This window comes from Oncorhynchus mykiss, chromosome 7 (assembly GCF_057628025.1).
Source record: "Oncorhynchus mykiss isolate SJ-2025 chromosome 7, ASM5762802v1, whole genome shotgun sequence".
Classification (NCBI taxonomy): Eukaryota; Metazoa; Chordata; class Actinopteri; order Salmoniformes; family Salmonidae; genus Oncorhynchus; species Oncorhynchus mykiss.
In genome coordinates this window covers 54,409,558-54,551,787 of record NC_143028.1, presented here as the reverse complement: position 1 = coordinate 54,551,787, position 142,230 = coordinate 54,409,558, and the positions used below count along the sequence as shown (strand labels likewise).

Sequence of the window (142,230 nt, the reverse complement as noted above, 5' to 3'; positions counted from 1 at the left end):
AGAGAGTCAGGGGGAGAGGAGACTGTCCCAGGGAGAGGAGAGAGTCAGGTGGAAAGGAAAGAGTCAGGGGAGAGTCGAGAGGGAAAGAGAGGAGAGAGTCAGGGGAAATGAGAGAGTCAGGGGGAGAGGAGAGAGTCAGGGGGAGAGGAGACTGTCCCAGGGAGAGGAGAGAGTCAGGTGGAAAGGAAAGAGTCAGGGGGAGAGTCGAGAGGGAAAGAGAGGAGAGAGTCAGGGGAAATGAGAGAGTCAGGGGGAGAGGAGAGAGGCGAAAGAGAGGAGAGAGACAGAGGGAGATGAGAGAAAAAAAGAAAAAGAGAGTCAGGGGGAGAGGAGAGAGTCAGGGAGGAGAGGAGAGAGTCAGGGGAAAGAAGAGAGAGCTAGTGGGGAGAGGAGAGAGTCAGGGGGAGAGGAGAGAGTCAGGGGGAGAGGAGAGGGTCCAGGGAAAGAAGAGAGAGCCAGTTGGGAGAGGAGAGAGCCAGTGGGGAGAGGAGAGAGTCAGGGGGAGAGGAGAGAGTCAGGGGGAGAGGAGAGGGTCAGGGGGAGAGGAGAGAGTCAGGGGGAGAGGAGAGAGTCAGGGGAGAGGAGAAAGGGAATGAAAGGAGTGAGTCATGGGGAGAGGAGAGTGTCAGGGGAGAGGAGAGAGTCAGGGGGAGAGGAGAGAGGGAAAGAGAGGAGAGAGTCAGGGGAGAGGAGAGAATCAGGTGAGAGGAGAGAGTCAGGGGGAGAGGAGAGAGTCAGGGGGAGAGGAGAGAGTCAGGGGGAGAGGAGAGAGGGAAAGAGAGGAGAGAGTCAGGGGCAGAAGAGAGAGGGAAAGAGAGGAGAGTGTCAGGGGGAGAGGAAAGAGTCAGGGAGGAGAGGAGAGAGTCAGGTGAGAGGAGAGAGTCAGGTGGAAAGGAAATAGTCAGGGGGAGAGTAGAGAGGGAAAGAGAGGAGAGAGTCAGGGGAAATGAGAGAGTCAGGTGGAGAGGAGAGAGGGAAAGAGAGGAGAGAGTCAGGGGGAGAATAGAGAGGGAAGAGAGGAGAGAGACAGGGGGAGATGAGAGAAAAAAAGAAAAAGAGAGTCAGGGGGAGAGGAGAGAGTCAGGGGGAGAAGAGAGAGTCAGGGGGAGAGGAGAGAGTCAGGGAGGAGAGGAGAGAGTCAGGGGAAAGAAGAGAGAGCCAGTGGGGAGAGGAGAGAGTCAGGGGGAGAGGAGAGAGTCAGGGGGAGAGGAGAGGGTCAGGGGAAAGAAGAGAGAGCCAGTGGGGAGAGGAGAGAGTCAGGGGGAGAGGAGAGAGACAGGGGGAGAGGAGAGGGTCAGGGGGAGAGGAGAGAGTCAGGGGGAGAAGAGAGTGTCAGGGGGAGAGGAGAGAGTCAGGGGAAAGAGGAGAGAGCCAGTGGGGAGAGGAGAGAGTCAGGGGGAGAGGAGAGAGTCAGGGGAGAGGAGAAAGGGAATGAAAGGAGTGAGTCATGGGGAGAGGAGAGTGTCAGGGGAGAGGAGAGAGGGAAAGAGAGGAGAGAGTCAGGGGAGAGGAGAGAATAAGGGGAGAGGAGAAAGGGGAGGAGTGGAGAGAGTCAGGGGAAGAGGAGAGAGTCAGGGGGAAAGGAGAGAGTCAGGGGGAGAGGAGAGAGTCAGGGGAAGAGGAGAGAGTCAGGGAGAGAGGAGTGAGTCAGGGGAGAGGAGAGAGTCAGGGGGAGAGGAGAAGATCAGGGGGAGGAAGTCGGGGGCAGAAGAGAGAGGGAAAGAGAGGAGAGTGTCAGGGGGAGAGGAAAGAGTCAGGGAGGAGAGGAGAGAGTCAGGGGAGAGGAGAGAGTCAGGGGGAGAGGAGCGAGTCAGGGGGAGAGGAGAGAGTCAGGTGGAAAGTAAATAGTCAGGTGGAGAGTAGAGAGGGAAAGAGAGGAGAGAGTCAGTGGGAGAATAGAGAGGGAAGAGAGGAGAGAGACAGGGGGAGATGAGAGAAAAAAAGAAAAAGAGAGTCAGGGGAGAGGAGAGAGTCAGGGGGAGAAGAGAGAGTCAGGGGGAGAAGAGAGAGTCAGGGGGAGAGGAGAGAGTCAGGGAGGAGAGGAGAGAGTCAGGGAGGAGAGGAGAGAGTCAGGGGAGAGGAGAGAGTCAGGGAGGAGAGGAGAGAGTCAGGGGAAAGAAGAGAGAGCCAGTGGGGAGAGGAGAGAGTCAGGGGGAGAGGAGAGAGTCAGGGGGAGAGGAGAGGGTCAGGGGGAGAGGAGAGGGTCAGGGGAAAGAAGAGAGAGTCAGTGGGGAGAGGAGAGAGTCAGGGGGAGAGGAGAGAGTCAGGGGGAGAGGAGAGGGTCAGGGGGAGAGGAGAGAGTCAGGGGGAGAGGAGAGAGTCAGGGGGAGAGGAGAGAGTCAGGGGAAAGATGAGAGAGGCAGTGGGGAGAGGAGAGAGTCAGGGGGAGAGGAGAGAGTCAGGGGGAGAGGAGAGGGTCAGGGGGAGAGGAGAGAGTCAGGGGGAGAGGAGAGAGTCAGGGGAGAGGAGAAAGGGAATGAAAGGAGTGAGTCAGGGGGAGAGGAGAGTGTCAGGGGAGAGGAGAGAGGGAAAGAGAGGAGAGAGTCAGGGGAGAGGAGAGAATCAGGGGAGAGGAGAAAGGGAATGAAAGGAGTGAGTCAGGGGGAGAGGAGAGTGTCAGGGGAGAGGAGAGAGGGAAAGAGAGGAGAGAGTGAGGGGAGAGGAGAGAATCAGGGGAGAGGAGAAAGGGGAGGAGAGGAGAGAGTCAGGGGAAGAGGAGAGAGTCAGGGGGAAAGGAGAGAGTCAGTGGGAGAGGAGAGAGTCAGGGGAAGAGGAGAGAGTCAGGGGAGAGTAGAGAGTCAGGGGGAGAGGAGAGAGGGAAAGAGAGGAGAGAGTCGGGGGCAGAAGAGAGATGGAAAGAGAGGAGAGAGTCAGGGGGAGAGGAGACTGTCCCGGGGAGAGGAGAGAGTCAGGTGGAAAGGAAAGAGTCAGGGGGAGAGGAGAGAGGGAAAGAGAGGAGAGAGTCAGGGGAAATGAGAGAGTCAGGGGAAGAGGAGAGAGGGAAAGAGAGGAGAGAGTCAGGGGGAGAGGAGAGAGGGAAGAGAGGAGAGAGACAGGGGGAGATGAGAGAAAGAAAGAAAAAATAGAGTCAGGGGGAGAGGAGAGAGTCAGGAGGAGAAGAGAGAGTCAGGGAGAGGAGAGAGTCAGAGGGGAGAGGAGAGAGTCAGGTAGGAGAGGAGAGAGTCAGGGGGAGAGGATAGAGTCAGGGGGAGAGGAGTGAGTCAGGGGAGAGGAGAGAGTCAGGGGGAGAGGAGACTGTCCCGGGGAGAGGAGAGAGTCAGGTGGAAAGGAAAGAGTCAGTGGGAGAGGAGAGAGGGAAAGAGAGGAGAGAGTCAGGGGAAATGAGAGAGTCAGGGGAAGAGGAGAGAGTCAGGGGAAGAGGAGAGAGTCAGGGGGAGAGGAGACTGTCCCAGGGAGAGAAGACTTTCCCGGGGAGAGGAGAGAGTCAGGTGGAAAGGAAAGAGTCAGGGGGAGAGGAGAAAGGGAAAGAGAGGAGAGAGTCAGGGGGAGAGGAGGGAGTCAGGGGGAGAGGAGCCTATCCCGGGGAGAGGAGAGAGTCAGGTGGAAAGGAAAGAGTCAGGGGGAGAGGAGAGAGGGAAAGAGGGGAGAGAGTCAGGGGAAATGAGAGAGTCAGGGGAAGAGGAGAGAGGTAAAGAGAGGAGAGAGTCAGGGGGAGAGTAGAGAGGGAAGAGAGGAGAGAGACAGGGGGAGATGAGAGGGTCAGGGGGAGAGGAGAGAGTCAGGGACAGAAGAGAGAGGGAAAGAGGGGAGAGACAGGGGGAGATGAGAGAAAGAAAGAAAAAAGAGAGTCAGGGGGGGAGGAGAGAGTCAGAGGGGAGAGGAGAGAGTCAGGGAGGAAAGGAGAGAGTCAGGGGGAGAGGAGAGAGTCAGGGGGAGAGGAAAGAGTCAGGGAGGAGAGAGTCAGGGGAGAGGAGAAAGGGGAGGAGAGGAGAGAGTCAAGGGGAGAGGAGAGAGTCCGGGTGAAAGGAGAGAGTCAGGGGGAGAGGAGTGAGTCAGGGGAGAGGAGAGAGTCAGGGGGAGAGGAGACTGTCCCGGGGAGAGGAGAGAGTCAGGTGTAAAGGAAAGAGTCACTGGGAGAGGAGAGAGGGAAAGAGAGGAGAGGGTCAGGGGAAATGAGAGAGTCAGGGGGAGAGGAGAGGGTCAGGGGGAGAGGAGAGAGTCAGGGACAGAAGAGAGAGGGAAAGGGAGGAGAGAGTCAGGGGAAGAGGAGAGAGTCAGGGTAAGAGAGGAGAGGGTCAGGGGGAGAGGAGAGAGTCAGGGACAGAAGAGAGAGGGAAAGGGAGGAGAGAGTCAGGGGAAGAGGAGAGAGTCAGGGGAAGAGGAGAGAGTCAGGGGAAGAGGAGAGAGTCAGGGGGAGAGGAGAGAGGGAAAGAGAGGAGAGAGTCAGGGGGAGAGGAGAGGGTCAGGGACAGAAGAGAGAGGGAAAGGGAGGAGAGAGTCAGTGGAAGAAGAGAGAGTCAGGGGAAGAGGAAAGAGTCAGGGGGAGAGGAGAGAGTCAGGGGGAGAGGAGAGAGTCAGGGGAGAGGAGAAAGGGAATGAAAGGAGTGAGTCAGGGGGAGAGGAGAGTGTCAGGGGAGAGGAGAGAGGGAAAGAGAGGAGAGAGTCAGGGGAGAGGAGAGAATCAGGGGAGAGGAGAAAGGGGAGGAGAGGAGAGAGTCAGGGGAAGAGGAGAGAGTCAGGGGGAAAGGAGAGAGTCAGTGGGAGAGGAGAGAGTCAGGGGAAGAGGAGAGAGTCAGGGGAGAGTAGAGAGTCAGGGGGAGACGAGAGAGGGAAAGAGAGGAGAGAGTCGGGGGCAGAAGAGAGATGGAAAGAGAGGAGAGAGTCAGGGGGAGAGGAGACTGTCCCGGGGAGAGGAGAGAGTCAGGTGGAAAGGAAAGAGTCAGGGGGAGAGGAGAGAGGGAAAGAGAGGAGAGAGTCAGGGGAAATGAGAGAGTCAGGGGGAGAGGAGAGAGGGAAAGAGAGGAGAGAGTCAGGGGGAGAGGAGAGAGGGAAGAGAGGAGAGAGACAGGGGAGAAGAGAGAGTCAGGGAGAGGAGAGAGTCAGAGGGGAGAGGAGAGAGTCAGGTAGGAGAGGAGAGAGTCAGGGGGAGAGGATAGAGTCAGGGGGAGAGTAGAGAGTCAGGGGGAGAGGAGACTGTCCCGGGGAGAGGAGAGAGTCAGATGGAAAGGAAAGAGTCACTGGGAGAGGAGAGAGGGAAAGAGAGGAGAGGGTCAGGGGAAATGAGAGAGTCAGGGGGAGAGGAGAGGGTCAGGGGGAGAGGAGAGAGTCAGGGACAGACGAGAGAGGGAAAGGGAGGAGAGAGTCAGGGGAAGAGGAGAGAGTCAGGGTAAGAGAGGAGAGGGTCAGGGGGAGAGGAGAGAGTCAGGGACAGAAGAGAGAGGGAAAGGGAGGAGAGAGTCAGGGGAAGAGGAGAGAGTCAGGGGAAGAGGAGAGAGTCAGGGGAAGAGGAGAGAGTCAGGGGGAGAGGAGAGAGGGAAAGAGAGGAGAGAGTCAGGGGGAGAGGAGAGGGTCAGGGACAGAAGAGAGAGGGAAAGGGAGGAGAGAGTCAGTGGAAGAAGAGAGAGTCAGGGGAAGAGGAAAGAGTCAGGGGGAGAGGAGAGAGTCAGGGGGAGAGGAGAGAGTCAGGGGAGAGGAGAAAGGGAATGAAAGGAGTGAGTCAGGGGGAGAGGAGAGTGTCAGGGGAGAGGAGAGAGGGAAAGAGAGGAGAGAGTCAGGGGAGAGGAGAGAATCAGGGGAGAGGAGAAAGGGAATGAAAGGAGTGAGTCAGGGGGAGAGGAGAGTGTCAGGGGAGAGGAGAGAGGGAAAGAGAGGAGAGAGTCAGGGGAGAGGAGAGAATCAGGGGAGAGGAGAAAGGGGAGGAGAGGAGAGAGTCAGGGGAAGAGGAGAGAGTCAGGGGGAAAGGAGAGAGTCAGTGGGAGAGGAGAGAGTCAGGGGAAGAGGAGAGAGTCAGGGGAGAGTAGAGAGTCAGGGGGAGAGGAGAGAGGGAAAGAGAGGAGAGAGTCGGGGGCAGAAGAGAGATGGAAAGAGAGGAGAGAGTCAGGGGGAGAGGAGACTGTCCCGGGGAGAGGAGAGAGTCAGGTGGAAAGGAAAGAGTCAGGGGGAGAGGAGAGAGGGAAAGAGAGGAGAGAGTCAGGGGAAATGAGAGAGTCAGGGGGAGAGGAGAGAGGGAAAGAGAGGAGAGAGTCAGGGGGAGAGGAGAGAGGGAAGAGAGGAGAGAGACAGGGGGAGAAGAGAGAGTCAGGCAGAGGAGAGAGTCAGAGGGGAGAGGAGAGAGTCAGGTAGGAGAGGAGAGAGTTAGGGGGAGAGGATAGAGTCAGGGGGAGAGGAGTGAGTCAGGGGAGAGGAGAGAGTCAGGGGGAGAGGAGACTGTCCCGGGGAGAGGAGAGAGTCAGGTGGAAAGGAAAGAGTCAGTGGGAGAGGAGAGAGGGAAAGAGAGGAGAGAGTCAGGGGAAATGAGAGAGTCAGGGTGAGAGGAGAGGGTCAGGGGGAGAGGAGAGAGTCAGGGACAGAAGAGAGAGGGAAAGGGAGGAGAGCGTCAGGGGAAGAGGAGAGAGTCAGGGGAAGAGGAGAGAGTCAGGGGAAGAGGAGAGAGTCAGGGGGAGAGGAGACTGTCCCAGGGAGAGGAGACTTTCCCGGGGAGAGGAGAGAGTCAGGTGGAAAGGAAAGAGTCAGGGGGAGAGGAGAAACGGAAAGAGAGGAGAGAGTCAGGGGGAGAGGAGGGAGTCAGGGGGAGAGGAGCCTATCCCGGGGAGAGGAGAGAGTCAGGTGGAAAGGAAAGAGTCAGGGGGAGAGGAGAGAGGGAAAGAGGGGAGAGAGTCAGGGGAAATGAGAGAGTCAGGGGGAGAGGAGAGAGGTAAAGAGAGGAGAGAGTCAGGGGGAGAGTAGAGAGGGAAGAGAGGAGAGAGACAGGGGGAGATGAGAGGGTCAGGGGGAGAGGAGAGAGTCAGGGACAGAAGAGAGAGGGAAAGAGGGGAGAGAGTCAGGGGAAATGAGAGGGTCAGGGGGAGAGGAGAGAGGGAAGAGAGGAGAGAGACAGGGGGAGATGAGAGAAAGAAAGAAAAAAGAGAGTCAGGGGGGGAGGAGAGAGTCAGGGGGAGAGGAGAGAGTCAGGGGGGAAAGGAGAGAGTCAGGGGGAGAGGAGAGAATCAGGGGGAGAGGAAAGAGTCAGGGAGGAAAGGAGAGAGTCAGGGGGAGAGGAGAGAGTCAGGGGGAGAGGAAAGAGTCAGGGAGGAGAGAGTCAGGGGAGAGGAGAGAGTCAGGGGAGAGGAGAAAGGGGAGGAGAGGAGAGAGTCAAGGGGAGAGGAGAGAGTCCGGGTGAAAGGAGAGAGTCAGGGGGAGAGGAGTGAGTCAGGGGAGAGGAGAGAGTCAGGGGGAGAGGAGACTGTCCCGGGGAGAGGAGAGAGTCAGGTGGAAAGGAAAGAGTCACTGGGAGAGGAGAGAGGGAAAGAGAGGAGAGGGTCAGGGGAAATGAGAGAGTCAGGGGGAGAGGAGAGGGTCAGGGGGAGAGGAGAGAGTCAGGGACAGAAGAGAGAGGGAAAGGGAGGAGAGAGTCAGGGGAAGAGGAGAGAGTCAGGGGAAGAGGAGAGAGTCAGGGGAAGAGGAGAGAGTCAGGGGAAGAGGAGAGAGTCAGGGGGAGAGGAGAGAGGGAAAGAGAGGAGAGAGTCAGGGGGAGAGGAGAGGGTCAGGGACAGAAGAGAGAGGGAAAGGGAGGAGAGATTCAGGGGAAGAAGAGAGAGTCAGGGGAAGAGGAAAGAGTCAGGGGGAGAGAAGAGAGTCAGGGGGAGAGGAGAGAGTCAGGGGGAGAGGAGAGAGGGAAAGAGAGGAGAGAGTCAGGGGGAGAGGAGAAAGGGAAAGAGAGGAGAGAGTCAGGAGGAGAGGAAATAGGGAAAGAGATGAGAAACAGAGAGAAGCAAGGAGAAGAAGAGTTTACACTAAGTGAAAGACCAGTGCCAGCAGACCCTCATATTACAATGTGTGTGGGTGTGTCTGTAGGTGTGTGAGTGTGTACGTTCACCGGTGTGTGTGTGTGTGTGTGTGTGTGTGTGTGTGTGTGTGTGTGTGTGTGTGTGTGTACTCCCTGTGTGTCTATGGAGAGAACAGTCAGCGACCCCAACGTCAATCAAACAGCATTCTAATTAAAAGTTGTTGTGAGAGGTAGATGACTGTTGCTCGGGAGGAAAATCACTATCAGTCCCCCATTTTCATATGAATGAGCTTTTTAATTAAACTGAACAGCTAATGAGAGGCTGTATCAAAACGATGGAGTGTTTTACCAGACAAAGGGCTGTGTATAGGAAATAAAAAAACATGAGAGAAGATGATGACACATAGCGTGGACAGAGAGGAAGGGAGAGAGTTAACGGCAAAGAGTACAAAGTAAGAAGAGGTGTCGTCTTTCAACGTGTTAAATTGTTTCCGTTCTCACAGAAGTTCAAAAATCAGTGAAAGGACGAAACAAAGACTAGATAGAATTAGAGACTGCTGTACGTAAAGAGAGAGAAGGAGGGAGAGATAGAGGGAGAGAGAGATAGAGGGAGAGAGGGGGAGAGAGATGTTTGTACTAGAGTTTGCAGACAGAACATTTAAATAGCAGGCTGATCAAAATCAGAGAACTTTCATCAGTTCTGCATCTGTGTGTGTGTACTGGAAGGTGGGCTCGTAACAGTGTGCTGCTCTGCCTCTCTGCTAGTTTCTCCAATTGGAGCACTAAAAAGCCAAATGATTCCAAATCAAAGGAAGTAAACAGTGTTTCAGCCACAAAGCAGCTTCAGGGGATTCTGCATATTACAGACATAAATAAAAGCAACACAATACCATTAGAGACATTTGAAACACGCTGTTGAACTATGTATTTCAGTCATTTCACTTTTCCCTCACCTCTGTCCTGTTGTACCCTCTACTATAATGTCACATGACCAAAACAAAGCGGAGAAATAGTAGGGTGACCTCCGACCAAGATGTGATCCTACAGAGACAAACACACAGACATGACGCAGACACACAAAGACACAACGACACACAAAGGAAATATCATCAACACATGATGTGTCTGATGAACGCAGTACGTAACAACTAAACACAGAATCATGATTATATTATATATTACAACATTTAGGTCAATATACAATACAGCACATAGACAAAATGCTTTATGTAGTAAAGTATTTAGAAAGAATAAGCACATTCACACACGCCTGGACAATCTGCATTGACCCATCTTGCACTAACTTTTCTGACTCATCACATATGCTGCTGCTCCTGTTTATTCTCCATCTGTTACCTAGTCACTTTACCCCTTACCTATGTACAGTGCCTTGCGAAAGTATTCGGCCCCCTTGAACTTTGCGACCTTTTGCCACATTTCAGGCTTCAAACATAAAGATATACAACTGTATTTTTTTGTGAAGAATCAACAACAAGTGGGACACAATCATGAAGTGGAACGACATTTATTGGATATTTCAAACTTTTTTAACAAATCAAAAACTGAAAAATTGGGTGTGCAAAATTATTCAGCCCCTTTACTTTCAGTGCAGCAAACTCTCTCCAGAAGTTCAGTGAGGATCTCTGAATGATCCAATGTTGACCTAAATGACTAATGATGATAAATACAATCCACCTGTGTGTAATCAAGTCTCCGTATAAATGCACCTGCACTGTGATAGTCTCAGAGGTCCGTTAAAAGCGCAGGGAGCATCATGAAGAACAAGGAACACACCAGGCAGGTCCGAGATACTGTTGTGAAGAAGTTTAAAGCCGGATTTGGATACAAAAAGATTTCCCAAGCTTTAAACATCCCAAGGAGCACTGTGATAGCGATAATATTGAAATGGAAGGAGTATCAGACCACTGCAAATCTACCAAGACCTGGCCGTCCCTCTAAACTTTCAGCTCATACAAGGAGAAGACTGATCAGAGATGCAGCCAAGAGGCCCATGATCACTCTGGATGAACTGCAGAGATCTACAGCTGAGGTGGGAGACTCTGTCCATAGGACAACACTCAGTCGTATATTGCACAAATCTGGCCTTTATGGAAGAGTGGCAAGAAGAAAGTCATTTCTTAAAGATATCCATAAAAAGTGTTGTTTAAAGTTTGCCACAAGCCACCTGGGAGACACACCAAACATGTGGAAGAAGGTGCTCTGGTCAGATGAAACCAAAATTGAACTTTTTGGCAACAATGCAAAACGTTATGTTTGGCGTAAAAGCAACACAGCTGAACACACCATCCCCACTGTCAAACATGGTGGTGGCAGCATCATGGTTTGGGCCTGCTTTTCTTCAGCAGGGACAGGGAAGATGGTTAAAATTGATGGGAAGATGGATGGAGCCAAATACAGGACCATTTTGGAAGAAAACCTGATGGAGTCTGCAAAAGACCTGAGACTGGGACGGAGATTTGTCTTCCAACAAGACAATGATCCAAAACATAAAGCAAAATCTACAATGGAATGGTTCAAAAATAAACATATCCAGGTGTTAGAATGGCCAAGTCAAAGTCCAGACCTGAATCCAATCGAGAATCTGTGGAAAGAACTGAAAACTGCTGTTCACAAATGCTCTCCATCCAACCTCACTGAGCTCGAGCTGTTTTGCAAGGAGGAATGGGAAAAAATGTCAGTCTCTCGATGTGCAAAACTGATAGAGACATACCCCAAGCGAGCCCACAGCTGTAATACCCCACAGCTGTAATCGCAGCAAAAGGTGGCGCTACAAAGTATTAACTTAAGGGGGCTGAATAATTTTGCACGCCCAATTTTTCCGTTTTTGATTTGTTAAAAAAGTTTGAAATATCCAATAAATGTCGTTCCACTTCATGATTGTGTCCCACTTGTTGTTGATTCTTCACAAAAAAATACAGTTTTATATCTTTATGTTTGAAGCCTGAAATGTGGCAAAAGGTCGCAAAGTTCAAGGGGGCCGAATACTTTCGCAAGGCACTGTATGTACATATCTACCTCAATTACCTCATACCCCTGCACATTGACTCTGTACTGGTACCCCATGTATACAGCCAAGTTATTACCTCATACCCCTGCACATTGACTCTGTACTGGTACCCCATGTATACAGCCAAGTTATTACCTCATACCCCTGCACATTGACTCTGTACTGGTACCCCATGTATACAGCCAAGTTATTACCTCATACCCCTGCACATTGACTCTGTACTGGTACCCCATGTATATAGCCAAGTTATTGTTACTCATTGTGTATTTATTCCTTGTGTTATTATCTTTCTATAATGTTTCTCTCTGCATTGTTGGGAAGAGTCGTAAGTAACAATTCACTGTTATTTTACACCTGTTGTTTACCAAGCATGTGACAAATACAATTTGATTTTCATTTGACACCCACACACAAATAAACTTTCAGAAATAAACATCACATGCTCACAGGAACGGTCATGGGCTGTGAATACAACTCCTTTGACAGCGATCTGCAGACTGACTGTGCGGGCTATAGTAGCGGGCACAGTGCAGGGCATAACAGCCACAGAATCTCCATTCTGCATGTGCCACTTCAAAGGCAAGGGAACTCAGTCTACTGCAGCCAGTGGGCAAGCAATGTATGGGTTTGGGGGGGGGGGGGGGTTGGGGGGGACAACAACGCTATTTTGGCTTCCGGAGTGCCAGGGAAGCACGACAGAAGGGGAGGTAGAAAGAGGGGGGTGGAGAGGGATAAGTATTGGGAGGAGATTGATATAGTTGATTTGGGGCAGTGCCGTCTGCGAGTCAACTCTCCCAATCTATGAAACCAGAGGGAGACGAGAGGATCTAATTACAGGGAAAATACAACTGTCTGTCAGGGTGAAACAGCGAAGAGACAAATCAAATTAGAGAGGATTAGTAAGAGACAAACTTAAGTTACTTCTATGAGAGAGTTGAGCTTGGCTGACACAGGGAGGCAGAGGCAGAGGAGGAGGAGGAGGAGGAGGAGGAGGAAGAGAAGGAGGAGGAAGAGGAGGAGGAAGAGAAGGAGGAGGAAGAGGAGGAGGAAGAGAAGGAGGAGGAGGAGGAGGGGGGGGAGGAGGAGGAGGAGGAGGAGGAGGACTTAATTCAAATTTTCAAGGACCTCAATGTTTACAATTTAATCATTTATATAATTGTACATATAGAGCCCCCCCACACCTACAAAGCATGCAAAAAGTGTAAAAAGTAGGCCATTACCACTTAAATTATTATTACATTCTAAAATATGTGAGAACGACTAAATAGACTGGATGCATACATGGCAATTTTTCTGTAGCCTATGTGGCTGATGCAGGAACACAATAAATCCATGTGAATAGCCAACTCAATCTCATCATTTGAATCTCACCAATGCTGTTTTTTAAAATGAGCAAGTGAACAAAAACTGGGTTCCTTTTTTAATGGAAGGATTTGTATGGAAAGCCAAGTTGAAGCCAACATTAGATGTTTTCATCCTCTTAATAACCACACATGGTTTTACCACAACAGAGTGGTGCAACACCCTTCAGTTGAAGCAGTGGGAAACATACGAAAGTGGCCACATCTCTCAAAAAGTGGCCACATCTCTCAAAAAGACTGATCAAAAATAAAATCACATCATTTTAAGGGAGCAGAAGAACCTACAATAATTACAAGGACTTTTCAAGCACCAAATTGAGTTAACGTCTGATTTTCACGATAGGCCAGTAGCCTATTTCAATTTCTGCGCTCCAAATTCACGTTGGCTACTTCAAGCCACTTGTATTGTTTCGTCATGCTATTTCATTACCCGATCATATTGTGAATAAGCCCACTAGGCTGTCATTTGTTGTCATTATATAAATAAGAATTCATAGGAATACAGTTGTGTGTTGCGCAATAGTCTGTCCTACACAATTGTGCACAGTATACTTGGTGTCCAATCCCAGGTACAAAGACATGAAAACATGAACACATTACCTTGATGCTTTCTCTGTTAAATATAACGAGACCCTGCTGTAAATCAAGTAGACAACAACAGATGATCAACATCAATTCGCAGGTACAACTGTCTTCACCAGAACAACGAATGAGACACCAAGATATTCTGGACATTCCTCACAAACACCTTTTCTCCAGCACTTGGGCTGCTGTTGCGTCACATGTACATAGCTGTTCGTCACTTGACTGTAATGTCTAATATATGATATGACAACTTACACTGCCTTAAATGCAAGGATAGAAAAGTAATGCTTTACGTCACACGATTTTGAACAAATCCGTCAAGACACCAACCATGATAAAGGATGAAACATTTAATGTTACTGAATATAGCTACGCTCACCCCTTATATCTGAATGTAATGACAGATTATTATCTGTCATTATCTTCATGACTCATTCACGGCCATCATAAAGGTTAAATAAATAAACAAGTTGTCTCTCATTTCTATTATCCTTTGCTTTTACCATATTTTTTTTATTCTTTACCCCCCCCGCCCCCCCTCACCCCCCTCCCCTCTCTCTGTTTCTCTCAGTCCCCATCCCAGCACTAGTCAGAGCACTATCTGATTGGCAGCGAGCCGCTGTTTTCATAAACACAGGTTTGGAGGGCCAGCATACATAAACAGCTCTCCAGTCCGCCATGTCAAGTCCGCTCTAAACTTCCGTCACTCACTCTGCCTGCCGCTCTAAAAGCCTCATCAGGCCCCTTGCCCCCACCCCCCATTCCTTCCAAGCCCCCCTGAACCTCTGCCTCTGTATGGGCCTGCCTGACAGAACTAGACGGGTCGCAGATGGTCGGACCTGCCGAGACACCCCCCCCCCCCCAGGGCCACCAGAACCCTGGCTGGTCTAAGCCTGTCAGGCCAGGATTAACTCTGTATACAGTCTGCTGCTATTACAGTCCATACAACATAGCCTCTAGGCCACAATAAATATCCTCTACAGTCCTGATCTGATAACCTTACTGTATAGTATCAACAAAGACTCTTCCACTATGATACAGTACTGTATCTGGAACACTGTTTATACAACATGTACATACACATAACACGCTATCATAGAAATAGCATCTCAGTTGATGGTTTAGAGATGCATGCAACAAAATATAAAACACTGTTGACTGTTCAGATACTATATATGGTGCTACTCTTTTCAGTACAGCATTTTCACTGCTGGAAAATATCAACAATATCTCTCTTTCCACAGACAGACAGTTAGACAGGTCAACTTTGACATGTGACAAAGGAAAGATTAAAAAAAAAAAAAATGAAAGGACGAGGTAAACCTAAAACACCCTCCAGGGCGGCGGCAGGTCAAGAGTACAGATAAACAGGGACTCTCCACGGACCATCCATGATCTACGTCTTTAAATAACAACCACATCGAGTATAATAATAATAGCATGGAGCAGATATCTAAAAATACGCCCGTTCTTAGAAAAAGGTCAAATGAAAACAGAGCGCGGTTTGTGGAGTAGGGGAGAGTGACCCCTAGACGACACTGACAAGCTCTGTGACATCACGTGCGGGTCACGGTGTGCAGCCTACTCCTCTAGGTCATCCAGTGAGGAAGGGGAATTTTCACACAACCTTTCACATCCCATTCTAAGCAGAAGTCTTGCTCCAACTTCACAGCCTTTTGACTACCCCCACCCCCACCCCTCAACCCACCTCTCCCTCCCCATCACCCACCCAGCTGAACACAGAATACCTCAGGGGCATACATAACACAGCCAGCAAAAGCCCCTCTGTCCCACACCTAACCCCTGACCCCAACCCTGCAGTTTGAACATGGTCAAATAACCTCCACACAGAGTTAATGATGATGATGTTGGGTTAGACGTTCATTCACTGAGAGAGAGAGAGAGACACAGACAGACAGACAGACAGACAGACAGACACACACAAACAGAGAGAGAGAGACAGAGAGATAAAGAGAGAGAGAAAGAGAGACAGGGAGAGAGAGAGAGACAGAGAGAACACAAACTTCTGCCTAATGTTATATTCTGAACATTCAATCTGTGACAATGGCGGTCCAGAGCCATGATGTCACCGTGCTGTCACGATGTCCCACTGGCCCCCGATCAAAGGTGACATTGACTGAGCAGCATGGTGGGGTTGCCAAATTGGGCCACACAATGCCCCCTAACCCCTCCCTGTGGCCTGGTCACCACCCACACAGAGTATTCAGGGTTTAACTGTGACACAACACTGGTGTGCAGTCAATATGGCATGGGCATAATTAGGAACAGGAATGTGAAGAGTTAAATGGTTTTGTGCTTAAAGACATTGCAATATCAGCATGAGCTGCAGAGCGAAACAGGGCATTCAATTATTGTTGTCGCCCTGACAAACCGTGGTAGGGAGGGAAAGAAATACTTGAACCATAATGGTAAAACATCAAATGTTTATGGAATCTCCTTATGTTAGGACAATATTCACACGCTCTCCACTATTACACTTATTACACACTGTAGTCAAACACCAGGGGCGCAAATTTGGTTATAGATGTGGGGTGGACAAATGTATATACAGTGGGGAAAACAAGTATTTGATACACTGCCGATTTTGCAGGTTTTCCTACTTACAAAGCATGTAGAGGTCTGTAATTTGTATCATAGGTACACTTCAACTGTGAGAGACGGAATCTAAAACAAAAATCCAGAAAATCACAGTGTATGATTTTTATTAGAATGATGGGGGGACATGCCCCCCCCCCCCTCCATGAAGCAGGCATGGGGTGTTAAAAGTGAGGGAAGTAGAAGACAAGCAGAAGAAAGAGACTGATAGAAAGCCACCCTGGATCTCCCCAAACCGTCCTGACATCCCCAGTCTGCATGACTCCACCCCGCTGTCAAAGAGGCCCCAATCTCTGGCTCACAGCTGCATACAGAAGTGGTGGTGGTGGCAGTGTACATGCAGCCCATCATAAAGCACAGAGGGCCAGGCCGCCTGGTCGGGGTGGTCTAGGATGGACAGGATGACACAGTGACGGCGATACAGTGGGGCTGCCTGGCATTTCTCAAGGTGCCACTGCCGCCGCTGACCCCTGACCTCAGTGGCTAGGTTCTGATGAGCTCTGTTCAGTCGCCATGATTGGCAGTTATTCTTTAGCCATCAGTTTCTACCCCCTTCCAACACACACACACTCTTCTTAAGGTGACGTTGAGAGCTGGGGGCTGACAGGGCCGGTAAACACAAAGACAGCAGTCACACAACTGGACCTTTGGGTAAGAGAGGTTAGTGTGTGTGTGTGTGTGTGTGTGTGTGTGTGTGTGTGTGTGTGTGTGTGTGTGTGTGTGTCTGCTGGCGAGCGTCAAGGATATGGAAACAGTATATCAATACATTGCTTTACTGGGGTGCCAGCACTAATTTGCATGAATGTTTTTCTCTGTGTGAGTAATGAGACAGGAATAGATATGCAAACAAGCTGGCGGTGATGGGAGAACAATGGTGGCCTTGAAGGGTCATTTGCTTTTCTTTCATAAGGGTGTTCTGCTTTTTGCCTTGCACCAATTTTACTGAAGGATCAGCTAATGGGTTTCTTTTGTATGTAAATAAAACAGAAATGTGGCATTGCTAACTGAACTTCTGAGAGACTCATGTTTTCATGCATCTGCTATCTTCACAGCTGATTGGAGCAGTGTACGACCCAGTATTACTGAACTCAATAGCACATGATACAATATCTTTTCCTGTTGCTATTTCTATCTAATGCTGATACTAAACCACATCAACACAAATCAGGAACATAAGGAGGGTGATAAAGATGGCTACCGTGGATCAGTGTAGGTTCAGGTCTAGAGAGGGAACTGTCAGGCTGTATGAAACCTAATGGACTGTGAAGATGCCTCTCCCTTTAAATGGCTCATATGAAGTTATCTTAGTTATAAGACAATACTGAAAGCTCTTGCCGAGTCCCTCCGCCTGTCATTCTTCCCATTTAACTTGGATCAGAACCTAAACTCCAAACCCCTCTCTTCTTCACCCGCATTTAAGGCACAACTCTGAGACCCAGGATTTGGAGAAGGGAGGGCAGAAATGACAGTATGCTGGATCCCATGACGACCAGTGCCCTGCTTTATTAAAACCATACTCTGTTCTGATGTTCCTAAGGAAGCTCATCCACTTAACATCGTTTCTATATTCATGTACACATTTAGTCAAAAGGACTTATACTTCTACCCCGTTCTGCTGAGACATAGTAACATTGTGGGGCATTAGGCCTGTTATTTTTTTTAAACACTCCCATGACCATTATTTAAATGTATTCCATGTATACTGTTGTACTGTAGCCTACACACTTAGATCCATCCATCCTTTGGTCAACTATGCAGTATAAGTTGACGAACATACAACAGGGAAGATGGAGATTCTGAATTTCCTAAGCTTTAAAGACATGTTTAGGAACTTTGTTGACTAGTAAGTCTTTTTTTAAACTTCCCGCTTTGGGCTGGACGTGTCAATGTGCAATTCATACATGCATAATCTATGAGCAGAATTACTGTCTTACCTCAATTAGCCACGAAATCCATAGTTTTCCAGAAGCTGTGCGGCGCCATTTTCTCAACATTTCTCCCGCGTGGGCCAGCCCCCTAGCAAATCGAGTTCAAGCCAATGAGCTTCAGCCCCTCGCCATTTCAGTGACAGATAGGATAGATGCACACACAGCAGAGAGAAAGCAATGACATGGTGCACATATCTGAACATATATGACGTCGCATGCAGTTTCAGGGACCTTTTGGCTCGTGGGCGCAATTTTCAGAACTACTGGCTAAAAGTATAGAAAAGTACTGGAGAATCTCTAAGCCAAAAAGAATGAGGAAACTGTCTGCACATGTACATTTACGTTCACATCCACCGACGTTGAGGATGGGCCAAGCAGTAGAGGGATAGAACGAGAGAACACAGCAGCTAAAAGGGAAAGAGAAAGGGGGATGGAGGGATGAGAGATAGGAGAGACAGGAAATTGAGAGGTAGAGAGCGAAAAGAGGCAGTGTAGTATAAATTAAAGAATGCCCATTTTAATCATAGTTAATTACATTTGTGCAAGCGGGAAAGGCAAGAGGGATAGGGGCTAGAGGGTGATTCTATCTGAACCCATTAATTATTTGATCACTCGTGCTCATCAACACAATGCAGGGTTTTTCTTTTCAATAGAAACAGTGACTATATATCCGTCTTCATATCATCAATAACATCAAAATTGGCATTGCTCTTTTATGACAAAGGTTTGATTATATTGTAAAGCAGGAAGGATGACTTCATGTGAATACAGAGCTGTGACAACAGTACTATGAGACAGGGTTGTGTACTATAGGTCTGCCAACGCACTTGACAACGAATGGGAACATTCACCCCGTCTATCTTCTGAGCAAACTGTGATCCAAAGACGCAGTCAGTGACTGGGAAGAATCCGCACATGATCCAAACCAATCATGGAGTAAAAAGACTGACACAACTACAAAAGTAAACTAAATAGAGAGAGAGAGAGAGAAAGAGAGAGAGTGAGGAAGAGTTAGGAGAAACAGAGAGAGGACATCAGTAGCCTAACCACATGCCCACTGGTTAAACAGCTGTTAATTAACCACACTCTCGTTCATCAGCCAAACACATGCTAATTACTCTTTTTAATCTTCTGCCTCTGCCTCGCACCACTTTCTCCTTCTCCCTCTTTTCTCTTACTTTCCTGTGTATTACTCTATAGCCTCTCTCTCTGTCTGTGTCCTTCTCCCTCTTTTCTCTTACTTTCCTGTGTATTACTCTATAGCCTCTCTCTCTGTCTGTGTCCTTCTCCCTCTTTTCTCTTACTTTCCTGTGTATTACTCTATAGCCTCTCTCTCTGTCTGTGTCCTTCTCCCTCTTTTCTCTTACTTTCCTGTGTATTACTCTATAGCCTCTCTCTCTGTCTGTGTCCTTCTCCGTTCCTCTCTTCTGTTTGTAAATGTGGGTGCTCAGCTGTTGACCCCTGGCCCTGTCGTGACCCTGAGGTCGTGGACAGAAACGATACTAGGGTCACTGTAGACCTAAATTGAAACACGTCCTTGATTGTCTTTTATCTCCGTGTGGAGGAGAGAAGACCTGGTGAAACCTCCCCAGTCACTGGATTCATTTTGGTTAAATACAGTGTGAGCATAGATTTACGCATACAAGTAATCTAATAATATCACTTTGTGTAGTGGGTGTCTGTGTGCTGGCCTGAGAGTAAAGGTTTGATCGCTCTGTTTGTCTGGTGTCTGTCTCTTCTCCTCCTACTTGTCTGTATGTCTGTCAGTTGGTCTGTCTGTAGTATTAGAAGAGGGGTGTCTGAGCTGGGACGAGAATGCACCCCTAGTCCCAGTCACATCGCCTTCTTGTCTGCCTCCTCCTGCCACAATCAGCCATGGCTCTAAAACCGGATTAGACCCCCCTTAACCCTCCTCACCTAAGCCTAGATTGGGCTCCAGCGATGCTCCCAGCACACACACACACACACATACACACACCAACAGGATTAGTATGCATGTTATAATACACACACTGGCTTGTCTGTCTTAATGAACCCCGAGGAGATCTTTATCACGGAGGGAGAGAAGAATGAAGAGAAGGATTGAAGAGAGAGGATCACTTCTCCATATTCTTTTCCATCTTTCCCCAACAAACACTGCTCAAATTGAAAAGTCATAGTCAATCGATTAATAATATAATAACTCTTGGCTAAACTGTATATCTTTCATTTACAATCTGTAGAATCTATGAGATTAGAAAGGTTCGGAACTTCTGTGAAACATCACAGCGCAGTTGAAAAATATATGGCGAAATTAAAACTGGATGGTGTTCAGAGAAAGATGGGAGTGGTTCAGGTTAGCTGAAGGATGGGACTAGAAACAAACAAAAGATAACTAACGTTAAATATGCTGTGTCTGTAAAATGTATATAGTATGTATAAACTGGAAGTAGAAGCCTAAGAGTTGTTGTCCATTATTTTACTCCAATGGGGAATGGGTGGATGGGTTAGGGGAAAATAAACAAGGAATACACATACACACAGTACCAGTCAAAAGTGTGCAAAGCTGTCATCAAGGCAAAGGGTGGCTACTTTGAAGAATCTCAAATATATCTTGATTTGTTTAACACTTATTTGGTTACTACATGATTCCATATGTGTTATTTCATAGTTGTGATGTCTTCACTATTAATCTACAATGTAGAAAATAGTAAAAAATAAAGAAAAACCCTGGAATGAGTAGATGTGTCCAAACGTTTGACTGGTACGGTATATATATATATAAATATATGGGGGTGTAACGATCGTCTGTTGAAGAAGGTGTGGACCAAAGGGCAGTGTGGTAAGTGTGCATTCTGTAACGATCGTCTGTTGAAGAAGGTGAGGACCAAAGCGCAGCGTGGTAAGTGTGCATTCTGTAACGATCGTCTGTTGAAGAAGGTGAGGACCAAAGGGCAGCGTGGTAAGTGTGCATTCTGTAACGATCATCTGTTGAAGAAGGTGAGGACCAAAGGGCAGCGTGGTAAGTGTGCATTCTGTAACGATCGTCTGTTGAAGAAGGTGAGGACCAAAGGGCAGCGTGGTAAGTGTGCATTCTGTAACGATCGTCTGTTGAAGAAGGTGAGGACCAAAGCGCAGCGTGGTAAGTGTGCATTCTGTAACGATCGTCTGTTGAAGAAGGTGAGGACCAAAGGGCAGCGTGGTAAGTGTACATTCTGTAACGATCGTCTGTTGAAGAAGGTGAGGACCAAAGCGCAGCGTGGTAAGTGTGCATTCTGTAACGATCGTCTGTTGAAGAAGGTGAGGACCAAAGGGCAGCGTGGTAAGTGTGCATTCTGTAACGATCGTCTGTTGAAGAAGGTGAGGACCAAAGGGCAGCGTGGTAAGTGTGCATTCTGTAACGATCGTCTGTTGAAGAAGGTGAGGACCAAAGCGCAGCGTGGTAAGTGTGCATTCTGTAACGATCGTCTGTTGAAGAAGGTGAGGACCAAAGCGCAGCGTGGTAAGTGTGCATTCTGTAACGATCGTCTGTTGAAGAAGGTGAGGACCAAAGGGCAGCGTGGTAAGTGTGCATTCTGTAACGATCGTCTGTTGAAGAAGGTGAGGACCAAAGGGCAGCGTGGTAAGTGTGCATTCTGTAACGATCGTCTGTTGAAGAAGGTGAGGACCAAAGCGCAGCGTGGTAAGTGTGCATTCTGTAACGATCGTCTGTTGAAGAAGGTGAGGACCAAAGGGCAGCGTGGTAAGTGTGCATTCTGTAACGATCGTCTGTTGAAGAAGGTGAGGACCAAAGGGCAGCGTGGTAAGTGTGCATTCTGTAACGATCGTCTGTTGAAGAAGGTGAGGACCAAAGCGCAGCGTGGTAAGTGTGCATTCTGTAACGATCGTCTGTTGAAGAAGGTGAGGACCAAAGGGCAGCGTGGTAAGTGTGCATTCTGTAACGATCGTCTGTTGAAGAAGGTGAGGACCAAAGGGCAGCGTGGTAAGTGTGCATTCTGTAACGATCGTCTGTTGAAGAAGGTGAGGACCAAAGCGCAGCGTGGTAAGTGTGCATTCTGTAACGATCGTCTGTTGAAGAAGGTGAGGACCAAAGGGCAGCGTGGTAAGTGTGCATTCTGTAACGATCGTCTGTTGAAGAAGGTGAGGACCAAAGCGCAGCGTGGTAAGTGTGCATTCTGTAACGATCGTCTGTTGAAGAAGGTGAGGACCAAAGGGCAGCGTGGTAAGTGTGCATTCTGTAACGATCGTCTGTTGAAGAAGGTGAGGACCAAAGGGCAGCGTGGTAAGTGTGCATTCTGTAACGATCGTCTGTTGAAGAAGGTGAGGACCAAAGCGCAGCGTGGTAAGTGTGCATTCTGTAACGATCGTCTGTTGAAGAAGGTGAGGACCAAAGGGCAGCGTGGTAAGTGTGCATTCTGTAACGATCGTCTGTTGAAGAAGGTGAGGACCAAAGGGCAGCGTGGTATGTGTGCATTCTGTAACGATCGTCTGTTGAAGAAGGTGAGGACCAAAGGGCAGCGTGGTAAGTGTGCATTCTGTAACGATCGTCTGTTGAAGAAGGTGAGGACCAAAGCGCAGCGTGGTAAGTGTGCATTCTGTAACGATCGTCTGTTGAAGAAGGTGAGGACCAAAGGGCAGCGTGGTAAGTGTGCATTCTGTAACGATCGTCTGTTGAAGAAGGTGAGGACCAAAGGGCAGCGTGGTAAGTGTGCATTCTGTAACGATCGTCTGTTGAAGAAGGTGAGGACCAAAGCGCAGCGTGGTAAGTGTGCATTCTGTAACGATCGTCTGTTGAAGAAGGTGAGGACCAAAGGGCAGCGTGGTAAGTGTGCATTCTGTAACGATCGTCTGTTGAAGAAGGTGAGGACCAAAGGGCAGCGTGGTAAGTGTGCATTCTGTAACGATCGTCTGTTGAAGAAGGTGAGGACCAAAGCGCAGCGTGGTAAGTGTGCATTCTGTAACGATCGTCTGTTGAAGAAGGTGAGGACCAAAGGGCAGCGTGGTAAGTGTGCATTCTGTAACGATCGTCTGTTGAAGAAGGTGAGGACCAAAGGGCAGCGTGGTAAGTGTGCATTCTGTAACGATCGTCTGTTGAAGAAGGTGAGGACCAAAGCGCAGCGTGGTAAGTGTGCATTCTGTAACGATCGCCTGTTGAAGAAGGTGAGGACCAAAGCGCAGCGTGGTAAGTGTTCATACTGTAACGATCGTCTGTTGAAGAAGGTGTGGACCAAAGAGCAGCGTGGTAAGTGTTCATACTGTAACGATCGTCTGTTGAAGACGGTGTGGACCAAAGAGCAGCGTGGTAAGTGTGCATTCTGTAACGATCGTCTGTTGAAGAAGGTGAGGACCAAAGCGCAGCGTGGTAAGTGTGCATTCTGTAACGATCGTCTGTTGAAGAAGGTGAGGACCAAAGGGCAGCGTGGTAAGTGTGCATTCTGTAACGATCGTCTGTTGAAGAAGGTGAGGACCAAAGGGCAGCGTGGTAAGTGTGCATTCTGTAACGATCGTCTGTTGAAGAAGGTGAGGACCAAAGCGCAGCGTGGTAAGTGTGCATTCTGTAACGATCGTCTGTTGAAGAAGGTGAGGACCAAAGCGCAGCGTGGTAAGTGTGCATTCTGTAACGATCGTCTGTTGAAGAAGGTGAGGACCAAAGCGCAGCGTGGTGAGTGTGCATTCTGTAACGATCGTCTGTTGAAGAAGGTGAGGACCAAAGGGCAGCGTGGTAAGTGTGCATTCTGTAACGATCGTCTGTTGAAGAAGGTGAGGACCAAAGCGCAGCGTGGTAAGTGTGCATTCTGTAACGATCGTCTGTTGAAGAAGGTGAAGACCAAAGTGCAGCGTGGTAAGTGTTCATACTGTAACGATCGTCTGTTGAAGAAGGTGTGGACCAAAGAGCAGCGTGGTAAGTGTTCATACTGTAACGATCGTCTGTTGAAGACGGTGTGGACCAAAGAGCAGCGTGGTAAGTGTGCATTCTGTAACGATCGTCTGTTGAAGAAGGTGAGGACCAAAGCGCAGCGTGGTAAGTGTGCATTCTGTAACGATCGTCTGTTGAAGAAGGTGAGGACCAAAGGGCAGCGTGGTAAGTGTGCATTCTGTAACGATCGTCTGTTGAAGAAGGTGAGGACCAAAGGGCAGCGTGGTAAGTGTGCATTCTGTAACGATCGTCTGTTGAAGAAGGTGAGGACCAAAGCGCAGCGTGGTAAGTGTGCATTCTGTAACGATCGTCTGTTGAAGAAGGTGAGGACCAAAGCGCAGCGTGGTAAGTGTGCATTCTGTAACGATCGTCTGTTGAAGAAGGTGAGGACCAAAGCGCAGCGTGGTAAGTGTGCATTCTGTAACGATCGTCTGTTGAAGAAGGTGAGGACCAAAGGGCAGCGTGGTAAGTGTGCATTCTGTAACGATCGTCTGTTGAAGAAGGTGAGGACCAAAGCGCAGCGTGGTAAGTGTGCATTCTGTAACGATCGTCTGTTGAAGAAGGTGAGGACCAAAGGGCAGCGTGGTAAGTGTGCATTCTGTAACGATCGTCTGTTGAAGAAGGTGAGGACCAAAGGGCAGCGTGGTAAGTGTGCATTCTGTAACGATCGTCTGTTGAAGAAGGTGAGGACCAAAGCGCAGCGTGGTAAGTGTGCATTCTGTAACGATCGTCTGTTGAAGAAGGTGAGGACCAAAGCGCAGCGTGGTAAGTGTGCATTCTGTAACGATCGTCTGTTGAAGAAGGTGAGGACCAAAGCGCAGCGTGGTAAGTGTGCATTCTGTAACGATCGTCTGTTGAAGAAGGTGAGGACCAAAGCGCAGCGTGGTAAGTGTGCATTCTGTAACGATCGTCTGTTGAAGAAGGTGAGGACCAAAGGGCAGCGTGGTAAGTGTGCATTCTGTAACGATCGTCTGTTGAAGAAGGTGAGGACCAAAGGGCAGCGTGGTAAGTGTGCATTCTGTAACGATCGTCTGTTGAAGAAGGTGAGGACCAAAGCGCAGCGTGGTAAGTGTGCATTCTGTAACGATCGTCTGTTGAAGAAGGTGAGGACCAAAGGGCAGCGTGGTAAGTGTGCATTCTGTAACGATCGTCTGTTGAAGAAGGTGAGGACCAAAGGGCAGCGTGGTAAGTGTGCATTCTGTAACGATCGTCTGTTGAAGAAGGTGAGGACCAAAGGGCAGCGTGGCAAGTGTGCATTCTGTAACGATCGTCTGTTGAAGAAGGTGAGGACCAAAGCGCAGCGTGGTAAGTGTGCATTCTGTAACGATCGTCTGTTGAAGAAGGTGAGGACCAAAGGGCAGCGTGGTAAGTGTGCATTCTGTAACGATCGTCTGTTGAAGAAGGTGAGGACCAAAGCGCAGCGTGGTAAGTGTGCATTCTGTAACGATCGTCTGTTGAAGAAGGTGAGGACCAAAGCGCAGCGTGGTAAGTGTGCATTCTGTAACGATCGCCTGTTGAAGAAGGTGAGGACCAAAGTGCAGCGTGGTAAGTGTTCATACTGTAACGATCGTCTGTTGAAGAAGGTGTGGACCAAAGAGCAGCGTGGTAAGTGTTCATACTGTAACGATCGTCTGTTGAAGACGGTGTGGACCAAAGAGCAGCGTGGTAAGTGTGCATTCTGTAACGATCGTCTGTTGAAGAAGGTGAGGACCAAAGGGCAGCGTGGTAAGTGTGCATTCTGTAACGATCGTCTGTTGAAGAAGGTGAGGACCAAAGCGCAGCGTGGTAAGTGTGCATTCTGTAACGATCGTCTGTTGAAGAAGGTGAGGACCAAAGGGCAGCGTGGTAAGTGTGCATTCTGTAACGATCGTCTGTTGAAGAAGGTGAGGACCAAAGCGCAGCGTGGTAAGTGTGCATTCTGTAACGATCATCTGTTGAAGAAGGTGAGGACCAAAGGGCAGCGTGGTAAGTGTGCATTCTGTAACGATCGTCTGTTGAAGAAGGTGTGGACCAAAGCGCAGCGTGGTAAGTGTGCATTCTGTAACGATCGTCTGTTGAAGAAGGTGTGGACCAAAGGGCAGCGTGGTAAGTGTTCATACTGTAACGATCGTCTGTTGAAGAAGGTGAGGACCAAAGGGCAGCGTGGTAAGTGTGCATTCTGTAACGATCGTCTGTTGAAGAAGGTGTGGACCAAAGGGCAGCGTGGTAAGTGTGTATTCTGTAACGATCATCTGTTGAAGAAGGTGAGGACCAAAGCGCAGCGTGGTAAGTGTTCATACTGTAACGATCGTCTGTTGAAGAAGGTGTGGACCAAAGAGCAGCGTGGTAAGTGTTCATACTGTAACGATCGTCTGTTGAAGAAGGTGAGTACCAAAGGGCAGCGTGGTAAGTGTGCATTCTGTAACGATCGTCTGTTGAAGAAGGTGTGGACCAAAGGGCAGCGTGGTAAGTGTGTATTCTGTAACGATCATCTGTTGAAGAAGGTGAGGACCAAAGCGCAGCGTGGTAAGTGTTCATACTGTAACGATCGTCTGTTGAAGAAGGTGTGGACCAAAGAGCAGCGTGGTAAGTGTTCATACTGTAACGATCGTCTGTTGAAGAAGGTGTGGACCAAAGAGCAGCGTGGTAAGTGTTCATACTGTAACGATCGTCTGTTGAAGAAGGTGAGGACCAAAGCGCAGCGTGGTAAGTGTGCATTCTGTAACGATCGTCTGTTGAAGAAGGTGAGGACCAAAGGGCAGCGTGGTAAGTGTGCATTCTGTAACGATCGTCTGTTGAAGAAGGTGAGGACCAAAGCGCAGCGTGGTAAGTGTGCATTCTGTAACGATCGTCTGTTGAAGAAGGTGAGGACCAAAGGGCAGCGTGGTAAGTGTGCATTCTGTAACGATCGTTTGTTGAAGAAGGTGAGGACCAAAGGGCAGTGTGGTAAGTGTTCATACTGTAACGATCGTCTGTTGAAGAAGGTGTGGACCAAAGCGCAGCGTGGTAAGTGTGCATTCTGTAACGATCGTCTGTTGAAGAAGGTGAGGACCAAAGGGCAGTGTGGTAAGTGTTCATACTGTAACGATCGTCTGTTGAAGAAGGTGTGGACCAAAGCGCAGCGTGGTAAGTGTGCATTCTGTAACGATCGTCTGTTGAAGAAGGTGAGGACCAAAGGGCAGTGTGGTAAGTGTGCATTCTGTAACGATCGTCTGTTGAAGAAGGTGTGGACCAAAGCGCAGCATGGTAAGTGTGCATTCTGTAACGATCATCTGTTGAAGAAGGTGAGGACCAAAGCGCAGCGTGGTGAGTGTGCATTCTGTAACGATCGTCTGTTGAAGAAGGTGAGGACCAAAGGGCAGCGTGGTAAGTGTGCATTCTGTAACGATCGTCTGTTGAAGAAGGTGAGGACCAAAGCGCAGCGTGGTAAGTGTGCATTCTGTAACGATCGTCTGTTGAAGAAGGTGAAGACCAAAGTGCAGCGTGGTAAGTGTTCATACTGTAACGATCGTCTGTTGAAGAAGGTGTGGACCAAAGAGCAGCGTGGTAAGTGTTCATACTGTAACGATCGTCTGTTGAAGACGGTGTGGACCAAAGAGCAGCGTGGTAAGTGTGCATTCTGTAACGATCGTCTGTTGAAGAAGGTGAGGACCAAAGCGCAGCGTGGTAAGTGTGCATTCTGTAACGATCGTCTGTTGAAGAAGGTGAGGACCAAAGGGCAGCGTGGTAAGTGTGCATTCTGTAACGATCGTCTGTTGAAGAAGGTGAGGACCAAAGGGCAGCGTGGTAAGTGTGCATTCTGTAACGATCGTCTGTTGAAGAAGGTGAGGACCAAAGCGCAGCGTGGTAAGTGTGCATTCTGTAACGATCGTCTGTTGAAGAAGGTGAGGACCAAAGCGCAGCGTGGTAAGTGTGCATTCTGTAACGATCGTCTGTTGAAGAAGGTGAGGACCAAAGCGCAGCGTGGTAAGTGTGCATTCTGTAACGATCGTCTGTTGAAGAAGGTGAGGACCAAAGGGCAGCGTGGTAAGTGTGCATTCTGTAACGATCGTCTGTTGAAGAAGGTGAGGACCAAAGCGCAGCGTGGTAAGTGTGCATTCTGTAACGATCGTCTGTTGAAGAAGGTGAGGACCAAAGGGCAGCGTGGTAAGTGTGCATTCTGTAACGATCGTCTGTTGAAGAAGGTGAGGACCAAAGGGCAGCGTGGTAAGTGTGCATTCTGTAACGATCGTCTGTTGAAGAAGGTGAGGACCAAAGCGCAGCGTGGTAAGTGTGCATTCTGTAACGATCGTCTGTTGAAGAAGGTGAGGACCAAAGCGCAGCGTGGTAAGTGTGCATTCTGTAACGATCGTCTGTTGAAGAAGGTGAGGACCAAAGCGCAGCGTGGTAAGTGTGCATTCTGTAACGATCGTCTGTTGAAGAAGGTGAGGACCAAAGCGCAGCGTGGTAAGTGTGCATTCTGTAACGATCGTCTGTTGAAGAAGGTGAGGACCAAAGGGCAGCGTGGTAAGTGTGCATTCTGTAACGATCGTCTGTTGAAGAAGGTGAGGACCAAAGGGCAGCGTGGTAAGTGTGCATTCTGTAACGATCGTCTGTTGAAGAAGGTGAGGACCAAAGCGCAGCGTGGTAAGTGTGCATTCTGTAACGATCGTCTGTTGAAGAAGGTGAGGACCAAAGGGCAGCGTGGTAAGTGTGCATTCTGTAACGATCGTCTGTTGAAGAAGGTGAGGACCAAAGGGCAGCGTGGTAAGTGTGCATTCTGTAACGATCGTCTGTTGAAGAAGGTGAGGACCAAAGGGCAGCGTGGCAAGTGTGCATTCTGTAACGATCGTCTGTTGAAGAAGGTGAGGACCAAAGCGCAGCGTGGTAAGTGTGCATTCTGTAACGATCGTCTGTTGAAGAAGGTGAGGACCAAAGGGCAGCGTGGTAAGTGTGCATTCTGTAACGATCGTCTGTTGAAGAAGGTGAGGACCAAAGCGCAGCGTGGTAAGTGTGCATTCTGTAACGATCGTCTGTTGAAGAAGGTGAGGACCAAAGCGCAGCGTGGTAAGTGTGCATTCTGTAACGATCGCCTGTTGAAGAAGGTGAGGACCAAAGTGCAGCGTGGTAAGTGTTCATACTGTAACGATCGTCTGTTGAAGAAGGTGTGGACCAAAGAGCAGCGTGGTAAGTGTTCATACTGTAACGATCGTCTGTTGAAGACGGTGTGGACCAAAGAGCAGCGTGGTAAGTGTGCATTCTGTAACGATCGTCTGTTGAAGAAGGTGAGGACCAAAGGGCAGCGTGGTAAGTGTGCATTCTGTAACGATCGTCTGTTGAAGAAGGTGAGGACCAAAGCGCAGCGTGGTAAGTGTGCATTCTGTAACGATCGTCTGTTGAAGAAGGTGAGGACCAAAGGGCAGCGTGGTAAGTGTGCATTCTGTAACGATCGTCTGTTGAAGAAGGTGAGGACCAAAGCGCAGCGTGGTAAGTGTGCATTCTGTAACGATCATCTGTTGAAGAAGGTGAGGACCAAAGGGCAGCGTGGTAAGTGTGCATTCTGTAACGATCGTCTGTTGAAGAAGGTGTGGACCAAAGCGCAGCGTGGTAAGTGTGCATTCTGTAACGATCGTCTGTTGAAGAAGGTGTGGACCAAAGGGCAGCGTGGTAAGTGTTCATACTGTAACGATCGTCTGTTGAAGAAGGTGAGGACCAAAGGGCAGCGTGGTAAGTGTGCATTCTGTAACGATCGTCTGTTGAAGAAGGTGTGGACCAAAGGGCAGCGTGGTAAGTGTGTATTCTGTAACGATCATCTGTTGAAGAAGGTGAGGACCAAAGCGCAGCGTGGTAAGTGTTCATACTGTAACGATCGTCTGTTGAAGAAGGTGTGGACCAAAGAGCAGCGTGGTAAGTGTTCATACTGTAACGATCGTCTGTTGAAGAAGGTGAGTACCAAAGGGCAGCGTGGTAAGTGTGCATTCTGTAACGATCGTCTGTTGAAGAAGGTGTGGACCAAAGGGCAGCGTGGTAAGTGTGTATTCTGTAACGATCATCTGTTGAAGAAGGTGAGGACCAAAGCGCAGCGTGGTAAGTGTTCATACTGTAACGATCGTCTGTTGAAGAAGGTGTGGACCAAAGAGCAGCGTGGTAAGTGTTCATACTGTAACGATCGTCTGTTGAAGAAGGTGTGGACCAAAGAGCAGCGTGGTAAGTGTTCATACTGTAACGATCGTCTGTTGAAGAAGGTGAGGACCAAAGCGCAGCGTGGTAAGTGTGCATTCTGTAACGATCGTCTGTTGAAGAAGGTGAGGACCAAAGGGCAGCGTGGTAAGTGTGCATTCTGTAACGATCGTCTGTTGAAGAAGGTGAGGACCAAAGCGCAGCGTGGTAAGTGTGCATTCTGTAACGATCGTCTGTTGAAGAAGGTGAGGACCAAAGGGCAGCGTGGTAAGTGTGCATTCTGTAACGATCGTTTGTTGAAGAAGGTGAGGACCAAAGGGCAGTGTGGTAAGTGTTCATACTGTAACGATCGTCTGTTGAAGAAGGTGTGGACCAAAGCGCAGCGTGGTAAGTGTGCATTCTGTAACGATCGTCTGTTGAAGAAGGTGAGGACCAAAGGGCAGTGTGGTAAGTGTTCATACTGTAACGATCGTCTGTTGAAGAAGGTGTGGACCAAAGCGCAGCGTGGTAAGTGTGCATTCTGTAACGATCGTCTGTTGAAGAAGGTGAGGACCAAAGGGCAGTGTGGTAAGTGTGCATTCTGTAACGATCGTCTGTTGAAGAAGGTGTGGACCAAAGCGCAGCATGGTAAGTGTGCATTCTGTAACGATCATCTGTTGAAGAAGGTGAGGACCAAAGCGCAGCATGGTAAGTGTTCATTCTGTAACGATCGTCTGTTGAAGAAGGTGAGGACCAAAGCGCAGCATGGTAAGTGTGCATTCTGTAACGATCGTCTGTTGAAGAAGGTGTGGACCAAAGCGCAGCATGGTAAGTGTTCATACTCTTATTACAACTGAACACTAAATAACAAAAATCACAGAGAATGAAAGAAAACCGGAACAGTCCTGTCAGGTGCAGAAACACCAAACAGAAAAGAACTACCCACAAAACCCATGTGGGAAAAAGCTACCTAAGTGTGGTTCCCAATCAAAGACAACGATAGACAGCTGTCCCTGATTGAGAACCATACCCGGCCAAAACAAAGAAATACAAAACATAGAAAAAGGACATAGAATGCCCACCCTAGTCACACCCTGGCCTAACCAAAATAGAGACACAAAAAGCTCTCTAATGTCAGGGCGTGACAGGGGGATTAGAAATTATGCAGACAGTTACATTTATAGAGGCCTCAATCTATCTGCAATATTAAAGCTGATCTACCTCTTAAACAAAAAAACACATTCTCTACTTTCTGTACAGTTTGGTCTTGCTTTGCAAAAAAACTGAAAACATGCACATAAAACATAGTTTAGGTGGTGGGAATATTTAAGAATTATATAGTATGGGTTATAGATTATACATGGAAAACCCCTGTTCATTATAGATGATAAGTCTGCAGGACTACATAAAAGAGCTAACAGGATGGATGATGGAGACCAACGACAGAATGGTTTATTACTCTTGTAACACAGATATTCTCCATCTAGTTGGTGTGCTCATATCCAAGGCTTGTTTCTGAAGTAACACCCAGTCACATTTGTCACATCACTTCACAAATAAAGACCAACACAATAAGACAATATATATTGGAGGGAATTGTTTTAGCAAAAATATATTTATATTTCCTCATCCTCCTTGAGCCGCACTGTCTTCGTCTGAGGAAATGACAATGACACATGATCTGCACGTTATTGGGTACGTACACATACATTAGCTGGCACATGCACAGGTGGGTACACACACACACACACACACACACACACACACACACACACACACACACACACACACACACACACACTAAATATACACAGCTGTACAAATAATGTGTATGTGAACATACACATCCCTGTTTTGTTGTTTCTGGCCTTTCTGTTAACGCCACAACACAGAGAACAGTGTGATACAATCTGTGTGAGAGGAGTGAGGTTTCACACAAAGATAAGTGAGGTGCTACTGAGGAAAACCAGACAGAATGAGAGCGTGGGAAAATAGGAAGGCACAACGTGACAAGGGGATGAGAGAGTGACAGACCGGCAGAAACAAACTGAAATAAAAAGCAGGATGGAGAGATGGAGAGACATGATGGAGCAGGGGAGAAATTTGAGAGGAATACGGAGAGGGACAGGGAGACGGCTTTTTCCCCTCCGTCTGGTTTTCTATAAGAGGAACTGGAGGAGATAAGACTAAAAGGACTGTCAGTCAGAGGAACAATCCTAGTAGTGTCCCCTTCTCCTCCCTCTCCCTCACTTTCACTCTCCTATTTCCACTGATTCCTGCTCAGATATAGGAACGGTCCACAGAGGTGCTTTGCTGACATCACACACTAGATGCTCAATTCCCTACTGGCTTACCAGTCCTGGCTTACCAAATCCCCACTGGCTGACTAGTCCTAGTTTACCAAATCCCCACTGGCTGACCAGTCCTGGCTTACCAAATCCCCACTGGCTGACCAGTCCTGGCTTACCAAATCCCCACTGGCTGACCAGTCCTGGCTTACCAAATCCCCACTGGCTGACCAGTCCTGGCTTACCAAATCCCCACTGGCCGACCAGTCCTGGCTCACCAAATCCCCACTGGCTGACCAGTCCTGGCTCACCAAATCCCCACTGGCTGACCAGTCCTGGCTCACCAAATCCCTACTGGCCGACCAGTCCTGGCTCACCAAATCCCCACTGGTTTACCAAATCATGTACAGTACATTCATAAAGTATTGAGACCCCTTCACATTCTCCACATTTGTTACATTACAGCCTTATTCTAAAAATGGATTAAATTGTTTTTTTCCCCTCATCAATATATACACACAATACTCCATAATGACAAAACAAAAACAGTTTTTTATAAATGTTTCGCAAATGTATTAAAAATAAAAGGAAGGGTCTTGGTGGTTCCAGACTTCCATTTAAGAATGATGGAGGCCTCTGTGTTCTTGGGGACCTTCAATGTTGCAGAAATGTTTTGGTACCCTTCCCCAGATCTGTGCCTCAACACGATCCTGTCTTGGCGCTCTACGGACAATTCCTTCGACCTCATGGCTTGGTTTTTGCTCTGACATGCACTGTCAACTGGGGCACCTTATATAGACAGATGTGTGCCTTTCCAAATAATTTCCAATCCATTGAATTTACCACAGGTGGACTCCAATCAAGTTTTAGAAACATCTCAAGGATAATGAATGAAAACAGGATGCACCTGAGCTGACTTTCGAGTCTCATAGCAAAGGGTCTGAATACTTAAGTAAATAAGGTATCTGTTTTTTATTTTGAATACATTTGCAAAAATGTCTAAAAACCTGTTTTCACTTAGTCATTATGGAGTATTGTTAATTTAATCAAGTTTAGAATATCCCTACGGTGAAGCATGGTGGTGGCAGCATCATGCTGTGGGGATGTTTTTCAGCGGCAGGGACTGAGAGATTAGTCAGAATCGAGGGAAAGATGAAAAGAGCAAAGAAGAATGAGATCCTTGATGAAAACCTGCTCCGAAGCGCTCAGGGCCTCAGACTGGGGCGAAGGTTCACCTTCCAACAGGCCAACGACCCTAAGCACACAGTCAACACAATGCAGGAGTGGCTTTGGGACAAGTCTCTGAATATCCTTGAGGAACCCAGCCAGAGCCCAGACTTGAACCCAATCGAACATTCCTGGAGAGTTGAAAATAACTGTGTAGCAACGCTCCCCATCCAACCTGACAGAGCTTGAGAGGATCTGCAGAGAAGAATGGGAGAAACTCCCCAAATACAGGTGTGCCAAGCTTGTAGCGTCACACCCTTGTAGACTCAAGGCTGTAATCGCTGCCAAAGGTGCTTCAACAAAGTACTGAGTAAAGGGTCTGAGTATTGTATGTAAATGTGATATCAGTTGATTTTATATGTAAAAATATATATATATAAAAACCTGTTTGTGCTTTATCATTATGGGGTTTTGTGTGTATATTGGATATTGATGAGGGGAAATACATTTTTAATTCATTTTAGAATACGGCGGTAACATAACAAAATGTGGAAAATGTCAAGGGGTCCGAATACTTCCCAAATGCATTGTAGCAGGGGGTGTAAAGCCAGAACACACGCTTTTTTCAGCAGCAGACTATGATCGATAATGTCAAAAGCCGCACTGAAGTCGAACAAAACAGCCCCCACAATCTTTTTATGATCAATTTCTCTCAGCCAATCATCAGTCATTTGTGTAAGTGCTGTGCTGGTTGAATGTCCTTCCCTATAAGCTTGCTGAAAGTCTGTCATCAATTTGTTCATTGTAAAATAGCATTGTATCTGGTCAAATATTTTTTTGCTCCAAAAGTTTACTAAGTGTTGGTAACAGGCTGATTGGTCAGCTATTTGAGCCAGTAAAGGGGGCTTTACTATTGTTTGGTAGAGGAATGACTTGACTTTCCCTCCAGGCCTGAGGGCACACACTTTCTGGTAGTCATAAATTGAAGATATGGCAAATAGGAGTGGCAATGTCATCTGCTATTATACTCAGTAATTTTCCATCCAAGTTGTCAGACCTTGGTGGCTTATCATGGTGATAGACAACAATAATTATTTCACCTCTTCCACACTTACTTTACAGAATTCAAAATTACAATTGTCTTTCATCATTTGATCAGTTAAACTTGAATTTGTAGTGTCAGCGTTTGTTGCTGGCATGTCATGCCTAAATTTGCTAATCTTGCAAATGAAAAAAATAATGAAAATAATTGTCAATTACAGTGGGTTTAGTGATGAAATGTTAATTTAGGTGATCCAGAGCTTTTTACTATCATTCTTTACATAATTTATATCTTTGTTTCATAGTATAGTTTCTTATTATTATTGTTCAGTTTAGTCACATGATTTCTCAATTTACAGTACGTTTGCCAAACGGTTGTGCAGCCAGACTTATTTGCCATTTTAACATGTATTGACTCAGGGGATTGAATACTTAAAATATATTAGTGTTTTATTTTCCATTAATACAAATATTTTTCCCCCACTTCGACAGAGTATTTTGTGTAGATCATTGACCCAAAAGATTACAATTAAATCTATTTTGTAGCACAACAAAATGTGGAAAAAGTCAAGTGGTGTGAATACTTTCTGTAGGCACTGTAGACATTACACACACAGCTGAAATCCAACAGAATCAACCCATGCCTACTCTGTCACCTGTCAATCACAACAATGTCATTGGGCAGGAGTCATTTGACACCAATCACAATGAGCCCACCAAAATGACATCACTCTACCCTACAAAAGCCCAGTCAAACACAATACAGATTTCACATCCCATAGTTATGCTCATGAGTCATATGTTACCATTGGGAAGTGTCTGTGAGGGGTGTATGTATTCACCAGACACACACACATCAATAAGAGACAGAAGTGGATGTTGAGCATGTGTTTGCTTTAATTATTCTTTCTGAATAAAAGAAACGTCCTCTCACTGTCAACTGCGTTTATTTTCAGAAAACTTAACGTGTAGATATTTGTATGAACATAACAAGATTCAACAACTGAGACAAAAATTTAACAAGTTCCATAGACATGTGACTAAAAAAATGGATGAATGTGTCCCTGAACAAAGGAGGGTCAAAATCAAAGGTAACAGTCAGTATCTGGTGTGGCCACCAGCTGCATTAAGTACCGCAGTGCATCTCCTCCTCATGGACTGCACCAGATTTGCCCATTCTTGCTGTGAGATGTTACCCCACTCTTCCACCAAGGCACCTGCAAATTCCCGGACATTTCTGGGGGGAATGGCCCTAGCCCTCCGATCCAACAGGTCCCAGAAGTGATCAATGTGATTGAGATCCGGGCTCTTCGCTGACCATGGCAGGACACTGACATTTCTGTCTTGCAGGAAATCACGCACCGAACGAGCAGTATGGCTGGTGGCATTGTCATGCTGGAGGGTCATGTCAGGATGAGTCCGCAGGAAGGGTACCACATGAGGGAGGAGGAAGTCTTCCCTGTAACACACAGCATTGCGATTGCCTGCTATGACAACAACCTCAGTCCGATGATACTGTTACACACCGCCCCAGCCCATGACGGACCCTCCACCTCCAAATCGATCCCGATCTAGAGTACAGACCTCGGTGTAACGCTCATTCCTTCGACGATAAATGCAAATCCGACCATCACCCCTGGTGAGAGAAAACCGCAACTCGTCAGTGAAGAGCACTTTTTGCCAGTCCTGTCTGGTCCAGCGATGGTGGATTTGTGCCCATAGGCGACGTTGTTGCACATGATGTCTGGTGAGGACCTGCCTTACAACAGGCCTACAAGCCCTCAGTCCAGCCTCTCTCAGCCTATTGCGGACAGTCTGAGCACTGATGGAGGTATTGTGCGTTCCTGGTGTAACTCGGGCAGTTGTTGTTGCCATCCTGTACCTGTCACGCAGGTGTGATGTTCGGATGTACCGATCCTGTGCAGGTGTTGGTACACGTGGTCTGTCACTGCGAGGACGATCAGCTGTCCGTCCTGTCTCCCTGTTGCGCTGTTTTAGGCATCTCACAGTACGGACATTGCAATTTATTGCCCTGGCCACATCTGCAGTCCTCATGCCTCCTTGCAGCATGCCTAAGGCACGTTCACGCAGATGAGCAGGGACCCTGGGCATCTTTCTTTTGGTGTTTTTCAGAGTCAGTAGAAAGGCCTCTTTAGTGTCCTACGTGTTCATAACTGTGACCTTAATTGCCTACCGTCTGTAAGCTGTTAGTGTCTTAATTACCGTTCCACAGGTGCATGTTCATTAATTGTTTATGGTTCATTGAACAAGCATGGGAAACAGTATTTAAACCCTTTACAATGAAGATCTGTGAAGTTGTTTGAATTTTTACAAATTATCTTTGAAAGACAGGGTCCTGAAAAAGGGACATCTCTTTTTTTGCTGAGTTTATATCATTATTAAAATTGAAACTCAAGAGTAACTTTTCCCATTACAACTGGCAATCAGGCACAAATGCAGGTCTGCTGCAACCCATCCAGAAATGTAAATGTCATTAAAAGGGAAAAATGAAATTTGAAATCACATGAAAGGAGTTAACGGGTCTATATCCAGAGAGAGGTGACCTTTCACCCAAACATGAGGGTGAGATCAGAGAGCAGAGCGGAGAGTTGGTGATGGGTTACGTTTGTAAAACGGATGATTTCTGTGGCAACACTAGCTAATGTGGTCATGCCTATTAAGGCAGAGAGAAAAAAGGGGAAATAGATATGGGAAGAAAGAGCACAAGAGCAAAAGACAGTCAGGATATTCAATTCAATTGAGTTTATGGCTTAACTGAAATAACAACAGACACAAAATGCAATATGAAAGTTGATTAAAATAGTTTGGGTAGTGGCCTCGTCTCAGAGGGAAGATTCCCGGAGCTAAATGCTTTGATAGCATGTAGCCCTATTTGGAGCAGATGGCATCGAAACCCCCCCACTGGGAGAAAGGATTTCCAATGACGGGCCTCAGCTGGTAGGGGGGAGGTGGAGCGTTGTCTGTAACTTTTGCTGTAACACAGCAAGTAAGAGAACATGGGTAAGTTTGACATAAATACATCCCGAGATGTACCCATTGGTTGAGAGAAAGGTGAAAATTGCAAGAGCCATAAAGTTGAAGTCGGAAGTTTACATACACTTAGGTTGGAGTCATTAAAACTCGTTGTTCAACCACTCCACAAATTTTTGTTATCAACCTATAGTTTTGGAAAGTCGGTTAGGACATCTACTTTGTGCATGACACAAGTAATTTTGTTTACAGACAGATTATTTCACTTATAATTCACTGTATCACAAATCCAGTGGGTCAAAAGTTTACATACACTCAGTTGACTGTGCCTTTAAACAGCTTGGAAAATTTCAGAAAATGTCATGGCTTTAGAAGCTTCTGATAAATGTCAATTAGCCTGAGTCAATTGGAGATGTACATGTGGATGTATTTCAAGGCCTACCTTCAAACTCAGTGCCTCTCCAATTGACATCATGGGAAAATCAAAAGAAATCAGCTAAGACTTCAGAAAAAAATGTGTACATCTCCACAAGTCTGGTTCATCCTTGTGAGCAATTCCCAAGTGCCTGAAGGTACCACGTTCATCTGTACAAACAATAGTACGCAAGTATTAACACCATGGGACCACGCAGCCGTCATACCGCTCAGGATGTCGGTATGTCTCCTAGACATGAACGTACTTTGGTGCGAAAAGTGCAAATCAATCCCAGAACAAAAGCAAAGGACATTGTGAAGATGCTGGAGGAAATGGGTACAAAATTAAAGCCCTGACCTCAATCCTATAGAAGATTTGTGGGCAGAACTGAAAAAGCGTGTGCGAACAAGGAGGCCTACAAACCTGACTCAGTTACACCAGCTGTGTCAGGAGGAATGGGCCAGAATTCACCCAACTTATTGTGGGAAGCTTGTGGAAGTCTTCCCCAGGTTAAACAATTTAAAGGCAATGCTACCAAACACTAATTGAGTGTATGTAAACTTCTGACCCACTGGGAATGTGATGAACGAAATAAAAGCTGAAATAAATCATTATCTCTACTATTATTCTGACATTTCAGTCTTAAAATAAAGTGGTGATCCTACCTGACCTAAGACAGGGAATTGTTACTAGGACTAAATGTCAGGAATTGTGAAAAAAAAAGTTTAAATGTATTTGTCTAAGGTGAATGTAAACCTCTGACTTCAACTGTAGGTAAAACAGCAAGTGTGAAGGGGCATTATTGTGCTTACAGGCTATAAGATAAATAGGTTGAATGAGATTCTGCATGTGGCTAATAGAAAAGAGGAGAGACATGACGCTATACTGATAAAGATACTTTTCATACATTCTCACCACGTCCGTAGAATAGGAAACGATGGGAATTATATTATAATTACTGTATGAAGTTAAAGAGAGCCAACTATTAAGACCTGCTTTACTGACTGAACCATTGTAAACTACATGACATTTGCCACATCATACATGAGCAACTATCAGGTCAGCCAACAAAATAACAAGGGGGCGATAACTGGGGAGTAACATGAGACAAAAAACCTAGGCTGTCACTACTGTCACTGGGAAAATGTGGTTGAAACAAAGAAGCACATATATATTGATGGGAATTCAGGTGAGATCTTTAGGTCCTCAGTCTGTGTGGAAGAGAAGATGGAAGCATCTGTTCCCCAGATACAGAGGCCAGGCTCTACATGGTCTATGAACCACTGTCCTCTCTCTCCTCTATCCATCATCACTGTAACATGGTAGTGGTATAGCGGAGGGGAGGGTAAACGCATACAAACGACACTTATGCACCTTTTTTGTTAACATTTTGATTTATTTTTTAAAATTGAACCTTTATTTAACTAGGCAAGTCAGTTAAGAACTAATTCTTATTTACAATGACACCCTACCCCGGCCAAATTCTGACGACGCTGGGCCAATTGTGAGCCGCCCGATGGGACTCCCAATCACGTCCGGATGTGATACAGCCTGTAATCGAACCAGGGACTGTAGTGACGCTTCTTGCACTGAGATGCAGTGCCTTAGACGGCTGTGACGATCGCAGAAAAATGCATTGAAAATATAGTGAGCAATACTTTCCCCATGAACGGTGATCAGCTTTTAAGCAACATTTTTGTTTTTACACGACATCACAGGTATCATCCTATAGCTGCTGCAGAGGTCAGCTCTGAACCATCTTCTTGTGGGGGTCAAAGACGTATCTCTTGAATCGGAGGTTGATGCAGATTGGCTGAGAGTCTGTCTTGGCATCATCCTCTTTGGCTGGTTCCCCCTTAGCACCACCCTTAACTCTCTTCTTGGCAGAGGAGGAGAGGAGCTGCTTAGTCTCTAGACTGAGACCCTCTGGAGAAGAAAGAGGGAATGGGGAAGAGAGAGAGGGAGAGATAAAGAAAGAGATAATTCAAATTAGAATTAGAATTGCTGTTAGTTTATACAAGTCATATTTCCCTCCTTTAAAAAAAAGTATTCACATATAGTTTGTTTATTGGATAGGACAGAGGAATTAAATATGTATACATTACCAGTCAAAAGTTTGGACATCTACTCAATCCAATGGTTTTATTTATTTTTACTATTTTCTGCATTGTAGAAAAATAGTGAAGACATCAAAACTGAAATAACACACATGGAATCATGTAGTAACCAAAAACATGTTAAACAAATCATAATATACGTTTGATTTTAGATTCTTCAAAGTAGCCACCCTTTGCCTTGATGACATCTTTACACACACTTGGAATTTTCTCAACCAGCATCACCTGGAATGCTTTTCCAACAGTCTTGAAGGAGTTCCCACATATGCTGAGCAATTGTTGATTGCTTTTCCACTCTACGGTCCAATTTATCCCAAACCATATCAATTGGGTTGAGGTCAGGTCATCTGATGCAGCACTCCATCACTCTCCTTCTTGGTCAAATAGCCCTCACACAGCCTGGAGGTGTGTTGGGTCATTGTCCTGTTGAAAAACAAATGATAGTTCCACTAGCCGCAAAAAAAGATGGGATGGCATGTCGCTGCAGAATGCTGTGGTAGCCATGCTGGTTAAGTGTGCCTTGAATTCTAAATAAATCACAGACAGCGTCACCAGCAAAGCACCCCCACACCATCATACCTCTTCCTCAATGCCTCACGGTGGGTACCACACATGCAGAGATCATCCGTTCACCTACGCGTCTCAAAGACACGACGGTTAGAAACAAAAATCACAAAGTTGGACTCATCAGACCAAAGGACAGATTTCCACCGGTCTAATGTCCATTGCTTGTGTTTCTTGGCCCAAGCAAGTCTCTTCTTCTTATTGGTGTCCTTTAGTAGTGGTTTCTTTGCAGCAATTTGACCATGAAGGCCTGATTCACGCAGTCTCCTCTGAACAGTTGATGTTGAGATGTGTCTGTTACTTGAACTCTTTGAAGCATTTATATGGGCTGCAATTTCTGAGTCTGGTAACTAATGAACTTGCAGCAGGGGTAACTCTGGGTCTTCCTTTCCTGTGGCGGTTCTCATGAAAGTGAGTTTCATCATAGCGCTTAATGGTTTAGCAACTGCACTTCCAAGAAAGTTTCAAAGTTCTTTAAATTTTCCATATTGACTGACCTTCATGTCTTAAAGTAATGATGGTCTGTCGTTTCTCTTTGCTTATTTGAGCTATTCCTGCCATAATATGGACTTGGTCTTTGACCAAATAGGGATATCATCTGTATATTCCCCCACCTTGTCACACCACAACTGATTGTCTCAAACGCATTAAGGAAAGAAATTCTACAAATTGACTTTTAAGAAGCCACACCCGTTAAATTGAAATGCATTCCCGGTGACTACCTCATGAAGCTGGTTATGAGAATGCCAAGAGTGGGCAAAGCTGTCATCAAGGCAAAGGGTGGCTAATTTGAAGAATCTGAAACACGTTTTTGGTTAATACATGATTCCATGTGTCATTTCATAGTTTAGATGTCTTCAATATTATTCTACAATGTAGAAAATAGTAAAAATAAAGCAAAACCCTGGAATGAGGTAGTATGTACATGAATGTATAGTTAAAGTGACTATGCATATATATTTTATTCACTGCTTAAGCACACTCCGCCAACCCTGATGTCCAAGCCGTGTCTGAAACCTGGCTTAGGAAGGCCACCAAAAATCCTGAAATTTCCATCCCCAACGACAACATTTTCCGTCAAGATAGAACTGCCAAAGGGGGCGGAGTTGCAATCTATTGCAGAGATAGCCTGCAGAGGTCTGTCATACTATCCAGGTCTGTGCCAAACAATTCGATCTTCTACTTTTAAAAATCCACCTTTCCAGAAATAAGTCTCTAACTGTTGCCGCTTGTTATAGATCCCCCTCAACCCCCAGCTGTGCCCTGGACACCATATGTGAATCGATTGCTCCCCATCCATCTTCAGAGTTCATGCTGTTAGGTGACCTAAACTGGGATATGTTTAGCACCCCAGACGTCCTACAATCTAAGCTAGATGCCCTCAATCTCACACAAATTATCAAGGAATCTACCAGGTACAACCCTAAATCAGTAAACATGGGCACCCTCATAGATTTCATCATGACCAACTTGCCCTCTAAATGCACCTCTGCTGTCTTCAACCAGGATCTCAGCGATCACTGCCTGCTTCTGTCAAGACCACCCCTCATCACTGTCAAAAGCTCCCTAAAACATTTCAGAGAGCAGGTATTTCTAATCGACCTGTCCAGGGTATCCTGGAAGGATATTGACCTCATCCCGTCAGTAGAGAATGCCTGGTTGTTCTTTAAAAGTGCTTTCCTCACAATCTTAAATAAGTATGCCAAATTCAAAAACATTTAGAACTAAGAACAGATAGCCCTTGGTTCACTCCAAACATCCTGTGGCGTACTGCATTAGCATCGAATAGCCCCAGCGATATGCAACTTTTCAGGGAAGTCAGGAACCAATACACAGTCAGTTAGGAAAGCTAAGGCTAGCTTTTTCAAACAGAAATTTGCATCCTGTAGCACTAATTCCCAAAAGTTTTGCAACACCGTAAAGTCCATGGAGAATAAGACCACATCCTCTCAGCTGCCCACAGGCTAGGAAATACTGTCACCACCGATAGATCTACGATAATCGAGAATTTCAATAAGCATTTCCCCCCTACCCCAGCCAACAGCTCTGCACCCCCCGCAGCAACTTGCCAAAGCCACCCCCCCCCTTCTCCTTCACCCAAATACATATATCTGATGTTCGGAAAGAGCTGCAAAATATGGATCCCTACAAATCAGCTGGGATAGACAATCTGGACCCTCTCTTCTAAAATTATCCGCCAAAATTGTTGCAACCCCTATTACTAGCCTGTTCAACCTCTCTTTTGTATCGTCTGAGATCCCCAAAGATTTCAAAGCTGCCGCGGTCATCCCCCTCTTCAAAGGGGGAGACACTCTAGACTCAAACTGATACAGACCGATATCCATCCTGCCCTGACTTTCTAAAGTCTTCGAAAGCCAAGTTAACCTGACTAGGAATGGCGTTCCATTAGCGTTCCGTTTCGTCAAAATTGCAGAAATGTAATTATTATAAATATTTAACGTTAATTAAATCAGAAGTGCAATACGGCAAATGAATGCTAAACGTCTTGTTAATCTAGCCACCATGTCAGATTTAAAAACGTTTTTACTGGGAAAGCAAACCATGCGATTATCGATCACTAGACAAAACATTATGTACAGCTACCAGCCAAGTAAATTAGTCACAAAAGTCAGAAATAGCAATTAAATTAATCAATTACCTTTGAAAATCTTCTTCATTTGGCAACACTAAAGGTCATGACGAAACAATAAATTGTTGTTTTGTTCGATATAATCCATTTTTATAGCCTAACAGGAAACATTTTGTAAACGGCTTTGTGTCATAAATTCAGTGTCCTTCAACTTTGGACGTAACATTCGATGTAATTACTCACTCTAAACGGATGTTTATCGAGTCATGTTTGGTTTCATTGCAATCCTTTGTTTGTTAGTAATACAGCCATACTTCATGGTTCTTTTCCCGGGACATATTGACCGAAAGGAACTGATTTGAACACACCAAACTATGACCTCATTGCGCACCAATGATATGACCAGTTCTTCGTTGATTGACTGTATTTCGGACCAATGACCACTGATCGTTTTGAAATCTAGCTTGGTAGATAGCCAATGAGCCGAGGTAAACGACAACAGGTGATGGTTCTATCCAGGAAGACTAGCCTTTGTGGGAAACTTGAGCGTAAAGACACAACCATTCGCCATTGAAAATTCTACTAGAAGCAGCCACGCTGGTTACGGGCAGCATTTCTGTTTTGAGAGCATTTTCAGAGAAGAATTATGGCGAGTAAAACTTTAAAATCAAAGACAAAGACAAAATATACAGATATACACAATATTATTGAAGAAATTGATCAAGATAGTGACAGTGAATTACTACAAGATGATTCAGACAGATTCAGACATTACTACAAGATGATTCAGACAGACAGAATTATTTTGACTCTAAATCTGAGGAGATGTTCCTGTATGGAGAAGATTCTGTGTTGGATTGGTGAGTAACGTTATTTGAAATGTATAATATCAAATATTATTAATTTGAGTTGAGATATTTTTACTTTATTTGCCATATATAAAAATATAATCAGTAATGAAATGTGTAAAGTACACTGCTCTACATTGTGGGTGAGTGTATGTCTGTGTGTCTGTGACTGTGTGTCTGTATATATTAGATATTTTTTACATTTTATTTTATCTAAACATGGAATGGATCAGCTCCTCACCATAGTGATTAATTCCCTACTCTATATATAATCTGTGTCTGTGTGTCTGTGTCTTTATTTCACAGTCCCAGCGATTCTGATTGGGAGCCCATACTGCCAAGGTGCAAATCCCCCACTGAAGCTGGTCCATCCAGCCGGACCCCTGCTGTGTCCGGCACAACACCTACCCCCGCCCGGCCATCAAGAGGTGTGAAGTCGGTGACAAAGAAGTGGAGGAAGGGAAGTGTGGAACCTGCTGGCAGAGCAGAGGAGGGTCGTTGGCACTCTGTGCTGGAGGAGGATGTGGCGCCACCACTTCCAGTATTCAGACCAAAAGTATTCAGACCATTTCCATGTCAGATCTTTTTTGTTTCCTTTCTATGGTCATTTACATGGGTCTTGTAAAGCTGAAAACCCTGAAGGACTACTGGAAATCTGCACCCCTCTATCAACTGCCTTTCCCCACCACGGTCATGTCATGCAGTAGGTTTCTGACAATCTCACGGGCACTTCATATCAGTGACCCAAAAGTTGACGAGGACAACAAGACGAAGCGAGGCACGGCACGGTTTGATAAGCTCTGCAAAATCAAACCTCTCTACCTCGACATCCTTGAGGCTTGCAAGACTTATTTTAATTTAGCTATGACTCCGTTATGGAGTTATTAGATTTTCAGCTGCTAGGGAAGGACTACAAACTGTTTGTGGACAACTTCTGCACAAGCCCTACCCTGTTCACAGACCTGAGGAAGCTGGAGATGTGGGCCTGTGGCACCATTCGGACCGACAGAGTGGGATTTTCGAAAACCAGGGTGAACGACATGCCTAAGCGGGCCACCATGAGATTAGAGGTCGACCGATTAATCGGAATGGCCGATTTCAAATTTTCATAACAATCGGAAATTTCAGATTACATTTTTTTTTTTAACATTTATTTTATACCTTTTATTTAACTAGGCAAGTCAGTTATGAACACATTCTTATTTTCAATGACTGCCTAGGAACTGTGGGTTAACTTCCTTGTTCAGGGGCAGAACGACAGATTTTCAACTTGTCAGCTCAGGGGTTCCAATCTTGCAACAGCACAGTTAACTAGTCCATCGCTCTAACCATTGCACTCCACGAGTAGCCTGCCTGTTACGCGAATGCAGTAGAAGCCAAGGTAAATTGCTAGCTAGCATTAAACTTATCTTATAAAAAACAATAAAATCATAAATTACTAGTTATAACTACTAATCCAGTTTAGCAGGCAATATTAACCAGGTGAAATTGTGTAATTTCTCTTGCGTTCATTGCACGCAGAGTCGGGGTATATGCAACAGTTTGGGCTGCCTGGCTCATTGCGAACTAATTTGCCAGAATTTTACATAATTATGACATACATTGAAGGTTGTGCAACGTAACAAGAATATTTAGACTTAGGGATGCCACCCGTTAGATAAAATACCGAACGGTTCCGTATTTCACTGAAATAATAAACGTTTTGTTTTCGAAATGATAGTTTCCGGATTCGATCATATTAATGACCAAAGGCTCGTATTTCTGTGTGTTATTATGTTATAATTAAGACTGATTTGATAGAGCAGTCGAACTGAGCAGCAGCAGGTCCGTTATCATTCATTCAAACAGCACTTTCGTACATTTTGCCAGCAGCTCTTCGCAAGCACAGCGCTGTTTATGACTTCAAGCCTATCAGCCTAATGGCTGGTGTAACCAATGTGAAATGGCTAGCTAGTTAGCTGGGTGTGCGCTAATACTGTTTCAAACGTCACTCGCTTTTAGATTTGGAGTAGTTATTCCCCTTGCGCTGCGCTTTTGTGGAGCGATGGGTAACGATGCTGAGTGTTGTCGATGTGTTCCTGGTTCAAGCCCAGGTAGGGGCGAGGAGGGGTACGGAGGCTATACTGTTACACTGGCAATACTATAGTGCCTATAAGAACATCCAATAGTCAAAGGTATATGAAATACAAATGGTATAGAGAAATAGTCCGAAAATACTATGTTAACTACAACCTAAAACCTCTTACCTTGGAATATTGAAGTCTCATGTTAAAAGGAACCACCAACTTTCATATGTTCTCATGTTCTGAGCAAGGAACTTAAACGTTAGCTTTTTTTCATGGCACATATTTTTACATGGCACATATTACTTCTCCAACACTTTGTTTTTGCATTATTTAAACCAAATTGAACATGTTTCATTATTTATTTGAGGCTAAATTGATTTTATTGATGTTTTATATTATGTTAAAATAAGGTGTTAATTCAGTATTGTTGTAATTGTCATTATTACAAATATTATGTTTTTTTTTATAAAATCGGCCGATTAATCGGTATCGGCTTTTTTGGTCCTCCAATAATCGGTATCGGCTTTTTTGGTCCTCCAATAATCGGTATCGGCGTTGAAAAATCATAATCGGTCGACCTCTACATGAGATGGATCCGTGAAGATGGCCTGCTCTTTGTGAAGTGGATGGATACCAGAGAGGTGGTGATGTGCACAACAATCCACAAGTCCTTCAGTGGAGATCACGTCGTCAGGCGTGTGAAGGGCGCTACTGGGGCATGGACCACCAAAAATGTCCCCATTCCAGCTGCTGTAAAGGACTACAACAAGAGCATGGGAGGTGTGGCCCTGTCAGATGCGCTGATAGGCTACTATAATGTTCTCCACAAAACCATGAAATGATACAAGACATTGTTTTATCATTTTATTGACATTGCTCCAGAAGGAAATGGCTAGGAGCTGTGGACAGCCCCCCATCTCACAGCTAGCCTTCAGGGAGTTGCTCATCCAGGAGCTTGCTAGCTACAGCAAGACCACTGTAGCACCTTCTGTCCCCTCTACCTCTGTCCCTTCTGCTCCAACCAGTGGTGTTCACATGCCAAAATGTATCATTGCAGGCAGGAATGTGCATCAGGGCAAAAAGGGAGACAGGCCATTACATCAGGAGACGTGGAGGAGGCCGTAGGAGGGCAACAACCCAGCAGCAGGGCCGCTACCTCCGCCTTTGTGCAAGGAGGAGCACTGCCAGAGTCCTGCAAAATGACCTCCAACAGGCCACAAATGTGCATGTGTCTGCTCAAACAGACTCCATGAGGGTGGTATGAGGGCCCGACATCCACAGGTGGGGGTTGTGCTTACAACCCAACACCATGCAGGACGTTTGATATTTGCCAGAGAACACCAAGATTGGCAAATTCGCAACTGGCGCCCTGTGCTCTTCACAGATGAAACCAGGTTCACACTGAGCACATGTGACAGACGTGACAGAGTCTGGAGACGCCGTGGAGAACGTTCTGCTGCCTGCAACATCCTCCAGCATGACCGGTTTGGTGGTGGGTCAGTCATGGTGTGGGGTGGCATTTCTTTGGGGGGCCGCACAGGCCTCCATGTGCTCGCCAGAGGTAGCCTGACTGCCATTAGGTACCGAGATGAGATCCTCAGACCCCTTGTGATGCGGTTGGCCCTTGGGTTCCTCCTAATGCAAGACAATGCTAGACCTCATGTGGCTGGAGTGTGTCAGCAGTTCCTGCAAGAGGAAGGCATTGATACTATGGACTGGCCCGCCCGTTCCCCAGACCTGAATCCAATGGAGCACATCTGGGACATCATGTCTCGCTCCATCCACCAACGCCACGTTGCACGACAGACTGTCCAGGAGTTGGCGGATGCTTTAGTCCAGGTCTGGGAGGAGATACCTCAGGAGACCATCCGCCACCTCATCAGGAGCATGCCCAGGTGTGGTAGGGAGGTCATACAGGCACGTGGAGGCCACACACACTACTGAGCCTCATTTTGACTTGTTTTAAGGACATTACGTCAAAGTTGGATCAGCCTGAAGTGTGGTTTTCCACTTTAATTTTGAGTGCGACTCCAAATTCAGACCTCCATGGGTTGATAAATTTGATTTCCATTGATAATTTTTGTGTGATTTTGTTGTCAGCACATTCAACTATGTAAAGAAAAAAGTATTTAATAAGAATATTTCATTCATTCAGATCTAGGATGTGTTATTTTTGTGTTCCCTTTATTTTATTGAGCAGTGTATATAGTTATTTGCATCAATGTATCACTCTACCAATTCGGCCACTTGGGTACATTTGGGAAGCTTGTGAGGGACACCTGGGTGTCTTCATGCTCAATGGCATGTACCTCACTCATTCCTGAAGGTATCTATCTGAAACTTTGGTCAAATACTGTTGCCCACTTATGTTCTTATTTTAAATTATCCCCAGCATCATATCTGAATATTTTGGCTGTTCTTGTTCATTTCAAAGATGCAAAAAAATTAAAAGAACAGAAAACATTGATTATTTCCTTGTATTTTCTTCTACGGGATCTATTGAGTTACATTCTCCTACATTCAATTCACATTTCCACAAACACAGAGTGTTTCGTTTCAAATGATACCAAGAATATCCATATCCTTGCGTCTGGGCCTGAGCTACAGGCAGTTAGATTAGGGTATACTTTCAGGCGGAAATTGAGAAGAACTGGAGGGCAGTCCTTAACAAGTTAAACAGATCACCGACCATTTAGAATCCCACCGTACCTTCTCCACTATGCAATCTGGTTTCAGAACTGGTCATGGGTGTACCTCAGCCACTCTCAAGGTCCTAAACGATATCATAACCGCAATAGATAAAAGACAGTACTGTGCAGCCATTTTCGTCGACCTGGCTAAGGCTTTCGACTCTGTCAATCACCACGTTCTTATCGGCAGACTCAATAGCCTTGGTTTCTCTGACTGTCTCACCAACTACTCTTCAGATAGAGTTCAGTGTGTCAAATCGGAGGGCCTGTTATCCGGACCTCTGGCAGTCTCTATGGAGGTGCCACAGGGTTCAATTCTCGGGCCTACTCTTTTCTCTGTATATATCAATGACATCGCTCTTGCTGCTCGTGATTCTCTGATCCACCTCTACACAGACGACACCATTCCGTATAAATCTGGCCCTTCCTTGGACACGGTGTTAACAAACCTACAAACGAGCTTCAATGCTATACAACACTCTTTCCGTGGCCTCCAACTGCTCTTAAATGCTAGTAAAACTAAATGCATGCTCTTCAACCGATTGCTGCCCGCAACTGCCCGCCCGCTTAGCATCACTACTCTGGACGGTTCTGACTTAGAATATGTGGACAACTACAAATACCTAGGTGTCTGGTTAGACTGTAAACTCTCCTTCCAGACACACATTAAGCATCTCCAATCCAAAATTGAATCTAGAATCGGCTTCCTATTTTGCAACAAAGCCTCCTTCACACATGCTGCCAAACATACCCTCGTAAAACTGACTATCCTAATGATCCTTGACTTCGGCGATGTAATTTACAAAATAGCCTTCAATACTCTGCCATTCTCACCAACAGGGATGTAAACTAATTTGTGCACAAAAAAAAGACAGAAATGAGCTTTCTGTGTGAACAGAATTTTCTGGAATCTTTTATTTCAGCGCATGACACATGGGACCAACACTTTACATGTTGCGTTTATATTTTTGTTAAGTGTAGGAAGGTGTTCCTAATGTTTGGTTTACTCTGTGTATGTGATCTGGAGGCAGCAGCTTAGACCGCTAGACCACACAAGTCACTTTTAAAAATGTCCACACCACTAGTCCCATTCTTACTGCTCTATAGTGGTGTCTCAGGGTCAACAGTACATCTGCTCTTTACACTGACGATGACAGAGATAGGAGATGAGAGAGAGAACAGATAGATAGTGATCCTCTCTCTGCTCTACTTAAAGAGTGACAATGCTGGAGCCACTGTGGTCTGCTGAACCTGAACTGGATCGCCAACCTCAGCCTCCTGATCCTGCTGCTGATAGAGTGGAGACAAAGGTCACAGTCCTGACTCACGGTCATGTTTCATCTGATATTTACTGTCCAGATTGGGCATCCAATCACACATGCAACTTTGTCCCACCAGTCATTGTCTCCTTAACTTATTAAGCAGTTGTGGTCTTGTCTCACGGTTCCCGTTTCACGCTCAAGGTCGTGAAAGAACCTTGACTCTGTCTCTCTGTCAGGATTCTATGTGGCGGTTCTGTTCTGGCTGACATTTATTCTGGTGTCTGACAGTCCTCAGGCGACTGGGCACGTGCTGTGGATTCCGCTGGGGCATCCCTTCCTGTGTGTGTGTGCGTTTGACATGTTTGTTTGCTTGTTGTTCCACTCACGTAGAGGTGAGAAATGTTCCCTGAGCAAACCTTCGCACTGGCTGACCTCATCTACCCGCATCACATGGCGCCACAGAGGAGGTTGTTATGGTTACAAGCCAGGCAGAATCTCAGATCTACAGAACTCACTTGGCCTTAGCTCACACCGCTCACACACACACAAATGAATCAGTGTGATGTAATTTCAAATAAAATCCAGTTCATCAATGCTTGAACTTCACTTTTCTTTTTGTAAATGGAGTCAGCACACACACACACCCCTTATTCAGCATAATTACAAAAAATATTAAATGATCCTCCTAAAGCTATCACCACAAACGTATAACAAGTTGTTTTTTTGCATTAAACAACATAATTAACATGTATTTTATCCTTTTAATTACAGGCTGACATATCACATAGACAAAGTAGAAGTCTGATGTATGCATGCATGTAAGTCGCTCTGAATAAGGCCGTCTGCTAAATGACTCAAATGTAAAATGTAACCTGAATACCCGAGAGGGTCTGGATTCATAAATCTAACTTTTCCCTCGGGTCCAGGTCGGGTCCTGTTTGATTGTCATTGGGTCTATGCAACTACAGCTGATAGAACAGAGTGGACCCATATGTTGGCTATAGGCTATTTGTTAACCAGAAGATCAACTTGGTTGATAAACATGTTTTTATCATCACATATTTTGATCATGACTCGGTCCAATCGGGTACAGGCCGGGTCTAGGTCTGGTTGGCATCAAACCTGAACCCGAATGGACCCGATTGTTCTCGGGTCCGTTCAGGTCCCCATTTAAAAAAGAACAAAAATGTATTTCATTTTTTTTAAATCTTTTTTTATTTTTTATTTTTTTTTTAAATCGGGTCCGATTGTCCTCGGGTCCAACTTTTTGGAGCCGAGAAGACCTATACTTCAAAGTCTAAATGACAGCTATCCCCCTCTGCTCCTTTCCCACAATCTATCCATCCCTCTCTCCTCCTCTAGAATAGCTGTCTAGTGCCAGGCTGGTGGCCCTAAGGGGCTTGTAGGGGATGAGTTTGGGGTCAGGGCAGGTTGCGGGGGGGAATTGGACAGTAGTGTGTGTGAAGGGGGAGGTTGTGAGGTGTCTGGGCGGCCTTCAAAGACTTACTCAAATCTAACTAGCCCTCTTTTCCTTTCTCTCCCTCACTTTCTCCATTTTGAATCATATGCCCTGAAGGGGCAAAAAACAATGAGAGAAAGGGAGCTCACACAAGCACACCCAGAGTAGCGAGAGGTCAGAAGAACACACAGCAGAGGGCAAACTATGAGAGTGAATGAGCAATGAGCATGCTGAATGTCTTAAGTGACTAGCCAAGTATGTCAGTGTATATATAAGAGCATGTTTGTGAGTGTGCACGCCAGTGTGAGTGAGTTGAGAGGAAGTAGGTACGGTTCTCTTTCTAAATGTTTTAGCTTTCTCTCCCACCGGGCCCAGTGTGGAGCCTATCTGTGGGTCGGAGGTGAGAGGAGCAACAGAAGGTAAAATAAACAGGGTGCAGACTGCCCCCGGAACCAGAGCTACCCCCAGAGGATCCTGGAGAGGGATTCCCGGCAGGAAATTCATATAAAATGTCTGATATCTGTTGGTCAGATGTGATCATACACCCATACGCTGCTTTAAACCGCTCAGCAGCGAGGTCTGTTTTATCATTAACACATTCATACAGGCCCATGCCTACATACCTGGCACCCGGATCTTAAACTTCCCGCTCTGTCCGAAGCCGCCCTCGATGACCCCCTCCTCGCCGGTCGACAGCGTGACCTTTAACCCCACAAACAACTGCAGGTTGGTCTCCTTCTTGAAGAGATTTCGGCCAATCACAGTGTAGTCGTCTGTCACCTGACCAGAAGGAGGAGGAGACTTGAGAGGCACCAATGACAGATACAACAAAATATCCTTATTGTAATGCAATACACTTAAATAATATGATCATTAAATGAGCAGCTTCCTGTAACAAATATCATACAAATACCATTATTAACTAACGCTCCAGCATATCCCTTAATGATTTGAGGCAGACAGTGTGTGTTTGTTTTTCATGTTCCTCTCTCTGATCTAACACACACACTGCTGCATGATCTCGTGTGTTGCCATGCTGCCACTCTGTCGCCATAGTGAATGGTGGGGGATTGGCTGACCCCACCATGACACTGTTTTGTCCCCTGTCCCAACCCAACGCTGCTATGAGCCACATTCCCCTAGGACTGCTGTCTGTCTGTCCTCTCATTCCTCTTTGCATGTTTTCTTCTGTTTTGTATCTGTCCATCACAGAGACTCTCTCACCTGTCACTGATCCAATAAAGGGAGGGCACAGCTCTTTCCCTCGCTACTTCTCCCCCTTTGTCACTTCCTTCCCTCGCTCACTCTCACATTCGGTTCTGACTGATGCGTCATCGCTGATAAGCTACTGTTGGTTAAAATTATACTCTTATTTTAAATGTATGTTCTGTCCTTGAGCTGTTCTTGTCTATTTTTGTTCTGTATTAGGTCATGTTCTATGTGGACCCCAGGAAGAGTAGCTGCTGCATTTGCAACTGCTAACGGGGATCCTAATAAAACAACACAGTGACTAAGGGATGACAAAGCCATATCTCAAACTCAGATATTTGTCCTCTTCGGACTTTGGACTTCCTCAGTCTGGGAGGGGAACCCATGTCACAACACCTGAGTCTGACCTCACAGGGAGAGGATCAACCTCAGGGTCAACGACCTATGTGTAACAGCCTAACAGCAGTAAAACTTGTCCACACACTTGACCTCTGACCTGTGAGTGATCCTGAGAGAGGATGCGTACTGTGTACACACAGACACGCTGCTGGCTGCAGACAACACTGAAACAGACAAACAGGCAGGAGCAACGAGGCAGATAAGACTCTTATGAGTCAAAAGGGGAAGATAAACTGAGGAACAACAAAATAGTCAGAGAAGTGTTGAATTAAATGACAAAATAAGTCATTGACTATATTACAAGAGCGAGATCGAGCCAGGGAGAAAGACGGTAAAGGTGAGAGATCGAAAAGCATAATGGATTGAGGACTCAAAGAGAGAGAAAGAAAGATGAGCGTGAGAGAGCAGGGGCCAGAGTGAGGGCCTGGGGGAATGCAGAGAGCCATGTGGATGTGGGTATATTCCTGTGCCACTCAGGTCCAAACAGCACCAGCCTGGCTGTCGCCACTGGCGTCAGGGGGACACACGCCTGTGTCACAGCCCAGCACACGCAAAGGCCCTGCATTCTTCTCCACGCCGCATTGCCGGGACTCTGTGTGTGTGTGTGTGTGTGTGTGTGTGTGTGTGTGTGTGTGTGTGTGTGTGTGTGTGTGTGTGTGTCCACAATGGGAGCTCAGTCCCTGAAAATCTCTCCAGTGCCACCAGTAATGAGAAACATCCAAACAAGGACCAGAAGACAGGAAGGGGAGGGGGGCAGAGGAACAAGCTCCAGAAGACAGGAAGGGGAGGGGGGCAGAGGAACAAGGACCAGAATACAGGAAGGGGAGGGGGGCAGAGGAACAAGGACCAGAAGACAGGAAGGGGAGGGGGCAGAGGAACAAGATCCAGAAGACAGGAAGGGGAGGGGGCAGAGGAACAAGGACCAGAATACAGGAAGGGGAGGGGGGCAGAGGAACAAGATCCAGAAGACAGGGAGGGGAGGGGGGCAGAGGAACAAGATCCAGAAGACAGGAAGGAGAGTGGGGCAGAGGAACAAGATCCAGAAGACAGGAAGGAGAGTGGGGCAGAGGAACAAGATCCAGAAGACAGGAAGGAGAGTGGGGCAGAGGAACAAGATCCAGAAGACAGGAAGGAGAGTGGGGCAGAGGAACAAGATCCAGAAGACAGGAAGGAGAGTGGGGCAGAGGAACAAGATCCAGAAGACAGGAAGGAGAGTGGGGCAGAGGAACAAGATCCAGAAGACAGGAAGGAGAGTGGGGCAGAGGAACAAGATCCAGAAGACAGGAAGGAGAGTGGGGCAGAGGAACAAGATCCAGAAGACAGGAAGGAGAGTGGGGCAGAGGAACAAGATCCAGAAGACAGGAAGGGGAGGGGGCAGAGGAACAAGGACCAGAATATAGGAAGGGGAGGGGGCAGAGGAACAAGGACCAGAATACAGGAAGGGGAGGGGGGCAGAGGAACAAGATCCAGAAGACAGGAAGGAGAGGGGGACAGAGGAACAAGATCCAGAAGACAGGAAGGAGAGTGGGGCAGAGGAACAAGATCCAGAAGACAGGAAGGAGAGTGGGGCAGAGGAACAAGATCCAGAAGACAGGAAGGAGAGTGGGGCAGAGGAACAAGATCCAGAAGACAGGAAGGGGAGGGGGGCAGAGGAACAAGGACCAGAATACAGGAAGGGGAGGGGGCAGTGGAACAAGGACCAGAATACAGGAAGGGGAGGGGGCAGAGGAACAAGGACAGAGAGCCAAGCACGAAGACTGATGGGAAGGGTGTGTGTGTGCAGCCTATTAGGGTTATGAGGGGGTGGAAGATGTGTCTGTGTGTGGCAGGGGGTCCACTCACCCTCTCCACCTGTCCCTCCTTGTGTTTGGTCTTGTAGATACGTAGTCTGAGTAGTGTAGTCTCAGAGTAGCTCTTCTCCTCAAAACCCTCCAGCAGACGCCCCTGGAACGCCAGTCGGCACACGTTGGCGTGAATGTCTGTATCCAGCTTGGAGCCAATCACCAGGCAGAGAGTGGGACATGTGACCGGATGCTCAAACTCCAGCAGCGCCCACTGCTCCGGGTCTTGTCCCGCCCCGCCGGCCTCCCGTTGTCCAATCACATACTCATCCTGGTGGAAGTACTCCCGGTCAAAAGAGAAGGGTGTGTCCAGGGGTCTAAGGTCTGGCTCAGAGGCGTGGGGGTCTGAGGTGGGTAGCTGGGGGTCCGTGGTGGAGGCCTGGTGGGTCTCTCCAGGGGGCAGACCGAAGAAGGTGACCCTGGCCATGACAGTCTCATGTCCCACGGTGATGTGGAACTTGGCACGGGTGGCCAGGGAACCCTTGAAGTAGCCAATCTTTCTGACAGAGATGATGGCTGCGTGGAGGGTGTGTAGGGAACCAGGGGTACACACCACCCCCCGTTCTAGCAGTTTAGGGTCAAACTGTGTCACACACACGCCCACCCGGTCACCCTGCATGGCCCCGGTCACCGGCCGCCGGAACATCTGAACTGACTTCACTTTCTTGGTCACCTAGGGGTTAAAAGACAAACACAGAGAGACTATCAAACTACCTCATCAGCTCTATTGATTGTTTGTGCAAGGTTAAGTATACAATTGACAGAGTATGAACATGTTCAATATTACACTGAACAAAAATATAAAATGCAACATGCAACAATTTCAATGATTTTACTGAGTTACAGTTCATATAAGGAATTCAGTCAATTGAAATAAATTCATTAAGCCCTAATCTATGGATTTCACATGACTGGGAATACAGATATGCATCTGTTGGTCACAGATACCTAAAAAAAAGGTAGGGGCGTGGATCAGAAAACCAGTCAGTATCTGGTGTCATGACCATTTGCCTCACACAGTGTGACATCTCCTTAGCATATAGCCTTCAATGGCTGTGCAAAGTTGATGGATATTGGCGGGAACTGGGACACATACACGTTGATCCAGAGCATCCCAAACATGCTCAATGGGTGACATGTCTGGTGAGTATGCAGGCCATGGAGGAACTGGAACATTTTCAGCTTCCAGGAATTGTGTACAGATCCTTACGACATGGGGCTGTGAATTGTCATGCTGAATCATGAGGTGATGGCGGCGGATGAATGGCAGGACAATGGGCCTCAGGATCTCATCACGGTATCTCTGTGCATTCAAATGGCCATCGATAAAATGCAATTAAGTTTGTTGCCCATACCCTCACCATGGGGCTCTCGGTTCACAAAGCTGACATCAGCAAACCGCTCACCCACACGAACCTACACGCTGCCATCTGCCCAGTACAGTTGAGCTTCCCTGAGATGGATTCTGTCAGTTTGTGTAGAAATGATTTGATTGTGGAAATCCACAGTTTCACCAGCTGTCCGGATGGCTGATCTCAGACCATCCCACAGGTGAAGAAGCCGGATGTGGAGGTCCTGGCCTGGAGTGGTAATTAACATTACATTTTCTGGCAACAGCTCTGGCGGCCATTCCTGCAGTCAATATACCAATTGCATGCACCCTCAAAACTTGAGACATCTGTTGCATTGTGTTGTGTGACAAAACTGCACATTTTACAGTGGCCTTTTATTGTCCCAACACAAGGTGCACCTGTGTAATGATCATGCTGTTTAATCAGCTTCTTGATATGCCACACCTATTTTGGCAAAGGAGAAATTCTCACTAACAGAGAATGAGAGAAATAAGCCTTCTGTGCGTATGGAATATTTCTGGGATCTTTTATTTCAGCTCATGACAAATGGGACTAACACTTTACATGTTGCTTATATTTTTTGTTCAGTGTATAACAGAATAATCTTTGAGTGTTGTTTTTATGTTGTGAGTGGGTGAGTATGGTTGGTGTAGCCTAACCACAATTTCTCTCCAACACTACCTGCTGGTTAATCCAGGGTTCTGCCGCCACCCAGTGGAGGATGTTATGATGACACCAGTTGACAGTAAGGTTCAAGATAATAAACTGGGCTGGCCTACAACTGCATCTGGTCTGAATTAGCCAGCTCCTGTACTGCCAATACCCCACCCCTCCTCCCCAGTCTCCCCAAAAACACAGACACATCCTCCACTCCCATCCCTCCCCCTCTCCTCTTGCAGTCAATTTATGAACTTCCCAAAATAATCTCTGTAGCTTTTATCTTCTACTCCAGCCGTCCAGGTCATCTGAATCAGGGCTCTTCTACTACATCAATGATTCTCAACCTTTCTGGAAGCAGGGACTACCATCATGCTATAGTCTCTTTATAGGACCACATAACCTAAAATTAGAACAAATTAAATTGGCTAATGCACTCTAATGTTCTGCAATGTCACAAAAAATGGTTTCTGGTCTATAGACATGTGGGATTGAGGTTGAGAACCACTGATCAATACTTATTTTAGTGGTCATGTACATCAGTGTTCTGTGGTAAGTGACCATACCTTGAGCGCAGGGATCTCCACAGTGTCATTGACAGCCAGCGCCCCCTGTAGGATGGTTCCGGTCATGACTGTGCCCTGACCACGGATGGAGAAGCAGTGGTCCACAGCCATCAGCAGAGCTCCCCCCGGATCTCTGTGAGGGAGGTACGTCTGGCTCTTCAACAACTAGGACACACACACACACACCAAAGTCAAAACTGCTTTCATTAACATCGTAACATCCTTGTAGGCATGAGTGTGATTCAGTCATACACACAGAGTGCCATATAGTAGTGTTGAGTGTGTATCCTGTGGTTTCATCAACACTTCCTGACAGTGTCTCTTGTGATTTAATTATAGGGCAGAACCCCTGACCTGACAGTGTCTGTCATACCTCTTTGTTCTGTAAGAGTGACCTTTTACTGAATCATACTGTATGTATCATTGAAGCATTCTACACATCAGTCAGAATATTAAGCCAAACTGCTAATAGCGCAGGCACTTCCTGGGGCACCAGTGTGTCCAGGGTCTTTACCTCTATTAACTCAGGCACTCCATGGGGCTCCTCTGTTTCAGGGGCCTCAGGACCCCCAGGCTTTGCTGACAAGGCAATCACAGGACAGTCTTTAAATCTATCCAACAGGGGATGAAACGAGGGTTAGAATTATTTTGTGTGTGTGTGTCATAGACATTAAAACCAGAAGACAGTGATAGCATTGATGTCATCCATGTATTCCTATGCAAAACTCGCGATGGCTCATGAAGCTGGTAGTATTTGAATTTGAAGCACGCCATTATTGCTGAATGGGGCTGAATGGCACCCCAAAAAAATAGCTAAGGATCATCGTGAAAGTGGCAATAAGCAGCAAAGGATCATGGTCAATGTATTCGTTTTCATCCTGCCTTAATGTCTATGGAGCCTCCTAATAGCCTGCCGGCCATGATTGGTCTGTGTTAGCACCTGATCCTGTGTGACGACAAATATAGTAGTCAGAATGTATCACTACTTAATTCAGTATCTTGATTTGTAGCAAACTTTAAAATAATTCACAGTGGGGATCGAACTTGATCATAATAAACACATTTTAGAGCACAAAACAGCCGTCTAAACAAAATGTGTTTGGCAATACTGGCCATCTAGATCTAGATCGTAATTTACAGGCTTTCTAGGTCAGACCTGGGCCCATATCTACAAAGCATCCCAGAAACGTTCTTAGAATCCTGTTAAAACCTGCTTAGACCAAAAAAAATCCAAACTCAGAGTAGGTTTTAGGATGATGTTAAGACAGGGCCCAGACAAAATCAACCCCATAAAAGTTTATCTCAGCTGGTAATCGCAACAATTGAGGTACTACAAAGGAAAGATAGTGATGATGCTGATTGACATGTTGCAAATTGGGGAATAACCAATCCTGATGAGGCGTTGCCAGCTGTGAACTCTATAGCACATGTTTCTTCAGACAACCACAATGAATGTGAATGTTCAAATGTTTCAATGGTAAAATGTTTTATATCATTTCCGACTGACACCATCACTTTGCCTACTCTTAATGATTGCTTAATATGTTGGCATGCATAAACTTTTTTTTAAACCAATTCTGATGGTTGTTAAAAGTGGAATTTTGACAATACCATTATATCGACACACTCGTCACTCCTATTTAACATATCTACATCGATTTGGCACAGTAGGCATCAATGTCACTTGCTGATAATGTTGCATACAATGTTTGAAAGGTCTATCATTTTCATCAAACAATCAAACATAAGCCCTAGATTCCTTCAATTTCCCAACTTATAAACATGCCCAATTAGACACATTTATTAGCCTAGCGGTTCTACGTATTTAGGCATATCGTGTAATAGGCCTCGTGAAATCATTGTCAAAGACAAGAGCATGTCTACATTATTTATAGATTTATTGTATAGAAATATCAAAACATTCTTTCAACAACTGCAAAGCAGTTGCATGTGGTGCAGGAACCACTTACTCGCTGCATTTTTCTATTATCAAGACCCCTGCTGGTAACTATTAACCGGTTAGGACAGCTTATGAGACGTCCTAAATAATCTGTCGACTTGGTATCTCTTATGACTAAAGCCCTCCTTGCATAGCTTTCATTTTTACCCATAAGAGTAGGAGTAAAATGTCTCGATTCTCAGCACCTAGGACAAATGTTCTCCTCTGAAATGGATTGTGGATACAGGCCCAGAGCTTTGGCACCGCTAGGTTACTACATAGTAGCCGACCAGCAGAACTGGTGACTTCACTCTCCAGAAAGGACACTGGGGGCCTGGTGTGTGTGTTACCTGGTGTTCTCCAGTGTCTTGTGCAGTCTCTTGGTCATCTTGTCGATGGCGGTCTGTCTCTTGTTGGGCGGCAGCAGGTCAGTCTTGTTGAGAATGACCACCATGCGGGGGCAGGTCAGCTCTCCTATCAGCAGACACTCTGCTGTCTGGGTCTGGATCCCCTTCACCACGTCTACCACCAGCATCATCAAGTCTATGATTTGAGCCCCTGAAACACACACACTCACTATTAGACTTGTATGTAGGCTATATGGCTTGTCCATAATAAACACCCCAGTCCAAAACTACTGCAGCGAAATGATTGTGACCACTCAGCACTGCATGGTTACAGCTCATCTACACAGGGCCCAAAGGACCAGTCATAAGTTGAGCAACCAATGGAGAAACAGCAACAGACAACCAAGAATAATAACGAAGAGAGGGAGAGAAGAGGGAGGGTACAAAGGATAAAGATGTAGACAAGGGAGAACGGCTAGATGGCTGAAATTAGAGCCCCAGCTCACTTGGTTGTCTTTCCTCTCCCTCTTTTCTTTCCTTCACTTTGGCAGTCTTTCTTTCCTCTGCCTCTCTTTGGCTTTCTTTCTTTCCTGTGCTTTCCCCACTGGGGACAGGAGAGGAAGTGTATTACATACCCTGATCCCCACACCTTCCTTCTGCCCTAATCCACAGCATTTGCCATCCACAGGGACACACTGGCTTTATATAGCCAACTACCAGCCATATACACTGACTCAGGCCACACTCCCACTGTGTGTGCTCTCCTTATCCTATTTTCCTTCAGTTTCAATCGTCTTCTACCACCAATGCATACCCTCACCTCTCAGCCCTGTCAAAGCAGTCTCCACTTACAGCATACATAGTACATTTCTTACCTAGAAATAATTAAACAAAAATAATAAAATGTGGATAAAGCCAAAGAACACTTCTCAGGAGTGAGGAGAGAGAGAAAGGGAGATTGTAGCAAGAAAGAAAGGGGAAATAACTAAGCTGGGGCGTAAGGTATTCTCATGTCCTCCCCGAGACTTCTACCCATTCCTCCTCTCTCTCTTCCTTTCCAATCCACAGGCTAGTGGAGGGGCCAGTCAATCAGTGTGGGTTAACCATGTAATGGCTGGATTAAATTGTTGAGTCAAGAAATGATGTATATTTGTATCAAGTGTATGTGTACTAGAGGTCGACCGATTAATCGGAATGGCCGATTAAATAGGGCCGATTTCAAGTTATAACAATCGGAAATCAGTATTTTTGTGCGCAGATTTTTTTTAATTTTATACCTTTATTTAACTAGGCAAGTCAGTTAAGAACACATTCTTATTTTCAATGACGGCCTAGGAACGGTGGGTTAACTGCGTTGTTCAGAGGCAGATCAACAGATTTTCACCTTGTCAGCTCAGGGGATCCAATCTTGCAACCTTACAGTTAACTAGTCCAACGCAATAACGACCTGACCTGCCTCTCTCTCGTTGCACTCCACAAGGAGACTGCCTGTTACGCGAATGCAGTAAGCCAAGGTAAGTTGCTAGCTAGCATTAAACTTATCTTATAAAAAACAATCAATCATAATCACTAGTTAACTAACTACACATGGTTGATGATATTACTAGATATTATCTAGCGTGTCCTGCGTTGCATATAATCTGACTGAGCATACAAGCATACAAGTATCTGACTGAGCGGTGGTAGGCAGAAGCAGGCCGTAAACATTCATTCAAACAGCACTTTCATGTGTTTTGCAAGCAGCTCTTCGTTGTGCGTCAAGCATTGCGCTGTTTATGACTTCAAGCATATCAACTCCCGAGATGAGGCTGGTGTGACCGAAGTGAAATGGCTAGCTTGTTAGCGCACGCTAACTAGAGGGACGGAAGCTATACTGTTTCACTGGTAATACTAAAGTGCCTTTAAGAACATTAAATAGTCAAAGGTTAATGAAACACAAATGGTAGAGAGAAATAGTCCTATAATTCCTATAATAACGACAACCTCGTCTTACCTGGGAATATTGACGACTCATGTTAAAAGGAACCACCAGCTTTCATATGTTCTCATGTTCTGAGCAAGGAACTGAAACGTTAGCCCTCTTACATAGCACATATTGCGCTTTTACTTTCTTCTCCAACATTTTGTTTTTGCATTATTTAAACCAAATTGAACACATTTCATTATTTACTTGAGGCTAAATTGATTTTATTGATGTATTATATTAAGTTAAAATAAGTGTTCATTCAGTATTGTTGTAATTGTCATTATTACAAATAAAATAACCGTCCGATCAATTTTTGGTCCTCCAATAATCGGTATAAGTATCGGCGTTGAAAAATCATAAATCGGTCGACCTCTAATGTGTACTCTTTATTCTGCAGCCCCAGTATGTTCCCATTTGCCATTATTGAAGCTGGCTGTCAAACTCTAGAGTACCAGGAGATGTCAGACAGCCGACTGGACAATTGAATTATGTCACTACGTGTCATGTACAGTCATTTAGTGTGAGTGATGGGATCTCCACCATTACACAGGTGTCAACACCTGAACATTTGCTGTCTTGCTACTACGGTTAGGGTATCGATTTCTCTCTGCAGTAATATGATATTCTCATTCACTTCTCTCACCCCCAATGATGGTGCGAATGAGGGACGCGTGTCCAGGACAGTCCACCAGCGTGAACTGCAGGTTGTCGTAGCCGTGGCCCCCGGGGTCCTCCCGCAGCTGCTCGGGGAGGTCCACGTTGAAGGAGGAGAAGCCGAGATCCAGAGTGATGCCTCTCTCTCGGGACTGGGGGTTCTTGTCAAAGGCAGCCGTGGACGCTGTGCTGCTGAGCGCCCTGGCAAGCGATGTCTTCCCGCTGTCGACATGCCCAAGTACCCCCACATTAAAATTTAATGTCTTCGGGTGGTTGTTGCTCGAGTCTGCCATGACTGGTAGTTAGCTAGCTATCTGCTCCTTTCGCAACCTCAGCAGTTAGCGTTACTGGCTGTGCCTTGAACTGTAGTTACGTTCAGTAAGTTAATGACACAACACGATTGACAACATTTACGATAAACTAATATTCATTCAATAAACTCATACATTAAACTCCTTACGTTACAATTAATTCATATGTTTGATGAAATAAAGGTAACTAAACACAAACGTTAGCTGTCGAGCTACACAAAACTTTTCTTCCTGCGTATCAGTAAAAACAGTCCTCTGGAAATTATGCCAGTGTGAGTAACGTTTTACTCCCTCTCACAAGTAGAGGCTACAAAATCATGAGGTGTGAAGAAAATATCCGTTTAGAACTCAAAACGAATTACATTTATTAAACAAACTTTTTGATAAGAGAGTGTAGGCGATGGAATGCAATCACAAAGGCAGGAATCAACCTCAAATGATGTACTAGTTTCCGTAAAGTCAAAGTGACGTGAACACAAGCGGAAATAAAAGCCAAAAAGAGGCGTGGTGGTTTTTGTATGGGTGAGATTGACAGTGCTTCTATCCAATCGCTTTATAACAGAAGAGCATAATTGTCCAATAGTGTACCTCTTAGAGCTAAAAAACGAACTTTTGTGTTATTTCCTTCAACTTCCTTGGTAACCCACATGGAAACAGTTCTTATCATACCACACTGAAACAGATCGCATCTGTTTGTTTTGTTTTACCGCGCCAATTCTAAATGTGAATAAATAACGATCAGGAAGGGAGCATTTTTGTTTGCATTTGTTATTTTATTATAAGACGTTCATAAAATACACAGCCATGAAGATCGAGGAAGTCAAAAGCACCACGAAAACCCAGCGCATCGCGTCTCACAGTCATGTGAAAGGACTCGGGCTAGACGATGCCGGGAACGCAAAGCAAAATGCGTCAGGTCTTGTTGGACAGGAGACCGCAAGAGAGGTATTAGCAAACGAGATGCCAAGCTAACTAGTTAACGTTATATCAAAAGTAGGTTACGTTTAGTTATTTAGCTAGCCACTGCATTTCAGAAAGTAGGTTTGTATTGCATTTTTCTTAGATGTATTTATTTTTCTATACCTCTTTTCAATTAAACATATACATATTTTTATGGATGTTCGTTACCTTTGTTTTCTGTCAACAGGCTTGTGGTATCATTGTGGAACTGATCCGCTCAAAGAAGATGTCGGGAAGGGCAGTTTTACTTGCTGGACCTCCCGGTACAGGAAAGGTAGACAAGATGTTACTGCAGTACTTCAATGATACCCCAAAGTCGTAATTGTGAAATGTCTGATATGCTTACTGTGTCTTCTGGCCTCCACAGTAATAGAAAGAATACAACTTGAGAGACTTTGACCAACCCTACTTTGCACCATCTCATTCCCCCCCTGCAGACCGCCTTGGCTTTGGCTATGGCACAGGAGCTCGGCAACAAGGTGCCCTTCTGCCCCATGGTGGGAAGTGAGGTCTACTCTTCTGAGATCAAGAAAACAGAGGTGCTAATGGAGAACTTCAGGAGGGCCATAGGTGAGGGGCCACACACAAACACAGGGCCACTGGGAATGGATCACACACGCTAGTGCTGAGCGAGTTGTGCTTTTTGAGGTAGTTTCAGTTCGATTATGTAAAAAATGATCCCAGTTTTTGATTTCAGTTTCACATTTTTGGGGGGGACTTTAAAGCTGCAGTATGTAACTTTTTTGGGTGACCTGACTAAATTCACATAGAAATGTGAGTTATAGTCCTATCTTTCTCATTGAAAGCAAGTCTAAGAAGCGGTAGAAATGTTCAATATGCGCTATTTTAGTAGTTCTTCAAAGTAAATAAGGCATACTTTATGACTGCTGAATACCAACTATCAATCACTTAGGTCCAACTATCAATCACTTAGGTCATGTATTTTACCTCAAAGCAACTGCTCTCTTTCCCTCTCGATTATGCATTCTTCTCTCTTTTACGTAGCAGGCGTAAGACCGGACAAGTAGACGTGCAATGGATTATGGGGATTGTAGTTAATTACTACGTTTTAATGTGTGAAACTATACAGAACAAAATACAACTCAACATACAACAATTTCAAGATTTTACCCAGTTACAGTTCATATAAGGAAGTGAATTGGAATAAATTAATTGGGCCCTAATCTATGGATTTCACATGACTGGGCAGGCCCACCCACTGGGGAACCAGGCCCAGCCAATCAGAATGATTATTTTCCCCACAAAGGGCTTTATTACAAACATAAATACTCTTCAGTTTCATCAGCTGTCTGGATGAAGAAGAAGAAGCCGGATGTGGAGGTCCTGGGCTGGCGTGGTTACACGTAGTCCAGTTCGACGTACTGCCAAATTCTCTAAAACAGCGTTGTTGGAGGTGGTTTATGATAGAGAAATAAACATTAAATTCTCTGGCAACAGCTCTGGTGGACATTCCTGCACTCTCCCTCAACTTGAGACGTCTGTGGCATTGTGTTGTGTGACAAAACTACACATTTTAGTGTGGCTTCTTTATTGGCCCCAACACAAGGTGCACCTGTGTAATGACCAGGCTGTTTATTCAGCTTCTTGATATGCCACAGCTGTAGGTGGATGGATTATTTTGGCAAAGGATAAATGCTTACTAACAGGGATGTAAACAAATGTGTGCACAACATTTGAGAAAAATAAGCTTTTCATGCATATGAAACATTTCTGGGATCTTTAATTTCAGCTCATGACACATGGGACCAACACTTTACATGTTGCTTATATTTTTGTTCAGTATATGTAGAATATTGGCCTGTTGGAAATTATAACTCCCTACTACATCGCACAGTTTGGTCTTGATCTGATTTATCTCTAGAGAAACTGCACAATAAGCCCACAGCAACAAAACATTTTTTTTTAAATTAAAATAATTGAACCAACGTCGGTCAAGTAGTTGCTTTACAAAACAAACAAACATTTGGTTAATCGCTCAGCACTAACACAAGCTCATAAGCTTGGGTCAATTGGAGACCAGATAAAGCTGCACCCTCCATTCCCCTGCTGCACCACCATCAGAATAGACTCCAGAGCCAGGTGTTCTCCTCCTGCTGGACAGAAGCAGGACTCGGGGAGGGTATCAGTGTGGCTGACACTGGGGAGGATGGCCTTGGAGAGGGATTGGGGGAAGGGGTTTGTTGGAGTGTTGACATTACCTGTCACAGAGAAGGAAATGGAGCGTGGGTTGAGAGCAGAGTGGTGGTCAGCACCCTCACCCCACAGAACACACAAGTTTAACGATGGAGGAAAATGGCGGGATACATTCTGAGCCTGTCGACACCCCCCTGATAAGAGCACTCTGACAGATGGTCTCTCCCTCAGAAGTGTGCCCCCCCCTGCCACTCACACACTGGGAGGCTGTATGCAGGAGGAACAAGGGCTACAGTGTGATCACATTACAAAGAGAGAGGACCATGCACTGTACACACAGTCTCACAATCTCCATTAAATTATCCACCAGGTAGACCAAAGGATGTGGCGTTTTTTATTGATTCAAGAAGGTAAGGCTTTACAGAGTCTTCATTCATTGTGTGTGACCCTGTCCTCCCTCGTCCAGGGTTACGTATTAAGGAGACCAAGGAGGTGTATGAGGGGGAGGTCACAGAGCTGACCCCCTGTGAGACAGAGAATCCCATGGGTGGTTACGGGAAGACCATCAGCCACGTCATCATCGGACTGAAGACCGGCAAGGGCACCAAGCAGCTCAAGGTCAGGCACGAGTCAGAGGCTAGGCCAGTCCATATAGAAGTTGCCCATGTGTCTCACTGTCTGTCTCTATGTTGTTTTTGTAGCTGGACCCCAGTATTTATGAGAGCCTGCAGAAGGAGCGTGTGGAAGCGGGAGACGTCATCTACATTGAAGCAAACAGTGGCGCCGTCAAGGTATCAGTACACTTCCACTTATTACAGTACACTTCTATACAAACACTCGCTTTGGAAAGGCTCCCATACACAAATTACACATTTGCAATGGCTCAAACGTTTAAGTCCAGAGTAATTGTAAACGGAGTAAGTAGATAAACTAACAAACAAGTACAAACTAAGAATACCCCCCCAAATAAAACAACACTAAAAGAACAGTGCGCTATCCTCCTGGGCCAGTCCTTCATGCCGGCTCTGTTTCATCTCTCTACTGTAGGCATTCTCCAGCTCTTCATCGCCCCTGGGTTTTATTCTCCCTATCTCTCCATCTCTCCTCCGCTTCCTCTGTTCTGGTGGACGGCCTCATGGCATAGTTTGACGCTTGTGTTGACGGCTTCTTTAATCGGTGCAGGTGGGCCGAGGGTGTAGGTGTGACGGGGGGGACAGGTGGCTGGGGGCCTTACATTTGTTGCTGTTGACAGCCCCCAGAGGACCCTCCCTGACTCTTTCATCCCCCCGCCTCTTTCATGCCTTCCTTAAGATGGCATGGAGTCCAATCATACACACCTGCTCTCACTCCTCCCATCCCTTCTTTTTGTTCCCCTATGAAGTGATTGGCCTAGTTTCAGCCACCTGACCACCTTTGATGGGATTGGCCTAGTTTCAGCCACCTGACCACCTCTGATGAGATTGGCCCAGTTTCAGTCACCTGACCGCCTCTGATGAGATTGGCCCAGTTTCAGTCACCTGACCGCCTCTGATGGGATTGGCCTAGTTTCAGTCACCTGACCACCTCTGAATGGGATTGGCCTAGTTTCAGTCACCTGACCACCTCTGAATGGGATTGGCCTAGTTTCAGCCACCTGACCACCTCTGAATGGGATTGGCCTAGTTTCAGCCACCTGACCACCTCTGAATGGGATTGGGTTAATATTTAATGCCTGTGTTCTGTGTTGAACCATTCCTTCCATGTGTATGGGGTGTGCACAGAGACAAGGTCGGTGTGACACATTTGCCACAGAGTTTGACCTGGAGGCTGAGGAGTACGTGCCGCTGCCTAAGGGGGACGTCCACAAGAAGAAAGAGATTATCCAAGACGTCACGCTACACGACCTGGATATTGCCAATGCTAGACCACAGGTACACACACACACACACACACAGTCTCCCCTAGACCCTGATTCAAGTGAATATGAGACTGCACTGCAGATATACACTTAGAAAATAACTGTTGATTGAAAAAGAATTATGCACAAACAAAGACACACTTGATCTTTGGTTGTTAAAGTGAGGTTCCTGTCCTCTCAGGGAGGTCAAGATATCCTGTCTATGATGGGACAGCTGATGAAGCCCAAGAAGACCGAGATCACAGGTAAGACCTGAAGCACGTAACCTAACTTTTTTAAACTCACAGCCCTAGTTCTATCCTTGTAGTAATAGCAGCTTGTACTTTCAACCCCCCCCCCCAATAAGCATCATTCAAAAGAACCCCACCCTTTCTGCTCTGTCCTTGACTTTTGATTGGCTCCCTTGCTTGATCCCTGACTCTTCATTGGCTCTTCATGCTGTACATTAGACAAGCTGCGAGCTGAGATCAACAAGGTGGTAAACCGCTACATTGACCAGGGTGTAGCTGAGCTGGTCCCTGGGGTGCTGTTTGTGGACGAGGTGCACATGCTGGACATCGAATGTTTCACCTACCTACACCGAGCTCTGGAGAGCACCATCGCACCCATCGTAGTATTCGCCTCCAACAGGGGCAACTGCCTCATCAGGTGGGTGGGTGTGTGTGTGCTAATGTGCATGAATGTGAGTTACTCTGACAGTTTGTTTTGGAACTTATAAAGTTGCACACTCTAATTATGCTCCCAAACATGTTAGGGTTATAGCAACCTATTACCCTGTTTACTAACCTTTCTGTTGTGTGGTTGGTTGGTTATCAGGGGGACAGAGGACATCAGCTCTCCTCATGGCATTCCCCTGGACCTGCTGGACCGAGTCATGATCATCCGCACCATGCTCTACACACCGCAGGAGATGAAGCAGGTGTGTGTGTTATCATGTCCGAGATGGCATTCCTACATATGAAGTGTGAATGTGTGATTGATGGTATGTTAATATATGAAGTATGTGGTCACTGTAGCGTGATGCTGACAGCGTGTGTGTGTTCTCTGTAGATCATTAAGATTCGTGCTCAGACTGAGGGGATCAACATCAGTGAGGAGGCCCTCAGTCACCTGGGAGAGATCGGAACCAAGACCACACTCCGGTAACACTCACCAGTCGGTTACTCTGTGCATGTGTGCTCACTCCACTGTCTCTAGTGCAGGGGTCTCCAACAGCTAGGAGTAGCTCGCAGCCCAGCTAGGAGTAGCTCGCAGCCCAGCTAGGAGTAGCTCGCAGCCCAGCTAGGAGTAGCTCGCAACCCAGCTAGGAGTAGCTCGCAGCCCAGCTAGGAGTAGCTCGCAGCCCAGCTAGGAGTAGCTCGCAGCCCAGCTAGGAGTAGCTCGCAGCCCAGCTAGGAGTAGCTCGCAGCCCAGCTAGGAGTAGCTCGCAGCCCAGCTAGGAGTAGCTCGCAGCCCAGCTAGGAGTAGCTCGCAGCCCAGCTAGGAGTAGCTCGCCTAATAATTAACTTTCAGAATTGTTTAAAGAAATAGTCATGTGTGTGATCATTTCAGCACCGTTTTAATCGGGACAGCACCATCGCGCGGATTTGCGATTAGCGTGGTGTACTCTTGATAAATCACTCAATGTTTTCATTGAATCAGTTTGGATATTTGGTAACAATTAGGCTGGGAAAATGTTAGCTATGTTGAGATGAGTCCTAATGATTATCTTTATTATATATAGTTTGCTCACATATTAGCTGATCAAAACATTTTGCTATCATGTTATGTAGCCTAAAAGAAAATTCCATCCCAAAACTTGCCCAGCCAGAGATCAATTAACCAAATGTACAGATGGAGATGAATTGAAACAAAATCGCATTGATTGATAATCAGACATGTCACAGGCAGTTGGTCGGGAGAAGGATGGGCTACTACACGAGTTAAGAGCAAAATCCACTTGTTAAAGGAAAACTCCACCCAAAAACATATTTTGGTGTTTCATTAGTCTATTGTTGGCATAGTCACAAACTGTTTTGCTTGTCAGCAATCAAGTTTTCAAAATAGGTAACTCTCAAAATACAGAAATCATCCCTGCATGGAGATTATTCTTTTTAAAGTTACATGCAGTATCTTGAAAACAAATCTAAAATGTAAAAGAATGGAATTAAGAAATATAGAAATGTTAGAATGAGCAATGTCAGAGTCCGGCATATAAATAAATATATGTGATGGAATGTGTACTATATAGTCTATCCATCCTGTTTATATCTGAAGAATACATAGAATAGTATATGTACAGCAATAGTTTAATAGGATGGACTTGACTAGAATACAGTATTCGGCATTCGGAAAGTATTCAGACCCCTTGACTTTTTTCCATATTTTGTTACGTTACAGCCTTATTCTAAAATGTATTAAATTATTTTTTCACGCATCAGTCTACACACAATACCCCATAATGACAAAGCAAAAACAGATTTTAGACATGTTTGCAAATATATAATTTTTTAAAAACAGATACCCTATTTACATAAGTATTCAGACCGTTTGCTATGAAACTCAAAATTGAGCTCAGAGGTGCATCCTGTTTCCATTGATCATTCTTGAGATGTTTTTACAACTTGATTGGAGTCCACTTGTGGTAAATTCAATTGATTGGACATTATTTGGAAAGGCGCACACTTGTCTATATAAGGTCCCACAGCTGACAGTGCATGTCAGAGCAAAAACCAAGACATGAGGTCGAAGGAATTGTCCGTAGAGCTCAGAGACAGAATTGTGTACCAAAACATTTCTGCAGCATTGAAGGTCCCCAAGAACACAGTGGCCTCCATCATTCTTAAATGGAAGGTGTTTGGAAACACCAAGACTCTTCCTAGAGCTGGCCGCCCGGCCAAACTGAGCAATCGGGGGAGAAGGGCCTTGGTCTGGGACGTGACCAAGAACCCGGTGGTCGCTCTGACAGAGCTCCAGAGTTCCTCTGTGGAGATGGGAGAACCTTCCAGAAGGACATCCATCTCTGCAGCACTCCACCAATCAGGCCTTTATGGTAGAGTGGCCAGACAGAAGCCACTCCTCAGTAAAAGGCACATGACCGCCCGCTTGGAGTTTACCAAAAGGCACCTAAAGACTCTGACCATGAGAAACCAGATTCTCTGGTCTGATGAAACTAAGGCTGAACTCTTTGGCCGGAATGCCAATGGTCACATCTGGAGGAAACATGGCACCATCCCTACGGTGAAGCATGGTGGTGGCAGCATCATGCTGTGGGGGTGTTTTTCAGCGGCAGAGACTGGGAGACTAGTCAAAATCGATGGAAAGATTAATGGAGCCAAGTACAGAGAGATCCTTGAGCACTCAGGACCTCAGACTGGGGCAAAGGTTCGCCTTCCAACAGGACAACGACCCTAAGCGGACAGCCAAGACAATGCAGGAGTGGCTTTGTGACAAGTCTCTGAATGTCCTTGAGTGGCCCAGCCAGAGCTCAGACATGAACCCGATCGAACATCTCTAGAGAGACCTGAAAATATCTGTGCAGCGACGCTCCCCATCCAACCTGACAGAGCTTGAGAGGATCTGCAGAGAAGAATGGGAGAAACTCCCCAAATACAGGTGTGCCAAGCTTGTAGCGTCATACTCAAGGCTGTAATCACTGCTGAAGGTGCTTCAACAAAGTACTGAGTAAAGGGTTTGAATACTTATGTAAATGTTATATCTGTTTATTTTTTTTTATAAATCTGCAAAAGTTACTACAAACATGTTTTCTGCTTAGTCATTGTGGGGTATTGTGTGTAGATTGAGGGGGGGGAAGCGATTTAATACATTTTAGAATAAGGTTGTAACGAAATTACATTTTGGAATAAGTCAAGGGGTCTGAATACTTTCTGAATGCACTGTACATATGAAATGGCTAAAACAGTATGTCAACTTTAGACGTGGAACACTGGTCACTTTAATATGTACATAGGACAGCAGCCTCTAAAGTGCAGGGTTGAGTAACCGGGTGTTAGTCGGCTAGTGACTAAAGTTCAGGACGGTACTGAGCGGAGGCCCGGCTAGTGGTGACTATTTAACAGTCTGACGGCCCTGAGATGGAAGCTGTTTTCCAGTCTTTGTGTCAGCTTTGATGCACCTGTCCTGACCTCACCTTCTGCCTCTTTTCTGTTTAAATGTAACTTAGCCTACTTCAATATAATCATTCATTCATGCCATTACACAGCATCTGAGTCATTCATGCCGTTACATGCAATCAAGCATTTTACTATTATGTATAAGACCAGCACAGATGGTCGGCCTCTACCGCAAACTGTCCAGTATCAGACACCTCAAGCTCCTGGCTTCTATCAAATCAAATCCACATTATCCCTAGTTGGTCACAATTGGCTTATAAAAACATAACACTGTCTGTCGATTAATTTCCAGCAATATTTTCCTTGTATGTGTGTCACAGGAGGTTGGTGGCACCTTCATTTGGGAGGACGGGCTCATTGTAATGGCTGGAGCGGAATAGTTGGAATGGTATCAAACACATGGTTTCTATGTTTTTGATGCCATTCCATTTGCTCTGTTCCAGACATTATTATGAGACGCCCTCCCCTCCACAGCTTCCACCGATGTGTGAGCGTTTCTGTCATTCACTTCGTGTAACCAGTTAGCTACTTCTGGATAGACAGAAATACTTTCCCCAAAACCTTCTCATTTAAATGTTAAGTGCAAGGTATGCTTTCCTGGCAGAATTACACTGAGTTTACCAAACATTAGGAACACCTTCCTATTATTGAGTTGCACCCCCCTTTGCCCTCAGAACAGCCTCAATTTGTCAGGGCATGGACTCTACAAGGTGTCCAAAGCGTTCCACAGGGATGGTTCCCGCAGTTGTGAAGTTGGCTGGATGTCCTTTGGGTGGTGGACCATTCTTGATACACACGGGAAACTGTTGAGTGTGAAAAACCCAGCAGAGTTGCAGTTCTTGACACAAACCAGTGCGCCTGGCACCTACTACCAGACCTCGTTCAAAGGCACTTACATTTGTTATCTTGCCCATTCACCCTCTGAATGGCACACATACACAATCCATGTCTCAATGCTTAAACATTTTCTTTAACCTGTCTCCTCCCCAAGTGACATCAATAAGGGATCATAGCTTTCACTTGGATTCACCTGGTCAGTCTGTCATGTTTTGTATACTCGGTGTATATCATGATTATTTGTATCAATCGGGTGGGCTTTTGTTTTGCAAGCTGTGTCATGGCATATGTAACAGCAAACACATCCCTAGACCAGCAAAATCCTCTCTTGCAAAATGCACAATTAAAGGGGTATTAATACTCTAATCTGAATTTGTTCTTTTTTTTCCAGCACACAAAAATTGTATTCTCATGTGATTTAAGCATTGAGATGAACTCCAAACATCCAATTTCTTGTTTCTCTATAAATAGTTGTGATTTTGAGTGAAAATCCCCCCAAAAATCCCCAAACCTGGAAAAATAACACAGAGAAAATGGAATTTGGGAAAATACAAAGAGTGCCTATTTGAATGCTAGGGGGAAAAAATTAAGTAGCTCTTGACATATTTCATAATTCTAAAGTAGCTCTCATGCTAGAAAAGGTTGGAGAGACCCATACTGTGTGTGTGTGTGTGTGTGTGTGTGTGCGCGTGCGTACTGACTCACCCACCCCTCTCCTCCTCTGTCAGGTATGCGGCTCAGCTGCTGACCCCAGCCAGTCTGTTAGGCAGAGTCCAGGGGAAGGAGGGAGTAGAGAGGGAGCAGGTGGAGGAGATCAACGAACTCTTCTACGATGCCAAGTCCTCCGCTAAGATCCTCCAGGACCAGCAGCACAAGTACATGAAATAAAGAACTATCGTCCACTCCCTCCACCCTTCTCTACCTCCCTTCATCCTCACTTTCTACCACAAGGCATCAAATGTCTGTAAACTCTGACAGTCTCTCTTTCTCTCCTCGTTCTCCTTCATGTAAAGTTCATCCTGCTCGTTCTTGTTTCTCTCATTCCAGCCTTCCTCTCATCCTTTTGTTCTGAGCCCCCATCAAGCTGCCCCATCTGTGCATCATCCACTGTAGTAGCTTGTTACGTTCAGATAAATACATTGTTTTAAAGGTTCTTTGCGTGTTAATAAAATTTGATTTTTTCAATAAAACTGAAAACTTGATATTTGTCATTGTTGCTTTCAGACGTATCAGATACAGTACAGGACTGGGAATGGCAAAGAGATGCTCAGCATAATGAGAACATCCACTTCTCAATGAACACCAAAAGTGTATAGCTGAACAGCACCAATATGTATTTTGGGGAATCTTTTTTTTACCCCTTTTTAGTGATATCCAATTGGTAGTTAGTCTTGTCCCATCACTGCAACTCCCATACGGACTCGGCGAAGGTCGAGAGCCATGCGTCCTCTGAAACCGAAGTCAGCGTGTGTGCGCCCGGCCGCCACAAGAACTCAAGAGCGAGATGGGACAAGGACATCCTAGCCAGCCAAACCCTCCCCTAACCCGGACAACGCTGGGCCAATTGTGTGTCGCCTCATGGTTCTCCCGGTCGCGACAGCCCGGGATCGAACCCAGATCTGTAGTGACGCCTCTAGCACTGCTGCGTCACTCGGGCGGCCCAACTCAAATATATTCACACCCAACCAATACAGCCTACTCAACTGACATCCAGTTAATGCCCACTTAAACTCCTTTCTTAACAATCAAGACTCCTGACAGAATGAGGGTTCAAGCTTTTTATTAAAAAGTTAAGAAGTACTTGACCATAAGGCCCATTCAGTCACACAAGTGTGGTTTTAAATATAGGCCAGGCTGGAGTATAAGAAGCGGCTTTACTGCCTCTGCTACTTCTTGATTTGTCGACCCTGGGGCTTGTTGATGGCGGTCTCTCTCCCTGAACGCACTCCACTGAACACAGAAGGGGCAACTTTACCCGCACGCTCTGTGAACACAACACAGATCCATCCATCACTCTGAAGTCAGGTAGCTACAGTCGAAGAGCTATGTCATACAGTAGATATGTATAAACATCCATAGTTCATGCAGCAGGGAGATGGGCAGTGTGTTTGACAGTCTTGAACATCCTCAACTGCGCTGTATATGGAGTGGAAACTTCATCACAGTAAGGAACGCCCTCTCTAATCACTAACTCCCTCTCTTGTTCAATAACACTCTGGCTTTGTTTAGAAAGGCAGCCCAATTCTGATCTTTTTTCTCTCACTAATTGGTCTTTTGACAGATTAGATCTGATGTGAAAAGATCTGTGATTGGTCAAAAGAACAGTTAGTGGAAAAAATATCAGAATTGGGCTGCCTGTTTAAACACAGCCCAGGTTCTCTATATGTACACTTGTATGTAAACTTATTTCCAATCTTAAAGGAGCAATCAGCAGTTGCCTCCATTCTTGGACTTAATTAATATGTACCCATTGATTATTGAAGAATATAACTTGGAAATGTCTGAAGCTTAATTCAACTGTCATATCCCATAATAAACCATAATAAGTTGTTTTATTAAAATGTTTAAAACAAATAAATGCAAACAAACACTATATAGCCTCAACACGATTCAATCTATAATTTCAATATGTATAGCCAGTCCTTGCATCCATAGCTCTGTATATGAATTGAGATTTGTTACATTTCAGCCCCATCCCTCAACCTTTTACGGAAACGGGTGGGGAGTATATTTTGTTATAGTTTCAACTGTTGATTGCCGCTTTAAATCCGCCACAAAAACGACAAACAGATTTCAGAGGTTTTTAAATATATACTCCTGCCCCGTAGACTTACCCCAAACCAGGGTTTCCCAAACTCCATCCTCAGGATCCCAAAGGGGGCACATTTTGCTTTTTGCCCTAGCACTACACAACTGATGAAAATAATCAGATAATCTTCATTCTTTGATCATTATAATCAGTTGTGTTAGGGCAATAAAACCAAAATTGCACCGAGTTTGGGAAACGTTGCCCTAACCCTATTGTCATGCCAATAAAAGTGGCACTGCTCACCGCACTCATCCATCACTTCTATGGTCTTGCCCTTCAGCTTTCCTTTGGAGCTCAGCTTATCCTTCGCTCCGATCAGATCCTCCTCGCTCACCTCAGGACGCTTCAGCTGTCCCTCCTCCCCCTCTTCAGGCTGGAGAAGAAGAGAGGAAAGAATTGGAATGCCGAAGAAAGACAGCTGAAGAAAAGTTCCCATGTAGAGTTCTCCAGTAGGTTTACTAAGCAGGAACTTTCTAGGCAAGTTTCAGTGAGCTCATGTCATAACTCTACATGTCCCTCCCTAGTCCAGCACTGTAGTCTTACCTGAGACATGGTGACTGACTGTGAAGTAGTGGATGATCCTCCTGGATAAAGACTGTTGTGGTCAGAATGACTGCGGCGCTCTCTTTCTCCCTCTCGGCAGTGCAGACCAACACACACACTGTAACTCTCCAGTGAGCTATAACTCTTGTCTGCAGGCCCAGTAGATGACTCAGTGGGTCAGTGGACTCCTCCCTTCTTTCTTCTCTCTCACGTTCTCTGGGTCTGTTTGTTCTCAGGGTGGTGTATCACTAGGGAGTGAATGACGTGATCTGCTCTACAGTTGGAACGATCTTGCCTTCTTTTAAAGCAACTCCTCAAGGACAAATAAAAGATCACAAATCAAAGTCTACAACTCAACTCCTCCTCCACTATGACAACATTCTGTCATGGCCCTCCTCCTTTTCTCCTGTCACTAGGCCACAATTGAAATGAGATCAAGACATCTTTCTATCCTCAACAATAACAACCTAAGGAACCAATCTAACCCTTACACTCATCAATGGATAGAAGAGACCCTACAGTCAAACAGAGCAACACTTTACCATGCATATGTCCATACCACAATCATTCAATGGACAAACAAATAACATGGGCAGAGAAACAACTTACATGGCAACAGAGGTATGTCTCATTCCCTCCCCTTCCTTCCTCTGTTCTGTCATTATGTCATTAATCTGTTCCTCTTCAGAAAAAAAGGGGGGGGGGGGGGGGGCTGACAGAAGTTCCATATAAAACCTAGTAGGATCTTTAATTAACATTGTGAATCATGGAGAGAGCAGCTGGAGCTACAGAAGGCTGTCTCCACCTTACATCTCCCTCTAGACATTTGAAAGCCAATACAATATACTCATGTTATCATTCTCAGGGCTGCTAGGCAATGGTTTTCAAAGGTGGATCCTAGCTTTACTAAATATGAATGAGATCATTCAGTGAAGATAGCTTCCTGGGATTAAACAAATGACACAATACAGGAAATATAAGAAAATCAGTTTATCATTTTACGAGTTTCAAAAGCAATAACTTTTAATAATGATCATTCTGTAAACATATTCGCATTGGAAACATCCACAAACCAATAATAACCATTTACATTTTGGATTGTTTCATGAGAAATTCCTTTAGTTTACATCAACGGCCAACACTTATATTCAACATGAGCAACAGGTTATGTAAAATCTAGTGTAATCGATATAGTGTATAGTGAATGAGAATGACAGCCCTGAATGGAAAAACCAAGCTGATGTGGAATGTGAAAACAGATACATAAATAACAGGGAATGTCTCAAACATGGCACAACATTTTGTTTTTCAACAAAACCAACCTGAACCATATGCAGAACTAACAAAAATGTAATTTTACATTGAACAATACTTGTTCAGCTTTGCCTTCAGTACAGTTCATTTTTTAGATATAGCATTAGTGTATCATATTATCCTCAAAAACATGACATAAATCAAAACAATAAAGACATGTTTTAGCCTACTCAAAGCCATCTACAGAAAGCTTCCGAGCATCATTTATGTTTAATCTTTAGAAATACCTGTAAAAACATAAATTTATACTTTGATCAAGCTGCAATATACAAGAGGTAAAATGAGGACAGACAGGTCCTCAACAATCTATAAAAATATTTGTATGAACCGAGATGTCAATAATTGTTAGGACCATCTTATAACGCTGTCGTACACCCCATGGCCACAGAACGAGTGACTTACTATACTACACACAACTAAAGTGACAATCATCATAGTCATCATAAAGACAAAAGGTTAAGAACAGCCTAACCCCTTGATAATCTAATAGGATGCATTTAAAATGCAATGAATCACAATCCAATGGCCGATTTCACAGAGATTAAGACTAATCCTGGACTAAGAACAACTTTCAATGGAGAATCTTCTTTGAACATGCTTTTTAGACTAGGCTTAATCTGTGTTGGAAACCAGACCCAAACGTCTGAGCTGCTATTTATTTTCAAGAAGAAGTCGGTCAAATTGATAACATAGCCCTGTAGACCAATGTAAAAACCTAGCTGTGATAGTGCAAATGTGTCTCCCCACATCAGGTGCTGTTTGTTATTCACATTATTCATATTTTACTGTTTCACAATGAGGGGTGAACTAGTACCTAAACAGGAATCCATATGTATTTTGTTGACATACTTTACCTTGGGTGTTCATTATACCCTGAATAGCTCAGTCATGGATGGATGAAAAATAATTCCATCATGACTCCATACAATTATCTTGTGCTTTTCAATTCCCCTCCACTATGTATCTGATCGTACACAAACAAATGGTAAACAAACACATACAGTGCCTTCAGAAAGTATTAACACCACTCCTTGACTTTGTGGTTCTGTAAGGCTCAGTTGGTAGAGCATGGTGCTTTGCACCGCCAGGGTTGTGGTTCTGTAAGGCTCTGTTGGTAGAGCATGGTGCTTTGCACCGCCAGGGTTGTGGTTCTGTAAGGCTCAGTTGGTAGAGCATGGTGCTTTGCACCGCCAGGGTTGTGGTTCTGTAAGGCTCAGTTGGTAGAGCATGGTGCTTTGCACCGCCAGGGTTGTGGTTCTGTAAGGCTCAGTTGGTAGAGCATGGTGCTTTGCACCGCCAGGGTTGTGGTTCTGTAAGGCTCAGTTGGTAGAGCATGGTGCTTTGCACCGCCAGGGTTGTGGTTCTGTAAGGCTCAGTTGGTAGAGCATGGTGATATAAAAAAATATATATATGTAAAATTTTATGCTGAAATGTCTCGAGCCATTAAGTATTCAACCCCTTTGTTATGGCAAGCCTCAATAAGTTCAGGAGTACACATTTGCTTATCAAGTCACATAATAAGTTGCATTGACTCACACTGTGTGCAATTAAGTGTTTAACATCATATTTGAAAGACTACACATACAATTATCTGTAAGGTCCCTCAGTTGAGCAGTGAATTTTAAACATATTCAACCAGGGAGGTTTTCCAATGCCTCACGAAGAAGGGCACATATTGGTAGATGGGTAAAATTTTTAAAAAAAAGAGCAGACATTGAATATCCCTTTGAGCATGTTGAAGTTATTAATTACACTTTGGATGGTGTATCAATACACCCAGTCACTACAAAGGAACAGGCGTGCTTCCTAACTCAATTGCCGGAGAGGAAGGAAACTGCTCAGGGATTTCACCATGGGCCAATGGTGACTTTAAAACAGTTACAGTTTAATGGCTGTGATAGGAGAAAACTGAGGATGGATAAACAACATTGTAGTTACTCCACAATACTAACCTAAATGACAGTGTGAAACGAAGAAAGCCCGTACAGAAAAAATAAAAAGACTCCAAAACATGCACCCTGTCTGCAATAAGGCACGAAAGTAAAACTGCAAAAATATTGGCAAAGAAATTAACTGTTCTGAATACAAAGCGTTATGCTTGGGTCAAATCCAACACAACACATCACTGAGTACCACTCTTCATATTTTCAAGCATAGTGGTGGCTGCATCATGTTATGGGTATGTTTGTCATTGGCAAGGACTTGGACGTATTTTTAGGGATACAAATAAATGAAATTGAGCTAAGCACAGGCAAAACCCTAGAGGAAAACATGGATTAGTCTGCTATCCAACAGACACTGGGAGACAAAGTCACCTTTCAGCTTGACAATAACCTAAAACACAAGACCATATACAGTTGAAGTCGGAAGTTTACATACACTTCAGTAGGAGTCATTAAAACTCATTTAAACCGCTCCACAAATTTCTTGTTAGCAAACTATAGTTTTGGCAAGTCGGTTAGGACATCTGCTTTGTGCATGACACAGGTAATTTTTCCAACAATTGTTTACAGACAGATTATTTAACTTATAATTCACTGTATCACAATTCCAGTGGGTCAGAAGTTTACATACACTCAGTTGACTGTAACCTTTAAACAGCTTGTAAAATTACAGAAAATGATGTCATGGCTTTAAAAACTTGTGAAAGGCTAATTGACGTCAATTGGAGGTGTACCTGTGGATGTATTTCAAGGTGTACCTGTGGATGTATTTCAAGGCCTACCTTCAAACTCAGTGCCTCTTTGCTTGACATCATGGGAAAATTAAAAAAAATCAGCCAAGACCTCAGAAAAAAAATGGTAAACATCCACAAGTCTGGTTCCTCATTGGGAGCAATTTCCAAACGCCTGAAAGTATCACGTTCATCTGTACAAACAATAGTACGCAAATATAAACACCATGGGACCACACAGCCGTCATATCGCTCAGGAAGGAGACGTGTTCTGTCTCCTAGAGATGAACGTACTTTAGTGCGAAAAGTGCAAATCAATCCCAGAACAACAGCAAAGGATCCTGTGAAGATGCTGGAGGAAACGGGTACAAAGTATCTATATCCACAGTAAAATGAGTCCTATATCGACATAACCTGAAAGACCGCTCAGCAAGGAAGAAGCCACTGCTCCAAAACCGCCATAAAAAAGCCAGACTACAGTTTGCAACTGCACATGGGAACAAAGATCATACTTTTTGGAGAAATGTCCTCTGGTCTGATTAAACAAAAATAGAACTCTTTGGTCATAATGACCATCGTTATGTTTGGAGGAAAAAGGGGGAGACTTGCAAAGCTGAAGAACACCATCCCACCCATGGGGGTGGCAACATCATGTTGTGGGGGTGGCAACATCATGTTGTGGGGGTGCTTTGCTGCAGGAGGGACTGGTGCACTTCACAAAATAGATGGCATCATGAGGGAGTAAAATGATGTGAATATATTGAAGCAACATCTCAAGACATCAGTCAGGAAGTTAAAGCTTGATCGCAAATGGGTCTTCCAAATGGACAATGACCCCAAGCGTAGTTGTGGCAAAATGGCTTAAGGACAACAAAGTGAAGGTATTGGAGTGGCCATCACAAAGCCCTGACTTCAATCCCATAGAACATCTGTGGGCAGAACTGAAAAAGCATGTGCGAGCAAGGAGGCCTACAAACCTGACTCAGTTACACCAGCTCTGTCAGGAGGAATAGGCCAAAATTCACCCAACTTATTATGGGAAGCTTGTGGAAGACTACCCGAAACATTTGACCCAAGTTAAACAATTTAAAGGCAATGCTACCAAATACTAATTGAGTGTATATAAACTTCTGACCCCCTGGGAATGTGATGAAAGAAATAAAAGCTGAAATAAATCATTCTCTCTACTATTATTCTGACATTTCACATTCTTAAAATAAAGTGGTGATCCTAACTAACCCAAGACAGGGAATTGTTACTAGGATTAAATGTCTGCAATTGTGAAAAACTGAGTTTAAATGTATTTGGCTAAGGTGTATGTAAACTTCCGACTTCAACTGTATACACTGGAGTTGCTTACCAAGATGACATTAAATGCTTGAGTGGCCTAGTTACAATTTTGACTTAAATGAGCCTGAAAACCTATGGCAAGACATGAAAATGGCTATCTAGCAATGATCAACAACCAACCTGACAGAGTTCAACAAATAAAATAAAAAAACATTTACAAATATTGAACAATGTGGAAAACCCTTAGACTTACCCAGAGACTTACCCAGAAATACTCACAGCTGTAATCGCTGCCAAAGGTGATTCTAACATTGACTAAGGGGTGAAAATACTTATGTAAATTAGTCATTATGGGGTATTGTGTGTAAATGGGTGAGAAAATAAATCAATTTAATCCGTTATGAATTCAGCCTGTAACAACAAAATGTATAATAAGTCAAGGGGTGTGAATACTTTCTGAAGGCACTGTAAACATAAAATCCCTGAACGATACAGAATCCAGTCACATTCCAGGGTGAACAGCTGAGGCTGTAAGCTGTGTCCATCCTGGAGCAGCACATACTGTACATTACAACAACGCTGGATGTGATATGGCTTAGTAATGAGCTTGAGACCAACCACACACACACACACACACACACACACACACACACACACACACACACACACACACACACACACACACACACACACACACACACACACACACACACACACACACACACACACACACACACACACACACACACACACACACACACCTCAGCTGGCAAAGTGCTGGTAAAATGTCAGTTTAACCCTCTCTATAAGGTGGCACAGTTTGATGGCAGGGCCCAGCTTCAGCCCCATACACTCCTGTACTGTGGGCAGGCTCAGCAACAGCAGGGCCTGGCCATCTATCTCCTGTCAACACGCACAACAACATGTCTCAGAAAATTACCACACTGTGAGTGTGTGTATGTGAGTGTGTTTTTCCTGGTGTGTGCGTCACTCCTACCTGGTCCCTGAATATGCGTGCCAGCGGGGCACAGTCAGTAGTTCTGATGAAACGGGTCACATCAGTGATGCTCCAGCCCAGAGGACTGCTGTCCAGATGTAGCTTCTCCTGCACCTCCACCCGCCCACTCTGAGACAGAACACACACAAAGGGGAGGTTACACGTATATAGTTCCAGGATCAGTGTGTGTGTGTGTATTTGTGTGCATAATTATGTAACCACCACTACCTTAGGTAAGGTGGGCCCGTTCTCATCGTCTGAGTAGGAGGGTGAGCGGGCGGGTTTCCTGCGCTGGCGACGGGGTCTGTCCCGGGGGCGAGGTTCTGTAGGGGTGGGACAGGGGGAGGGAGAGGGGGGCTGGGACTTCCTCTCTGATACCTCATAGTCATCCTGCGGCTCTGAGCCTGAGTCCTCTTCACTCAGAGAGTAGTCCTCATCCAGGTCCTCCTCTTCTCCACTAGCCTGGGGTGGAAGAAATGTGGACAGTTATGATTAGTTTGAATACTGGCTCCTTTCATATAAAAGTTCCCCGTAACATCAGATCTATAATCAGATTTCTCTGCAACCTACCCCAAATCCTAACCTTAACCGTTAGATAACATCTGACCCGGGACCAATAGTTAGGGGCAACTCTTCTGGCTTCTCTGTGATGATTAAGTTAATGGCAGTTGATGGAGATGAACGTAAGAATGTGCAGTACCAGTGGGGAGCCAGCAGGGGTGCTGTCTACAGAGGTAGACAGGTGTTTCTTCTTGAGGACAAATAGGGGCTTTTTCTTCTTCCTCCTGCTCCCCTGCTTGGTGCTGCTCTCCAGGTTGGTGTAACCACCAAGGGGAAGGCTGATTCGCTTGGTCTTCTGCTTACCATAGTAATGAGCTATAGGGCACATAGACATACACCAAGGAAACTATTTAGTAACCAAAAAAAGTGTTAAACAAATCAAAATATATTTTATATTTAAGATTCTTCAAAGTAGCGACCCTTTACCTTGATGACAGCTTTGCACACTCTTGGCATTCTCTCAAACAGCTTAATGAGGTAGTCACCTGGAATGCATTTCAATTAACAGGTGTGCCATGTTAAAAGTTAATTTGTGGAATTTCTTTCCTTCTTAACGCGTTTGAGCCAATCAGTTGCATTGTGACAAGCTAGGGGTGGTTTACAGAAGATAGCCCTATTTGGTAAAAGACCAAGTCCATATTATGGCAAGAACAGCTCAAATAAGCAAAGGGAAACGACAGTCCATCATTACTTTAAGACATGAAGGTCAGTCAATACGGACAATTTCAAGAACGTTAAGTTTTAAAAGCAGTCGCAAAAACCATCAAGCGCTATGACGAAACTCACTCTTATGAGGACCGCCACAGGAAAGGAAGACACAGAGTTACCTCTGCTGTAGAGGATAAGTTCATTATAGTTAACTGCACCTCAGAAATTGCAGCCCAAATAAATGCTTCACAGAGTTCAAGTAACAGACACATCTCAACATCAACTGTTCACAGGAGACTGCGTGAATCAGGCCTTCATGGTCAAACTGCTGCAAAGAAACCACTATTAGAGGACACCAATAATAAGAATAGACCTACTTGGGCCAAGAAACACAAGGAATGGACATTAGACCGGTGGAAATCTGTCCTTTGGTCTGATGAGTCCAAATTTGAGATTTCTGGTTGAAACCACTGTGTCTTTGTGAGATGCAGAGTAGGTGAACAGATGATTTCTGCATGTGTGATTCTCACCGTGAAGCATGGAGGAGGTGTGATGGTACTTTGCTGGTGACACTGTCGCTGATTTAGAATTCAAGGCACACTTAACCAGCATGGCTACCACAGCATTCTGCAGCGATACACCATCCCACCTGGTTTGCGCTTAGTGGGACGATGACCCAACACACCTCCAGGCTGTATAAGGGCTATTTGGCCAAGAAGGAGAGTGATGGAGTGCTGCATCAGATGACCTGGTTTGGGAAGAGTTGGACCGCAGAGTGAAGGAAAAGCAGCCAACAAGTGCTCAGCATATGTGGGAACTCCTTCAAGACTGTTGGAAAAGCATTCCAGTTCCAGTTGAGTGTCCAAAGCTGTCATCAATGCAAAGGGTGGCTACTTTGAAGAACCTAAAAAATATATTTTGATTTGTTTAACACTTTTTTGGGTACTACATGATTCCATATGTGTTAGTTCATAGTTTTGATGTCTTCACTATTATTCTACAATGTAGAAAATAGTAAAAAATAAAGAAAAACCCTAGGTGTCCAAACTTTTGACTGGTACTGTATGTATGCGTGTGTGCATGTTTGGTATCACGTACTGTATTTGGTCTTGGTGAGAAGGGAGCAGTTCTCCGAGCAGTCTTCCAGCACCATGTGAGGTGCGATCAGGTTGGGGCAGCACTCCAGCCTCACACACGTCTTCCTGCAGAACTCAGCCACCTGGTCAGCTGTACGGGCAATCCCCACAGTGGCCCGGTAACTCTTCCCTTTGTACCTTCAAACCACAACATGGTCCAGAGCAGAATCTGATCCATTACTGTCTGTCAGACACCAATGTGGTAGGGAGCATCTCTTCCAGTATGATGTTTATGCAGCAGAGAGTGTGTATATCCTCAGTGTCACTCGACTACTACCATGCAGTGGCTTGCAAAAGTATTCACCCTCCCTTGGTATTTTTCCTATTTTGTTGCCTTACAACCTGGAATTTGTATCATTTGATATAAACAACATGCCTACCACTTTGAAGATGCAAAATATTTTTTATTGTGAAACAAACAAGAAATAAGACAAAAAAACGGAACACTTGAGCGTGCATAATTGCCACCTTTTGCAGCAATTACAGCTGCAAGTATCTTGGGGTATGTCTCTATAAGCTTGGCACATCTAGCCACTGGGATTTTTGCCCATTCTTCAAGGCAAAACTGCTCCAGCTCCTTCAAGTTGGATGGGTTCCGCTGGTGTACAGCAATCTTCAAGTCATACCACAGATTCTCAATTGGATTGAGGTCTGGGCTTTGACTAGGCCATTCCAAGACATTTAAATGTTTCCCCTTAAACCACTCAAGTGTTGCTTTAGCAGTATGCTTAGGGTCATTCTCCATCCCAGTCTCATATCTCTGGAAGACTGAAAACAGGTTTCCCTCAAGAATTTCCCTGTATTTAGCGCCATCCATCATTCCTTAAATTCTGACCAGTTTTGCCATCCCTGCAGATGAAAAACATCCCCACAGCATGATGCTGCCACCACCATGCTTCACTGTGGGATGGTTTTCTCGGGGTGATGTTAGGTGTCGGGTTTGTGCCAGACATAGCATTTTCATTGATGGCCAAAAAGCTCAATTTTTGTTTCATCTGACCAGAGTACCTTCTTTCATATGTTTGGGGAGTCTCCCTCATGCCTTTTGGCAAACACCAAATGTGTTTGCGTATTTTTTTCTTTAAGCAATGGCTTTTTTTCTGGCCACTCTTTTGTAAAGCCCAGCTCTGTGGAGTTTACGGCTTAAAGTGGTCCTATGGACAGATACTCCAATCTACGCTGTGGAGCTTTGCAGCTCCTTCAGGGTTATCTTTGGTCTCTTTGTTGCCTCTCTGAATAATGCCCCCCTTGCCTGGTCCATGAGTTTTGGTGGGCGGCCCTCTCTTGGCAGGTTTGTTGTGGTGCCATAATCTTTCATTTTTTTTTTAAATGATGGATTTAATGGTGCTCCGTGGGATGTTCAAAGTTTCGGGTATTTTTTTATAACCCAACCCTGATCTGTACTTCTCCACAACTTTGTCCCTGACCTGTTGGTAGAGCTCCTTGGTCTTTATGGTGCCCCTTGCTTACTGGTGTTGCAGACTCTCGGGCCTTTCAGAACAGGTGTATATAATCTGAGATCATGTGACAGATCATGTGACACTTAGATTGCACACAGGTGGACTTTATTTAACCAATTATGTGACTTCTAAAGGTAATTGGTTGCAACAGATCTTATTTAGGGGCTTCATAGCAAAGGGGGTGAATACATATGCACACACCACTTTTCCGTTTAAAAAAAAATAATTTAAACAAGTTTTTTATTTTTATTTCACTTCACCAATTTGGACTATTTTGTGTATGTCCATTACATGTAAACAAAATAAAAATCAATTTAAATTACAGGTTGCAATGCAACAAAATAGGAAAAACGCCAAGGGGGATGAATACTTTGCCATGCACTGTATATAGTGGCGTTATGGTGCATACATAGCGACCTAGAATAGACCAAATCTACAGCATACAGAAATAAATTGTGTATGGTTTCTCATTTTATCACAATACTGTACAGTAAATACTATAATCTAAACAGCAATTATACAACAGGTAGGTCTAATCCTGAATGCTGACTGGTTAAAAGCGCATTCCAGCAGGTGTCTATTCTACAAGTTACCACCGGCTAAAATCTTATGACATTAAAATACCTATTTACTCTGTTCCATCTGACTGCGCAATCCACTGTCTCATCAGCCCAGCCAGGCAATTTATAATTTCGATCTCCACTATAAAAAGCCTCTTGACATTATCTCAGATTTCTTTTAGACTAACATTTAGTTTTCAACAGCGTAGATTTGTACAAACCTTGCTGTTTGTCTATCCGACATTTGCAACATTGTTTCAATATTCATATTCGATCTCCAGTAGTCCCATAGTAATGAGCGCGTCGGGAATCGGGACGAGACAGACAGGCAGGCAGCATTTCTCAGCCAGTTGGCATCATTTTTGTGGATATATACAAAGAAATGTCGGTTGAAAAAAGGTAAGACAAAATTTACTGCTGCTAGTTTGCAGTCTTTCCAGCTTCATTTTGAAGAAATTGTGTGAGCTGTGTTGTTGGCTAGGTCCTCTGAACAACAATGTCCTGACGAGAGAGCACATTTTCTATGCCAGGTGAAATCAGCCTCATTAACTCATTGTTATGGATGTGTCCAAATAAATATCACTAGAAAACAGCTTAAACAAATGCAAATGCAGCTACTTTGCTGTTATTCTGGCTGTACTTTTTGACGTCACCTAGCCGTAGTTGGCTAGCTAGCAAGGAAGGGATAAGAAAGTTTCCAGCCAGTATGGCAATGGAACATTTAGAACGAACGACTGGGTCGCGTCCATAGATACAGAAGACTGGGTTGCATCTCTGGCAACCGAACCGATAGAACAAACGACCAGCCGGCTTGAGTAGCAACCCTAGATTTGCCTTGGGACTAGATCTTGTGGAAGGATGAAATAGTATGAATAAATTCATCAAAATAATGTTTTTAATTAAAATATGTCAATCTTTGAATATGTTAGTAACCCGTTATCCTCTCATGTCCTGTGGTCCATGTGTTGACTCTGCTGATCAGCTCGGCCTACAAGCACAGCCAGGTGCTGAGGGAGCTACAGCAGGACCCAGAGCTCAGGGGGCACTTTGGTGGGGAATGGCAAGATGGCCCTGACAGATATGGCAGCTCTGCTTCTAGGTCCTAAGCAACTTTGCAGTATTTTGTTTTTTTTGTGTGTTATTTTTTACATTATTATCCCCCCCCCCCCAATTTTTTTAATTTATTACATAACTTTTAGTTATCAGGGCTGTGGTAATTCACCAGCATTACGACCATGAATTGGATCCTTTGTTCGTACCCCTCAAGGCAATTTAACTTATTCCAGAGGCTGCTCCAAAACACCACCGGCGTAGAAAACGTATTCGGAGTGGAATTCTCGTCCGACTCTGAAGGCATGCACACCATCTACTGCTTCCGAATATGTTACTTGGTAATGTTCAGTCTCTGGATAATAAAGTAGACAAGCTAGGGGCGAGGATCTCCTTCCAGAGAGACATCAGTGATTGTAACATACTGTTTCACGGAAACATGGCTCCGTCCATACAGCCAGCTGGGTTCTCAATATAACGAGCAGACAGGAATAAAGAATTCTCCGGGAAGAAGGAAGTCGGGGGTGTATGTTTCATGATTAACTACTCATGGTGTGAGTAGTTAATCAATCAAATGCAGACTGCATTACCTCCCAAGAGAATTCTCTTCGGTTATAGTCACAGGTGTGTATATTCCCCCTCAAGCCGATAGAACAACGGCCCTCAAAGAACTACACTGGACTTTATGCAAACTGGAAACCACATATCCGACCGATTAATCGGAATGGCTGATTAATTAGGGCCGATTTCAAGTTTTCATAACAATCGGAAATCGGTCATTTTGGACGGCGATTTTGCAGATGTTTTATTTTTTTTTTACACCTTGATTTAATCTTTATTTAACTAGGCAAGTCAGTTAAGAACATTCTTATTTTCAATGACGGCATAGGAACGGTGGTGTCATGACGTTGGCCTGGGGGTAGGTTTATGAGTCATAAATACCTCTTCCCCCCTTTTCCTCTCTCTACCCTACTGATGTTACATTTGCAAACCCCTTGGTTAACATAGAGATTATGGGAACATCAGAAGGTGGGGGAAAATGAACTATATTTTGGTAATCCAACCAATTGAACGTATGCGGTGGTACTTAATGAATATGATGTCGGTTCGGTTGTCATCTGAGACATTCTCATCAATGATAAGATGACAAACTCTACAGTGGAAAGTCTGCACATTGTAGTTATCGGATTCACATGGAATTGTTGTTCAATTTAAATGTTTGAATATGAAATTATTCGTGATGGGATGAAATGTGATTTTAACATCTAAAATGTGAGATTTGGGTTTTCATGAGATAGGACTCTGCTCAATCAGTGGCCCCGCCCCTGTGAAGGGACATGGGCTATAAAACTTTTCAAACACGCCTTCCTCTCCCTTCCTATATAAGCCCTTGACGACAATATAACCTCCTGTTCCGAGGACAACAGTCCAATGTCAGAATGGTTCAGATAATAACAACAGAACGAAGCCAACATCAGTGTGAGCTTTGGTTGCGAATGGTATGAACTTTGAACTCTTATTCACTACAGAAGTGATACCTCCTAGCCGTTGAGTTAGCAACAGCAGCTGCAAACGAGGGTTAGGAAGGAACAGACAGAGTATCCCGTCTACCACACAACGACGTTACTACAACATATTCAATTTACCAGCAGAGACATAAAGGATGTTTTCCTTTATGACGTAATTTGTAATCAAGTTATGATTTAAATATGTGTATGTGTAATTCTGTGTGATTAGTTAGGTATTTAGTCAATAAATAATTAAACCCAATTTTGTATTGCTGATTCAACTTGTTAGCCAGGGTTCGTGCAGATAACCAAGAATTTACAACTTTCAGTTGAGACTGAATTAAGATGACAATTAATATTGACTGCTATTGATGTAAAATATTACCTCGGTCTTTAAGAGTTTATTTGGAAGATAACAGCTCTATAAATATCATTTTGTGGTGCCCGACTCTCTAGTTAATTACATTTACATGATTAGCTCAATCAGGTAATATCAATTACGGAGAAATTATTTTATAGAATAGTATGTCATATCACTTAATCCGGCATAGCCAAAGACACGGGCTTAACTGCCTTATTCAGGGGCAGAACGACAGATTTTTAACATTGTCAGCTCAGGGATTCAATCTTGCAACCTTACGGTTAACTCGTCCAACGCTCTAACCACCTGCCTCACGAGGAGCCCGCCTGTTACGCGAATGCAGTAAGAAGCCAAGGTATGTTGCTAGCTAGCATTAAACTTAATCAATCATAATCTAGTTATAACTACACATGGTTGATGATATTACTAGTTTATCTAGCGTGCCCTGCGTTGCATATAATCGATGCAGTGCGCATTCGCAAAAAAAGGACTGTTGTTGCGCCAACGTGTACCTAACCATAAAAACCAATGCCTTTCTTAAAATCAATACACAGAGGTATATATTTTTAAACCTGCATATTTAGCTAAAAGAAATACAGGTTAGCAGGCAATATTAACCAGGTGAAATTGTGTCACTTCTCTTGCGTTCATTGCACGCAGTCAGGGTATATGCAACAGTTTGGGCCGCCTAGCTCATTGCGAACTAATTTGCCAGAATTTTACATAATTATGACATAACATTGAAGGTTGTGCAATGTATCAGGAATATTTAGACTGATGGATGCCACCCATTAGATAAAATACGTAATGGTTCCGAATTTCAGTGAAAGAATAAACGTCTTGTTTTCGAGATGATAGTTTCCGGATTCGACCATATTAATGAATAAACGTAGGGTGCCGTCTTTCGGATGGGACATTAAACGGGTGTCCTGACTCTCTGAGGTCATTAACGATCCCATGGCACTTATCGTAAGAGTAGGGGTGTTAACTCCGGTGTCCTGGCTAAAATCCCAATCTGACCCTCAAACCATCACGGTCACCTAATAATCCCCAGTTTACAATTGGCTCATTCCTCCCCCTCCTCTCCCCTGTAACTATTCCCCAGGTCGTTGCTGCAAATGAGAATGTGTTCTCAGTCAATTTACCTGGTAAAATAACGGATAAATAAAATAAAATAATGACCTAAGGCTCGCATTTCTGTGTGTTATTATGTTATAATTAAGTCTATGATTTGATAGAGCAGTCTGACTGAGCGATGGTAGGCACCAGCAAGCTCGTAAGCATTCATTCAAACAGCACTTTCGTGCGTTTTGCCAGCAGCTCTGCTGTTTATGACTTCAAGCCTATCAACTCCCGAGATTAGGCTGGTGTAACAATGTGATGTGAAATGGCTAGCTAGTTAGCGGGGTGCGCGCTAATATTGTTTCAAACATCACTCGCTCTGAGACTTGGAGTGGTTGTTCCCCTTGCTCTGCATGGGTAACGCTGCTTCGAGGGTGGCTGTTGTCGTTTTGTTCCTGGTTCCCATTGAGTAAATGGGAGTCTTGTGAGTGCAACCATATGAAGATCATCAAAGGTAAGTGATTCATTTTATCTCTATTTCTGACTTGTGTAACTCCTCTACTTGGCTGGTAACTGTTTGTAATGATTTGTCTGCTGGGTGCTGTTCTCAGATAATCGCATGGTATGTTTTCGCCGTAAAGCCTTTTTGAAATCTGACACCGTGGTTGGATAAACAAGAAGTTAATCTTTAAACCGATGTATAACACTTGTATGTTTTATGAATTTTTATAATGCGTATTTCTGGTTTTGAATTTGGCACTCTGCAATTTCACTGGATGTTGGCCAGGTGGTACGCTAGCGTCCCACGTACCCTAGTGAGTTTAAGGTAGCATTATTATGGTGTTATAGTGTGGTGGGTAGACTGACTTGGCCTTCAGAGTCTCTCCCTGGCCGTGCCCCCTGAGCTCTGGGTCCTGCTGCAGCTCCCTCAGCACCTGGCTGGGCTTGTAGGCCGAGCTGATCAGCAGAGTCAACACCTGGACCACAGGACAAGATACAGGGGGGTTAGAAAGCCATAGAACATGACATGGTAGGATACACCACAGAATGAAATAGAATATGTATCTGTATGGGGATAACAATGAGTTGTCATCTACAGTAGTGCCTGTGTAAGATAGAGAGGAGCTGGTAGAGGTGTGCTGCTCTCTCGTTCACCTCTTTCAGCACCAGGACACAGTTGCCAGGGCCAATGCTCTGGGGCAGCTCAGCGATACGGCCCTTGTTCAGGTAGGGGCCAGAGAAACAGCGGTGGTTGAAATAGATCTTTGGGCAGCTGTACTTCCCGTTACCCTGAGCTGCTGACATAGACAGTCACACACACATGTAAGATTTTCTCATACGCATTATTTTTGCACAAATGATTTTTCACAAGGAATTACACTCACCGTTCTCCGATTGGTTCAGATCCTGCTGCCTCGCTGCATCAGGGGCCGTGGCTTTAAGTGGAGATCTGCAATCGGATCAAACCAAAATAAACATACAGTTAAAAATAAAATAACACACGTTACAAAGTTGGGTAACAGTAGAGGGAAGTTTTGCTTTTTTAATTTCTAATCTCTCGCTCTCTGTAATAATCAAGGTCTGCAAAGCTCACTGCTTTTCTGGTTGCACCACGGTCACATGGCTCTTCCTCTGAGCTGCAACAGAACAGGAACAAAAGTCAACATCTACACATGCCAGTAACCTTCAGATAAAACACTGATATAGACCAATCACCAAAATGGTCAGGAGGTTCTTGTTGGAGCCTGACCTCTAGGTTTGTAGGGGTGTTGGAGGGGATAGCCATTACTCTCACACCAACTGACTGGAAAGATGTCCAGGGAGTCCACATGAGTGATGATGTCAGGGAGAGGCTGCTTCAACCCTGAGAAGAACACACAAAGCAGAGGGGAGTTTATGAGTGGCTGAACATGTGGCTGAATAGAATATGTAAAGTACCAGTAAAACAGATTTGGAAACACCCACTCATTCAAGGGTTTTTCTTAATTTGTACTATGTTCTATACTGTAGAATAATAGTGAAGACATCAAAACTATGAAATAACACATATGGAATCATGTAGTAACCAAAAAAAGTGTTAAACAAATCCAAAATATATTTTATATTTTTCAAAGTAGCCACCCGTTGCCTTGATGACAGCTTTGCACAAGCTTGGCATTCTCTCAACCAGCTTCATGAGGTAGTCACCTGGAATGCATTTCAATTAACAGGTGTGCCTTGTTAAAAGTTAATTTGTGGAATTTCTTTCCTTCTTAATGTATTTGACCCAATCAGTTGTGTTGTAGGGATGGTATACAGAAGATAGCCCTATTTGGTAAAAGACCAAGTCCATATTATGGCAAGAACAGCTCAAATAAGCAAAGAGAAATTACAGACCATCATTACTTTAAGACATGAAGGTCAGTCACTACGGAAAATTTCAAGAACTTTAAAAGTTTCTTCAAGTGCAATCGCAAAAACCATCAAGCGCTATGATGAAACTGGCTCTCATGAGTACCACCACAGGAAAGGAAGACACAAGAGTTACCTCTGCTGCAGAGGATAAGTTCATTAGAGTTAACTGCACCTCAGAAATTGCAGCCCAAATAAATGCTTCACAGAGTTCAAGTATCAAACACATCTCAACATCAACTGTTCAGAGGAGACTGCGTGAATCAGGCCTTCATGGTCGAATTGCTACAAAGAAAGCACTACTAAAGGACACCAAGAAGAAGAGACTTGCTTGGGCCAAAAAACACAAGCAATGGACATTAGACCGGTGGAAATCTGTCCTTTGGTCTGATGAGTCCGAATTGTGGATTTTTGGTTGCACCCGCCGTGTCTTTGTGAGACGCAGAGTAGGTGAACGGATTATCTCCGCATTTGCGGTTTCCACCATGAAGCATGGAGGATGAGATGTGATGGTGCTTTGCTGGTGACACTGTCTGTGATTTATTTAGAATTCAAGGCACACTTAACCAGCATGGCTACCACAGAATTCTTCAGCAATACGCCATCACATCTTGTTTGAGCTTAGTGGGACGGTCATTTGTTTTTCAACAGGATAATGATCCAAAACACACCTCCAGGCTGCATGACGGCTATTTGACCAAGAAGGAGAGTGATGGAGTGCTGCATCAGATGACCTGGCCTCCACAATCACCTGACCTCAACCCAATTGAGATGGTTTGGGATTAGTTGGACTGCAGAGTGAAGGAAAAGCAGCCAACAAGTGCTCAGCATATGTGGGAACTCCTTCAAGACTGTTGGAAAAGCATTCCTCATGAAGCTGGTTGAGAGAATGCCAAGAGTGTGCAAAGCTGTCATCAAGGCAAAGGGTGGTTACTTTAAAGAATCTAAAATATAAACTCAGCAAAAAAAGAAACGTTCCCTTTTCAGAACACTGTCTTTCAAAGATAATTCGTAAAAATCTAAATAACTTCATAGATCATCATTGTAAAAGGTTTAAACACTGTTTCCAGAGCTTGTTCAATGAACCATAAACAATTAATGAACATGTACCTGTGGAACGTTTGTTAAGACACTAATAGCTTACAGACGGTAGGCAATTAAGGTCACAGTAATGAAAACTTAGGACACTAAAGAGGTCTTTCTACTGACTCTGAAATACACCAAAAGAAAAATGCCCAGGGTCCCATGCTGCAAGGAGGCATGAGGACTGCAGATGTGGCCAGGGCAAAAAATTGCAATGTCCGTACTGTGAGAAGCCTAAGACAGCGCTACAGGGAGACAGGACGGACAGCTGATTGTCCTCGCAGTGGCACACCACGTGTAACAACACCGGCACAGGATCAGTACATCTGAGCATCACACCTGCAGGACAGGTACAGGATGGCATTAACAACTGCCTGAGTTACATCAGGAATGCACAATACCTCCATCAGTGCTCAGACAGTCAGCAATAGGTTGAGAGAGGCTGGACTGAGGGCTTGTAGGCCTGTTGTAAGGCAGGTCCTCACCAGACATCACCGGCAACAACGTCGCCTATGGGCACAAACGTACCGTTGCTGGACCAGACAAGACTGGCAAAAAGTGCTCTTCACTGATGAGTCGCGGTTTTGTCTCACCAAGGGTGATGGTCAGATTCGCGTTTATCATCAAAGGAATGAGCGTTACACCGAGGCCTGTACTCTGAGACGGGATCGATTCGGAGGGTCCGTCATGGTCTGGGGCGGTGTGTCACCGCATCATCGGACTGAGCTTGTTGTCATTGGAGGCAATCTCAACACTGTGCGTTACAGGGAAGACATCCTCCTCCCTCATGTGGTACCCTTCCTGCAGGCTCATCCTGACATGACCCTCCAGCATGACAATGCCACCAGCCATACTGCTCGTTCTGTGCGTGATTTCCTGCAAGACAAGAATGTGAGTGTTCTGTCATGGCCAGCGAACAGCCCGGATCTCAATCCCACTGAGCACGTCTGGGACCTGTTGGATCAGAGGGTGAGGGCTAGCGCCATTCCCTCCAGAAATGTCCGGGAACTTGCAGGTGCCTTGGTGAAGGAGTGGGGTAACATCTCACAGCAAGAACTGGCAAATCTGGTGCAGTCCATGAGGAGGAGACGCACTGCAGTACTTAATGCAGCTGGTGGCCGCACCAGATACTGACTGTTACTTTTGATTTTGACCCACCCCCCTTTGTTCAGGGACACATTATTCAATTTCTGTTAGTCACATGTCTGTGGAACTTGCTCAGTTTATGTCTCAGTTGTTGAATCGTGTTATGTTCATACAAATACTTACACATGTTAAGTTTGCTGAAAATAAACACAGTTGACAGTGAGAGGACGTTTCTTTTTTTGCTGAGTGTATTTTGATTTGTTTAACACTTTTCTGGTTACTACATACATGATTCCATATGTGTTATTTCAAAAATAAAGGAAAATAAAGGAAAACCCTTGAATGAGTAGGTGTGTCCAAACTTTTGACTGTTACTGTATATATAATAAGACTGGTAGGTGAAATTAACACCCAACAACATTATTGCCCCTCCCCCAAAACCTTACATCCCTCCAACACAGCCCTTTTCTCTCTCCTCCAGCTGTTCTGTTCTCACCTTCCAGATGCAACCAGATGTGCTGACCTCTGACCCTGGTTACGGTTGCCACGTGAACTTGCTCAGGAGAGACAGGATTCACCGCCTCCAGCCTCATGGACTCAACAAAGTCATGATCACTCTGCCCCTGGGGAGAAAACACCTGTCATCATATCAGTTGGAGTGGTGTGTGTTTTTGGTTTAACTATCCTTGTAGGGACCAGAAGTCCTCACAAGGATAGTAAAACAAGGAACATTTGTACAAGTGGGGACATTTCACTGGTCCCGACAAGGAAAAAGGCTATTTTAGGCTCAGGGTTAATTTTACAGTTAGGGTTAGGTTTTGGGTTAGGATAAGGGTTAGGGAAAAATAGGATTTTGAATGGGAATCAACTGTTTGTTCCCAAAAAGGATAGTAAAACAAACATGTGTGTGTGGTTGTGTGTGTCTCACCACGGGGAAACAGCTCTCTGGCGCTCCTTCCGCTCCACACTGTTTCAGGTAATCCGCCCAGTCAAAGTTCTGGCCCTGGTAACCTACACACCCACATACCCAGGGACACAGTAAATTCTGTGATCCATTTCACTGGATCAGTAGAATGCCTGAGGTGAGTGTATTCTGCCCTACCTGGAGGGGGACTGAGGGGTACCCCATTTTTAAGGCTCCATTGTGCAGGGAAGATTCCGGTGCTCCCATAGTGACAGAGTAAGGATAAGCCAGGCCCCGCCCCTTCACTGTCTCCCTGCAGGCTGTCCATCTGCACCCTGAAGTACTGGTCGCTCAGCACCTGGGGAACACAATGATGGCATCACTGCTACAGCCCCATACAACTAGGGGAAACCTACCATATGATAATTGTGTCATTGGTAAACACTTATCAGGAGAAGACGGATGCTGTGTGGATGAGGTGAGGGTGTTACTATGGTGACATGTAAGCGTTACCTTGGTGACAGTAGCTGGGCTGGTGTTGAAGGGGGCAGCGGGGTCCACTGCCTCTAACTTCATCCCCTCAGAGAAGCAGTGAGGAGAGAGGACTGGCCTGTCCTACAAACACACACACAGGAGATATGCCAGAGGGAGAGGGACACAGAAAGAGGGTGGGGGGAAAAGAGAGAAAGAGAGAGAGAGAGAGAGAGAGAAAGAGAGAGAGAGAAAGAGAGAGAGAGAGAGAGAGAGAGAGAGAGAGAGAGAGAGAGAAAGAGAGAGAGAGAAAGAGAGAAAATACCTTAAAGAAGTCTTCATTGATGGCTTCTTCTTTAGGCTGTCTAATGTTCTTTCTCACCTCCTCCCACTCTGTCTGGCTGCGCAAACCACGAAGCACTGCAACACACACACACACACACACACACACACACACACACACACACACACACACACACACACACACAAATAAATAAATAAACACACTACAACAGTGGTCACCAGGCAACCAGCCCAGCATTAACACATCTTATTCAACAATATCTTGATGATTCATTGATTGAGGTGTATTTGTGTTTACTCTGTAGTTTTCCAAAACCAGGGTTGGTCAACAGCGCCACAAGGTGCAAAGGCAGTTCTGTTCCTTACCAGCAGGTGGGGTGAGAGAGAAGCGGTTTTCCTCAGCCCAGCCAGGTGGGTGTAAGAGGGGGTCCAGGTAGAATACCCAGCGCCTGGTCTGTGACTGAGTAAGCCCCTCCGTCCCAGTGTAGCGCAGACACAGCCGGCCCCCTATGTTGTCCTCCACCTGGGCCCCCCAGGCCACCCCTGGGTCTACACTGTCCTGCAGCTCCACACAACACCCCAGGGGGAACAGGTCTCCCCCTGTCTGGGCCTGGATACAGACAGAGAATTTTTATTTTATTTTTTACATTTATTGACACTAAACAATCAAGCTGTTCTGAAATTATTAGTAATGTTGAATAGGTCCCAACTATAGTTATGGTCCTAGTGTCCCTACCCTCCCCGCTCCTCCCTCCCCCCAGACTCACCCCCTCCAGTAGGTGTGCTGGTGCACTCCCTCCCTGAGCCAGAGCCTCCTCTAGGACAGCTTCCCAGTCAGCATGTTTCTCACGGACACCTGAACACACATCATATTTATACATTTTGTACATCGACATCCAGTACATTCCTGTATGAAAAGTTTTAAGTTTTCCAATGCATTTATTTGAACACAGGGCCAAACCGGTCTACAGCAACACAAATGTCTATTTCCATCAAACCCTATGTCACCCCCTACTCACCCTCAGGCGGTCTCATTGGTTGCCTGTGCTGTCTGCTCCAGCCCAGAGGGTGGAGGTCAGAGTTCCTGATGTCACACCAGAAGTCTGCTCGTCGGTCGTCGTGGTAACCCTCGTAGCGCAGCAGCAGCAGTTGGCCACAGGTGGTGATGATGGTGGCCACCCAGTAGGGTTGGTCAGGCTCAGAACGCACACACACCTCCAAACTCATCCCTGGAGCCAGCCCTGTCTGCAGGCTACGGTCCACCTGAGAGGGAGGGAAGGGTGTGTATGTGGATATACAATAAATTGGGCCATGACCACAAAAAACTCTGGGCCCTAAATATAAGTACCATATCTGCAAATGGGCCCTGATGCAGTGTGATAAGACATACATGTTTGAAGGCGTGATGTGGAACCGCCAATACTCCATTCTCCTCCAGATATTCATCCCAGTTGAAGTCAGACTCCAGTTCAGAGCCGCCTTTTGAAAGACACACACAAACTTATTTACAAAGACAGAAATTTCATCTGAATACACCTCTGCCATTCAACCATTGTGAGACTCACCAGATTCCTGTGTCTCGGGGTTCATGATGCCCCCACTGTGTTCCCAACACCACCCAGGAGACTGTATTAGCAGTAGCTAAAACCACTTTGATCCAACTGAAAAAGTTACAAAAGACAGGATGTTAAATAAACACCTCTGTAGAGGTACATCTGTTTAGGGCCTGGTACTCAGTGGCCTTTAGATTTCACATATTACACACTTATACAGTTCCAAGTCCACCATCTCCCTCTTTCTCCATCTCATATTATACACCCATTCCCCCCTCCCTCCTGAACTCAAGCTGAAAAACCCCTTCCTGTCAAAGCAGTAATATCAAACGATCATGGGATGTGATCGCAATGCGTGTGGAGTCTGCACTTTTGAGGTTATAAATTGCACCCTAGCAGCCTCTGCCTCGCGACAGGTGTTCCCGCCAGTAGCTGAAAGATATATTCTTATCTCAGAAAAGGTGTTGGTTGACCGTGACAAACTCAGCACAAAAATGCTAATGTCAGCCTACACATAATATCTTCATATTTGGTTACGAAAATGGCTGTAAGAAGCAGTCAATATAGTATTGGTCACATACAAGGATGTCATTGGTCACATATAGCCAGCCATAGACTACAGTGAAACAGTGTAATAGGCTGTACTGTGTATTAACTACAATGTTAAAATGTTTACGATGTTACTACATCAGGCCGCTTGCAATGACACATCGCAAGCTAAACAAACATCAGATAAAACACTAATCTAGAAAAAACTAGTCTGACTTTTCAGGGATAGTTTATGTCAGCATCAGCAATATTGCAATCTACTGTTGACACAATCTTGCAGGCAAAGGCGTAATGCGCCACCCCAACTTTCAATGTTATATTGTGTTCGAGTAACATTTAATTGACAACATTGAAAAGAGAATAACAAAAGCTGGCTTGCCTATGACGGGTTTACAATGTTGATCGTGGATATTAAAGTCAGTGAGAGGAGATTGATCGGGCGCGCGAAACTGATGCTCCGTTTCCACTGACCACGAGCAAGTTAACAACTGAAATGTCAAGTATGGGTATGGCGCTGCCTACTCAGTCGAGCACAATACAGCTTATTTGACACCAGGAAGAAACACACGGGAGCCACCAAGGCAGCTGAAAATAGTACATAATAAATAATAGGTAAGTATTTTGTCCACGTACGTGAATCTCACCTTTTCCTAATTCTTCCAAGTAAATTTAAAACGTTACCCCCGTCTTTCTCCTGTCCTCTGCCTCGTTCCAATATGGCACGAACCTCAACTGCGCATGCTCGATCATTCACTTTCTCAACCTGGTGCTGTCAAGAGGCGTCCCGCACTGATGGACTTGTTAATGTATTTGAGCGATTATAGGTAAAATATTGACATACTCTGCCCAAGGCATTGTGTTCTCTTTGTTTAAATTACAAATTCATAAGATAAAATCAATTCAATTTATATCCTGCCACAAACAACGACCCGCTGACCGAACAAGGATAAAGCATAAGAAAACAAGCATACACAGCCAGTCGTCGTGAGCCATGCAATAAAGCACTAGTTAATACAAAAAATTAAATACAATACAGACCTATCTCGAGATCATTTTTCTGCATCAATTCTCTATCCTAAATGCAACTTTTCGTTTGTATCTCCCCTCCCCATGTTCTTTTAAATCAAAGTCTAATTTTGTAGGCCAAAGACCAGGTTGTACTTTTTTGATTCCATAGCCTTTTATCCTCTCTCAGGGGGGGGGGGGCTCGTGCAGTAGGTCTGACTGCTCCGTTTCCATGGCAACAACATCACGAGAAGCACAAAAGGATGGATGTGGGTTGGCGGGAAACTCGACGCAATTCCTTCCATTAAATTTCAATGATTGATTGATACTAGACAATATTCGCTGCCATGCAGAGTAAATTAGCAATGTTTTTTTATACAATGATATGGGACAAATTTCCCTAATACAGTGTATTTAATCTGGCATAGGCTACAAATAACAATTTGTCAAAATCCACCTGTTTTTATTTATCAAAACCTAATTTGGTTACAAAATAGCCTACCACTCTCAAGCAGTTTACATTTTAAAAATCAACAATGTGCAGGTGAAACAGTGTTTTCAGTGCTTGCTCATACTGTACACACAAAAAGAGCTCTATTTTCATGTCTGCCTGGAGTTTGCTAAACATATTTGGACTGGAACAAGTGCTATGGTCAGATGAGCTGAAAATAGAGTTATTTGGCCATGCACACCAGTGCTGGGTTTGGTGTCAAAAGACAGATGCATATGCAGTAAAAGTGTGTAAAATATGGTGGTGGATCATTGATGATATGGGGTTATTTTGCTTCCACTGGTCCTGGGGCCCCAACGGCATCATGAACTTTACCCAGTACCAGGACAATTTAGCTGAAACTTGGCTGCAAGTGGATTTTCCTGCAAGACAATAACCCCAAGCACACATTAAAATCCACATTTTTTTGTTGTTAATTGACCACAAAAATCAACATTTTGAAATGACCATCTCAGTCTCCAGACTTGAACCCCATTGAAAACCTGTGGTTTTAATTGAAGAGGGCAGTCCATAACAGCAGATGAAGGATATCAAGGATATGGAAAGATTCTGTATGGAGGAATGGTCTAAGATTCCTCCCAATGTGTTCTCCAATCTCATAAAACATTTTAGGAAAAGGCTCAGTGCCATTATCCTCGCAAGGGGTGCTGGAGTATTGACCACTATCTTTTTGAGAAAAAACAAACATTACTCTTAAATCTCTTTCTCTGAGCAATTGTATTAGTATATAATAAAGTATATAATAATATAATTTCCCCAAAATTTGAGCATACAATATAGGTTAGTATTTGTATGTATTTATTTTATACAGTGTTTTTTGCTCATCTTTATCAATGTTGCCAATATTTTTAGACCTTACTGTGTACACACACACACACACACACACACACACACACACACATTTTTGGCCAGTGAGCTGCTCATTCCAACTTCACCCTCAGTCCATGACAGGGTCACTTAGGATTGCAGCTGTTTCCACATTCCCCTCCAAGTCACTGTGTTCAGATCTATGTATCCTTCTGCCATTCGGATTATCCTGTCTCTCTCTCTCTCATTATAGTTGGCAGGTTACTCCTCTGCTGGGCAGGTTTAGGTGTGTTTCTTCCCATAGCGAGGTAAGAGCTGAGTCCGAACAAACTGAACAAGTTTTGTCTCTGTGAGAAGGACAGTGACAAGTACACCCAGTAGACACCCGGCTCCCACGGCGATGTGAACCAGCCTTAGTAACCATCCTCCGTCACAACAGAACACACCCTGAAACAGCAGAGTACAGACAGATAGGAAATCGGATTCTATGGTAAATAAATACATAGACAGATGAGACAATCTGTCTCACTATTATCTCTGATTATTTGAGAAGAATAAATATATAGTTTGTATACTAACTCCCATTTCTATGATTGTAAGGTAGAAACAATAACTGTTTCATTAAACGTCAGAGACAGACTTAAGTGTGATTGGCTGATATGTGATTGGATGTAATTGGTTCACATGTAATTGGTTCACATGTAATGTGATTGGTGTATACAGTATGTGGGATGAATCAGAGGAGGTTGGTTGGAGGAGCTATAGGAGGATGGGCTCATTGTAATGGCTGGAATGTAATTAATGGAATGGTGTCAAACACATCAGAAATAATGGAAACCACATGTTTGACTCAGCTCCATTTATTCCATTACAGCCATTACAATGAGCCTGTCTTCGTATAGCTCCTCCCACCAGCCTCCTCTGGCGTGTCCAGTAAAGCTGTGAGGAGAACAGTTATAGTGTGGTACCTCAGAGAGAGCAGTGAGGACTGCACTGAGAGCCAGAGCTAGCAGCAGAAGAGGGGAGGGCCTCAGGCCGCGCAGAGGCGTCCACTGGCTTAACAGGAAGTAGCGGTGGATGTAGAACAGGCTGTGAAGGATACGCAGGCCCATGTTCAGACAGTTAGCCAGGATGAAGCCAATGCCCCCTGCCCACCACGTCAGCATGTAAGACAGGAGCAGGAAGGAGATAGACAGAGCCAACATCACCAGGTTATACCTGGGGACAGACGAGGACAACGTAAACAACATGATACACACTGTGTGTGTGTGTGTCTGTGTGTGCCTGCCTTTTCTCACCTGTCAACCTCTTCCTTGCTCATGGCAGCAAAGACAAAGCACTCAGTTATTCCATTAATGGCCAGTAGGAGCACATAGGAGCTGTAGCATCGCAACAGACTGGGCCCTTCAATATAACACAAATATCATTACACACAACCACTCACATAAAACCAGTAGCTTGAGGAATTAGATTATTCCAATCATTGCTGAATAAGTTCCTTTATCTCTCTATAACTCCAGTGATTCAGTTGACTATGGTGGTTGACTCACTTAATTAATTGATTAATTTGGTTAGTTGACTCACCTGCACCACTGCTCAGTAGAGATCCCCCATAGATGTCCAGAGCCAGGTGGGAGTAGGCGTAACCAAACACTGTGATGATCAGACCAATCACAAGCACCAGCTTCAGCAGACACTCCAGAACTTCAGCTGCTATGGCAACCTCCTCCTGCAGACCAACCAGCAAGTGGCATCAATGCACCTGCATGAGCTATAATGTGTGTGTCAGACAACTTTATTTGTCATTGGCCACTGACAAATGGTGAAATGAGTGACTGGTATTTATTGGCTGACTCTGCCCTCTGACCTGTTTCTGCTGCCTGACGTCCCGCCCCCTCTCCAGGACTTTGGCAAAGAAGACGTAGAAGCTCTCCTCGATGGGCAGGAAGATGAAACGGGCAACCATTGAGCCCAGGTTGTTGACGATGTCGTACACGCCCTGCTCCCCGAAGCTCAGCACATTGAGGAAGGTCATGACATAACGCTCTCCCTCCGTCAGGATCTGCTTCAGAAAGGATTGCTTGAAGAAGCTCCACGTCAGCCTGGCCAACGTCCAGTCAATCACAGGCTACAGACACACACACAACGGGATGACATAGCACACACAGTTGTGACCTGACATAGTATATGAATGAATGAGCCAAACAATCAATTTATCATTGATTTGTCAGTTAATACAACCAATTGCTTTCGAGTATACTGTATACTAGCTCAGTGAGGAGTGTATGTGGTGAGTGACGGTTAGTGCTGTTGTGGTGAATGTTACCTCTCCTTCAACACTGGAGGGCAGCAGGTCTGCCACACACTGCAGGGGAAAGTACTTCCTGTTGGCCTCCCCAGAGCCCAGGAAACGCAGGAAGTAGACAAAGTAGCACAGCACCAGGAACCCTGTGTACACCAGCTATGAAGGACAGGCCAGTATAACAGTTAGCTAAGTAGATACTCGTCCACAGTGATTTATGAGGGTTGCATGCAATACCATCTCTCCTATATAGATTCATATTTACTAACACAACCTTACTCCATGACCACTTCATCTTTTTGACAATACCTTCTATGCACACAGCCCTCTAACCATACTCCCTTGTAACCAGTGATGTAGTGGTAAAAAAAACAAAAACAAGTGGTTAACGCTGATTGTGGTGAATTAAGCAATGCTGCCTATACTTTCAATGCATTTTTTTCTGCAAAAGGTGGGTAAACGCTTGAGCTAAATAGACAAACATAAGATCCTTTGTATAAGGGATGGGGCTGCGTACGTATGTACCTGAGCAGCAGAGAATATGTAGAGCCCCCACTGAGGAGCAGAGACCACCAGCACCACTGTCAGAACACACTTAGCCACCATGGCCAGGCTCTCAGCAACCACCTTCAGCCTGACAAACATGTGGGCCTGAGCCAGGACCCAGAGAGGCTCAGCCAGCAGCTCCTGCAGTGCGGCCAGGGCAAAGAGCCCCACAGCGGGGCCGTAGTGGGGGATAGTCAGGGGATCCGGAACCTCCAGGAGCCACAGCCACACACACACAAGGAGAGATGCCCATAGTACACCCAGTGGCAACCTGGGAGGATGGCACACACACAATCATTTGTTATGCAGATAGTGCCGATGAAAGACTCAACTGTATATGTTCTGACCAGAGCCAACACTGTGGTGCAGCTGCTCCCCTATAGTCCCACTCACGTCAGCCAGAGCAGGTTGATGACTTGTCTCCAGTTGTGATCTGTTCCGCCACTCAAACAGGCTCTCCTGAAGGCCTCTCTGGACAAGAAGACCAGCGTGGAGTACAGCAGTGTCAACCTGCATACACGAACACACATGTGCGTACACATGCACACACACACACGTGCACATACAGTATGTAGTGGTGTTAGTTTTTGTTTAACTGCAGGCTTGGACAGCTCATATTGCAGCAGGTGTAATGTTATACAGAAGGCAATTCCACAGTAACAGACTGATGCTGAGACACTTTCCACTTTAAAATGTACATCAAACCGAAACCAATGATTGCAAAGTTAAACAAACCACACAACTCCCTAAACTTTGCTTCTGCACTGTTCTTCAAGTAAATGTTTTTGTAAAATATTCTGTGGAAATTGCTCAAAGTCATCCTTGTGCATAGAGTTGTACAGTTTGTTTAACTTTGCTATCATAATTTTTTGTTTGGCATACATTTTAAAGTGAAAAACTGAATCCCAGCATCACTCTGTTACCATGGAATTGCCACAGCGTAAAACAATCTTACCTGACGTTGACAACGCCAATCAGCTCTTTGGACACAAAGCGCAGCGTGAATGCGTTCAGCAAAAAGGTGAGCACACGAAACATGACCTAAAAATAACCAGGAACTTATTCAGTAGGCACATAGATAGATATGCAATGGATAGAAATGTCATCATCATGATTATCTCACGTGGAATAGAGATTGCTCTGTAACTTAGATCTCTTTCTGCCACTTTAATATTTTATGCCTTAGGACAACAAACACACACTTGCTTATGGTAGCCCATCGTATCCGATGACAACTTCCACTTCTGAGTTAATGGTGAATTCTTTGGTGACTGTAGCGTCCAATCCGAAATCCACAAACTGTATTGCAGGTGGGGCATATGCAGTCTGTGTTTGAGGGGCAGGCATGGTTGTATGTCTCCTGAGATGATTTTGCTGTCTCTTTGTGCTCCTCTCCTCCTCCCACCTCTGATCCTCACTCTGGCAGAACTGCCACAAGGTGGAACGGTTGGCTGCAGCATCCTCTAGGTCTGTGGGTTTGATGTTGCATTTCTTCAGCAACGTTTTCAGCTGGTCCTTGTAGAACTTAATCTGCCCCCTGCAGACCACCGGCCAGGATGTTCTGCGGCAAGCGCTCCTGAAACATTCTAATGACATACCCAAGCGAGCGCAGTTGGTGTTGGAGGACCATGGCCTCCATACTCTTGCAGTCGGTGTTGGGGGACCACGGCCTCCATACTCTTGCAGTCGGTGTTGGAGGACCATGGCCTCCATACTCTTGCAGTTGGTGTTGGGGGACCACGGCCTCCATACTCTTGCAGTTGGTGTTGGGGGACCACGGCCTCCATACTCTTGCAGTCGGTGTTGGGTGACCATGGCCTCCATACTCTTGCAGTTGGTGTTGGGGGACCACGGCCTCCATACTCTTGCAGTCGGTGTTGGGTGACCATGGCCTCCATACTCTTGCAGTCGGTGTTGGGTGACCATGGCCTCCATACTCTTGCAGTTGGTCTTAGTATATCTGTATGAGCCACACTGTTGCACCAGATGATTCCCAGGATGCCCTGCAGGCATCTTATGTGGGATCACTTTAGCTGCTTGTTGTGGCGACTGTAAGTGGCCCAGGCTTCACAGTTGTAAAGGAGTGTGGTGATGCAGACGGCTTAATAGATGGCGACTTTGGTGTGGAGGTGGAGATCCCTGTTTTGGAAAACCTTGCGTCTGAGTTTCCCGAAGGCAGCTGATGCTTGCTTGATCCTATTTTGAATTTTGAGGTCGATGCTGCAGTCCTCCGAAAGGATGCTGCCCAGGTATTTGAAGGACGGGACTATTGCCAGTGATTTGTGTTCAATGGTGAAGACAGTCATGGTGGGTGGAGGGCTGGATCTCCATTGGCAGACCACCTCTGTCTTGGTGGTGTTGAGAGACAGTCCCATCCTACTATAGACCCTCACAGCCGCTACAAGGATGGACTGAAGGTCTTACGGAGTGTGGACCACAAGAGCACAGTCATCAGCACACTGCAGTTCAAGAAACCACTCCATCAAAACCTTGGTGGTTGCTTGGAGCCTCCTGTTGTTGAATAGGTTTCCATCCAGCCTGAAGTCCACCGCAACCCGCTGCTGTCCTCAAGCTTGTGGAGAAGCTGGGTGACACATAGGAGGAAGATGTTAAAGAGTACTGGTGCCAGCACACACCCCTGCCTCAAACCAAAGTGCACGGACTCCTGGCCTCCTATGGCCACCCGAGCCATCATCCCATCATGGAACTGGCAAAGGATGTTGATAAATATGTCTGGACAGCCAAATTTGAGTAGAATGCCCCATAGTAGTTCCCTGCTCACAGTGTCGAAGGCCTTGAAGAGGTCGACAAAGGCCATGAAAAGGTCCTAATGTTGTTCACGGCACTTCTCCTGAAGTTGCTGTGCCATGAATATCATGTCAACCATACTCCTGTTCTTTCTGAATCCACACTCCGGCAGCAGTTCCTCTGTGATGTTGTTCGCCAGCCTGTGAGCATCACCGTGGCCAGGACCTTGCCGGCAACAGCCAGAAGGGATATCCCCAGGCTGTTGCCGCAGATGGACTTGTCACCCTTGTTCTTATAGATGGTGACAATGTTTGCATCCCGCCACTGTTGAGGGACGATCTCATGGTCCCAAACCTCAGCGATGTACTGGTGGAGCATTCTGGTGCAGAAGTAACCTCCCTTCTTAAGTAGCTCTGCCGGGATGCTGTCAGCGCCAGGAGTCTTGTTGTTCTTGAGGGAACGTATAGCTGATAACACCTCTAGGAAGGCCTGTAGGAAAGTGCTGATTGAGTAGTGCGTCAAAGTGGTCAGCCCACTTCATCAGGATCTAGTTTTAGTCCTTCAAGAGAGTCAGACCATCAGCTGTTTTCATGGGAGTGATGGAGCGACTTCTTGGGCCATAGATGGAGCGACTTCTAGGGCCAACTTCTAGGGCCCGGTTCCCGAGCGGCGCAGTGGTGTAAGTCACTGCATCTCAGTGTTAGAGGCGTCACTACAGACCCTGGTTCGATTCCAGGCTGTATCACAACCGGCCGTGATTGGGAGTCCTATAGGGTGGCGCACAATTGACCCAGCGTCGTCTGGGTTAGGGTGTGGCCGGGGTAGGCCGTCATTGTAAATAAGAATTTGTTCTTAACTGACTTGCCTAGTTAAATAAAGGTTACATAAAAAATAAATGTGCTTTAGTTGATTGGTAGAAATGTGGATTTCCTGTGACTTATCGTCCACCATTTGTTCTGCAGAGCACGCAAGGTTGTTTGCGCCATTGCTTGCGAAGGGTAACAGATGTGGGGCTGTTGAGAGTAGCCCTGTGCATATTGTCCAGTAAGGTTGTGATGGTGTCATCGAACCAGTCCTGATGTTTCCTACCTTTGTAGCCAATGGAGTGGGCCGCTGCGCACTGAGCTAATAGATGCCCACTTCTGGTCCTCTGCGCTCAGAAGAGGCTCAGTCTCCCTCAGCGAGACGGATGTACATATAACCTCAATTATCTCGACTAACCGGTGCTAACCGATCGCACATTGACTCTGTACCGATACCAAACTCGTTACTGTCATTTTACTGTTGCTCTTTAATTATTTGTTACTTTTATTTCACGTATTTTCGCTCTTAAAACTGCATTGTTTGTTAAGGGCATGTAAGTAGGCATTTCACTGTTGTATTCGGCGCATGTGACAAATACAGCATAACGCATATTGGCTAGATAATCGTATCAACAACTGCTAGAAAATAGAATATATAAAATAGAAAAAATTGCTACATAAAAGGATATTTCACTACAACTAACTTAAAAGTATGTCCTCCACATGCTACTCTGAGGGAGTGGATATAAGGAATTTTATCAAGGACACTATTGTTATCAAGTGAAAAAAAGGAGTTTGGCATAGCTAATTATAATAGCTAGCTACTTTACCTGAAGCAAGACATTGTATGACGCGAGAGTGGAGGCATTCTTCAACATATCTTGGGAACTCATCGTACAGCTAGCTAGCTAGCCCTCTTCCTTTGAGGCTTGTGACAAGGCTTCTCCAGAAACTGCACCGTGAAAAGGAGCAGACTCACAGATACGGACAGTAAGTGCGTTATGAAGTATGAATCTGTACTAATTTTTGTGCCATTTGTCTTTTCTGGTGGATCGTATGACCAGACCTGACTACATACAGCTTTAGAGATTTCATGCTATCAACTTCCGTACACATGGAAAGTCACTACAACGTCACCAGAACGTGTGTATATTATGCAAGTGGGCCCGCTAGGCGGCGTGGTCACCCCAACGGTTGAGTTTTGGATGCAGGAACTACCGTAAATAAGAAATGGAAGTCTCATGGGAATACTGCTATGTTACGTTCAACATCGCATACCAAAACATAAAAATTATTTTAGAATGGACATTTACTTGTGCCAATTGTGTTCGTTTCTGTGTCTGTTCACAATTTGCAAAAAGCAAATGCCATTTCTTCTTGAGTGCAGTGATAGCGTGGTTTATAAAACGTCACTCCCTGCTATCTAAAGTGCTTTATATGGTAGAATGACTGAAGACACTAGGAGTTGATGATTTTTTATTAAGATGTAAAAGATGGAGACAGTAAAAAAAGCACATCCTTAGCACACCAATAATATACCTTTTACAACAATATACATATAGATATATAGATCTATATACAGCATCTCAATGAGTTCAATTCAAATAAAGACTTTCACATAGCATCATACACAATAAGCACAATAATCATACACCAAATCTTTCCCTGTCCCATATGAGGCTACATGTAACGGCAGCGATTCCTGTAGTTTCTCAGTCTGAACTTTTGGTCTTCTTAACACTACATGGCACACAGTCCAAATGACCACACAATAGAGGCAAAGGCTCCCCATGCAGTGACGAACTGGACATTTAGATTAAGTTAGTCTTTCAAGAACATGTGACACATTTAGAGGTTGTTGTGATTGAGAGGTGGTTGGTGTTGGTATGAGGTCTTTAAACATTTCCTTTCACAGCCACAAACACGCACACACATACACCTTCCAACCCTAATACAAGTCACAACATTAAAATATAAGGCCCCCTGTGTACATCTGGACACCCTAGCATGCACACAAAACAGTAACACCTACAACAGAGGCCCATTCCTGTATACGTTTAAATCTTATAATTTCTCTAAGTACCAAAGACTGCTTGTGCTTCTATTGCAGTCACAAATACTAAACATACAACAGCTCACTCAAGTTGAGGGTTTGATCACAAGAATGAGGACACCTTGACAAACTGACCCTGACCCTAGGGTCGTTTCACCAGATGGATACCTTTTGCATCCCTTTGATATTGTAAGTAGAAATGATGCACCAATATTGAATTTTAAAAGCCTGTAAATGAAGTGCACTATAATTTAAACCACATTGAGAATTCAATAAATCAGATTTTTTTTACCTGAATAAAGGCCAAAATTCTGCATTTTGACTTGTTCCTCCATCCACCCTGTGTCACTTCTAGGAACATTTCAACCCACTTAATCCCAAAATATCTCAACATTTCACCATCATTGTAAAGGTCTAGTTATTGTGCTGCTATGACAGTCATTTCTGAAGATGATTATTTATATTCATGTGATTAGTGATGCATTCACGTCTGTCCCTCATTTTTAAGGCCAACCCTTATGCAAACAATTTTTCCTCTTTTAAATAATGGACCATTCCCACCAATTTAAATGATTCACAGCAGTGGACATCAATTGGGTCTTCTGAAAAGCATGGTGGAAAGGGAAGGAAGTCCTCTCTCTCTCTCTTTTTGGTCTATTTATAATTGTTTTATCATCTTTGACTGAGGTGGTCGATCTCAACACATTAACCCTGTTCGCTCAATTAATGTTAGGAATATTTTTTATTTGATTAAACTTTCATTATGTGTGGAACATAAATATAGTTCCTAATTTCATGAGCACCATGTGGTCCCATGCTCTTCACCACATGAGGAGTAATGGATGATCTTCACCTAAAACCTCAACAATGTTATCATCAACCCTGTTAGAGGCCCAACGGTAACTTTATCAATTTGATATTATACGTGAGTTATTTGTTCAAGGAATACTTAATCAATGAGAAAATGTTGGATTTATCTCAAACATGCATTTAAATAATAGTTAGGCAGTTACATAAGTGTCTGTAACAGGGTTGACAATGTGGTACAAATGAAGATAAAATGCTCTTAGTTCATAGGACTTTTATGTCTGAGATGGAAAAATGTGTTTTTCCGTAGGAGACTGCTTGTGCTTCTATTACAGTCACAAATACTGAACATTGAACAGCTCACTCAAGTTGAGAGTTTGATCACATTGAATGCAATCGAATGTTGAAAGAAAATATATTTGTAAATTAATTTCTTAAAAGTTTGCATGTCCAAAAGGCAACCATTTCATGGAACGAACCATTAGTAACGTATCGCTGGAGTCCCCTATGACCCCAGTAATGTCACTGAGAACTAAGAGCATGGGGATTGGTTGACAGGCCCTTCCCTCACTTTTCCAGGAGAAGCTCCATCTCTGGGTTGATGAAGGAGAACCCGGCGAAAGCTGATTGGTCCATGGAATCCATTAAGTTCTTGTCACCATGGGAAAGGCAGGGTTTCTCACTGAGGAACTCCCGGTCGAAGTTGCTGCAGTCATTGGGGGCTTTCTGTTATTGGCAGGAGAGATGTCAATCAGTAGGGAGGATAAGTGATACATGGAGACAATCGGTGATGAATCAAATTATGCCTAATTTCTACTGAGCATTCAGTAGTTAAATTATTGTAGATCTTTGTTTAGATACATGAATGGCTGTCAGTGACAGCCTCTTCTCCCCTTTGAAACGACTCCAAATACTGTGTGTTATATTATGGTAGGCCTATATATATCAACTGTTTTATCATCACTATAAAACCTCATGTCTAGACCGTACCACTTTGGGTCTGAAGGGGGGTTCCACCTCCCTCCTCTCCAGGGCGGGCCAGCTGATGGTCTTGAAGAAGGGGTGGACACGAATGTTATCAACGATGCCTAGCCTGCGAGTTGAGTCTCTCTCAAACAGCTGCAGCGGCGGAGGAGAGAAACAGAGAGTAAGGGATAAAAACACACAAAGGAGGAGAGAAATAGACTCCGAGGCAGAATAGGACACTGTATGGGAGGAGGGAATGGGGGTGAGCAGACCTTCTCCATCAGGTCCTTGGCCTCCTTGGTGATCCAGCGAGGGTAGTGTGGCGTGTCCATGCGGATAGACTCAAAAAGCTCGTCCTCGTCATCACCATGGAAGGGTGACTGACCAATCAGCATCTCGTACAGCAGCACCCCGAATGACCACCAGTCCACGGAGAAGGAGTACTTCTGACCCAGCAGTATCTAAAAGTGACGTCATCAGATAGAAAGACGCGGTCAGTAACATCATCATAGTGAGACACTCGCAAAGGTATATTTCCAGTGATTGCTTCTCAAATAATACCCTATTCCCTATCGACAGGTTGGTGGTGTAGCAACAAAACCGGAGGAGAGAAACAGTGAGCAAGGGATAAAAACACACAAAGGAGGAGAGAAACAGACTCAACTAAGGGGGCAAAACAGACAGGGTTGGCTTAGATTGTTGAGAACATGTAAACTGTACTTAGTCTCCAATTTTTATTGAAAACATAAATACATTTCCACAATGAACACTTGTTGTCTCTCAAATACATCATTACAGTTGTTGGTTAGCTAGCTTCAAAATTGTTGCCATATTAGCATAAACTTGACATCAGTGAAAAAAACTCAAAACAGCCACCTATGATTCCCCACATGGCAGCTTCTTGTCATTGTTGCTAGCTATCTCGTCATCCAGAATCACAACAACACATGGACACAGACTTTTGCCCCATTGAAGCGTGCGCATCGTTTTTGTGATGTTGTCACCTAAACCCATCTCTCAGAGTGCACTACTTTGGCTCTGGTCAAAAGTAGGGTACTAAATAGGGAATAGGGTGTCATGAGATGCAGCCATGTAAACAGTATACCCTTAGAAAGAAAGGTGCTATCTAGAACCTAAAAGGGTTCTTCGGCTGTCCTCATAGGATAACCCTTTAAATTACCCTTTTGGTTCCAGGTAGAACCCTTTCCACAGAGGGTTCTACATGGAACCCAAAAGAGTTATACCTGGAACCAAAAAGGGTTCTCCTATGTAGACAGCCAAAGAACCCTTTTGGAACCCTTTTTTCTGAGAGTGTATGTCTGTGTTCCATACCTCTGGAGCGATGTAGTCAGGAGTCCCACAGAAGGTTGTGGCTAGGCTCTCTCCAAACACGTTCTCCTTACACATGCCAAAGTCTGCTATCTTTACGTGGCCGCTATGATCTAACATCACGTTGTCCAACTTCAGGTCTCTGAGGGCAGAAAGACAAAACAAGTGAGGGAGAGTTGGAGGTAAGACAGGATGGGAAGAAATGTGTGGTGTAGAAAGGTTGAGAGGGTGACTAGAGTTGTGGCAGTACAGAAAAGCACAGCTAATAATCACATACTCACTGTCCCACAACGTGATACTATCACTATATCAATCCTTGGTGGAAGGGCTCTGGCCATTTTCTTTTATCTGTATGGTAATGTGATTGAGTGAGTAAGAAGTTAGTGAGTGTACATTAGAGTGCTGATGATGGCATTTGCTATTTACCTGTAAATGATCCCTTTGGAATGCAGAAACTGAAGGCCACAGATGATCTCAGCAGAGTAGAACCTGGAGGGAGGGAGAGAAGAAAGGAGGGAGGAAAAAGAGAGATAAACATCACTACACAGTCTAGAGATCCAGCTGGCTGGCAGCAGAGTACTACTCTATCTACTTTCCTATTGAGTTAGTCCCTGAACACTGCTGTCTGTCGCTGAGGACTCCAGTCCAGTGTGTAGCTAGCTGCATTATTGAAGAGGCCATTTGTATAGAGTGGTGCTCAGAGAGGAGAGCTGAACAATGGCCTCATACTGTAGGGTGAAACCTGAGAGGTGCTCCTGGCCCAGTGGCCCCAGCCTAGCCAGAGCTGAAGGATTAGCCTACAGTATCTCTGACCTGCTTCTCTTTTCAACTCTGACATGGGGAAACTGATTGGGCCTTGACATAGGTGGAGAGAGACTGTGTATGCTTTTGTCGCTGGTGATTGATTGGGATTGAGAGACTGAATGATTGACTTGAAGTAAGCTTTGTCCAGACAGGTTTCTCCTCTGACTCTCACTCAACACACAAGTAGATACCGTCACACGCATCAGCCATATCTAAGATGTCCTGGTATCAACCGGCTACACACACACCATCATATGGGTAGTTTGTTCAGCGAACAGATCGCTTGATATTTTAAGTAGAAATAGTGCACCAATATTGAATTTTAAAACATTTAGACATGTCCCTCACATTTAGACATGTCCCTCACATGTTTTTCTGACTTCTTGGAATATTGTAACCCACTTAACCCCCAAGTTTCCACCATCATGGTAAAGCCCTAGTTATTTTGTTGTTTTGACAGTCATTTCTGAAGATTATTATTTATCTCATGTGATTACTGATTCATTTACTTCTGTACCTCATTTTAAGGTCAACCCTGTTACGCGCAAATGGATTTGATGTTGAAAACATCTGTGTTAGGGTCAACCCTGTTACTTTATTTGGCACTTACTAAAGTATTTTTTTAAATTTAACCTCTTTAGTTGGGAAAACATGTTTTTATGAAGAACATGTGGTCTTTATGACAGAATGTTAAAATTATTGAATTTCTTTACCAAATGACACTACCCAAAAGGCACTCTATTGGTGGAATGACCCATATACACTCACACACACACGCACATGCATGTAGACACACACATACACAGTGTAGTATTCTGGGGGAACCTCACAACAGTATGCCAAATTGTGAAGAGGCAACTCAGTAAGTATTGGGTTTTACTGTGTTAAGTGTGTTTAGGGTGTGGCCCAGTGTCTCTGTGCCACTGCGTTAAGATGCTTAGGGTCAGTTAGTGGATACAGGTTTATTGTTATGTGATAGTGGAACTCATTTGAAACTCAACAGTTCACCAAACTACCCTGGGAAACATATTACATAACCAGGAAACCAAACCCACAAGACTTTCCATTCTGCACTGCCAGTTTGTGTGCTGCACACACACACACACACGCGCGCACACACAAACACACGCACGCACACACACACACAATTAGTTAATGATTAATAGAGTGAGAGCAGAGAGGTGAACATTCTGAGACGGTCCTTGGGGAGCGTGGGTGAGGACAATAGGAGCAGATGCCAATGCTGGATCAGGTATAGCTGGCAACAGTGTAGAAGTGAATGTCTCCTGTCATCTCACCTGTCCTGAGCATAGAGGGGATAGAGGCACCTAATGACTGAAAAACTTTAACACCACATCCCATTTCAGATCCACACTCAGAAGGGCTCAACAGCCATGCGACTCTGTACCTTCTCTGTGGTTGACCTCACTCAAACTATCTGAATATAGTCTTTCTCTTGTGGGACTCCTGCAAAAGCAAATACAGTCACACTGACAGAGAGAGACACACACATTCCTTTGCATGGTGAACAGCTACCCATGAACGGTGACCAACCCAAAATCCACCAATGCATAATTTCCCTGTATGTAGCAGGGAAACCCCATAACCCCATAACACACAGCTACAGTCTCACACTGTGTAAACACCGTCTTTGCTTTATAGCTGTCTGGTTTCCATCAAAGTATTGGTGGTGAGTGTCTGTATGTCTCTATGAGTGAGTAATAGTGACATTAGGGGTGTGTGTTTATCTCTGTCTGTGTGACTGGGGAAACTCACGTTGCTCTGTAGAGGTCAAAGCGCCCCTTCTCCTGAATATGGAACATCAGGTCTCCTCCATTCAGATATTCCATGACAAAGAACAGGTGTTCCTGTGAACAACACGGTCAAAGTCAGGCATCATAACACATACTGTAAAGCTACCTAGCACAGTAGTAGTGTAATGAGCTATGATAGCGAGTCTGTGTTTACATCACTTCTTATTGGAGACAAAAATATTGTTGCTATATGTTGCTATAATAACCAGAATGGCACACAGTAAGTAAGAGGACCAAGGAGTATGTGTAGGGCTACAGTCTGTACCTTGGACTGGAAGGTGGAGTAGAGGTGTGTGAGGAAGGGGTTGTCCCAGGCCAGGGCCAGGACTCTCTTCTCCACCATGGTACACTCCACATCATCATCCATCAGAACCACGTCTTTCTTCAGGGCCTTCACCGCAAACCACTCCCCCTGACCTTTCAACTCTGCCAGCAGGACCTGGGGAGAGGAGGGGGGGGGGTTGAAGAGAGGAGGGACAGAATAAAGGAAAGAAGAGAGGAGAGCCTGATTAAATATTATATTGGTGGTAATATTAAAGTCTGTTGTCCCTACTGCTTCATTGTATGTGAACTGTACTGTGGTGAGCTTTACTGCTTTACTGCTCTGGAATCCTGAATGTCTGCTGTACCAGGCTTACCTTGCCAAAGCTGCCCTTGCCTAGGACCTTGTGAAAGACAAAGTTGTCTACGTTGATGAGTGTCAGGTGGGTGAGGCGAGATGGGGGATGCGGGCTGGAGCCCTTCCACAGCCTGCCATAAGGGTGGCCGTCTGGGGAAGACACAGCTTATAAAGTCATCACCACAATTGTCATCATAATCATCATTATAATTAACGTTATATATAAAAACATATTTTACTCCAGACCATTCACACAAACTTGATTTCAACTCATTTAAAATAACACATCAAATATGTTCATAAAATCAAACACAGACTGACCATTAACATCCAGACCACTAGTGGAATTCCTATTGACTTCCTGATAGACCCCTATATCTGGGTCAGCTAGGGTTGGGTCCAAGCGCCGAGTGGAGGATTTCTGAAAGACATACAGGAAATATAGGGAGAGATAATACATACAGTGGGGAGAACAAGTAGTTGATAACCTGCAAAATCGGCAGTGTTTCCTACTTACAAAGCATGTAGAGGTCTGTAATTGTTATCATAGGTACACTTCAACTGTGAGAGACGGAATCTAAAACAAAAATCCAGAAAATCACATTGTATGATTTTTAAGTAATTAATTTGCATTTTATTACATGACATAAGTATTTGATACATCAGAAAAGCAGAACTTAATATTTGGTACAGAAACCTTTGTTTGCAATTACAGAGATCATACGTTTCCTGTAGTTCTTGACCAGGTTTGCACACACTGCAGCAGGGATTTTGGCCCACTCCTGCATACAGACCTTCTCCAGATCCTTCAGGTTTCGGGGCTGTCGCTGGGCAATACGGACTTTCAGCTCCCTCCAAAGATTTTCTATTGGGTTCAGGTCTGGAGACTGGCTAGGACACTCCAGGACCTTGAGATGCTTCTTACGGAGCCACTCCTTAGTTGCCCTGGCTGTGTGTTTTGGGTCGTTGTCATGCTGGAAGACCCAGCCACGACCCATGTTCAATACTCTTACTGAGGGAAGGAGGTTGTTGGCCAAGATCTCGCGATACATGGCCCCATCCATCCTCAATACGGTGCAGTCGTCCTGTCCCCTTTGGAGAAAAGCATCCCCAAAGAGTGATGTTTCCACCTCCATGCTTCACGGTTGGGATGGTGTTCTTGGGGTTGTACTCATCCTTCTTCTTCCTCCAAACATGGCGAGTGGAGTTTAGACCAAAAAGCTCTATTTTTATCTCATCAGACCACATGACACATGACCACATGATCCTCTGGATCATCCAGATGGTCATTGGCAAACTTCAGACGGGCCTGGACATGCGCTGGCTTGAGCAGGGGGACCTTGCGTGCGCTGCAGGATTTTAATCCATGACTAATGGTTTTCTTTGAGACGGTGGTCCCAGCTCTCTTCAGGTCATTGACCAGGTCCTGCCGTGTAGTTCTGGGCTGATCCCTCACCTTCCTCATGATCATTGATGCCCCACGAGGTGAGATATTGCATGGAGCCCCAGACCGAGGGTGATTGACCGTCATCTTGAACTTCTTCCATTTTCTAATAATTGCGACAACAGTTGTTGCCTTCTCACCAAGCTGCTTGCCTATTGTCCTGTAGCCCATCCCAGCCTTGTGCAGGTCTACAATTGTATCCCTGATGTCCTTACACCCTATCTGGTCTTGGCCATTGTGGAGAGGTTGGAGTCTGTTTAATTGAGTGTTTGGACAGGTGTCTTTTATACAGGTAACGAGTTCAAACAGGTGCAGTTAATACAGGTAATGAGTGGAGAACAGGAGGGCTTCTTAAAGAAAAACTAACAGGTCTGTGAGAGCCGGAATTCTTACTGGTTGGTAGGTGATCAAATACTTATGTCATGCAATAAAATGCAAATTAATTACTTAAAAATCATACAATGTGATTTTCTGGATTTTTGTTTTAGATTCCGTCTCTCACAGTTGAAGTGTACCTATGATAAAAAAAATGACAGACCTCTACATGCTTTGTAAGTAGGAAAACCTTCAAAATCGACAGTGTATTAAATACTTGTTCTCCCCACTGTATATAGAAGGGTGATGAGAGGGAGAAGCAAATAAGACCTTCGTTGTCACCTTTAACAGATATCCATAAACAAAGATGCATTACCCTGTATGGGGACAGGGCTGTAAAATACTGTTGTTGAACAGTCATACAGCATTTCACTTGACCCCATTGTTATACGGCCTACATAATGCTGACTTAAGAATGACATAGCAGCTTATTCAGTCAGACCTTAGTCATAACATAATATATAAACATAGTGTCCAGGGGAAGGTAGTTAATTGCTATTGGCTAGACAGGGCCATGATAAGGAGCATTAGGATTGATTGAAGACTCAGCACCCCAAAAAGTCTTCCTGTCCATAAACATACCAGGGCCCAGTTTTTCAGAAGTTATCTATCTGGATTTCACCCATCGGATAGGATAAAATGCATAGAAATAGAATGAATAGAACAGACAAATCATTGACTTCAATTGGGACTCCCGTCCTATTAATTATTTTTCGATGCATTTTATCCTACCCGATAGCCGAAATCCAGAACTTTAAAAAAACTGGGCCCAGGACAAGAAGCTCAGGTTCCCATAGCCATACAGATACAGTAGATCTGGGTCAGGTGTCACACGCATTCAGTAACATATGTCAACGCACATACACCCACACATGCACTTGCAAGAACACACATTCACACACATGCCTGCACGCTTGCACATGCACACAATCAGCTCCCTCACTCACCTGGCTGACTTGTGTAAGTGCTTCAGCCAGTAGTTTCTGGTTGATTCCACAAAGGTTGGCCACTTTATCCTGACACTTATGATGCACATTCATGGCACAATCTACAAGAGCATAGAAGAGTTACAGTATATAGTTAAATACAATGACAATGCAGACACAACACACACACACACGCGGCTCCTTACCTTCACACTTGAGGCCCTGCCTGACCAGGCCCCACAGCAGACTGCCACAGTGGTCACAGAAGGTGGGACTCATGTAGTTGTGGTTCTTGAAGCGGTGTGGCATGTCGATCTTAAAGCGCTCCTTCTGGAACTGTGATGGACACACACACAACTCATCAACACCCAGATCCATCGGTACCAGGGGGGAAAAACACCCGCCTGGGAGGGTACCTCATGGCCCGCGCATCTCTCTCTCTCTCTCCTTCCTTCCTTGTTCTCTCCCCATCTTCTTTTGTTTTGCGTGCCATGGTGTTATTCTTCCTGAGCCTAGGTCCTGTCTGTAGTAGTTTCAGTGGGGTCCTGTAGACTGTCATAGACAGGCACACTTTCTCTTGGTCTCATCTCCTACTCTCTCTCTAGTCTAGAGAGGGCCTTATATACGCCCCTTTCTAACTCAGAACACACCCCTTCTCACCAACCCTCACGTATGAGTGAAGGTAATTCCGTCCTGTTTGAATGTAACCTCTAAGCTCAGTTACATGTGCTCTTTGGCCCTTTCTATTGATGAATATTGATGGGGATGTGAGGGGACCTCATCCTTGGTCGAGGTTACATGTCTGATTGATGCTTGCCAGTTTGGACTCTGACCCTATGACACCTTGACAGCTAATGGCATCACAGCTATTGTTGACATTATTAATGGAGGAAAACCTCCTGACCAGTTTAGTCAATGGAACGGAAAACTCATAGGGAGTAAACTCCACATTGGATTGACACAAATAAGTAAATTAATAAATAATCTAATGAATTACTTAATTAGTAGTCCCAACGTACCACAGTGTCCCGGCTGTTGGCTGCCGTGCCCGTACACCTGCCGATGATCTTGTCGATGCATTTCTTGTGAATAGCTGCATTGCATTCTGGGAGAGAAGAGATATGGAGTACATTGATGACAGGTGAGCACCATTCATACAGGCAGATATCGAAGTCACTGGTAGGGCTGTACAATCTGCTCTGCATTGAGGTAGTGTTTATAACTACAGGGTTTATAGATGTGTATCTATGATGTTATGTGTATGTGGTTGTATAGCAGTAGGTTGTCCACATTATTGTACACTTACGTCTGCACTTGTACCCTTGCTTGTTGAGCCCCCTGTAGAATACAAAGGTATAAGAGTGAGAGATTGTGGAGGGCCAGTGATGATGAATGGAGACACAGTGAGAATGGACTATATAGATGACAGGTGAGCACCGTTTATACAGCAGCACACAGATACTCATCCACCGTCTCCAGAGACACAACCTATTCTACTACAACACAACTCCAGTTTAATAATACAGGACTAGTAGTGGAAGCTGTGCTGATTTTGCAAATACATTGCTAAATGTTGATAAGTCTTGTGTTGGTATTTCCAGACAATGCAAGACTTCTGACCCACTCCCGGAAACACAACCCCTAAAGTTAGATAGATAGGGAAGCATGAAGCTAACAGAAAGTAGAGCTAGGAGTAAAGAGCCATGAGGACAGGCGGCTGGACAACATTGATAACTTACCAGACAAACTCTCTGCAGACGGAGCAGAAGGTGGGCTGTCTGAAAAAGGTGGCGATGAACTCGTGACATTTGACCTCGTGGATCTTGGCCTGTTTGATGGCTCCTCGTCTGCGGTTTATGGTGGGACCCCCTACCTCCTCCTTTGTGGGAGGCTTTCCCTCTATAGGTGACAGGGAGAGAGTCAGGCTAACAGCACAGCCTTATGGTTAAGAAACATCACTGCGTTAGGAACAGTAGTGACAACATTTGGAGTGATTGGTCCACTGTTGGTTTGAGAAAACAGGCAAAACCTTATAGAGCCAGTAAGAGAACTATGTTTAAAAACTAACAGACAGGTATTCATACACAAAACCTGTGTGTGTGTGTGTGTGTGTGTGTGTGTGTGTGTGTGTGTGTGTGTGTGTGTGTGTGTGTGTGTGTGTGTGTGTGTGTGTGTGCGTCAGAGTGAGACAGATGACAGCGGAATAGATAGCACGTACACACAGTAGAGTGGGTCTTTGTGTAAAAGGATAGAGATAAAGACTTTGGAACAGGGACCAGGGACTCTGAGGCTGATACTGTAGATATGATTCAATGCAGTGGACATATACTCCCAATCTCTCCAAGTCCTCTCTGTCCATGCTGACACCCACACACACACACACTCGTGGGGACCAACAAAATGTCCCCAGTTGGTCAAATTTGAGTTTGTTTACTATTCTTGTGGGGACTTTTGGTCCCCACAAACACAAACAAACAGTTTGCTCTGTTCCCTCTTGCTCCGTCTGTACTCCAAACGTGAGCATTGAACAGATGAGAACCAAGGGAACAGACAGACAGCTTCAGAGTGACAAACATGACATATAAAATATAGATCACAAACAGACCAGATAGGAGGGGAACAGAGGAGGATGAGAAGAGTAGAGGTGGGCTTCATCTCCTGAGTCTCACCTGTATCAGTTGCTCCCTCCAAGAAGTACTGCACTGCCATCATCACCTTCCCTGAGGGCTGCAGGTCAACCTGAACCCACACACACACACACACAATCATCTGCAAGTTAGACACACAATTCATGCAGGACAGTAGAGAATCAGACTGTAGTCAAAGTCCCTCTTACCCAGAATTCAGCGTGGCCGTTGGCCTTTTTGCAGCGCTCGGCAAGGACAGACATGCCCACTGTGACCTCGGCCAATGGCTCCTCTGCAGTCTTCATCAGCAGCACCTGCAGGACACGCCCCTCATAGATGTGGGCGTCGAAGCTGGCCTTCCAGGCTGGGAATATGGTGGGCTTCTTCTGAACCAGCGTCTTACCACGCTCTGGAGAGAAGGAGGGAGAGAGGGAAGGAGGGGGAGGGAGAGAGAGATTAGATAGAGGTTAGAAAGAGAGGTTAGATAGAGATTGATTTCTTTCATACTCTTGTCTAATAATCTAAAAACCTGCATATCTGTACAACACTGGTCCTCGTGTATGACTTTCATAGGACATACAGTATAAAGTATTTAATGACAGGGTTACAATGTGACTGTGTGGGACAATGGGACTAATCTATTTCTACTATAACACACTAGTAACTATAGTAATAGTCAGATTCTCACCGGTGGTGAGGGCCTCCTTCATCTTGATGGCACAGAAGGGGGTATCAGAAGGGGCCAAGGGGGACAGAACACCCAGATCGTAAGAGTTGAAGGCGATCCGCAAGAAGGGTTCCATGGTGACGCGTCACTGGGCCACCTGTTCAAAGACATGGCCAAGCAGAATGTAACCACAGCAACATATTTCTAGAAACAGTCCATCACTCAGCCTTCTGTTCATACGTACATGACAGACGTGATTCAGTTACAGATGTAGGATCTTAATTTGAGACCGTTTTCTACAGCAGGAAAATAATCCTGCAGCAACAGGAAATGTCAATTGTTATGTGGATTATAATTACTGGACATTTTTTGTAGGGGTTGGTACATTTTTAATTAGGGCAAATCAAGTCTGACATTTTTAAGTGGAAATTACAAACTTTAGAAGCCTTTTTAAACCTTGAATACACCTCTTAAAAATGTTCCTGCAACAACGGGATGATCAAATTAAGATGTGGCATCTGAACATCACCAATGGTGATGAGAGCTATACATACACATACACACACCCTGCATCACCAGTCACATGCTACTAATATGGATATTTGTTTCATTCATTGTTTGATCATTGTAAAAGTATAAGCAAAGCCTAAAGTGTGATATGTATCCACTCAAGAAGACAAGCAAAATGGATAAGGTAGAGGGAAATGAGGAGAGACAGAGAGAAAGGGAGAAGAGATTAGATATCAGTCCCCTAATCGAGTCATATGACAGAAAGAGATTGTGTGTTTGCGTGCGTGCGTGTGTGTGAGAGTGAGAGAGATGTGTGTGTGTGTGAGAGAAAGAAAGAGATTCTATGAGTCACTTAAACAAACAGAAACTGTCTCTGTGAAATAGGCCTGAGATCCATCACTGAACTAAATAATGATTCAAATCTGAGAAACAATGCCCTTCTCACATACTGCAACAAGTAGACTCTGACTTTAATGACACTGTGAACTACCGGTTAAACTTAAACTAAGGGTTCAATATCACATTAGGAGAATCCTAATTCAAAGCAACACACTCGTAGGCTACAATAGGAACACAGAAAGGCAAAGCACTTCTGTCAATGACAGCTGCTTTGATCATTTTGTCCGTGAGAACGTATGTATGGTGTGAAATTATAGTAGCAGGTGTTGAAGAATGTGTATGTGCATGTGTGTGTGTATGTGTGTGTGTGTGTGTGTGTGTGTGTGTGTTGACATGTTTAACTATTCTTGTGAGGACCAGAGGTCCCCACAAGAATAGTAAACAAACACATTTTTGACTAACTTGGGGACATTTTGTTGGTTGCCACGAGGTCAAATGCTACTTGGTTTAGGGTTAAGGTTAGAATTAGTGTTAGGGTTAGAATTATGATAAGGGTTAGGAGCTAGGGTTGGTTTTAGGGTTAGGGTAAGGAGCTATGGTTAGGGTTAGGGTTAGGGAAAATAGGATTTTGAATGGGACTGAATTGTGTGTCCCCACAAGGTTAGCTGTACAAGACTGATCCTCTCTGAGTGTAGCTCTGGGAGTGAAGGTATTTCCCTCCATTCCTGGGAGGGAGCAGGTCTCAATATGTCCAAAGTCCTGTGTTTCTGTTCACCAGCTCTACACCACCACCCATACACATCAACAATAAGTTAGGAGACAAGGAAATGGAGGCAGAAACAAGGACAGAAAAAAAAGAAAACGTTAAGAGGACAGAAAAGAGGTGGAAGAGAGACAGGAATGTCATGCAGTACTAAAGGAGGTGTCCATGTGTTTGTTCAAGCCTTGAGCTGTGCTGCTTTCAGGTGTTGATCAATAATAAACTCTGTGTGTGCGTGCCTGTGTTTGTGTGACTGCGTGCATGCCTGTGCGTGTGTTACCAGGGAATCACAGAGATTGATATTGATTACCTATCAGATCAGAGCCTGGGTTGACAAGGACAAGGGACTCTTTCTCTTCCTATGTTCAAGAGCCATTGTTAACTAACCTTGTCCACCAGTTAGTTCTCTCTCTGTACAGTATATGTGGTAGCAATTATTTATGTAGAGCTTATCAATGTGCTGTGAGCTCATAATCCCTTCCGTTTCTCTCTCTCTCTCTCTCTCTCTCTCTCTCTCTCTCTCTCTCTCTCTCTCTCTCTCTCTCTCTCTCTCTCTCTCTCTCTCTCTCTCTCTCTCTCTCTCTCTCTCTCTCTCTCTCTCTCTCTCTCTCTCTCTCTCTCTCTCTCTCTCTCTCTCTCTCTCTCTCTCTCTCTCTCTCTCTCTCTCTCTCTCTCTCTCTCTCTCTCTCTCTCTCTCTCTCTCTCTCTCTCTCTCTCTCTCTCTCTCTCTCTCTCTCTCTCTCTCTCTCTCTCAGACATGCATTCACACATCTTCCCCTTATGACTCACAGACAGCTGACTGATAGCACCTCAGACAATGACATCACACACCACTGGGCTCTATTTGGTAAATCAACCACAGGCAGTAGCTTATATGTTCAGGGGTGTGTCAGGAATAGTTTTGCTTTTTTCACTATCACAATTATTGGCGCACTTGATGGCATTGGCTCGAAAGAGCTGGGTTTTGATGAATAAACACGTTGTGGGTGTGTCGAGGCTTGGCCCTCACTGGCCAATCAGAGCGTGTTCAAAGGCAAAATATGTGGTTGCTTCAATTTGTGTATTTACAGTCTTTTATGTATTGCGTATAATCAACTCCAATTCCAATGTTAGTTCGCTATAGTTTGTTAAATGGTTTACCGAAAAAAAAATACAAAATGTAGACCTACCTTATCTAAACACGTTAAGTAATTGCTTGGTTTTTATGTGAAAATATATACATAGAATTAGCACTGATATAGGGGCTAGGATTACTGTAAATTGCATTATGGCTGAGCATGGACATGCCTAACGTTGTCAATAAGCAATATTAAATGAATGATTGATAAAGCCTAAGAAGATAACGAATAATTGTAATCAAAACGAAACAACTTGTTTTAAATCGGCTATGCCACACTTACAGGCACCATCATTTCTCCCCATGGGCATATAATATTAAAACAACGCATACAATGGAGGGTTTACGTACATCCAAACTTTTCACAGTTGCTGGACAAAGATCCAATATAAATAGAAAGGGAGAATATCCACGCAGCGTTATACTGCTCCCAATAGGCCTATGTTTTATGAACATAATCGGAACCATTTTACAGATCAGATCGCATTCACACATCTCCAGACGTTGCGAGCGTGCGGGGAAGGTGAATCCTTCTAAGAAGTTTGGCTGTAATAAAATGTAACGAAAAACAAGCCACCAGTTTTTTTTAAACAACAATAAATACATGTAAAATGTAATGATATCATAACTACATCAGGGTTTTACGCACGTCCAAAACGGGACCTGCGAGGCTCAAATACTGTGGGCCTCTCTACAATGCATAAAAAGGGAATGTCAGCTCACTGTTTTACTCCTCTCAAATTAAGATGTATTTCCAAGCGGTTTCAGGAGCCAAACCCTTTATTGGCAGTCTTGACTACTTTGTGATTGCATTGGGCAGACAAAAAAAGCCTTCATTGAGAGGAGGGGAGGCTATATTTGGTTTTTAATCAAATAGAAATAAAATGGGAAAAAATACGAGTTTTTATATTTCTAAATACAGGTACCAAAAGTACATTGGGCTACTTTTGTTCCATGTGCATATGGGCATTATGCGTCATTGCTGGATAGTCTGAGTTTCCGCTGTCAAAAGGAATGCCTTAACCAACTGTGTTAGCGCTAAAACCAGCTTTTGGTTGGTCTTAAATATCCCTATCAGCACTGCCTGAAGTCAGCACTTTGGGTCATGTTTTTAAGGACACGCCTAGAATATTTCCACCTCTCCCATCTGAGTGCAAGCGTGCTGGTGTTAGACAGGTAAATTGCCGAACCTGGCGTTAGAGCTGGAAAATGCCAGTGCACCAGTTTTTACATGACGAAATTTTAACCAACGTGCGTTTGACACGAAAATAGAGCCCACTCTCTGTCAGAGAGCTCTTTACACTGCGTGTCTGTGATCTGTCAAACTATGGAAGGGATTCTTACAGTTTTTTTAATCGCTTCGGTACAATTTTCACAAGTATTTGGTCAATTTTCACAACTCTTAGTACAACTCAAAATAGATCATCAAAAAGGCAGTTGTTTCACAACTCTAAGCACATTTTGAATTGACTAAGTACATCACACAAAATCATATAGTCACTTTTTCACCAAACCTACAAACCTATATATATATATATATATATATATATATTTATTTCACCTTTATTTAACCAGGTAGGCTAGTTGAGAACAAGTTCTCATTTACAACTGCGACCTGACCAAGATAAAGCAAAGCAGTGCGACACAAACAACAACACAGTGTTACACATGGAATAAACAAACGTACAGGCAATAATACAGTAGAAAATAGTCTATAAACACCTAATCAGTGTTTCATCTACATGTTCATATAAAGTAATTGCCTTTCACATTGCAATGCTCACATAACTTTTGACATGATTATCTTCTCTTTTGTTAAAATATATTTTACTACTACTTAATCCGACTGCTCTTAATGGATGATCACTTAAACATTTGGTAAACATTTAGATTTGCCATGTAAATGGTTTGTCTACAGATAACTACAGATAAGCAGATGTTACAGCAGGCGCAGCGAAATGCTTGTGTTTCTGGCCCTTACAGTGCAGTTATGCAATATCAATACAATACCAATACGCAAATAATCCAGAATGTCCAAAACAAGAAAGGGGGAGGTTCATACTGCTTTACTAAAATTGCGTTGGCCAAAACAGTGCTGTAATACTATAATATATGCTATTTATGTAGCAGATACTTTAATCCAAAGTGACAACAGTCCACACATGTTGGTGGGTGACCCCAGTGGAAGATGTTTGCTTGTCATCCCCATGAGCGTACCACCCTCCTTCAGGCCATGGATGAGGCATGCAATGATTTCAGTCCAGACCTAAATCAGGCTTGGATTCGCCATGCCAAAAGGTTTTTTCCCAGGTGCATGAACAATGAGGATATTCACTGCGATTTCGATGGGAACCTATGGCCAAATGCTCAAGTTTGATGCAAATGATCACACATGGTATAGACATTATGGAAATGTGATGTTTAGTCAATTTTAACGGGTAGTGCAAGTGTATTGCCTAATGTGAAAACAGTGTAATGTCCTGTAATTTACAGTACTGTAGCATACTACATTCAAAGGGCAATTTGTATGTATCGTACTTTTTTTTCTATTGGGTTACCTGGTTGTTAAAATAACAAAATTGAGAGAAGAGATAGAACGAGGATCGGAACCGGAACGAAAAGCTCCACTCTCTTGCAAGTTACGTAAAGTCTATGGGCCATATATTCCCTCCTGAAATTCGAAGGATGCTAACACCTGCGAAATTGTGATTTGTCCAAATAACCAGTGATAAAAAAAAAACACCGGAACTAATGCTGCTTGTTATCTCACGCATCCCGCTGTATCATGACATATCTACGGTACCATTTATGTTTACGTAGTTTGTCCATGAGAGATTAGAGCCAGTAGTGTACTGTACTACATATAGTGCAATTTAGGGTTGAAGTTTGTTACCAAACCAACGGGCAAGAACAAATACGTATGATCTAACAGAGAGAGGGAGATGAAGGGAGAGTGGGATGAAGGGAGAGAGAGCGGTAATGACTACAAGATTTCTAACACAGACTCATAACTTAAATGTAATGGGCCATTCAAAGTGATCATTATTCAGCTGTTACTCTATGACACAGGTCCAATGCAGTCACAGCCGAAGCCATGGCAACTAGTGAGCTGAACGATGTTACAGTGTAGGCATGATCTTCTGATCGTTGAGCTGTGCAATTACAAACACTGTAATTGGCTTAAAAGTGCTAAAAATGCAACAACAAAAAACACCATGTCACGCTCACCACCTAAACCCCTTTTTAATCCAGAAAAAAAGCCTGGTAGCATATGGATAAAGATGACCACCCTGTGATGGAGGACGCAGCACAATGCACAGTCCAGTATTTATAGTGGGACACAATGGAATAGGAAGTTAAATGATATCTTTACTCCATGTACCTTGTACAAACTTGTACACACTTCCACACACACACACACACACGCACGCACGCACGCACGCACACACACACACACACAGACACACAGACACACACACACACACACACACACACACACAACATCATCAGATCAGTACAAGTTGGTTAACGGGTGGGTGTACAGAAATCATGTCTTGTTCTTGCTTCATCTGTGCGCTGTTTGTCAAATGTGGATGTGGTTCACAAAATTCAGTTGGCATTATGATAAGACACAGTGTTGACTCATCAAATGAAATGCAACTTAAAAAGGGGCTTCTTTTCACAACTAAAGTTGCATATAAAAGTTTGACAGTAAATGTATAGAAACTACCTTTGTTTTCAACCTAGTTATTAGTGAACAACAAACATGCAGAAGTGGTCATGGCATGTCCAGTAATTGGGAAATAAACTGAACAGTGTGGATAAGTGGAAGTCTTTAAAACTGCTTCTACATCAATGGCAATGCCTTGCATCATGCATGTCACAATGAACCCACAGAATGTCATGATCTTGAGAAACCCCAGAGTGCTTTGAAAGCAAGGTATTACAAATGAAAAATAATGTTTTCTCTCATTGTCTCATAACTGAGTAAGGTCTGGCTTTATTTATTTAAATGTGTTGACAGTCTGCTCACAATAAGACCCATGCGTTTACAGTTGAGAATAATTTGAAGAAGGGAAGACCACGGTTGGTTGTCTCATGGATTGATTGTCACTGCTTATTATTACTGTGTAATCATTTCAACATAAGCATGTGTGTCCTCTATAGGAGAGGTCCTTCATGTGGTCAATTATTCAGGACAGGATCACAAAACATTGAGGTGAGATGGTTAATAGAATGTTTCATGGTTGAAACTAAACATTTGTATGCTTGTTATTTCTTTTATAAATAGTTGATGGAAGTATCCATAAAATATATTTATTGGAATGAGGAAAGAGATAGCTTTATTTCAAGCCTATTTGTGAGTTCCTAGGTCAAGCAATGTGGTAACTAGCATCTTAATTAGCATTGGGGTGGTTGAGGATGGTTGTCAAATTGATATTGGGGTTGCTTGTTACAATCTGACAACTATCCCCATTGTAACAATGTACCCAGTAAGCTAAATGACGATGAAAATATGCCTAGAATACTTATTTTTCAGATGTTGAAAAGACATCTGTTTCACAAGTTTGGACAGCACACTACAGCACAGCACAGTACAGTGTAAAACAGTTTAATTTGGTAGAGTACAGTACAGTAGAGCAAGATAGAGTACAGTTTAGTTTAATTCAGTAAATTATAGTACACCACAGTACACTTGAGTACAGTACATTATATACTGTGCTGTACTCTACTTTACCTTACTGTACTGTATTCTACTGTGCTCTACTGTACTATACTGTACTGAACTATACTCTACTTTACTGTACCCTACGGTACTCTACACTACTCTACTGTACTGCACTGAGTTCATTACACTTTTATTTACTTTACTGTACTGTACTCTACTATGCTCTACTGTATACTGTGCTGTCCAAACCTGTGAAACACAGGCATCTCTGATTGGTTCAGATTTAGTCAAAACTGTGAGTCATGTGACTCCGACTGAGAGTCAGCAACATTCTCACACACACACACACACACACACACACACACACACACACACACACACACACACACACACACACACACACACACACACACACACATATATATTTTCATCCAAATATCTGCTGGTTACTGTTGATTTTATTAAGTGTTGATATGACAATTTGAGTGGAGTAAGAACTACAATGTCAAAGCAAATATTCAACTATGTTTAATACATTTTTACTTATTTATTTTTATTATGTTAGATAGAAATACTGTTAAATAAATAAAGACTTTTATTTTTTCAAATAACGTCTGAACTTGTTTATTTTATTGTAAATTAGTTCAATTGTTGCTAGAAAAAAAGGAAAACACTGCGATTATTGTCCAATACACCGGATAGGTGAAGTGAAAAGTGTTATTTTACAGTGTCAGCCATAGTAGTATAGAGCAAATTAGGGTTAACTGCCTTGCTCAAGGGCACTTCAACACATTTTTCACCTTGTTGGCTCGGGTATACTTGGCTCTGCCCACCTCCTTACTTGTGCTGCCCACTATGATTAATTTGCTCCATTGGAAACGACAGGCTGTGGTCTATCTTGGGTTAGATATAAAAATCTTTGCCCATACTGTGTGACAACCAACCCTGGATGTGGCTGCTTGTCACAAGTGGTGTGTTTAATGGCTTGTAACTAACTCTATGTTGAAATAAGATAGGAGGTTACAAAGGTTCCTCATTTCAACCCAAGACCTTGGTATTTCTCCTAATATTGAAAATAGTCTATAGCCTAATGGTGGGGCTCCTGAGTGGGGCAGTGGTCACTGCATCTCAGTGCTCGCGTCACTACAGGCCCTGGTTCGACAACCGGCCGTGATTGGGAGTCACATAGGGCGGCGCACAATTTACCCAGCGTCGTCCGGGGTAGGCCGTCATTGTAAATAAGAATTGATCTTAACTGACTTGCCTAGTTAAATAAATGGTGTTGAGAAATACACAATTAGTCAAAAGTATGAAAACCAACCACGTTTTCCTCCAGTATTCGAAAATGCCAAGTTTCTATTTGAATAATTCATTTGCCTCTTGCACATGAAATTGTACTGTACACATTTTTTTACCCGGAATGTAGCGGATGTCAGTGCACGCCAATATCAATATATAACATTACAGTTGACAACGTTTTCTTCATTTTCTGGGGTTACGGAAATACTACCTACCTAGTATTCACGCAAGCTTTCCGCAAGCTTTCGTAAAGTTTCCAGTGCACTGTATGTAGCGTAATGTTTTCTTCAATAAAGCCTATTTAAATAATCAACCTAAAAAAGGTATTAAACTACATTGCAAAACGTAACAACAGCGAAGTTACGAACGTATATGCGTCTTTCTCAATTGTTCAAATGACCGAAAGTATTTTCCCCTTGACTTACCTCGTCTTGCAAATGTTGGGATTATTTATTGTTCTGTGACTTTTATTTTTCTTGTCTTCCTTCCCGTTGCTCGTTCTGTGATTCCGTTGATCGAGGAAGTAGCCTTACTGCTCGCTTGCTTTGTAGACCGTGGCAATGTGACGTCGACCAGGTAGCTACATACACACTGCACTGTGGACGCAGCAGTCTTAGTTATTATGCACAAGTGTCCTCGTTTGGTTTCACAGATTCTTGGTCATCTCCTGTGTAACATTGAATGATCTTACTATTGTACACACATCATGAAACATTTATACCAATGGGTGATGATGATTGATTGCCATCTTCAAAATTTGGTTTTACAATAGTGCAACTGCTTAGTCAAAACTGCATCCACTCTCTCACTGCATTTCACTGTGACTTGTTGTAGTCTCCTAAACAGGCTAGAGTGTAGTATATGTGCAGTACTGTGAGTATGTCTGTCCTAAAACTCTCTATGTGGGAGAAGACTTGGGCTGAGTTTTACGTAAAGTCCTGATGTGTGTGGGTTTGGATCACACGGGTAGGCTGTGGGTGTAGTCTGGGTTTGGGCAAAACTCTGCGGGTGTGGAGGTGGTAGAGTTGGCTGCTGCTGCTGCTAGCACTGTCCCTGAGGCTAAACTGGCACCAGAACTGTAAATTACTCAACATCATCCAATGTTTCTGCATCATGTGCAAATATATCCACCCCACACGCAGGCACACACATAAGCTTGGCAAACACGCATTCACAGACACACACACCATCACTACTAAAGAGCTCATCACAGAGTTAAGTTAAGTGCACATATACATTTGTCTATAGCTATATAGAGGCTTAATTATACATTCATTAAACTGTGTGTGTGTATGTGGGTGTATGCATGCATGTGTGTATGCCCTGCTGTACGGTAAGACATCTGTGGGACCGGTCCGTACAGGTGTGTGTCACTGCTCTACTCCAGGCATGGTTACATAACAGGTAGATCCTGACTCATGACAGAACTGGGGAAGTCCTTATCCTGCAGGACGCCCTCTGCACACCTGTGGGTGTGGAACTCAGCTTCTGACTCTCCACTTTTGATTTAGTACTACTACCTCTCTCTCTCTCTCTCTCTCTCGCTCGCTCGCTCGCACGCACGCACGCACGCACGCACGCACACACACACACACACACACACACACACACACACAAAGTTGATTGTTGCCCCAAAACTATCCCACCAACCACTGAGAGTGTGGGGCCAGGACACCAAAACCTCTGGCTCCTTCAATCCACTGCTTCCATCTCTGTGGGGTGTGACTCTGCAATATGGCCCTGTCTCTGTTTGCTCGCCTGCTGGGCTGCAGAACACTGAGGGGAGGTACATTTAGCATGTTTAGATTACATTGAGCGCTGGTTTCCTGGTGGATCTGGCTCCACACAGCTGACTCTCCCAGCTCTGCACTGACATACATGGCTCTAATAGGTCACAGCAGCCGGAGGAAGATAGTGCACGACTATGTCCCAAATGGAACCCCATAGAGCTCTGGTCGTGCACTATATATGGAATATGGTGCTCTTTGGGACACATCCACGGTTAATGACCACATGCTCACCCAGAGGGTCCATGATGTACATGTTCCACTGATACTTTCTGACTCCTCTGCCTAGTGGTACTACTATCTATCTCTACTACTGAGTATCTACACGGAGTCTCTTTGGTAAGTTAATGAGAACCACTCAGTGTAATGTGGTAATGTGATCATTGTTTGATTAAATTGAAAGGAAGCCCTGTCGTGCTGGTGAGCATAATGGGACTTTGCGGTTGTTATGAAAGCCCAGCTAATGACCCCCAGCCAATAAGATACCTTTATCCCCCAGGGACAGTTAATGCCACTAACCACCACTACAGACAGACATAGCCCGAGTCCCAAATGGCACCCTATTCCCTATACAGGTATAGTGCATTACTATTGAACAGAGCCCTATAGGCCCCGGTCAAAAATAGTGCACTAGGAAATAGGATGCCATTTGGGACACATCCATTGACACGGACCCAGGCACCTACCCACTGAGCTGGACTTTAGTGGTGTCCATTTGGGCTCCCGAGTGGCGCAGCGGTCTAAGGCACTGCACCTCAGTGCAAGAAGTGTCACTACAGACACCCTGGTTCGATTCTAGGCTGTCTCACAACCGGCCATGATTGGGAGTCCCATAGGGTGGTGCACAATTGGCCCAGTGTTGTCCGTGTTTGGCCATCATTGTAAATAAGAATTTGTTCTTAACTGACTTGTCTAGTTAAGTATAAATTTAAAAAGTGCCGCTCGCTTGTTTATGTTCCCCCTCTGCAGACTGACACTGATGACACAGAATATGGAAACCATGACACACTCTCCATGTATAGATAACACAGGGTTGAGGGACTTTATGTTTTGTTCAGGGAGGGAGAGCGGGAGGATTCTAAACCTGGACTGGTGGAGGGACGGAGGTATGTTGGAAGGGGGAAGAGGTGTAACAGTGACTTGTCAGTGTGAGCGGCATGTAGAGTCGCAAAAAATGGGACATAACAGCTTGTCCCTCTCTTCTTCCACCCTCATCTACCTCTCCCTTTCTTATCTCCCCTCTCCTGTTCTCCTCTCTCTCTCTCCACTGCGTTGCAAGACAAGGTGCAGACCCAGAAATGTCAACCCAATGTCATGAGAAAGTATTTTGTTCTCTTTTTTCTCAATCTCTTTCTTTCCTCACTTTCTCTGTCACATATCCAGTTATATGACTCTTTAAGTCTCTTCATGGGTTAAACCACCTCCTACATCCCTATTGATAATGCTTTCCGTTTTTGAACATATAAAGCAGCAGAAAAACCCTGTTTGTGGGTGATGCTTTACGCACAAGAAGATAAGGGTGTATATGATAACCAATGGCAATACCACTTTCAGAACTGAGAGCAAAACTAATACACACCTTTTTCGCCTCTCTGGTGAGTGGGTCAGATAGCTTATCCTTGTCATTTTTTTTAACCTTCATTTGACTAGGCAAGTCAGTAAAGAACAAATTCTTATTTTCAATGACGGCCTAGGAACAGTGGGTTAACTGCCTTGTTCAGGGGCAAAACTACAGATTTTTACCTTGTCAGCTCGGGGATTCAATCTGGCAAACTCTCGGTTACAAGTCCAACGCTCTAACCACTAGGCTACCTGCCACCCAATAAATGATGTGTGTGTCAGTGTGAATTTGGCCGTGGGAGTAAGGCAGAGTTCACACAATACAGCTCTCACTTTGTAATTCTCTAAGGTCAGAAGGAATAGTTGAATAAGTTTACTTCATTATAGATATTTGAGCAGTCTTTAATAGTTTGATGTGCATTTGAGAGACAATAGCCTGAGAGACAATTAGAGGCCAGGGCAGCTGACCTTATTGAGCAGTTCTGTTCTTTGTGATTGATGAGCAGCATGCTTCGCTCTCTGTGCCTCATGCCTGGGGTGTGTGTGTGTGTGTTAGGTTTATGATACTGTTACAGTACCATCTCACTAAAACAGCATATCCTCCCACCTTTGATCTCCATCCTAAAGCAAGGAGTGCACTCAACACTCAGTCAGTGTCAGTAATGAGGACACAGGGAAGAACTAACAGGAAGGGAAGAACTGACCTCCCTCCTCTCTCTTTTTAGTTCTCACTCCTCCTTCTCACCACTTCTTACTTGTACAGACACCACCATTTTTCTAATATCTCACTCTACCTCCCTGTTTCATACTGTCCTGTCCTGTTCTGTTTCTAATATCTCACTCTACCTCCCTGTTTCATACTGTCCTGTCCTGTTCTGTTTCTAATATCTCACTCTACCTCCTTGTTTCATACTGTCCTGTCCTGTTCTGTTTCTAATATCTCACTCTACCTCCCTGTTTCATACTGTCCCGTCCTGTTCTGTTTCTCATATCTCACCCTATCTCCCTGTTTCATACTGTCCTGTCCTGTTCTGTTTCTAATATCTCACTCTGTCTCCCTGTTTCATACTGTCCTGTCCTGTTCTGTTTCTAATATCTCACTCTATCTCCCTGTTTCATACTGTCCTGTCCTGTTCTGTTTCTAATATCTCACTCTATCTCCCTGTTTCATACTGTCCCGTCCTGTTCTGTTTCTCATATCTCACCCTATCTCACTGTTTCATACTGTCCTGTCCTGTTCTGTTTCTAATATCTCACTCTGTCTCCCTGTTTCATACTGTCCTGTCCTGTTCTGTTTCTAATATCTCACTCTATCTCCCTGTTTCATACTGTCCCGTCCTGTTCTGTTTCTCATGTCTCACCCTATCTCCCTGTTTCATACTGTCCTGTCCTGTTCTGTTTCTAATATCTCACTCTGTCTCCCTGTTTCATACTGTCCTGTCCTGTTCTGTTTCTAATATCTCACTCTGTCTCCCTGTTTCATACTGTCCTGTCCTGTTCTGTTTCTAATATCTCACTCTATCTCCCTGTTTCATACTGTCCTGTCCTGTTCTGTTTCTAATATCTCACTCTGTCTCCCTGTTTCATACTGTCCCGTCCTGTTCTGTTTCTAATCTCTCACATTCAGTGTTTTCATTGAAACAGTATGGTAGTATGGGATAATGGAGTATGACTGCTAATGAAGACTTTTTAAGACAATCCAGGCTGGATAATAGGAACAGGTGCAGAAGGCAGGTAGGGGGCTTGTGTCTAGGGAGGGAGAGGAATTGGAACAAATTAATGTCCATTAGTTAAGAAGAGCAAGCATCACTGGAATGGTATGCAGTATGAGTAGGGCCTGAAGTCTTCCCTAGTCAGATCATGAAAATAGGATGAGACCTGCATGAACTAAAGAGGACCTAACCAACAGCCTTACAACCGAGAAACAGGATACGTTGTGAAACACAAAGAGAGCTAGACAAAAATAATGAGGAAGAGTTGAAAGAATGAGGGATGCTGTTGAAGAAAGTAAAGAGAAAGAGAGGGAGCCTGGGAGAGGGAAAAAAGGAGAGCACTGGATGATGAATCATCCAACCTATATAGAACGAGGTGTCTGCAACTTTCAGGTACCCCAGAAAACAAACTTTCCCCCTTACTATTCTGGGTCAGGAAACCTCAGGGGAGAGGTAAGAAACAGAGCAGTGCTGCCCTTTCTCCTGTACTGCAACCTGCTGCCTGTCTGTCTATCTGTCTGGATCACCCAGGCTCTGTTGCCTTACTGCTGCAGCCTTCACAGTAATCTCCTTTTCACTCTGGACTCCCTTCCAGCATTGGAGAACATTGTACTATTGCAACTTCTGCTTATTTAGTGCCCAGTTAGGCACAGTGGAAATAAGGGTGGTAGTCTAAGGGTGTGTTCGTAAATTTGCTCTGGCTATCTACTCCAATTTCAGAGCACTCTCTGTGCCAGAGCGCATAATAACTGATGAATTTACAAACGCTCAACACCTGTTGAATATGGCCGGTGCCGGTAAATGCCGGCAAAAAAAATAGTCTTTAAATTGTTGCCAGCAGCACAGTTACAGTCACCAACGCTCTGGATAACATGAAAACAGCCTAACCAGCTCTTCTAGGGCAGGTAAAATGGTCAGAGTGAGCTGTTCTCTCATTTTTGTCTGGAAGTAGCTAGCTAGATAGCCAACGTTAGCCAGTTAGCTTGGGTGCTTGACTCTCTTTGTGACATCAGAACTCTCGGGTCAACCCTTCTCCTCGGCCAGAGTGTCCAGTGTGCGCTCTGAACGCTCCGAGAGCGAAATGCTCTGTGGATGGTGGGATAGTTTTGGGGCAACAATCAACGTTGGGCGTATGTGTGTGTGCAAACAATCTGGCACTGCTCTGAATTTACGAACGCCCAGAGCGCACTCTGGCACTCCAGAGTGAATTTAGGAACGCACCCTAAATCAGCCAGAGAGTGTTCTCACACCTGGTTTGGTCTTTCATCACAAACAGTAAATATGTTACATTCATATCATTTCAAATCAACTGTTTTTCAACTGTTGAGAGCTTCAAATTCCTTGGTGTCCACATCAACAACAAACTAGAATGGTCCAAACACACCAAGACAGTCGTGAAGAGGGCACGACAAAGCCTATTCCCCCTCAGGAAACTAAAAAGATTTGGCATGGGTCCTGAGATCCTCAAAAGGATCTACAGCTGCACCATCGAGAGCAGCAGTTGACCGGTTGCATCATCGCCTGGTATGGCAACTGCTTGGTCTCCGACCACAAGTCACTACAGAGGGTAGTGCGTATGGCCCAGTACATCACTGGGGCAAAGCTGCCTGCCATCCAGGACCTCTACACCAGGTGGTGTCAGAGGAAGGCCCTGAAAAATGTCAAAGACCCCAGCCACCCCAGTCATAGACTGTTCTCTCTACTACCACATGGCAAGCGGTACCGGAGTGCCAAGTCTAGGACAAAAAGGCTTCTCAACAGTTTTTACCCCCAAGCCATAAGACTCCTGAACAGGTAACCAAATGGTTAACCAAACTATTTGCATTGTGTGCCACCCCCCCTTTACGCTGCTGCTACTCTCTGTTTATCTTATATGCATAGTCACTTTAACTATACATTCATGTACATACTTCCTCAATTGGCCCGACCAACCAGTGCTCCCGCACATTGGCTAACCGGGCTATCTGCATTGTGTCCCACCACCCGCCAACCCCTCTTTTCCCCCTCAGGACACTAAAAAGATTTGGCATGGGTCCTGAGATCCTCAAAAGGATCTACAGCTGCAACATCGAGAGCATCCTGACCGGTTGCAATACTTATTTTCCACCATAATTTGCAAATAAATTCATTAAAAATCCTACAATGTGATTTTCTGGATTTTTTTCTTCTCATTTTGTCTGTCATAGTTGAAGTGTACCTATGATGAAAATTACAGGCCTCTCATCTTTTTAAGTGGGAGAACTTGCACAATTGGTGGCTGACCAAATACTTTTTTGACCCACTGTATGCATAGTCACTTTAACCATACCCACATGTACATACTACCTCAATAAGCCTGACTAACAGGTGTCTCTATATAGCCTTGCTACTCTTATTTTCAAATGTCCATTTACTGTTTAATTTCTTTACTTACCTACACACACACACACACATACTTTTTTTCCCCCGCACTATTGGTTAGAGCCTGTAAGTAAGCATTTCACTGTTGTATTCGGCGCACGTGACAAATAAACTTTGATTTGATGTGCTGTGCTTGTTGATTTTTGCATGTTTGTGTAACAGTATAGACTTTACGTCCGTCCCCTCGCCCCGACATGGGCGCGAACCAGAGACGCGCTGCAGACGTTAACAGTCACCGACGAAGCATCGTTACCCATTGCTCCACAAAAGCTGCGGCCCTTGCAGGGCAAGGGGAACCACTACTTCAAGGTCTCAGAGCAAGTGACGTCACCGATTGAAACGCCACTAGCGCGCACCACCGCTAACTAGCTAGCCATTTCACATCGGCTACATTTGGATAGCAGCGCACTGATGTCCATGTACTGTAACTATACAGTACTCTCCTCTACCCTCATGATACAGACATGACAGATGTCAGTCAGTCTGAATGTCCCCTGATTCTACACTGAACAAAAATATAAACGCAACATGTAAAGTGTTGGTCCCATGTTTCATGAGCTGAAATAAAAGATCCCAGAAATGTTCCATACGCACAAAAAGCTTATTTCTCTTAGATTGTGTGCACAAATTTGTTTACATCCCTGCATTTCTCCTTTGCTAAGGTGATCCATCCACTTGATAGGTGTGGCATATCAAGAAGCTGATTAAACAGCATTATCATTTCAGAGGTGCATCTTGTGCCGGGGACAATAAAAGGCCACTAAAATATACAGTTTTGTCACACAACACAATGCCACAGTTGGAATTGGCATGCTGACTGCAGGAATGTCCTCCAGAGTTGTCAGATAATTTAATGTTAATTTCTCTACCATATGCCGCATCCAACGTTGTTTTAGAGAACTTGGCAGTACGTCCAACTGGCCTCACAACCGCAGACCACGTGTAACCACACCAGCCCAGGACCTCCACATCAGGCTTTTTCACCTGTGGGATGGTCTGAGACCAGCCACCCGGACAGCTGATGAAAGGATTATTTCTGTCTGTAATAAAGCCCTTTTGTGGGAGAAAACTCATTCTGATTGGCTGGGCATGGCACCCCAGTGGATGGGCCTGGATCCCAACTGGGTGGGCCTATGCCCTCCCAGGCCGACCCATGGCTCTTCCCCTGCCCAGTCATGGGAAATCTTTAAACTTGGGCCTAATTCATTTATTTCAATTGACTGATTTCCTTATATGAAATGTAACTCAGTAAAATATTTGCAATGGTTGCATGTTGTGTTTATATTTTTGTTCAGTGTATATGCCATCTAGTGACCAATATAGAAATAGCACAGGGTAGTGAGAAGAAGTCATACAAACTGATACACACAAAGGATATCCACTTTACTTGTTTGAGAAACCCCAACAGTTTGAAATAAATAACTCATCCATTTCAAAGTCCACTACAGTGATTATGGCTGATAGCAGTGTTTCACATCAGGGAAACCACTCCCATTATAAGGCGGAGCTGAGGCTTGGTACAAATAGGAATTTGACATATTATGCAACTTAACGTTGATGACAAGCCTCTTTTTGTCATTGATCTGATATAATTGATATATCCATGGTTTGCTAACACAGAGAACGAACTCCAGGCACTGGGCTTAGTGAGTTTGGCACAGGCTGACAAAGACACATGATCAAACAATAACATTTCGAAGAGTGCACTTCACTACATTGCTCTTTCAGTTCCATTCTTCTTTTATGAGTGCAAAAAAAGCTAAATCATTTTTGCCTATCAAAATCTCTACATATGTATTTACATGAACTAATTGTTGTATGTAAGGCCATTTCAGAAAATACAGTACATGGCGAAAACATGTTGCTAAGAAACACATTAAATGTAAAACAATACAAGACAATAGTCATACTTTGAGCAGAACCTGTGCTTCAAAATGTCAGGCATGTGAAGCTGGCTAAGTCCAGTGCAGAAACGTGTTCTGATAAAAGGATAGAAATAGGGCGTCCATTCAGTAAATAGAGGGAGATCTTTTAAAGTACCGCCATGTTGGTTTACAAAGGCTGTATTGCACTGTGAACATGGAAGCACATACTGGGTCGACCCGGGAGGGGTGAATGACCCTACGACCTCAGACCTTGGTGGATGGTGTAATAATACCTGGAGATCCACTCTCATTCTTCTGACATCACATTAAGACTACAGTCACGTTGGCATGTGGTCAACGTGTATTAATAACAGATTCATCATTTTCATAACCTCTGGATGTAGGTTACACATTAGTAGGACATGCAGTTTAAACACATTTACTGCTAATGTTCTTTTTCTGTCTTGTCTTCTTTACCCTCAAATGTAACCTCTTGTCAGGGCTCTTAGTGTCAAAAACATGTCAATGTAGTGATAGCTTGATATCAACCAACATATTCGTCTCTGCTTTAATAAATCCAGCATTTCTTTAGCATGTCATTTTCCTTCCATTTTTATAAGTAATCCAGAGTAGTTAATTCCATGAAAAGTGTGGATGGGGGGGGGGTGTCATAGGTAGTCTTGGTGGAATTTTCCAGAACGGAACATATCCGTGCCAGCTCCTCACTTGGCTCTGGGTGTCACACCTTCCGTTGCAGCGGGACGGGGACATTGGAGGGTGACAAAGTAGGCGAGCGTGTCCCCTCCTTTAAGAACACCATGTTTCCTTCTCTCCTCTCTCGGTCCACACACAGTAAGACACAGCCATCACAGCTGACTAAAGGCAAAATGAACATATTCCTCCCTCTTACTCTTCCCTTTTTGTTTTACATTCAGGCATTCTGAGGCACTGCTATGTGTAGCAGGAGAGTGGCAGTGAGGTCCCCAGGGTAAGTCTGGAAGGTGAGTGATGCACATCCAAAGATACAGACTCAACAACCCACCCAAGATGGCCACTGCTATAAAACTGTGGCTTCCTCCATGGCGTTCACCCATCTGGGTAGAAAGAAAAGTGCTGACTGTAATTATAATACATTGTAATTACAATCTGATTGATAATGTTGCCAATGTGATTCATGCCTATGACATGACTTAATGAGGCCTGTAAGTGGGGCCAGGAGTTTTACCTCACCACGTATAAGGCTAAAGACTATAACTATGGCCCAGAGTTAGTTTTGGTCAGATCATGTGGTGATATATTTTTGGTGCAGTGCAGGGCTCACCTCTTAGCAGTGTGGTTGTCCTCGGCCTTAAAGGTGTAGTATAGGGTCTTCTTGTGGTACAGCTCAAAGACGTTGGTAGTCTCCGCTCCACCTGGCCTGTCAGGCAGCTTCACTGTGAAGCCCAACAGAGGCAAACTCTCAGACGCCACCTTCTCCTGGAGACAGAGAGAGACAGAGAGAGACAGAGAGAAGGAGGAAGAGAGAGACAGAGAGAGAGAGAAATACACAGTGATCATTAACCTGCATCGTTTTAAGGATGCAGTTTGTGGAGGTTTTGCTGACTAAAAAAGTAGAGAGGGTGAATTAGCTTTATTAGAGAAACTCTGCTCTTTCTCCATCTGAGTCGGGTATGTGTACATTACAGAGTTACAAGGATAAGTGGTTTGGGTAGAGGTGTGTGTGAGGGTTCAGGTTTAAGGGGAGTGTGTGTTCCCCCTCACCTCGCAGGCCTGGTAGGTGTAAAGCACCTTGTCTTTGAGGAGGAACCACAGCCTCTTCCAGTTCCTCTTGCTCCTCTTACTGCGTTGCAGAGTCCCGCTCATAGAGCACTCCTCTGACACACTCACCTAGAGACAACACAGGAACACACAGAGATATTACTTACATACATAACAGGGCAAAGGGAACATATGCTGCTACTACCTCAGTACAACCAAGGTGCTTGAATTGAAGATCAAGCTGGAAAAAACCCTGTCTAAGAGACACTTTGAGGAAAATGTATGTTTACATTAAAATATAAGTTTAGTGCGTGGACAATAGCTTTTACCATTCATTTGGTAGAATATTAGTGGTTTGTGTGTGTGTGTATGCGTGCGTGCGTGTGAGATTACCTGGGTCAGAGAGGCGGTGCCCTTGCGTCTCCACAGGCTGGGAGGGTGAAAGTTCTGGAAGACGGCAGAGAGCGGGCGGATGGAGCGCCGATTAGAACGAGGACTGTCAGTACCACTCACCACAGACACATTTCCTCCTATGGAGACAGAGAAGCCCTGACCTTAACACCTGGACTCACACACATTCAATATGCTCCAATAGTCAAGAGCGGCATGTACAGTACAATACAGTATAGTATAGTACAATACAGTATAGTATAGTACAGTACAATACAGTATAGTATAGTACAGTATAGTACAATACAGTATAGTATAGTACAGTACAGTATAGTATAGTACAGTACAATACAGTATAGTACAGTACAGTATAGTACAATACAGTATAGTATAGTACAGTACAATACAGTATAGTACAATACA

At 44.7% G+C, this 142,230-nt stretch overlaps 7 protein-coding genes across 17 annotated transcripts in view; 1 reads left to right on the top strand and 6 right to left on the bottom strand.

Moving 5' to 3' along the window:
• Positions 1–38,753: 38,753 nt before the first annotated feature.
• Positions 38,754–62,676, bottom strand: eefsec (eukaryotic elongation factor, selenocysteine-tRNA specific). Its single transcript, XM_021609959.3, has 7 exons — positions 61,894–62,676; positions 59,288–59,495; positions 57,513–57,609; positions 56,999–57,163; positions 54,425–55,096; positions 51,598–51,754; positions 38,754–39,304 (listed from the first exon to the last, which is right to left on the bottom strand). Exons 1-7 carry the CDS (start codon positions 62,195–62,197, stop codon positions 39,123–39,125), a joined length of 1,785 nt encoding a protein of 594 aa, XP_021465634.2. The 5' UTR covers positions 62,198–62,676; the 3' UTR covers positions 38,754–39,122.
• ruvbl1 (RuvB-like AAA ATPase 1) lies at positions 62,664–73,372 on the top strand. Its single transcript, XM_036983679.2, has 11 exons — positions 62,664–63,160; positions 63,363–63,449; positions 63,613–63,745; positions 65,796–65,947; positions 66,031–66,120; positions 67,090–67,239; positions 67,408–67,471; positions 67,676–67,874; positions 68,043–68,145; positions 68,277–68,368; positions 72,904–73,372. Exons 1-11 carry the CDS (start codon positions 63,020–63,022, stop codon positions 73,061–73,063), a joined length of 1,371 nt encoding a protein of 456 aa, XP_036839574.1. The 5' UTR covers positions 62,664–63,019; the 3' UTR covers positions 73,064–73,372.
• A 566-nt stretch (positions 73,373–73,938) lies between these two features.
• On the bottom strand, positions 73,939–76,184 carry mustn1a (musculoskeletal, embryonic nuclear protein 1a). 2 transcript variants are annotated; one of them, XM_090241357.1, is made up of 4 exons: positions 76,137–76,184; positions 75,528–75,837; positions 75,228–75,357; positions 73,939–74,159 (listed from the first exon to the last, which is right to left on the bottom strand). In XM_090241357.1, the coding sequence occupies exons 2-4, from the start codon at positions 75,534–75,536 to the stop codon at positions 74,062–74,064; spliced, it is 237 nt and encodes a 78-aa protein (XP_090097483.1). In that variant the 5' UTR covers positions 75,537–75,837; positions 76,137–76,184; the 3' UTR covers positions 73,939–74,061. The 2 variants fall into 2 exon arrangements, with proteins under 2 accessions (XP_090097483.1, XP_021465633.1); XM_021609958.3 differs by having other exon boundaries at positions 75,528–75,840; positions 76,137–76,163.
• A 2,357-nt stretch (positions 76,185–78,541) lies between these two features.
• On the bottom strand, positions 78,542–99,229 carry LOC110528987 (scm-like with four MBT domains protein 1). Of its 8 annotated transcripts, none has more exons than XM_036983674.2 (21): positions 99,133–99,229; positions 97,952–98,047; positions 97,777–97,865; positions 97,406–97,649; positions 97,154–97,242; positions 96,753–96,996; positions 96,409–96,503; positions 96,126–96,227; positions 95,811–95,970; positions 95,637–95,719; positions 95,205–95,331; positions 91,899–92,012; positions 91,743–91,785; positions 91,534–91,598; positions 91,304–91,446; positions 91,016–91,125; positions 84,110–84,285; positions 82,503–82,678; positions 82,031–82,264; positions 81,803–81,931; positions 78,542–81,708 (listed from the first exon to the last, which is right to left on the bottom strand). In XM_036983674.2, exons 2-21 carry the CDS (start codon positions 97,974–97,976, stop codon positions 81,568–81,570), a joined length of 2,589 nt encoding a protein of 862 aa, XP_036839569.2. In that variant the 5' UTR covers positions 97,977–98,047; positions 99,133–99,229; the 3' UTR covers positions 78,542–81,567. The 8 variants fall into 8 exon arrangements, 7 of the variants coding, with proteins under 7 accessions (XP_036839569.2, XP_036839573.2, XP_036839571.2 ...); XM_036983678.2 differs by having other exon boundaries at positions 91,304–91,443; XM_036983676.2 differs by having other exon boundaries at positions 99,122–99,224.
• A 706-nt stretch (positions 99,230–99,935) lies between these two features.
• On the bottom strand, positions 99,936–108,372 carry rft1 (RFT1 homolog). The gene is made up of 10 exons (XM_021609957.3): positions 108,041–108,372; positions 104,615–104,700; positions 104,053–104,169; positions 103,639–103,930; positions 103,138–103,272; positions 102,679–102,939; positions 102,396–102,540; positions 102,110–102,215; positions 101,780–102,029; positions 99,936–101,258 (listed from the first exon to the last, which is right to left on the bottom strand). The coding sequence occupies exons 1-10, from the start codon at positions 108,101–108,103 to the stop codon at positions 101,094–101,096; spliced, it is 1,620 nt and encodes a 539-aa protein (XP_021465632.1). The 5' UTR covers positions 108,104–108,372; the 3' UTR covers positions 99,936–101,093.
• Positions 108,373–108,669: 297 nt separating this feature from the next.
• LOC110528134 (protein kinase C delta type) lies at positions 108,670–131,401 on the bottom strand. Of its 2 annotated transcripts, none has more exons than XR_016497320.1 (18): positions 130,761–131,235; positions 121,663–121,798; positions 121,184–121,383; positions 121,017–121,086; positions 120,087–120,246; positions 119,654–119,685; positions 119,367–119,452; positions 118,554–118,683; positions 118,369–118,469; positions 115,924–116,023; positions 115,622–115,752; positions 115,249–115,422; positions 114,946–115,037; positions 112,647–112,854; positions 112,369–112,507; positions 111,309–111,497; positions 111,061–111,189; positions 108,670–110,796 (listed from the first exon to the last, which is right to left on the bottom strand). XR_016497320.1 is itself a non-coding variant. In XM_021609956.3 (18 exons), exons 2-18 carry the CDS (start codon positions 121,775–121,777, stop codon positions 110,638–110,640), a joined length of 2,070 nt encoding a protein of 689 aa, XP_021465631.3. In that variant the 5' UTR covers positions 121,778–121,798; positions 130,761–131,401; the 3' UTR covers positions 108,670–110,637. The 2 variants fall into 2 exon arrangements, 1 of the variants encoding a protein (XP_021465631.3); XM_021609956.3 differs by having other exon boundaries at positions 112,792–112,854; positions 130,761–131,401.
• A 7,755-nt stretch (positions 131,402–139,156) lies between these two features.
• The window catches only part of LOC110528133 (FYVE, RhoGEF and PH domain-containing protein 5), a 44,728-nt gene continuing 41,654 nt past the window's right edge, over positions 139,157–142,230 (bottom strand). The window contains exons 18-21 of one of the 2 annotated variants that reach the window (XM_021609954.3): positions 141,811–141,947; positions 141,421–141,546; positions 140,981–141,135; positions 139,157–140,753 (exon numbers count right to left, since the gene is read on the bottom strand). In XM_021609954.3, coding sequence (XP_021465629.3) covers positions 140,717–140,753; positions 140,981–141,135; positions 141,421–141,546; positions 141,811–141,947 — 455 coding nt within the window. In that variant the 3' untranslated portion in view covers positions 139,157–140,716. The remainder of the gene's footprint in view (positions 140,754–140,980; positions 141,136–141,420; positions 141,547–141,810; positions 141,948–142,230) is intronic. The other variant, XM_021609955.3, reaches the window with a different exon arrangement.

Excerpts from the sequence above, each read along its gene's own strand:
- LOC110528987 (XM_036983674.2), bottom strand. The coding sequence starts at position 97,976 with ATGAACCCCGAGACACAGGAATCTG. Across the intron at positions 91,447-91,533 it reads TCTGAACCAATCGGAGAACG|CAGCTCAGGGTAACGGGAAG; the intron begins GTGAGTGTAATT and ends TGTCTATGTCAG. Across the intron at positions 82,265-82,502 it reads CCCCTGCTGGCTCCCCACTG|GCTAGTGGAGAAGAGGAGGA; the intron begins GTACTGCACATT and ends CTTCCACCCCAG.
- ruvbl1 (XM_036983679.2), top strand. The coding sequence starts at position 63,020 with ATGAAGATCGAGGAAGTCAAAAGCACCACGAAAACCCAGCGCATCGCG. Across the intron at positions 65,948-66,030 it reads AGGGCACCAAGCAGCTCAAG|CTGGACCCCAGTATTTATGA; the intron begins GTCAGGCACGAG and ends TTGTTTTTGTAG. Across the intron at positions 67,240-67,407 it reads TTGCCAATGCTAGACCACAG|GGAGGTCAAGATATCCTGTC; the intron begins GTACACACACAC and ends CTGTCCTCTCAG.
- LOC110528134 (XM_021609956.3), bottom strand. The coding sequence starts at position 121,777 with ATGGAACCCTTCTTGCGGATCGCCTTCAACTCTTACGATCTGGGTGTT. Across the intron at positions 118,470-118,553 it reads GCAGGGCCTCAAGTGTGAAG|ATTGTGCCATGAATGTGCAT; the intron begins GTAAGGAGCCGC and ends ATGCTCTTGTAG. Across the intron at positions 111,190-111,308 it reads CCAAGGACCTGATGGAGAAG|CTGTTTGAGAGAGACTCAAC; the intron begins GTCTGCTCACCC and ends CCGCCGCTGCAG.
- mustn1a (XM_090241357.1), bottom strand. Across the intron at positions 74,160-75,227 it reads AGAAGTGATGGATGAGTGCG|AGCGTGCGGGTAAAGTTGCC; the intron begins GTGAGCAGTGCC and ends TTGTGTTCACAG.
- eefsec (XM_021609959.3), bottom strand. The coding sequence starts at position 62,197 with ATGGCAGACTCGAGCAACAACCACCCGAAGACATTAAATTTTAATGTG. Across the intron at positions 57,164-57,512 it reads GAGTGCCTGAGTTAATAGAG|TTGTTGAAGAGCCAGACGTA; the intron begins GTAAAGACCCTG and ends TGTGTGTCCTAG. Across the intron at positions 39,305-51,597 it reads GTTTAAGATCCGGGTGCCAG|AGGGTCTCAGTCTAGAGACT; the intron begins GTATGTAGGCAT and ends TTTCTTCTCCAG.
- rft1 (XM_021609957.3), bottom strand. The coding sequence starts at position 108,103 with ATGAGTTCCCAAGATATGTTGAAGAATGCCTCCACTCTCGCGTCATAC. Across the intron at positions 104,701-108,040 it reads CATACAATGTCTTGCTTCAG|GTCATGTTTCGTGTGCTCAC; the intron begins GTAAAGTAGCTA and ends GGTTATTTTTAG. Across the intron at positions 101,259-101,779 it reads TCCTCACTGCTCTCTCTGAG|GGTGTGTTCTGTTGTGACGG; the intron begins GTACCACACTAT and ends CTGCTGTTTCAG.